At 36.7% G+C, this 124,139-nt stretch overlaps 5 protein-coding genes across 5 annotated transcripts; 2 read left to right on the forward strand and 3 right to left on the reverse strand.

Annotated features, from left to right (window-relative positions):
- The first annotated feature begins 1,670 nt into the window (after nt 1-1,670).
- LOC131842755 (LSM12 homolog A) lies at nt 1,671-6,635 on the forward strand. Its single transcript, XM_059191320.1, has 4 exons — nt 1,671-2,091; nt 2,957-3,094; nt 4,038-4,147; nt 5,799-6,635. The coding sequence occupies exons 1-4, from the start codon at nt 1,789-1,791 to the stop codon at nt 5,830-5,832; spliced, it is 585 nt and encodes a 194-aa protein (XP_059047303.1). The 5' UTR covers nt 1,671-1,788; the 3' UTR covers nt 5,833-6,635.
- A 3,410-nt stretch (nt 6,636-10,045) lies between these two features.
- Nucleotides 10,046-54,220, reverse strand: LOC131842741 (intersectin-2-like). The gene is made up of 26 exons (XM_059191305.1): nt 54,089-54,220; nt 47,970-48,093; nt 46,117-46,215; nt 45,155-45,233; nt 43,249-43,902; nt 42,397-42,490; nt 40,062-40,213; nt 38,337-38,439; nt 37,256-37,385; nt 36,322-36,432; nt 35,754-35,818; nt 34,988-35,170; nt 32,324-32,435; nt 31,177-31,245; nt 30,287-30,479; nt 22,372-22,455; nt 20,746-20,858; nt 20,000-20,063; nt 19,179-19,346; nt 16,672-16,804; nt 15,886-16,042; nt 14,198-14,361; nt 13,123-13,258; nt 12,214-12,303; nt 11,405-11,513; nt 10,046-10,424 (listed from the first exon to the last, which is right to left on the reverse strand). Exons 2-26 carry the CDS (start codon nt 48,087-48,089, stop codon nt 10,363-10,365), a joined length of 3,444 nt encoding a protein of 1,147 aa, XP_059047288.1. The 5' UTR covers nt 48,090-48,093; nt 54,089-54,220; the 3' UTR covers nt 10,046-10,362.
- Nucleotides 54,221-54,459: 239 nt separating this feature from the next.
- LOC131842759 (MIP18 family protein galla-2) lies at nt 54,460-56,276 on the forward strand. The gene is made up of 2 exons (XM_059191325.1): nt 54,460-54,872; nt 55,788-56,276. Exons 1-2 carry the CDS (start codon nt 54,596-54,598, stop codon nt 55,979-55,981), a joined length of 471 nt encoding a protein of 156 aa, XP_059047308.1. The 5' UTR covers nt 54,460-54,595; the 3' UTR covers nt 55,982-56,276.
- A 956-nt stretch (nt 56,277-57,232) lies between these two features.
- On the reverse strand, nt 57,233-97,684 carry LOC131842744 (gelsolin, cytoplasmic-like). Its single transcript, XM_059191307.1, has 19 exons — nt 97,550-97,684; nt 90,325-90,399; nt 87,872-88,064; nt 85,543-85,658; nt 84,644-84,821; nt 83,439-83,530; nt 81,667-81,780; nt 78,849-78,980; nt 73,831-73,942; nt 72,905-73,025; nt 71,571-71,709; nt 70,379-70,517; nt 68,884-68,978; nt 67,627-67,752; nt 67,010-67,130; nt 63,103-63,257; nt 61,459-61,569; nt 58,994-59,119; nt 57,233-57,573 (listed from the first exon to the last, which is right to left on the reverse strand). Exons 1-19 carry the CDS (start codon nt 97,610-97,612, stop codon nt 57,517-57,519), a joined length of 2,265 nt encoding a protein of 754 aa, XP_059047290.1. The 5' UTR covers nt 97,613-97,684; the 3' UTR covers nt 57,233-57,516.
- A 5,843-nt stretch (nt 97,685-103,527) lies between these two features.
- Nucleotides 103,528-114,505, reverse strand: LOC131842761 (uncharacterized). The gene is made up of 6 exons (XM_059191328.1): nt 114,300-114,505; nt 113,078-113,184; nt 111,880-111,994; nt 110,838-110,928; nt 108,771-108,870; nt 103,528-103,649 (listed from the first exon to the last, which is right to left on the reverse strand). The coding sequence occupies exons 1-6, from the start codon at nt 114,433-114,435 to the stop codon at nt 103,560-103,562; spliced, it is 639 nt and encodes a 212-aa protein (XP_059047311.1). The 5' UTR covers nt 114,436-114,505; the 3' UTR covers nt 103,528-103,559.
- Nucleotides 114,506-124,139: the final 9,634 nt, after the last annotated feature.

Genomic DNA, 124,139 nt, shown 5'->3' on the forward strand with positions numbered 1-124,139 from the left:
AAAATTTAAAAATAATAAAAATCCATAGACTCGATTATTTTATTAACAATTTTATTTGCTTTATCTAAGCACATATTAAGAGGTAGAAATATTTTTTGTTTATTCTTATGTTTGTGTTTGTTTTTTGTGTTTCTGTTATAGTTTAAAATTATTAAATGTATCAGTGATGGCTTATAGAACAAAATGCTATTTTCATTCACTTCTCGTGCTGTGATTAATAAAATAATATCAAACATGTCTTAGACTTAATATATCATATTTAAGTAGTACGGGACGATTAGAAATATAAAGGACGATTGGTTTTTAAAACAATTATAACTTTATTTATTTTATTGATACGCCATTTTGGAAAATTTGGCGCCATTTTTTTTTTAAGAAGCATAATATATTTTTTAATTCTAATTCTGGTCGTCTCATTAGAATCATTGGAAATGGTTTTGAACTTGTGACTTATGTCGGCGAAATTCAGTTTGATAATTGTAACTTTACTACTAAGGAAATAATCATTATGTTTACTTCCAATATCGATAATAAAAACCGTGGTGATAGATGACCGTTGTCATTTTGTTTTTTTTTTATTTTATATATAAATATATGCTATTTATGTTGAGAGATTAGTGTTTGATCGCTAGATTTGTTTAATTTCTATAATATCTTTTAAGTAATTTAACAGTAAATTAAATTTAAACTGAATTATTGAAAATATCATTACGCATATCTCATTGTACGGTTATTTTTAATTTACATGTTTCTTCATTATTTAGAAAGTTTCGTAATTTCCCGCTAATTTTCAGATTAAGGGCTTTTTGATCATAGAGCACATTATTTTTACGGCAACGGAACTTGTATTCGATCTCATTTCCTGTCATGAGTATAAATATGTAGTTTTCTATGTAAGTATAAATAAATATTACATTGTGTCATTTAATCACTAAGCTAAGTGCTTAAAATATAAGGATATCTACGCATTTTTAAGACAATTTGTTTTATTATTTATAATCTCAACCTATCCCAAATCCCAACATAGTTACTTTTTTTAGGTTTTACTATAAAGAAGAAGAATAAGATTATTCTTAGACAAAAGTAATTGTCAGAAATAAAATCTGTAATGGACTTGTACAATCTGTAGAAAAAATGGAACATTTATGGCACATGATCACGTTAAAAAAAAATTTCAGTATTAACAGTATTATCTATATTAGAAAATTATATATAATACAAATGAAAGTCTTCAATGTTTTTTTATTAATCATTTATATTTTTTTTTAAAGTTATACATTACTTATGCAATTTACGGATAAAGGACAAGGCTTTGATAAAATAGGAAAGAGGACTGTTTTCTTCCCTCTCTTAAACAGTTGACCATTTTGTTTTAATTTTTATACCTAAAATTTTATATATTTTATTATTTTGGTATAAAAAAAATATTATTGGTCTATTATGTAATAGAACATTATTATTCGTGAATTCATGATGGACACGATGTATCGTATGTAGTGAATGGTATGGCGTTTTGGATTTTAGAGTAAAAACTAAAAAGCTGTCATTAAACCAACAAAATCAGCCTCGTAATTTATATTGTCGACTTGTGAATTTACGAACTTTTGGCGATTTGATTTTCGGCGAAAACACTTTATGCCAAGCCATGAAAAAAAAACCGAACTGTCAAATTCAATGGCGGACGTAGGCTGCAGCAACAAAATATTCTAGCACATTTACTAATATTGCGTTACGTCGCTTATTACCCCATTGATCACATGCAAACTATATTGAACATCAACACCGAATATGTCCACTGTTGTATCCGATTGTTTCACAATTGGTAGCATAGTGTCTACAAAAACGTGTTATAATGAAGAGATTGAAGGAGAAGTGCTAGCTTTCGATCCCCAATCAAAGATGTTGATATTGAAATGTGCATCTTCTAGCGGCAACCCTAAACGCAACGATGTGAATATCGTGAACCTATCGCTTGTTAGCGATGTCCAAATTAAGAAAGAAGTCACCGGATTGCCGGATGCACCACAGTCGCTCAATTTGCACCGATTGAACACAAGAGTACGGAATTCCATAGAAAATAAGAAACGATTAGTGAGTATGAACGTTTTATTGTATATTGCATAATACTAACTTTATTTCACGACGTTGTCCGCGTGAAACAGACAATGTAGTCTCGTACAGTGATAGTTTTAAAGAGTATCAGTACGTGGGTGAAAATGGAGCTAGAATACTTAGGCGGAAGGGGGTCCTTGTGGATTATGGGGTCACCATTGCTAGCAATGTACCACGTCAGGTTGAGTTCCTGACCTATTACTTCCTAGGGATTTTTTTTTATGGATGATAATGGAATGGTGCGTCCGCCTGCGCTAACGGTTTACGCTGGCGGAGCACCAGTGGAGGATGATAAGATGAGCATGAGGTCAGGTCAGTTAGCCCATCGTGACAAATTCACCAGGAATCCATAACGATGGTTTCCAGGAGGAACCGCGTGGACGTCAACCTGACATGGTACATTGCTAGCAATTATCATAATGCTAACTGATCTGACCTCATGTTCTTATCATCCTCCACTGGTGCCCCGCCAGCGTATACAGTTCGCGCAGGAGGGTGCACCATTCTATTATCATCCATAAGAAAAAAACCCTACATGTTGAATCCTATGATATATAAGTTATGTAATATCCAAAATTATCCAAAATACTACTTGTATTTGGTCCTAGTGTGTGTGACGAGAGCTAAATAAATTATTAGTATTATTTCTGTTTTAAAAATTAAACAGAAATTTAACCACTTAACAAATGTCCAAATAATAATAGTAAAAAAATATACTTATATAATCATAATAAATTTATAGTATAATATAACAATTTGAATGAACATGAATGTACCAAAAAAAAAATAATATATAAACAGAAATAAAGGCTTTTTTATCTTTATCTTTTATGACTGTCTGCAGGTGACAGCTCTCTCCGCCTGCCTGGACCCCGAAGGCCAGCGGTTGTTCCTGGCCATCTCCCGGGTTATTGACGATGTTGTCTGGGTCGGACAAAACATCAGAGTATACAATGAAGTCACAATAGTTCCACCCTATAAGGTACAGTTCTTTGTGTATATCTTTTGATGACCTCGGTGGTCTAGCAGTCTAGCACACCACTTTACGTCCGATGGTCACGGGTTCAATTCCTCGCACAGCACAAACATTTGTATTCATGTGCGATTGTTTGTATCGTTCTGGGTGTTTTCTATGTATATTATGTATGTATTTACGAAACAAAAAATTATCTATGTACTTGTATCAGTTGTCTAGTACCGATAACACAAGCTTTAGCTAGCTGAACTTGGGTCTGTGAAACATACTGGTGTACAGTGCATAAGGTACTGTGAAACATAATGTTTTCGTTATTTATTACATAAATACAACTAAACAGGCCTTGTGTTATGGGTAGTAGACAACTGATACAAATACTTACATATCAATATATATTTTTGTAAATACATAGGGGCCGTCCATTAATCAAGTGATCTTTTTTAGCATTTTTTTTTATCCCCTTGGTGAGACGTAGCGAGCTTTAGCCCTCCCCCACTTTCATTTTTAGTGCCTACAAAGAATCTTAAAATTTTTAGAATATCATCTTTAAATACAGGTATAAAATATAATCTTATTTTATTCTGAAATTAAGGACCACGATAAAAATGTCTAGACAGAAAGGTTGCAGATTGTTTATGATTGGCATCAAATAAATACACGTGATGTCTTACTGGACCCGCCCTCTCCTCTTGTGATATTTATCAAAATGTTTTATATATTCGTGATTTTTGTCAAACCCCTCCTTTCAAGCCTCACATGATTAATGGACAATCCCATACATATCATACATATAAAATACCTAGATGATATAAACAATCACACTCATTAATACAAATGTTTACATAATGTAAAGAACCCCTCACCATCTCAGATAAGAAGTGTGATAAACTTACTACTGAGTCCACTAATTAAAACTAAACACATATATAATAAAATTTTCTGTTGCCAGGTGGAGAATGTAATAGGCGATTTGGATTCAAAACCTTATAACTACATTAAAAAATTCGTGGAGAAGCACTGGCGCGACCAGAGGGAGCATGCCACCACCTCTCAGCACCAGTATGTATAAACATTTAAAAATCGGGCAGATTTTTCTGCCATGTTGGATTCTAATAAACTTACTGAGCCAAATCTGGGCATGTTAAAGGTGCAAATTCATCACGAATTAACAACGGCCTTGTCCACCCTGTTTATTATTAAAAATTTCGCTACAGGTAAATCCTGTTTATTAAATAAGTTACATTTTGTAATTCTTCTTAACTATTCCCTTACTGCTAAGGATGAAATCTCGAGGTCGACCCATTCGATGGTCAGATCAGATATCCAGTCAGCTGTATATAAATGTCAGCATTGCACTACACTATAGCTGATCGTCAAGATAGTGTAGAGTAGATATGAAACGGATATTCGGTAACTATCTGGTATTTGGTTCAAATTTTAAACCCGGCCGAATACTGGATTAGAAAGGAGTATCCGGCCGGATACTGGATTTCAAATAAATATAACATAAATATTGAAGGCACTTCATTTAAACAAAGAAAATTACGATTTTTTAATAACAGACCAAGCCCAAATTAACTAATAGCAACCTTTTGAGAGTCATAATGTAAAGTATGTAAGTAGTCATATTGTAAAGTAGACTGTCCCATTCTAAGACACTGGGTGGGACAGGTGATATGTTAAAAGTTACATTTTTATTTTAATATATATTTTATTACTAACATGGGATAAGTTATGTCATTAAGCTGTTACTAACACAATGGATCATGTTGTCTGAAATAAAATTATTATTATTATTATTATAATAATAGAACCAAAACAAATTAATTAATTTTTACAATTAGCGTAAGTTCGCTAGTTGGAAAGATGCGCTTTTTATATCAATATATTTCCATAAACGCGATCTCCTATAATGTATACATATTTAAAATTGAATTGTATAAATAAACTTGCTACTCACCCCGGTTTTGCACGGGTGTACATGTATTATAATATACATATAAACCTTTCTCTTGAATCACTCTATTAAAAAAAACCCTTCAAAATCAAACAGCGACTTTGTTTTATACTATGTAATGATATAGTATAAGAAATTAGGGACATTTTACAAAAGTTATGTATGATATAAGCTATGGAAGGGTATGGAAGAGCATAATGATGTGCCAGGAGGCTCCCTCCTGGCACAGGCATCTTTATGCTTAAAAGGAGTTTTCAACAGCTGAACTGTGTTAACTAAGTAAAGAATTTTAAACTAAGTAAAGGATCTTTTTTTATCATAGACATATTATTTCGGTAAAAACTTTACATTTATAGAAAAATAAAACATTAATAAAAGACCACAAATTCAAACAACAACACGTTCTTTCATAACCTCTTATGATCGTATTTGCAATTAATTCAAAAAGACAATAAATCTATACATAGAATTCAATTTATAATATTGAAATAACCGGTTTTTACTACATGCATATGAATATAAATGCGGTACATACACCAAAATATCATTTTTTACAGTTTCTATCTGTCTGTCTGTTTGTTTCGGCTTATCTCTGAAATGGCTGGACCGATTTTGACGGGACTTTTATTGGCATGTAGCTGATGTAGTAAGGAGTACCTTAGGCTACTTTTATTTTAGAAATTTAAAGTCAAATTCCATGCGGACGAAGTCGCGGGTACAGCTAGTTAATAATATAATGTTGACACTTTTCAGCGTTGCACCGGTCGTCTCCGGTTCTACAGTCTGACCTGTGTGGTACAGGATGAAGCCAGCTATAGCCACCAACCAGATCTTTGTAGCCCATAGGGTGATTTTTTTTTTCTTAAATACCCATTTACCTATAAATTCATTTAGAAATTCCTGTAAACAAAATAGGGCATTTGACTGGCTATAACAACTGTTTAGGAACAATACAAGACAGCTGTAATGAGTAATAATTAGTAATTTAAAATATTTCAGGGAGGAGGGTAATGTAGTGGACAATTTAAAATTTATTTTCCAGGCGGGGAGTACTGTAGTAATTATGTATTTTATTGAACTTTTAATTTTTGTCTTTGCATGCGGTATATTTGCGAATTTTAATGTTTGTTTTTAAATCAAAACATTCCATTGGTTTGGTATAAAGTTATGGTTTCCCATTTTCAGATTTTTACACGCAATAGTTAATTCATCCACTTTCATAACTCGTCTCATTACACGCGGGTTTCGTGTACTCCTCCCTCAGTACACGAACAAGTACTCAGCACCTGTATTGTTCCATTTTCACCGTGTAAATAAGCAATAAATCACAATATTTATGAAAAATCAACCAGTTTGCAAGCAAATACCCTATTTTCAATTATATCTACAGATTATTCAGAACAGACAATTATGAACTTATAACTCTATATATTGTTTTTGTTTTTTTTTTGTAAACTCCCAATTTGTATGTTAGCAATTGTTATCTAGCTAGAGTAAAATATTTGAGCTCAAAAGAATTAGTATCCAGAGCCGTGAAATATAATTTATAAAAAATAAAAGTATAGTATATACTTGGTGCAGAAAATATTTTATCATTCATAATAATATAATAGAAATTTCTGTAATGTTTTTTTTTATTTCATTAACTTATTTTGTCATGGATTTAATTATATGACAATTTTTCAATCAAAAGCAAACTAATTATTATTTTTTTAATGATATCACTCGTTAATAAAGCGAATAAAAGATATTTAATATTTTGCTGTAAACTGTACGTCAGTTCAAAGTTACATCGCCCATCCGAACTTGACCTATCAGAAACGCAAACTCTGAGACTTTACTTGAATTTTTGTAATGAAACTTTTAACTAAACACTAGCGCCATCTATGCAGACGTTTAGAAAATCAACAAACTACTCTGTTCCCATCTCTCTTGAATATTCCACTCTGTGCCTGTGCTATTATAAAATACAATAGAAACTAGCATGTCGGTGTTATACTGCTGAAAGAATTAAAAAAAATCTAGTATTTTTTAAAAATATACAAATAATAATAATCCATTCTGATTCTTCCCTCTTCACAAAGTTAGTTAGTAGATTTTATTATATACCGTGTAATCTGACCTCTATGCTATGGCAATAAGAACAAACTTACAAAATTGGGAGAGTTTGTATGTGTAGCGAAAACGTATTTATATAATGTTGGAATATGAAAAATAAAAATGAATAAAAAAATTGCAAAATTTACATGTTTTTTATTAAAAAAAAAAACAGTTGTTTATTCATATATATAGGATACGACCCTTCCGATCGATCCCCCGTCCAATTCAAACGGGGACCGATATTACGACGGCCTGAGCCGAGGTTCGAACCCCTAGTGGTGCCCTCAGACTAAAGTCGTATCCGTCAGGCGGGAGTTGGCCTTCAGCCGCTCTATATGTCCTTCCTTTGGTTTGGAGTGCCGGGAATCGGAGTTTTAAATTAAACCCAAATTTACTTTAAATATTGACTTTTAATAATTATTTTTAACATATTTTGAGGAGATCGATAGATTTCTGCAGAAGAAAAATGAGTGAATACAAAATAAAGTAGGTACATAGAAAATAAATCTAACACGTCTATGAACATTTAAATAGCAACTTTTTGCAGTTAGTAGCAGGCTGTTCAATAGCGTTGAAGCTGTGCCGGAACACCAGCTAAATGCGTTTTTAACAAAAAAAATCTTAAAATGAGAAAGTAACTCTGTCTGTCTTTCTCGCTTTCGCGCCAAAACTACTGAACCGATTTAAATGAAATTTGGTACACAGATAGTCTAGATCCTGGGAAAGGACATAGGCTTTTTAATGTAAAGAAAAGGTTGTATGGGGTTGAAAGGGATGATGAAAGTTTATATGGAAATATTGTCATTTTTAAAGCTAGAAGGTTGAAATTTATTTTATAAGCTGTTAATTAAATATAATAGGGGGACCCTAAATAAAATAGGGGAACAAAGCTAGAACGATGAAACTTTTTTCTTTGGCTTTTTTGGGTTAGATTTGAATATTTTTTCTTCATTCGGTGCGGACGAACATGCGGACGAAGTTGAATGCACAGCTAGTATTGTATAAACGCTAAAGTTTGAGAGTATAGCTGAATGGATGGATGTTTGTTACTCTATCACGCAAAAACTATTAACGGATTTTGATTTACAGTAATATAGCTTATACGTCAGAATAACATATAGGCTATAATTTAATAAGATATTACGTACATTGGCCGAAATATAATGATGAATGTCATGTAAGTGTGATGCAGACGAAGTCATCATCATCATCATCATCATCGCAGCCCGGAAGACGTCCACTGCTGGACATAGGCCACCCCCAAAGATCTCCACGACGGTCGGTCCTGCGCTGCTCGCATTCAATGCCTTCTAGCGATCTTGACCAGATCGTCGGTCCACCTTGCTGGAGGCCTTCCCACGCTACTCTTCCGGTCCGGCAGACGAAGTAGCGCGGGTTAACTAGTATTACATATTTTAAATAAAACAAAAATGAAGCATCTATTAAACGTTTATTTGAAACAACACTACACAGAGTTAAATATTCAATAATAACAATGGCAACACTAATACACTAAACTGGCAACACTTTGCATTACTTAAAGTAATATATGTGATTATGGAATGAATATTAAAGCCAACAATTTTGTAACTAGAACGACAAGCTGACGGTAAGTGGTGACCGTCGCCATATACATGAACAGCGCTACGGACATCACGTTATCATGTAACTCTCAACAAACTGCCTATAAACTCATGTTCTCCTGGTACTTTTAATGTAGTTTCGCTACATTTTTTTGTCACTGTAATGCCAAACAAGCTGACGTGCCACCCGATGGTAAGTGGTGACCGTCGTCATACATGAACAGCACTACGGACATCACGTTATAATGTGATCTTAATACGGAGGAGATATGAAGAACTACGAGGTCCGGTCTCCATACACTGTAATTTAACAAATCATATCCCTCAACAAACTGCCTATAAACTCATGTTCTCCTGGTACTTTTAATGTAGTTTCGCTACATTTTTTTGTTACAAGCTGACGTGCCACCAGATGGTAAGTGGTGACCGTCGCCTATATACATGAACAGCACTACGGACATCACATTATCATGTAACACCCGTGAGATTCCTGCGTTGTCATTCCAGAGTACTAACATGTCACGCCTCTTATCCTGTAATTTCACTTCCTATTCTGCACTACAACCGAAACATCTTACAAAGCAAGCTGCTTGGCTGAAGTAGGTGAGACTGAGGTACACACGCAGGCGAGTTTTTAAAAAGCTTGGGTAGCTTCTTATTATTAACTATAATGGATATGTTATGAGCAAAACTTACAATCTAGAAAATACTACGCATTATTACATATAAATATATTCGTATATATTTATCTAAATATTTAAAAAGTAAGGTTATATGCGAATTAAAAAAAAATACTGATTGAAATTTAGTTTCTGGAATTAAAATAGTTACTTTCAACCAGAGATGTTATGGATATGAAATATCGGATACGGATAGGTTTCGGATATAGGAATGATTATTATACCGGATACGGATACGGATATGAAATTATTCCGGATTATCCGTTAGTTTCGGATAACTTCGGATATTAATTTTTTACGGAATTTCAAAAGTAAAATACAAATAGCTAATAAAATGGTTACATAACGTGTCTCTATTAGGCTCCGCCCCTATCCGATTTTATCCGAAACTTATTTCGGATTCGGTTACGGTTACGGAGCTCCCTCACATCCGTGCTTTCAACCAAATAATTTAAATTATACATCTATACATATAAATAAAATTGGAGTCTGTTTGTAATATTGAAATAACCGTGTTTTACTACATGCATATGAATATAAATACGGTACATACACCAAAGTAACATTTTTTACAATTTTTGTCTGTCTGTTTGTTCCGGCAAATCTCTGAGATTGGCAGGACCGATTTGACGGTACTTTTATTGGCAAGTAGCTGTTGTAATAGGGAGTAACTTAGGCTACTTTTATTTTAGAATAATTCTCTAATTAACTTTATTGTTAAATTCCACACGAACAAAGTCACGAGTACGGCTAGTTACAAATAAGATAACTGATCAGATTTGTTATTAATGCAACAATTAAATAATCCCGCCATATTTTTTACGTCAATATGGCGCCAATAACGCGCTACAGATTAAATATTTTTTTTTTAGTGGCAACATTGTGATATTTTCTACAGTGTTACATGTGTATAAGATATTTTTCTACTATATTTAAATATTAATACGATTGAGTTTAGTTGACTAATTTAGTGACGTAATTACTAGGGAAGAGGCCGGTCATGCCGCGTAGTTCGCCTGAAAAAAAAATATTTTTAATATATTTTATTAATATTATAAATGCGATAGTTTGTGAGTATGGATGGATGTTGGTTACTCTTTCACGCAAAATCTACTGAACGGATTTTGATGAAACTTTACAGTAATATAGCTTATACATCAGAATCACATATAGGCTATAAATATCAAGGGGGCAAACCGCGAGCACAACTAGTATTACAATAATAGCATAGGACAATTAACACAGCGCCATCTAGTCCCAAGCTGCAGAGCTTGTGTTTTGGGTACTAGACAACTGATAGAAATACCTACATAGATACTTTTTTCTTGTAAATATATAATAAACATCCCAGACGGATACAAACAATCATATATATTCTTGAATATAAATGTTTGTATCGTGTGAGACATCGAACTCGCGACCATTGAAAGTAAGATGGTGTGCTAAACTGCTAGACCAACCTATGTCGTCGATACACATAATGTTTTAAATTAATAATAATAATAATAATCTCAGGACAATTCACACAGCGCCATCTAGACCCAAGTTTAGCTAGCTAAAGCTTGTGTTTTGGGTACTAGACAACTGATACAAATACATAGTTTTTTTTGTAAATACATACATAGAAAACACCCAGACTGATACAAACAATCATACTCATTAATAATAAATGTTTGCACCGTGCGAGGAATCGAACCCGCGACCATCGAAAGTAAGTCGGTATGCTAAACCGCTACACCATCGAGGTCTTCAAAATAACAATTATATTAGTCTATATACCGTCCAGCAATGGTATTTCCAAACCGATACGATATTGAAACCTTCAAGAAAAGAGCTTATTCCTTTTTAAAGGCCGACAACGTACTTGCAATTCCTCTGGTGTTAGGTGCTCATGGGTGGCTGTAATCACTTACCATCAGGTGATGCTGTTCACCTGATGGTAAGTGATTACCGCCGCCGATTTGTCGCTCGCTTGTGTTATAAAATATATACATACCTTGCCACCAGGCGGGGTCCTGATTTCTGTCTGTGACAGCTATAATATCGTCCTTCTCGAAGCTCAATTCATCTGAATTCTGCGCAGTGTATGCATACAACGCTATCACCTGAATATAATAAATATATATATATATACTAGCTGTCCCGGCAAACGTTGTTTTGCTTAAAATAAAAAAAAATTTAGGTGTGGACTACCCCTAACATTTAGGGGGATGAAAAATAGATGTTGGCCGATTCTCAGACCTACTCAATATGCTGACAAAATTCCATGAGAATCGGTCAAGCCGTTTCGGAGGAGTATGGGAACGAAAACTGTGACACGAGAATTTTATATATATGTAAGATAGCTAGCTTTTGCCCGCGACTTCGCTCGCGTTAATTTATCCCTTTAGTGGTGGAATTTATCAAATTCCGTTCTTAGGGAATGCCTACGTTATAGTAGATTTATGCATGCAAAGTCTCAGCCCGATCGGTTTCAAAATTGATAAAGTTTAATACAAACTTTCATCCCCTATTTTATCACCTTGGGGGTAGAATTAATCAAAATCCTTTCTTAGGGGATGCCTACGTCATAACATCTACCTGCATGCCAAATTTCAGCCCGATCCGTCCAGTGGTTTGGGCTGTGCGTTGATAGATCACTATGTCAGATATATTTAGATACCGATGCCCTGTCTCCAAATCTTTAAATTTCTCGGCTTTACTATATTAATAACGGATGGGTAGCTAACCCATCCCGGCATCGCACTTCCCATTATCATCCATTAAAAAAAATCTCTGGTCAAGTAGGTAAAAAAAATACTGTACCTTGTCTATGACAGTCTCTGCGGGCAACGTGTCCATCTTGGACAGCACTGGCGTAGTGCGGCCCGACGTGCGACCCGACGATTGTAATACCTGACAACACCAACATAACAATATGATTCAAATTCAAAAATCATTTATTCATGTTTTACATTTTAGCCGCTTATGAACGTCAAATTTTTACATTATAATTTTATTTTTTCCCTACCGTCCAGTTCAGTATATAGATCCAATTGAGAAGAACTGGCAAAAAATTCAATTGAATATTTTTTTTTTAAAAGCCAGTTTATTTACAACTGTCTCTCTGTCCCTGTGTATGTTTAAATCTTTAAAACTACACAACGGATTTTGATATATATAAAGGAATACTTACTTAGCATCCCTTTAAGGTTTGCTTTTAGGCGCGTTATTGAGCGTCAATTGCTCTCATCGACTTCCAGTAGATGGCGCTAATTGTTAAAGAGGAGTAGAAGTATGGTGGATTGTAAAACAGGGATTGTGAGTGACAGTAATTGAAAATAACAGTGTTTTGGTGAAAAGGATCGACATATAAACATTAAATGTCGTTTCTTTGTTCTACAGAGCAACGCATGGTTTAATTTGTCGAGAGAACTAATATACAATAGATAATTGACTATATATATATATATATATATATATATATATATATATATATATATAGTATATTATTTCATATATATAATACATTACCACATATCCCACTGTTTTAGGTTGACTGGAAGAGATCTCTTCTAGGGATAAGTCCACCTTTGCTCACATTGTCTCTAAATTATAATATCTTTTTATTATCTGTGCAATAAAGAATATATATAATACATGTACACCCGGGCGACGCTTGGGCGAGTAACTAGTAATAATAATAAAAAAATAGTTAAAAAGTAAACTACTTACTTTGACATAGCTGGCTGGGAACCATCCGACCTGCCGGTTCCTGCCCTTGGCCTGCAACTCGCCTTCCCACCATCCACTGTCCGCCTTTTTACGGACCACAAGCAATTGCCCTTTTTGTAGAGACAACTGTTCTGAACTGGAATACAATAACAATGTTACTAGAAAGAAGATTGTCAGTATGTGGACTGATGACCCCATTGCTGGCAATGTACCATGTCAGGTTGACTTCCACGCGGTTCCCCCTGGAAACCATCGTGATAAATTCCTGGTGAATTTGTCACGATGTGCTAACTGACCTGACCTCATGCTCATCTTGTCATCCTCCACTGGTGCCCCGCCAGCGTGTACCGTTAGCGCAGGCGGGTGCACCATTACATTATCATCCATAAAAAAAATGTTAGTAGCAGTAAATAATATTTAAATTAGTATTTATATATTAAATTGTTTGAAGCAATGTGATGAGACAGTTTCCGAATGAGCGGTAGAGTAAAAAAATGTTATGACTATTATAAGTAATTAAGATAATTTAAGTTTATTTAAATAAAACATTCTATTCAAAATAAATAAAATAAAATGAAAATTATAACAGATAATGATGGAATCTGATGATGACAGTCACTGGTGACGACTATAACTGATGCTGTTAGTAACTGGTGACGGCAATAACTGATGCTGTTAGTAACTGGTGACGACAATAACTGATGCTGTTAGTAACTGGTGACGACAATAACTGATGCTGTTAGTAACTGGTGACGACAATAACTGATGCTGTTAGTAACTGGTGACGACAATAACTGATGCTGTTAGTAACTGGTGACGACAATAACTGATGATGTTAGTAACTGGTGACGACAATAACTGATACTGTTAGTAACTGGTGACGACTATAACTGATACTGTTAGTAACTGGTGACGACAATAACTGATGCTGTTAGTAACTGGTGACGACAATAACTGATGCTGTTAGTAACTGGTGACGACAATAACTGATGATGATCGTAACTGGTGACGACATGAACGGGTGACGATAATAACTGGTGATGATGGTAACTGATGATGAGGGTGACGTACTAACCTGGAGGCCGTGTAGCTGGCGATGGCCTGCGCGATCTCGTTCTTCCTGCGGCCGGTGACGGAGTCCCGCCCGGAGTCCCTGCGAGCCGCCGACGGAGGCCTGGCCGCGCTCTCCGTGATGGAGGCCACTTCCGACGAGATGGGGGTCGTTGACTTCTGTTCTTGCTGTGAAAATAAGTATGCTATTAGTATCTAACTTAATTACCATCTCCTCTTACTGTGAAAATAGCTATCACGTTAGTTTTAACCTTAAGTTTGACGGCCTTGGTGATCTAGCGGTTTTGCACACCGCCTTACTTCCGATGGTCGCGGGTTCGATTCCTCGCACGGCACAAACATTTGTATTCATGAGTATGATTGTTTGTATCGGTCTGGGTATTTTCTATGTATAATATGTATGTATTTACGAAAACACGAAAAGGGAAAAACGAAAAAAAACATATCTATGTAATTGTATCAGTTGTCTAGTACCCATAACACAAGCTTTAGGTAGCTTAATTTGGGTCTAGATGGCACTGTGTGAATTGTCCTGAGATTATTTATTTATTTATCCTGATAGAAGGAAAGAGGGGGAAGGGAAGACCAAGGAATAGCTAAATCAAACAAATTGAGGACAAAATGGGAGTCGTGTCGTATCAAGAATTAAAGAGCATGATGGAAGATCGCGGAAAGTGGCAAGAGCTCCACCGACAAGAGCGTAGCTCTTAAATTATTAATGAATGAATGATTTACTTCTGATAGTCGCTAGGGTTTTTTAATATATAATAATGTAGTGATGCACCCGCCTGCGCTAACGGTATACGCTGGCGGGGCACCAGCGGAGGATTTCACAGTCGTGGAACATTGCTGGCAATAGGGTCATCAGTCCACATTACTAAAGGTTGTCTGGAAGAGATCGCTTTTTAGCGATAAGGCCGCCCATTGTTACCTCTTTGTCTTGTTTATTGTATTATATATATATATATTTTTTATCATTTTATACATAATTGTACATGCAATTGTATTTTCTGTGAGAGGAACAAGAAAGAGTTTCATTCATTCATTCATTACTAACAATCCACTTTCCCCCACATTTTTAAGGGTTGATAATGTAATGGTGCACCCGCCTGCGCTAACGGTATACGCTGGCGGGGCACCAGAGGAGGATGATAAGAACATGAGGTCAGATCAGTTGTGTGAATTCTCTAGGGACAGTACTTGCGGTAACTCGGCGGAGCGAAAAACTACGACATTGAAACGTTCAAGAAAACAGCTTATTTCTTCTTAAAAAGCCAATACGCTTGCAATTCCGTTGGTGTTGCGGGTAATTATTTAAACTTTAATGCACAATACATAAATAAACGTGCACATGGCGTACTTAACACCTTGAGGTAATCACTTAACATAAGGTGAGCCGCAAGCTCGTTTGTTACGTATTAAATTTTTTACATTTTAGGCGTTAAGCCTAAGTGTATAGGTTACTTTTGGTCTAGATATAGTTGAGAATGTTCTGTTCCTTGGTAGTGTAGTGTAGGCGGGACAAGTACATTGCTTGTTGATGATAGCAACTGGTGTTGATGATAACTGATGACGGTGATAACTGATGACGGTGATGACTGATGACGGTGATAACGGATGATGATAGTGATGTACTGACCTATATAAAATTTTTCGTATTTTACGCAAAAATGATAAATTGTCTACGCTTACTTGCGGGGGCTCCGCGGGGGCGGCGGGGGAGGCGGGGGCGGCGGTGGGGGCGGCGGGGGGCTGCGGGGCTGGCTCGGCCGCCTCGGGGATGGGTGCGATGGCCACGGCGCCCGTGGTCGCGTCCTTTGTCACGTAATTCGACGGGAAAATGCCCGTCCTGGGAAACATCAAAGCGCCTTATGAATTACAATGAAATTTTTACAGAATCGAATTCGAATTCAAAAATCATTTATTCATGTAGGACATTTTAGCCGCTAATCAACGTCAACGTCGATCTATATCTATACATATAAATAAAATTGGAGTGTCTGTTTGTAATATTGAAATAACCGTTTTTTACTACATGCATATGAATATAAATACGGTACATACATCAAAAACCACTTTTTAAATTTTTTGTCTGTCTGTTTGTCGGTCTGTTTATTCCGGCTAATCTCTGAAATGGCTGGACCGATTTTGACGGGACTTTCTGCTGTTGTAATAAGGAGTAACTTAGGCTACTTTTATTTTAGAAAAATAAAGTTAAATTCCACGCGGACGAAGTCACGAGTGCAGCTAGTCTTTAATAATTATAATAATCTCAGGACAATTCACACAGCGCTATCTACACCCAAGTTAAGCTAGCTAAGGCTTGCAGTAAACATACATAGAAAACACGCAGACCGATACAAACAATCATACTCATGAATACAAATGTTTGCACCGTGCGAGGAATCGAACCCGCGACCATCGGAAATGAGGCAGTGTGCTAAACGGCTATATTCAATTAATAAATAACTGAGTGACCTGTTCCCGATGCGTCCGGTCCACCAGTCTCCGTCTCTCCTCATCACTTCGATCCTCTCTCCGCCCTCGAAGGTCAGGTCCCCGGGTTCCGCCGACACGTAAGGATACGCCGCTATGTAGAAGTCTCCACCTTCTGTACAGAAATAGAATAGAATAGAAAATCATTTATTCAAATAAACTTACATTGAAGCACTTTTGAATGGTCATAACATTTTTTTAATCTACCGCTCATTCGAAAAGCTGTCTCATCACAAGAAGAATGAGCAAGAAACTTGCGTGTTGCTCTTTTAAATAATTTTATTATTACTTTACATTTTTAAGTTTAAGTGTGTGAATACAAACCACCAATTAGTACTAATTCAATTAAATACTCAAATAGAAATAATATTAAATATACAACCAACTAGTTGAGAACTAAATAAGAGTAAATTATTGAGGAGTTACATATATCAAACGAAGTTTTTGTATTAAATTAATAAAATTCATAGCGCTGACAATATTATATGAGTGCGTAGCGGTTTCTGTGTTGATTATCATACGCCTCTCACATGTTATTGTGTATTATTTATTCAATATAACTTCTATTCTAAAGAGCAACACACAAGTTTCTCACTCACTCTTCTCATGATGAGTCTGCGTTCCGAATGAGTGGTAGAATCAAAAATATGACAATTCAAAAGTGCTTGTAATGAGTTTAATCCAATAAAAAATTTTACTGATTCAAATAAAAAAAAACTAACAATAATATTACATACATAGTTACAATAAGGCGACCTCGGTGGTCTAGCGGTCTAGCATACCGCTTTACAACCGATGGTCGCGGGTTCGATTCCTCGCACGGCACAAACATTTGTATTCATGAGTATGATTGTTTGTATCGGTCTGGGTATTTTCTGTGTATAATATGTATGTATTTACGAAAAAAAAAAATTTTCTATGTATTGGTATCAGTTGTCTAGGACCCATAACACAAGCTTTAGCTAGCTTAACTTGGGTCTAGATGGCGCTGTGTGAATTGTCCTGAGATTATAATTATATTATTATTATTATTATATTACAATAAGGCGGCCTTATTGCTGATAGCATGAGCAAACAAGTTTCTTGGCCGTTCTACTTGTAATGAGACAAATAAAATAAAAAATCGTTTATTCATGTAGGACATTTTAGCCGCTTATGAACGTCAAATTTTTTGTATTATAATTTTTCCAGTTTAGTACACAGATTCAATTGAGAAGAACTGGCAAGAAACTCAACTGAATTTCTCTTTTTTTAAAGCCAGTTTATTTACAATGTATATTTATATAGGTGTCTATGTCTAACATTAAATGAAAATCCCGTGCATGAACAACTATTGCCATGCACGCTCGTCATTCAAGTAATCGTTTAATTCGTGTGGGTCTATTGCAGACTCTTATGATATGTCAAATCTACTGTACTCGCTGATCTGTAATAGTTATTACTCATTTGCCAATTCTATTGTGGACTCCCGCGATACAGGTTCGCATTGTGTAGGGTCTAATGTATAACCTTATCACTACGACTGATTTAATCTTATTGTATATTTATATTTGACCCAAATAAATTAGTGCTGGTTGGTAGTTTGTATTCACACGTTTCGACTTGTAAATGTAAACTTACAAGGATTATTTAAAAGAGCAACACACAAGTTTCTTGCTCGTTCTTCTTGTGATGAGACAGCTTTCTGAATGAGCGGTAGATAAAAAAAAATGTTATGACTATTTAAAAGTGTTTAAATTAAGTTTATTTGAATAAATTTTCTATTCTATTCAAATCCAAGCTTACTATAAAATTGAAGAATTTGTTAACGATAATAATGTTTTTATAGAAAAACTTTAAATCTATAGCACTGACAATATTATCTGATTACATTAATAATGAGTGCGTAGCGATTTCTATGTTGATTGTCGCATGCCTCTTACTTGTTATACTGTAGTTATTTATATAAAAACATCTATTAAAAAGAGCAACACACAAGTTTCTTGCTCGTTCTTCTTGTGATGAATCTGCATTCCGAATGAGTGGTAGAATCAAAATATGACTATTCAAAAGTGCTTGTAATGAGTTTATTTGAATAAAGATTATTTCTATTTCTATTTCTAATCAACTTTATAATATTTGTATGATTCTAAATGAATATTTTTTTTCGGACTACTCTAATGCTGTTGGCCGTAGCTGGCCTTTACAGCTTCACCGGACGATAGCGGGCGAGTGCAGATGGCACTCCAAACCAAAGGAAGGACTTATGGAGCGGCTGAAGGACAACTCCCGCCTGACAGATACGAGTTTAGTCTAAGGGCACCGCTAGGGATTCGAACCTGGACTCAGGCCGGCGTAATATCGAACCCCTTTTGAATTGGACCGGAAACCGATCGGAGGTAGGTTGAATAAATAAATAAATAAAATAAATGTGAGCCGCGGACTCGTTTGTCCTCTGTGCTATAGATAAATTTATTCTATTTAAAAAAAAAACTCTTCTAATTGCTTACCAACAGTGGGCATAGCACCACCCAAGTCATTAGATATCTCAGCTTCCGGCACTTCCGCTATACCTTCCAGCTGTGTTTTGGTCTCCAGCGGTTCCACCACCTCGGGAGTGTAGGCTGATGCAGCATTGATATCCTCAACGTATGATTCAGGGAACCAGCCCGATTGACCTGTGGATCAAAAGTTTCAAAATTCAAAATATCTTTATTCATGTAGGTCTATTACAGACTCTGATGATATGACACTGACACTGACTAAGTTTAGAATTAACATACCACTAGCAGTGCTCCATTCTGATCACTTCCAATTCTACCAGGCCCCATATAAATCTACCAGGCTCCATCTAAACCTACGAACCCACTGACTAATGTTAGAATTACCAGACTTGTAGCAATGCCCCATTCCGATTCTTCTAACTCTATCAGGCCCCATATATATCTACCAGGCTCCGTCTAAACCTACGAACCCACTGACTAATTTTAGAATTACCAGACCTGTAGCAATGCCCCATTCTGATCACTTCCAACTCTACCAGGCCCCATATAAATCTACCAGGCTCCGTCTAAACCTACGAACACACTGGCTAATTTTAGAATTAAAATACCTCTCGCAGTGCTCCATTCTGATCACTTCCCAATCTACCAGGCTCCACATAAATCTACCAGGCTCCGTCTAAACCTACGAACCTACTGACTAATTTTAGAATTAACATACCTCTCGCAGTGCTCCATTCTGATCACTTCCAACTCTACCAAGCCCCATATATATCTACCAGGCTCCATCTAAACCTTCAAAACCCGTGTTAAATTTAGAATTGCAGTACCTCTAGCAGTGCCCCATCTCCAGCCTGGCTCGGCATCACCACGAGGTGCAGTCGCATCGCTGACCTGGCAAGAAAAAACAGTAGGTTCAGATTAGGAAGTGAAATTACAGGATAAGAGGTGTGATATCTTAGTACTTTGGAATGACAACGCGTGAATGGTATCATGGGTGTCACATGAAGTGTGTGAATGCAAACTAACACAATCAACTGGTTGAGTAACTAAATAAGAGTAAATCAGTCGTAGTGATTACAGCTGACCAGTCCCCACAAGTAGCACTCGTTCACGAGTATGACAGTCATATTAGTCATTTCTTGCTCATTCTTCTTGTGATGAATCTGCATTCCGAATGAGTGGTAGAATCAAAATATGACTATTCAAAAGTGCTTGTAATGAGTTTATTTGAATAAAGATTATTTCTATTTCTATATGGGCTAGAACCCCTCTTCGACCGATCCCCCCGTCCAATTCCGACGGGGATCGAAATTACGGCGGCCGAACGAGTCGAGGTTCGAACTCCTAGCGGTGCTCTCAGACTAGTTGTATCGAGGCGGGAGTTGGTCTATAGCCGCTCCATAAGTCCTTCATTTGTTTGGAGTGCCATCTGCACTCGCCCTCTATCGTCCGGTGAAGCTGTAAAGACCAGCTGCGGCCTACATTAGAGTAGTCCGGAAAAAGGGCTAGAAGTGTCAGTGAAATGTAGTAGAAATTCGAGTTTGATAAATAAAAAATAATGAAAATGCGTTACCAGATCCCCAGGCTGGAGACTGAGTTCATCCGCAGTCCGCGCTGAGAATTCATACACACAGCGCCACCTGGCTGCACCTACTGCTGTCGACACCACCGGCTGAGGTTCCGTAGCTGGAAACATGCGAACATACAAACATAATATAACACTGGCCAAAATAATTTTTTTGTTTCCTTCGATTTATTTCTGTTTCTACCTCGAATTAACGCGCATCTATACTAATACTTCAAAGCTGAAGATTTTTGTTTCTTTGAAAGCGGTAATCTCAGCAACTACTGGTTCGAATTGAAAAATTCTTTCTGTGTTGGATAGTCCATTTGTCGAGGAAGGCTTTAAGCTATATGTTCAAAATCTACCCTGTACCATCGTAAGCACAGATTATTATATTAGAGTCCGTTAGTTTCTGTTCCCGCGCTTTTCCTTCCCCCTCCTTACCTATGACAAAACTGACCGTACGGCGGCCATGACGCGCGCGCATTTTTTTGTATATCAAAATAAATTAAAACTGAGTTAAACCTACTGTGAAACTGAAAAACTCGAGACCCTGAAGCCCAAGAAATCCGCAGAACCATATAGGTACGAGACAGACGCTTCCACATAAAGTATTTTCCCTAACACTATATAACATTACGCTATGACTAATAGAAGCGATGCATCTATGGAAAATGTTGCAAAGACGGAGAAAATTATTAATATATGAGGGCATCTGTTGAGTGCGCTGCGTAAACGGTTCAAGTTACCCAAAACATATGTATGAAAGAATTATTATTTATACCACGCGAAGTCGCGGGCACAGCTAGTTGTTTGAATATAGCAACAATTTTTCTTTTTCACAGCATTTGTTTTTGAGTTACAGCTAACTTTTCCCTCGTCTACTATGTTTTTTATTGGACCTTGAAATATATTTTGCTGTTGTTTTCAATATGACTTCGTCAATGAGGTTTTGTGTAATTAACTACGTTCTGACGTTCAGTGATGGGTTTTTTAAAAGCAAAGAAAGTTCATTCTATTTAATTCTAACTTACAATTTAGGAATCGCGATTGATTCGTCTTATACTAAACTAGCTTTTGCCCGTGGCTTCGCTCGCGTTAATTTATCCCCTTAGGGGTGGAATTTATCAAAATCCTTTCTTAGGGGATGCCTACGTCATAGTAGCTTTATGCATGCAAAGTCTCAGGCCGATCGGTTTAAAATTGACAAAGTTTCATACAAACTTTCATCCCCTATTTTATCCCCTTGGGGGTAGAATTAATCAAAATCCTTTCTTAGCGGATGCCTACGTCATAGTAGCTTTATGCATGCAAAGTCTCAGCCCGATCGGTTTAAAATTGACAAAGTTTCATACTAACTTATCTCTATTTTATCCCCTTGGGGGTAGAATTAATCAAAATCCTTTCTTAGTGGATGCCTACGTCATAACATCTACCTGCATGCCAAATTTCAGCCCAATCCGTTGTGGTTTAGGCTGTGCGTTGATAGATCACCTTTGAGTTAAATATATATAGATATCACTGTAAAATTTCAACAAAATCCGTTGAGTATGAGTCTTTGCGCGTATGAGTAACATCCATCCATACTCACAAACTTTTATTATATTATAAACGCAAATATTATTATATACATACCATTGGTAGCGGGTGCGTCTCCCCAGGCGTCTTCTGGGGCTCCGGTGTCACCCCAGGCCTCCTCTGATGCACCCCACTCCGTCTCTATAGCGTACAAACATGATATCATCTTATTATTGAAATAATTTGCTTTTTTATTGCAATAATTTTCTACAAAGGATATATAATGAATAGCAAAGTCTCACTGCACCCTGTGTTACAGAGCATTATGTTTAAAATTCAATCTTTATAAGTGACTGCGATCAAATGTCGTGTATCTAGGGTCAGGATCCGAGTGTCTACGCCAAGTGTCGAGTGCCTACTTTCAAGTAGCGAGTGTCTATGGTCAAGTGTCGAATGTCTACGGTCAAGTGTCGAGTGTCGATGGTCCCTTGTCGAGTGTTGACGATCAAGTGTCGAGTGTCTATGGTAGAATGAGAATGAAGAATGAAGAATGAGAATGAAGAATGAGAATAAAGAATGATAATGATGAATGAGAATGAAGAATGAAATGAAGAATGAGAAAGAAGAATGAGAATGAAAAATGAGAATGAAGAATGAGAAAGAAGTATGAGAATGAAGAATGAGATTGAAGAAGAATGAAGAATGGGAATGAAGAATCATTCTCAATTCTTCATTCTCATTCTGAAGAATGAGAAGGATTGAGAGATAGAGAATGAAGAAGTGTATGAGGAATGATGATTGAGAACGAAGAATGAGACTGAAGAATGGGAATGAAAAATAAAGAAGAATGAAGATTGAGAAGGAAGAATGAGAAAGATGTATGAGAATGAAGAAAGTATGAGAATTAAGAAAGAGAATGAAGAATGAGAATGAGATTGAGTATGAGAAAGAAGAATGAGAATGAAGACTGAGACCGAAGAATGAGAATGAAGAATGAGAATGAATAATGAGAATGAAGAATGAGAATGAAGAATGAGAATGAAGAATGAAGAGTGAAGATTGAGAATGAAGAATAAAGTATGAGAATGAAGAATAAGATTGAAGAATGAGAATGAAGATGGGAATGAGATTTAAGAAGACTGAGAAAGAAGATTGAAGAATGAGAACGATAAAAAGACTGATATTGAGGATGAAGAATGAGAATGACCAAAAAGATAGACATTGAGAATGAGAATAAAGAAGAATGAAAAATGGGTATGAAGAATGAAGATTGAGAATGAAGAATGAGAATGAGATTGAAGAAGACTGGGAAAGAAGATTGAAGAATGAGAATGATAAAAAGAATGATATTGAGGATGAAGAATGAGAATAAAAAGAATGACATTGAGAATCTGAATGAAGAAGAATGAAGATTGAGAATAAAGAATGAGATTGAAGAAGAAAGAAGAATGGGATAGAAGAATCAGAATGAAGAATGAGTTTGATGTATAATAATAAAGAATGAGATTGAGAATGAAGAATGTGACTGAGATTGAACAAGAAGAATGAGATTGAGAATGAAGAATAAAGATTGAGAACGAAGAATATGACTGAGATTGAAGAATAGGAACGACGAATGAGAATGAAGAATGAGAATGAGATTGAAGAAGAACGAGAATGAAGTTAGAGAATTAAGAATGAAGTATTTGAATGAAGAATGAGAATGAAAAAGAGAATGAGGATTGAGATTGAAGAATAAAGTATGAGAATGAAGAATAAGATTGAGATTGAAGAATGGGTATGAAGATGATGATTGAGAATGATGATAGAGAATTAAGAATGAAGTATGAGAATGAAGTAAGAGTATGAAGATTGAGAATGAAGAATGAGAAAGTATGAGAATGAAGAAAGAGAATGAAGAATGAGAATGAGATTTAAGAAGACTGAGAAAGAAGATTGAAGAATGAGATCGATGAAAAGAATGATATAGAGGATGAAGAACGAGAATGATAAAAATATGACATTGAGAATGAGAATGAAGCAGAATAGGTATGAAGAATGAAGATTGAGAATGAAGAATGAGATTGAAGAATAATGAAGAATGGGAATGAAGAATGATTGATGAATGAGATCGAAGTATGTGACAGATAGAAGAAGAATGATGAATGAGATTTAGAAAGCGGAATAAAGATTGAGCACGAAGAATGTGACTGTGATTGAAGAAGAATGAGAACGAAGAATGTGACTGCGATTGAAGAATAGGAACGAAGAATGAGAATGAAGAATGAGAATGAAGTTAGAGAATTAAGAATGAAGTATGAGAATGAAGATTGGTATTAATGAATGAATGAAGAATGAGAATGAAGAAAGAAGATTGAGTATGTGAATGAAGAATGAGAATGATGACTGTGACTGAAGCATTCTTCAGTCTCATTAGAATGAAGAAAGAGAATGAGGATTGAAGAATGAGTATGAGAATGAAGAATGAGATTGAAGAATAATGAAGAATGGGAATGAAGAATGATTGATGAATGAGAACGAAGTATGTGACTGAGATTGAAGAAGAATGAAGAATGAAATAGAGAATGAGGATTGAGATTGAAGAATAAAGTATGAGAATGAAGAATGAGATTGAAGAATGAGTTTGAGAATGAAGAATGAGATTGAAGAAGGGTTATGAAGAATGAGAATGAGATTGAGAATGAAGAATAAAGATTGAGCACGAATAATGTGACTGTGATTGAAGAAAAATGAGAATGAAGAATGAGAATGAAGTTAGAGAATTAAGAATGAAGTATGAGAATGAAGATTGGTATTAATGAATGAATGAAGAATGAGAATGAAGAAAGAAGATTGAGTTGTGAATGAAGAATCAGAATGATGACTGTGACTGAAGCATTCTTCAGTCTCATTAGAATGAAGAAAGAGAATGAGGATGGAGAATGAAGAAATAAGTATGAGAATGAAGACTGAGATTGAGGAGAACGAAGAATGAGAATGAGATTGAGGAATGAGAACGAAGAATGAAGATTGAGAATGAAGAATGTGACTGTGATTAAAGAAGAATGAGAACGAAGAATGTGACTGCGATTGAAGAATAGGAACGAAGAATGAGAATGAAGAACGAGAATGAAGTTAGAGAATTAAGATTGAAGGATAAGAATGAAGATTGGTATTAATGAATGAATGAAGAATGAGAATGAAGAAAGAAAATTGAGTATGTGAATGAAGAATGAGAATGATGACTGTGACTGAAGCATTCTTCAGTCTCATTAGAAGGAAGAAAGAGAATGAGGATTGAAGAATGAGTATGAGAATGAAGAATGAGATTGAAGAATGGTTATGAAGAATGAAGATTGAGAATGAAGAATGAGATTGAAGAATAATGAAGAACGGGAATGAAGAATGATTGATGAATGAGAACGAAGTAAGTGACTGAGATTGAAGAAGAATGAGAATGAAAAAGAGAATGAGGATTGAGATTGATGAATAAAGTATGAGAATGAAGAATGAGATTGAAGAATGAGAATGCGATTGAGAATGAAGAATATAGATTGAGCACGAATAATGTGACTGTGATTGAAGAAGAATGAAGATTGAGAATGAAGAATGATATTGAAGAATAATGAAGAATGGTATTGATGAATGAGAACGAAGTATGAGACTGAGATTGAAGAAGAATGAAGAATGAGAATGAGATTGAGAATGAAGAATAAAGATTGAGCACGAATAATGTGACTGTGAAGAAGAATGAGAACGAAGAACGTGACTGAGATTGAAGAATAGGAACGAAGAATGATCATGAAGAATGAGATTGAAGTTAGAGAATTAAGAATGAAGTATGAGAATGAAGATTGAGAATGAATGAAGAATGAGAATGAAGAAAGAAGATTGAGTTGTGAATGACGAATGAGAATGATGACTGTGACTGAAGCATTCTTCAGTCTCATTAGAATGAAGAAAGAGAATGAGGATGGAGAATGAAGAATTAAGTATGAGAATGAAGACTGAGATTGAGGAGAACGAAGAATGAGAATGAGATTGAAGAATGAGATTGAGGAATGAGAACGAAGAATGAGAATGAGATTGAAGAATGAGTATGAGAATGAAGATTGAGAATGAAGAATGGGTATGAAGAATGATGATTTAGAACGAAGAATGAGAATGAATGAATGAATGAAGAAAGAGAATGACAAAGAAGATTGAAGAACGAGAACGATAAAAAGAATGATATAGAGGATGAAGATATCTTCCTAAAAAACAAAAAAAGACTATTGCTAGTTTACTAGCGTATAACATTTATGATCCCATTATAAGTAGTATAACGGATTTAATTAGTAATATTAGTAATAATACTAATAATGTGACATGTGTTAATTTAAACTAACATCTACGACATTGGTTAAGCCACAGGATATGGTCATTATTCATCAAAATATTCGTGGCTTCTCCAGCAAAGAATTAGAATTAAGTCTATTCTTAGAATCTAACAATGTACGGGTGTTATGTCTGACAGAACATTGGCTTAAACAATATGAAATAATTTGTCCTTTTGAACATTATAATATAGCTAGTTTTTTTGCTAGGAACAATGCCATTCATGGCGGGTCAATTATTATTTTAAAAAATGATGTAGAATATAAAAACCGTCAAGACATTGTAAATATTTCTATTGAGCAAACAATTGAACTATCTTGCGTAGAATTAGTTACTTGTATAATAATTTGCGTTTATCGTCCGCCATCGGCTTGTTTTGATTCTTTTGAACTGGCTATGGAGGAAGCATTGAGACGAGTCGCACGGAGGAATAAAACATTATTTGTATGTGGCGATTTTAATGTTGATTTATTATCGGAATGCTCAATAAGCTTAAGATTGATTAACTTATTTAAATCATTTAATTTGCACAATCTTTTTTTAGAACCCACTAGGGTCGCAGGAAATTCTGCCACTTGTATAGATAATGTTTTTTGTAATTGTGAAGTAAAGGTGAAAATGAATTTCGACTGTCTTGGATCTGATCATTATGGACAAAAAGTTATAATTGAAACTAAGGGATCCAAAGGGACTCAAACAATTACATGCAGACAAATAACACAAAAGAATTTGGCACGTTTTAAAAATAAAATTGAACATAAAATATCTAGTGTCATAGTACCTCAATATGACCCGGACATTGTATGTGAACATATTTTTAATTTAATTGAACATGAAGCTAGCAGTGAATTTAAAACAAAAACCTTTTCAACTAGTGTAAAATCAAAGTTTTGTGACTGGGCCACGTTTGGTATTTATAAGTCTAGGGCTAATCTTTACGAACTTTACGAAAAACGAAGCTATATATCCGATCCCTTATTTCATGAACATGTAAAATCTTATTCGAAAATATTTAAAAAGGTTTGTCATACAGCTAAGTCTCTCTATTTAGGTAAAATAATAACTAAATCTAAAGATAAAATAAAAGCCACTTGGAAAGTAATAAATAGCGAAACTGGAAAAGTTAATTTTCAAAATAGTAAAATAGCTTTAAATATTAATAACAAATTGGTAAATTCCGACACAGAGGTCGCGGATACATTCGAATCTTATTTCACTAATATTCCATTAATTACGACACAGGCTCTAAAATCTTCCCCGTCTGCTGCTGAAACTTTACTAACAGACAATGTTAGCAAGTCATCAGCTGTATTTAACTTTAGACATACATCATCAGTAGAAATAATGAAAATATTCAAACAGCTTAATAATAAAAAAACAGAGGATCTATGGGGTATATCTGTTAAAATACTAGATAGTATAATGGAAATTATTGCGCCCTCTCTTGCTTTTATTTTCAATAAATGTATAGACGAAGGTAAATTTCCTAACATAATGAAAATTAGTAAAATCATACCGCTTTTTAAATCTGGAGATAGGAGTGACCCAATAAATTATAGACCTATATCTATACTCCCAGCACTCAGTAAAATTTTTGAAAAAATAATCCTTATGCAGCTTGTCAGTTATTTCAATTTAAATAATTTAATCCACAATAGTCAATTCGGTTTTTCCAAAGGTCGTTCAACTACAGACGCAGGTGCAGAGTTGCTTAGACACGTATTTGCTGCATGGGAAACTAAAATGGATGCGATAGGTGTTTTTTGTGACCTTTCTAAGGCTTTTGATTGCGTTGATCATAATACATTGCTAAAAAAACTTGCTTTTTATGGCGTCAAAGACCATGCTTTAAATTTAATAAAATCTTATCTATCTGATAGAATACAGAAAGTGAAGGTTAGCAACGCTACGTCTGACGGGTCACTTGTGCAAATGGGTGTACCTCAAGGATCTATTCTCGGTCCTTTTTTATTCCTAGTTTACATTAATGATCTCCCATATGCCATGCAGGATAGATGCGGCATAGTATTATTTGCAGACGATACTTCATTGATTTTTAAAGTTAATAGAATGACTAATAATTATGACGATGTAAATAGTGCTTTGCGGCGTCTCCTGCACTGGTTTACAACTAACAATCTTATGTTAAACGCTAAAAAAACAAAATGTGTTAATTTCTCTCTGTCTAAAAGTTTTAATACTAATTGCAATATTAAATTAAATGACGAATCTCTCGAATTTATAGAATCTACTGTCTTTCTAGGAATCACACTAGATAATAAAACACAATGGGGTGCACAAATTCAAAGCCTTGCAGCGAAACTAAGTTCAGCAGCTTTTGCCGTGCGTAAGGTTAGACAGTACACTGATACTGATACTGCTAGATTAGTCTATTTTAGTTATTTTCATAGTTTACTCTCTTATGGAATATTACTATGGGGAAAAGCGGCAGATATTAAAAATATATTCATATTACAAAAACGTGCCGTTCGAGCGATCTACTGTATGAAGAGTCGTGACTCATTAAGAGAGAAATTCAAAGAGGCAAATATTCTCACCGTTGCTTCTCAATTTATATATTCAAATATCCTATATGTTCATAAAAATCTTGACTTATTTCCAAAAAACAGCAATATTCATAATATTAATACAAGATTTAAAGACAAACTTGCTGTCCCCAAGTATCGTTTAGAAAAAGTTAATAGGTCTTTTATGGGAATAGGTATAAAAATTTACAATAAGATACCAAAGGATATGTTGGAATTACCCTTAAATAAATTCAAAACATCTGTTAAATCATATTTACTGAGCAAAGCCTATTACTCACTAAACGATTACTTGAATGACGAGCGTGCATGGCAATAGTTGTTCATGCACTGAATTTTCATTTAATGTTAGACATAGACACCTATATAAATATACATTGTAAATAAACTGGCTTTAAAAAAAAAAAGTAATTCAATTGAGTTTCTTGCCAGTTCTTCTCAATTGGATCTATATACCGAACTGGACGGTAGGGAAAAAAATAAAATTATAATGTAAAAATTTGACGTTCATAAGCGGCTAAAATGTCCTACATGAATAAATGATTTTTGAATTTGAATTTGAAGAATGAGAATGGAAAGAGAATGAGAATGAAGAACGACAATGAAGAATGAGAATGAAGAATGAGATTGAAGAAGAATGAAGACTGAGAAAGTAGATTGAAGAATGAGACCGATAAAAAGAATGATATTGAGAATGAGAATGAAGAATGAGAATGAAGAACGAGAATGAAGAATGAATGAAAAGTCAAGTGTTGAGTGTTGACGGTCCCTTGTCGAGTGTTGACGATCAAGACTGTCATGTGTCGAGTGTCTATGGTCAAGTGTGGAGTGCTGAAGATCGAGTGTCGGAGGTCCACTGTCAAGTGCCGAGTGTCTACGGTCAAGTGTCGAGTATCTCCGATCAAGTGTCGAGTGTCGACGGTCCCTTGTCGAGTGCTGACGATCAAGTGTCGACTGTCTCCGGTCAAGTGTCGAGTGTCGACGGTCCCTTGTCCAGTGCTGACGATCAAGTGTCGAATGTCTACGGTCAAGTGTCGAGTGTCCTCGGTCGTGTCAAGTGTCTAGGATCAAGTGTCGAGCGTGTACGGTCAAGTGTCGACGGGCAAGTGTGGGGTGTGTGTGGAGAGTACCTGCGGGCCAGGCGGACTCTGCGGGCGCGGCGGTGCGGGCGCGGTACTGGTCGCGGCGCTCCTCGTACAGTCTCCACACGCGCTCGCACTTGTCGCCCAGTGACGTCACCGTCTCCGTCAGCTCCGACAGCTGCTTGTTGTTCGTCTCCAGGTCCATCTGCTTGCTCTCCACTATTGCCTTAGCGGCTTCCACCTGCAACATCACATTTCCGAGGTAGTCTCGAGGAACCTCGCGGTTACGTGATCTGTTTCGAATGAAGGAAGACATAACATAGATTTTTTTTGGGAGTTTGGGCTATTGTCAGGTGTTTGGACCTGCACTGCGATTTGGATAGATCTATTATGCTCGCCCTTTTTCAAAGTTTGCTACCTAGACCCTTCAGGGACAAGAATTGAAGGATATTCTTAGGAGCGATGGTTTTTATCTCCTCAGAATATAGTGCACTTTCCAAGGGAGATAATTCATTTAAGCATGAGTGGGCTATAACCACATAGGATGTGTAACGTTTTCTCTTCAGTTTGGCAAAATCTACAGATTTTTGTTGTGCCCTGAGTTTGCCAGTTTGTTCAATTTGCAGTGTCCAGTGAGGGCCCTAGTCATGCATATGTCGTTTTTACTTATATCAAAGTTGCACGAGGCACGTTCTTATTGATTCCAATGACCCCATAACGGCACCTAACCTCTTTACTGCTCAATCCGTTCCATCCCAACTACCACTACTATGACACACGCACACGACACCGTCCTCGCTGACAAAGACGAAGACACCACAGATATACAATTTTACTTTTTATTGACACCAATGTTTGAATCGTGCTACCATCGGAATAAAAGCGGTGCTCAACCGCTATATCACCTAAGTCAGGACAATAGATATGTTATTGCTTACCTTTTCTCGTAGCTGTTTCAATGTTACTTCCATCATACTCAGTTTGCCGTCTTCATTTCCTTCTGAACCCTGAAATGGTATTTAGCATTTAAGTCTACCAGTCTGTCCGTTTTTCCTGGATCGTTCATATCGATAAGAAAAAGACAATAGGTCTTTTATGGGAATATCATATATTCGCAAAGATTTTTCTTTTTTGTTTCGGACTACTCTAATGCTGTTGGCCGCAGCTTGGCTTTACAGCTTCACCGGACGATAGGGGGCGAGTGCAGATGGCACTACAAACCAAAGGATTTATGGAGCGGCTGAAGGACAACTCCCGCCTGACGGATACGACGCGTCTGAGGGCACCGATAGGGGTTCGAGTCTCGGTTCAGGGCGTCCTAATTTCGATCCCCGTTTGAATTAGATGGGGGATCGATTGAGGGGTTCACACTAAGCGGTTCGTGTCGTCATTTTTAAAACGCACGCATAATAACTGGCTCAAATGTCATGAATAAATGATTTTTGACGCACGCATAATAACTTGTTTAAATGTCATGAATAAATGATTTTTGACGTACGCATAATAACTGGCTCAAATGTCATGAATAAATGATTTTTGACGCACGCATAATAACTGCCTCAAGTGTCATGAATAAATGATTTTTGACGCACGCATAATAACTGCCTCAAGTGTCATGAATAAATGATTTTTGACGCACGCATAATAACTGGCTCAAATGTCATGAATAAATGATTTTTGACGCACGCATAATACTGGCTCAAATGTCATGAATAAATGATTTTTGACGCACGCATAATAACTGGCTCAAATGTCATGAATAAATGATTTTTGACGCACGCATAATACTGGCTCAAATGTCATGAATAAATGTTTTTTGACGCACGCATAATAACTGGCTCAAATGTCATGAATAAATGTTTTTTGACGCACGCATAATAACTGGCTCAAATGTCATGAATAAATGATTTTTGACGCACGCATAATAACTGGCTCAAATGTCATGAATAAATGATTTTTGACGCACGCATAATAACTGGCTCAAATGTCATGAATAAATGATTTTTTATTTTTTCATGAATAAATGATTTTTGATTTAATTTCATTTTGAATAACTAGTATACTAAACGACTTCACTATACATACTTTAGCATCCAACTCCGCCTTTTCTTTATTCAAAGCTATTTGCTTAGCATTCAGCTCTTTCACTTTTGCTTTCAGCTGCTGCATTTCTGCCATGCTCGCGTCACGGTCGGATCTGTAAAGAAATTTTATGAAATTAAAATATTCTTTATTGTTTTTTTTTATAACACAAGGGACAAACGAGCATGCGGCTCACTTAATGGTAAGTGATTACCGCCGCCCATGAGCACCCGCAACACCAGGGGAATTGCAAGTACGTTGTCGGCCTTTTTAAAAGGAGTAAGCTCTTTTCTTGAAGGTTTCAATATCGTATCGGTTCGGAAATACCATTGATGGAAGGTGATTCCACAAGGTGGTTGTGCGTGGCAAAAAGTTTCTAGAAAACCGCACTGTGGAGGACCGCCTTGCATCCAGATGATCAGGATGGTATTTCTGTTTCTGGCGGGTGGTACGGTGGTGAAACTCAGCAGCTGGTATTAATCCGAACAATTCCTAAAAAGGAATAAGCTCTTTTCTTGAAGGTTCAATATCGTATCGGTTCGGAAATACCATCGCTGGAAGGTGATTCCACAATGTGGTTGTGCGTGGCAAAAAAGAATATGAACCAAAATTCTTCTTTTTTTTTATCCTGCAATCGTCTTACCAAGCTTTTAACAGATTGGTTGACTGTTGACGGGAGAGAACTATACTTCCAGTGAGGAAACTGTCTCATCGGTGAATAAGATCCCATGCATGGAGTCTCTTAAGCCATCTGCATTGCAATGGGTCTCGTATTGCTGTTGCAAAGATATTGGCATGCGCATATAGTTAACATGTACGATCTCTGTATACTAATCAACATTTCTATACACTTTTTGCTGTCCCGATAAACATTGTTTTGCCATATATCACAGTGGACCCCCGGTAGTCCGGCAATCATTTTGCAGGGCAGTGTCGGACTATCGAATTTGTCGGATTATAGAGTACTGCCTAAGACCCCTTATAGTCCGAATTTTTTTACAAAAGAGTAGCTTGTAATCCGACAAATTATAGATCCAATGATGATTCTTTATATTATATATGTACATATACAGTGGACCCCGGGTTATCCGACAAACGTTTTGCAGGGCAGTGTCGGACCATCGTATTTGTCGGATTATAGAGTGCTGCTTAAGGGTCCTCTGCTTATAGTCCGGAATTTTTTACAAAAGAGTATCTTGTAATCCGACAAATTACAGATCCAGTGATAAGATTCTATGTTATATATGTATGTATGTATATGCACTCTGAAGTATATTGTCAAAGTAATATTCAATAACAAATAATAGACAATGTCGGATTACAAGGGGGGCCGGATTAGACAGGGGCCGGATTACAGCGGGTCCACTGTATTATTAATATCGCTATTAAAATAGGGATATAGAAGTGATTATAAAGGTTCATAATAAACATCATGGTAGGGAGCTCCGTAACAGTAACCGAAACTATCGGGTATCCGAATAGAATAGAATAGAAAATCATTTATTCAAATAACCTTACATTGAAGCACTTTTGAATAGTCAACACATTTTTTTTAATCTACCGCTCATTCGGAAATCTGTCTCATCACAAGAAGAACGAGCAGGAAACTTGTGTGTTGCTCTTTTAAATAATTTTATTCTTACTTACAGTTTAAGTTTAAGTGTGTGAATACAAACTGATTAGCACTAATTCATCATTTTATTAGCTACTTGTAATTTACTTTTGAAATCCTTAAAAAATATCCTTAACCGAAATTAACCAAAACTAACGGATGATCCGAAATAATTTCATATCCGCATCCGGTATAATAATCATTCCTATATCCGAAACCTATCCGTCAGTAATTCGTTTTATGGAAATTGCGTAAGGTTTTACAACAAACTCCCAGAGTCTGTAGTCAATTTGCCAGAAAAAAAATCAAATGTGTCATAAAATATTTTCTTTGTAAAAATTTTATTATAAAATTGAAGAATTTATAAATGATAATAATGTTTTTGTAGAAAATATCTAACTTAAAATTCATAGCGCTGACAATGTTATCTGATTGAACAGAGATTAAGTGCGTAGCGGTTTCTATGTTGATTGTCGCATGCCTAATCCTTGTTGTTAATTAAATATAAGTAAATCAATATTTATTTAAAAGAGCAACACACAAGTTTCTTGCTTATTCTTCTTGTGATGAATCTGTATTCCGAATTAGCGATAGAATAAAAAAAACTTGACTATTCAAAAGTGCTTATATTAAGTTTATTTGAATAAAGATTATTTCTATTTCTATTTCATTAGGACATTTTTACATATTCATTTTACAACCTGTAAAGGCCAGCTGCGGCCAACAGCCTTAGAGTAATCCAAAAATAGATAAAAAAAGCAAAGTTGGGTTATCTTATTTTATCTTTCTTACATTAGGACAAATCTTTCTAATCGTGGCCCTGGTCCCCACCAACATGCTGCCCACCTTCATGAAGGAGGACTACTGGCCGAAGGGGGTGGTCTATCGGCGCTACCGTGGCAGATTGCCGTCGTCAGTGCCGTGACCATAGATTCAATTTTATTTTTCAAATTTTATTATTATTTCTTATGTATGTTAGTCTATAAGGTATTTATAATATGGGCCATGTAGCCTGAATTAAATAAATAAACAAATATCTTTGTAATCCTTCTCACCTCATCCCGTCTATGGTACACTTGGCAGCTGCCACAGCCGTCCTGGTCTCCCGTATATCCTTGGCCAGATTACTGGCTCGGAGATTCACAGAGTTCAGCTCTGCAGTGACAGCTTGGTTCTTGGACTTCAGACTTAGAACTTTGGTTTGTTCCTCTGTTCGCATCGCTTCCAGCTCACGAATTCTGTAAAAAAAACTTTTTTAAACTTTCGTGTTTACTATACATTACTTATATTACTAGCTGTGCCCGCGGTTTCATCCGCGTTTAATTTCAATATAATATAGTCTATGTGTTATTCTGATGTATAAGCTATTGTTCAAAATCTACCCTGTACCATCGTAAGCACAGATTATTATATTAGAGTCCGTTAGTTTTGTGTTCCCGCGCCTTTCGTTCCCCTCCCTTACCCAGTACTGAACCGACTGTACGGCGGCCATGACGCGCGCGCATTGTGTTGTGAATTAAAATAAATTAGAACTGTGAAACCTACTGTGAAACTGGAAAGCTAGCGAAGATATCTTCGAGACCCTGAAGCCCAAGAAATCCGCAGAACCATAGAGGTACGTGACTGACGCTTCCATTCATTTTTCACTATATATATGCAGAGAGTAAATTCCCTAACATTTTGGTAGCAGAGTAGTTTCCCAAACAGCTATATTACTGTGTAGTTTCGTCAAAATCCGTTTAGTAGTTTTTGAGTGAAAGAATAACAAACATCCATACTTACTAACTTTCGAGTTTATGATATTATTAAGATTGACATTACCTCTTTTTCTCCCACTCCAGTTGGCATTGTCTCTCCATCTCCTTTCTAGCTGCTTCTCGCTTCTCCTACAAAAAAGTTTTTGTTTGTATTTCTAATATATAAATTCTCGTGTCGCGGTGTTTGTTACCAAACTCCTTCGAAACTGCTCTATTGATTTTTATTAATTTATGTACATATCGGGTACGTCTGAGAATCAGCCAATATTTATTTTTCATATCCCTCAATGATAAGAGTAACCTACACCTAAATATATTTTTTTGTTAATTTTGTTATTTTTATTTTATTACGATTTAGCATTGAAAAATACATACAACCTTAAAAGTTCACCCTTTTAACATCAACCCCTATTTTTTATAACGATATAAATAAATAGGGCAACATGACGTTTGCTGGGACAGCTAGTATATACATAGAAAACAACCAGACCTATACATACAACCATACTCATGAATACAAACTTTTATACCGTGCCAGGAATCAAACCAACGACCATCTGAAATAAAGTGGTGTGTTAAACCCCTAGACCACTGAGGCTGTCAGTTTACCTTAGAAACAGTTATATTATTACCTGTTCTTCCTTCTGTTTCCTTTGCAATTCTTCCTGCTCTCTCTTCTGTGCTTCCAATCTAGCCTTCTCTCTCTTCTCCGCTTCTTCTCTCTCTTTCCGTTCTCTTTCAGCCTGCAAACAATAAGTGTGTGAGTATACTGTCTAAAGGAGTTTCCTCTTTGGTTTGGCAAAATCTGCAGATTGTTGTTAAGCTCATGAAAGTTAAGTCAAGTAAAGTTACATCAAGAAATTAATATATAAAATTTTAGTCTGTCTGTCATTTTATTGTTACTATTCTTTGAAACGGCTCGACCCATTTGGACTTTCACTCGCAGATAGCTAATATTGTAAGGAGTACTTACTTAGACTACTTTTATTTGAAAAAAGTATGGTAACGGCTAAGTTAATAATAATTATTAATTACCTCTGCCTCCTGGTATCCATGGAAAAAAATATTTAAAATTAAATAATATATATATATATAAAATTATACACAGACAAATCAATTTGTTGATTTATCAGTATAACAGTCATTAAATCCGGAACAAATCATTTTGCACTCGACAACACGTGTATCGTTTACTTATACATATATATATAAAAAAACCATTGCTTTCATGTGCGCGTCTGCCAGCTGTGACCTGCGTCTGACAGCTGTGACCTGCGTCTGACAGCTGTGACCTGCGTCTGACAGCTGTGACCTGCGTCTGACAGCTGTGACCTGTGTCTGACAGCTATGACCTGCGTCTGCCAGCTGTGACCCGCGTCTGATAACTGTGACCTGCGTCTGCCATCGGTGACCCGCGTTTAACAGCTGTGACCTACGACTGACAGCTGTGATCTGCGCCTGCCAGCTGTGACCGGCGTTTGCCAGCTGTTACCCGCGTCTGACAACTGTGACCTGCATCTACCAGCTGTAACCTGCGTCTCCCATATATCACACTCTATCACTGACCTTCTCTTTCATGTGGGCGTCTGCTAGCTGTGACCTGCGCCTCTCCAGCTCGGCCTGGCCGCGCGCCATGTTCTCTCTCCGACGTTCCTCGTATGACTTCGCACTACTAGTCGATGTCACCGACTCCCGTCTGCAAATAAGAATTTCTATATATTACAGTAGAGCTTTTTACAAAAGGATTACACTATAGCTCTTTTGACCCCCCTTCTGATCGATCCCCAGTCCAATTCAAACGGGGATCGAAATTACGACGGCCTAAGCCGAGGTTCGAACCTCTAGCGGTGTCCTCACACTGGCGTCGTATCCGTCAGGCGGGAGTTGGACTTCAGCTGCTCCATAAGTCCTTCGTTCGGTTTGGAGTGTCGCCCTCGCCCCCTATCGTCCGGTGAAGCTGTAAAGGCCAGCTGCGGCCAACAGCATTAGAGTAGTCCGAAAAAAAACCTGTTCCTTTGGACTTTATTTAACAAGCCGAAAACCTGCCCAGGGTTCATGTGGAAATAATAATAATAACCCTGGACAATTAACACAGCGCCATCTAGTCCCACGGTAAGCAGAACTTGTGTTATGGGTACTAGACAACTTATATAAATAAATAAATAACCCTGGACAATTAACACAGCGCCATCTAGTCCCACGGTAAGTAGAGCTTGTGTTATGGGTACTAGACAACTGATATAAATAAATAAATAACCCTGGACAATTAACACAGCGCCATCTAGTCCCACGGTAAGCAGAGCTTGTGTTATGGGTACTAGACTACTCATATAAATACTTAGATATTTGTTTTTGTAATATTTAATTTGAAATCTATGTTTACAATAATACAGATTCATTTTTAAATTCAAATTTGGGGGAATAGAGCAACCACCAGCATATGCTATGCAAAAGTAAATAGTCTAATCAGTGTTCATAACCCGAACAGACCAGTCCCCACGAGCACATAACTCAACTCAAGCTCTGCTTACCGTGGGACTAGATGGCGCTGTGTGCAATTCACACAGCGCCATCTAGTCTATTATTTTTTTTTTAATGACGTATAGATACCAAAGTATTGTGTTTTATGTCCACGGTTGTTTCTTACCTGAATGTGGGTGGTATGAGCTCGGGAGGCAATTTAGCCGGCACGGAGTCACCCTGGGTTGCCTTTTCACAGAGGTACATAGCCAGTACAAACTCTTCACACCCTGGAAATTAAATATACTTATTAAAATATATATAAATACAGTATTTATTTTGCAAAAGACGGCCATCCGCTCTGGTATGGGTTCCAGGGAGTCTTTGCGGGAATGTTTTATAGAATCAAATATCCTCACCGTTGCTTCTCAATACATCTACGAAAATAATAATACTACGAAAAACATTAACAGTTTTAAAAAGTAGGTGATTACACTAATAAAAGCTTACGTAATGTCAACAAACTAGTTTTACATAAGTGCCGTTTGACGAAAGTCAGTAATTCGTTTTATGGAAATTGCGTAAGGTTTTACAACAAACTCCCAAGTCTGTAGTCAATTTGCTAGAAAAAAAATTCAAATATGTCATAAATATATTTTCTTTGTAAAAAAGCTTATTATAAAATTGAAGAATTTATAAATGATAATAAAGTTTTTGTAGAAAATATCTAACTTAAAATGCATAGCGCTGACAATGTTATCTGATTGAACAGAGATTAAGTGCGTAGCGGTTTCTATATTGATTGTCGCATGCCTAATCCTTGTTGTTAATTAAATATAAGTAATTCAATATTTATTTAAAAGAGCAACACACAAGTTTCTTGCTTATTCTTCTTGTGATGAGTCTGCATCCCGAATAAGCGGTAGAATAAAAAAACTTGACTATTCAAAAGCGCTTATATTAAGTTTATTTGAATAAAGATTATTTCTATTTCAATTTCAAAACTTTACATTTTAATGTTTAAACTTAACACCGCTTTACTTTCGATGGTGGCGGGGTCGATTCCTCGCACGCAAACTATTGTATTCCAAAAAAAATTAAAATGATAATAGTGACTGACTAATGATAATAGTGTTTTTATACATAAATCTAACTTAAAATTCATAGCGTTCATAATGTTATCTGATTTTTTTTTATTAATAATGGGATTGCGCTTGGTCTTACCTCATCTGATGGTAAATGATGGTAAGACCTAGGATGTAGCGCGCTTACCCAGAAGATATCTATTCACCATAGACTTGAAGAATCCGGGGTTGTATTTCTCCGGGAACATAGAACATAGATAGCGTAGCGGTTTCTATGTTAATTATCGCATGCCTAATCCTTGTTAATGTGTATATACTTTAAACAACATTTATTTAAAACAGCAACAAGTAAGTTCTTGTGATGAGTCTGCGTTCCGAATGTGTGGTAGACACACGACACCGTCCTCGCCGGCCAAGACGACGACCTCAAACACTCAATATCGCGCATTCAACCGGGCGCATGCGCGCGCGCGGGCGCTCCACACCGGCGTCCCCGGGCGCCCCTTCGATCAATTCCCCGTCCAATTCAAACGGGGATCGAAATTACGACGGCCTGAGCCGAGGTTCGAACCCCTAGTGGTGCCCTCAGACTAAATTCGTATCCGTCAGGCAGGAGTTGGCCTTCAGCCGCTTCATAAGTCTTTCCGCGGGTTTGGAGTGCCATCTGCACTCGCCCCATAACGTCCGGTGAAGCTGTAAAGGCCAGCTACGGCCAACAGCATTAGAATAGACCGAAAAAAAAAATGTGTGGTAGAAAAAAAATATGACTACTCAAAAGTACTTATATTAAGTTTATTTCTATTCTAATGAAATCACTAACAGCTTACCCAGCTTGCCATCAGAGTCTAAGTCAGCTAATGCCCATATCTGTGCCAGAGCCTGCTGTGGTAGTCTGGACTGCAGCATGATCGCGCGAGCCTGCGCACCTGACACCGACCCTGTCTTCGCTCGGTCTGTAGCGTTGAAGAGTTGGGTATACCTGGTGTGGATACAAATATAAAACATTCAAAAATTCAAAAATAATTTATTCATGTACGACATTTTAGCCGCTTATGAACAATTATATTTTTTTCCCTACCGTCCAGTTTAGTATATAGATCCAATTGAGAAGAACTGGCATGAAATTGAATTATTTTTTCTTTTCTTCCCATTTGCAATCAGTCCCAGATCTATGAGCAGATTTTTTGGGTGTGGGAACTAAGAATGGAGTGTCCCCAGCGGGAGAATGCTCCTTAACTATTGTCTATTGTCTGTCGCAGCGACCGAAAGTGAAGAGGCGGTATGCGTGTGCCAGCTGTATTTTGTTCAAATGCGTCCGATCTTATTACGTTTTAAATAAGGACTAAATTGGTTAAAAAGAGTTCACGGTTTTGCGGGCACAGATCTTTGAGAACACGGTTATACGGTTTAAGGGTGCACAGATCTGTGTCAAAACGTTCGGAGGGTTAAGCATATTACATAATGTCGCATCTTCGCTTGGGGTTAAGTTTTTGTAGTAATCGAGCAGCCAGTTGATTTTGGTGGTTATATAGTCGCTTTTTACATTTCGTTAGTTAAATAGAAAAATGTCAGTATCCAAAACGTACAGTTTTTACAAGACAAGCATTTACAAGAATTAGTGCTAATTGGTGGTTTGTATTCACACACTTAAACTTAAAAATGTAAAGTAATAATAAAATTATTTTCAACACGCAAGTTTCTTTCTCGTTCTTTTTGTGATGAGACAGCTTTCCGAACGAGCGGTAGGTTAAAAAAATGTAATGACTATTCAAAAGTGCTTCAATGTAAGTTTATTTGAATGAATGATTTTCTATTTCTAGATTTATTTAAAGTTTTTAAATTTATTTAAATTATTTTTTCCTTTAGAGTTTTACACAGAAGTGTTATAAATAATTTTAAAAGTATTTATATAATGATTAAGACGGCTGGTTAATTTAATTGACTTATATATTAGGAGGCAATTCTAGCTTCTAATTTAGACAAATGTCATTTTCCTATTTAATCAACGATTTTTCTTTGTAGTTGATGATCTCCTCTTTTACTGTGCAAGTTCCTTGCGAATTTCGTTGTTGGTGATGTAGCAAGGGACACCCGATATTGTTCTCAGTATAATGTTTTGGGCACCGCCGTCTTAAACTAGGCTGGGGCCCTTGGGGACCCAAAATACGGCGCCCTTTTGGCAATTTCAAAACCTCATTAGGTATAAGGAACATTAAGGGATTTGTGAAAAAAGTGTAGTTCACAAAAAACTCTTTTGAGAATAAATATGTGAGAAAAATTATCAGTCCTTCAGGGGCCCTCTGAGAATGGGGGCCCTGGGCACGAGCCCCGTGTGCCCTTATGGTAAAGACGGTATTGATTTTGGGCCCTTTGGATGGCGTTAATGTTTTGCTTGTGGGAACTGGTCTGTTCAGGTTGCGAACACTGATTAGATTTTTGTTTTTTGCAATATCATATGCTGATGGTCACTCTATTCTCCCAAATTTGAATTTAAAATGAATTTGTATTATTGTAAATATGTACAACATTTATTTAAAGAAAAATACGAGCCGAATTTCTTGTCAGTTGTTCTCATCTCGAAATCATTCCGAGCTGACGGTAGATTTGACATATCATGAGAGTCTGTAATAGACCTACATGAATAAAGATATTTTGAATTAGACTTTGACACACTTCCCAAAGTTGTAACCTAAAACAAACTAAAATTACCTATATAAAAATCTTTCGTTGTATAAGTAACATAAGTAACTGGCTTTTACCCGCGGGTTCGCTCGCGTTAATTTATCCCCTTAGGGGTGGAATCTATCAAAATCCTTTCTTAGGGGATGGTTACGTAATAGTAGCTTTATGCATGCAAAGTCTCAGCCCGATCGGTTTAAAATTGACAAAGTTTCATACAAACTTTCATCCCCTATTTTATCCCCTTGGGGGTAGAATTAATCAAAATCTTTCTTAGCGGATGCCTACGTTATAACATCTACCTGCATGCCAAATTTTAGCCAGATCCGTCCAGTGGTTTGGGATGTGCGTTGATAGATTACTGTCAGTCACCTTTGAGTTATATATATATATATTGTGTCGTTTGTTCATGTACATATGTGACAGTTACCACTTACCATCAGGTGGACAGTCAGTTTGTAAATAATAAAGGAATTAACTCACTTGAGTTTCTGTTGCTGGGGTATACCCCACTCGGCCGGTGGAGGCGGACTCATGACGCCCAGGGGCACTTCCGTGGGGCTCGTTACCACAGATCCTGCAAGTAATAATACAGATGTTAGGTTGCCTACGCGGTTCCTCTTGAAAAACATCGTGGTAAATTGCCGTTTATCACGATGTGCTAACTGACCTGACCTCATGTTCATCTTATCATCCTCCACTGGTGCCCGTTACTGATTTAGTGGTAACCGTTAGTGCAAGCGGGTGCACCACTATATTATCGCCAATAAAAAAAAAGATTTAGCATATTATGACGCTCTCGGTGGTCTAGCGGTTTAGCACATCGCCTCACTTCCGATGGTCACAGTTTCGATTCCTCGCACGGTTCAAACATTTGTATTCATGAGTATTATTGTTTGTGATCTGGCTGTTTTCTATGTATATTATAAATGTATGTAAGTATTTATATCAGTCGTCTAGTACCCATAACACAAGCTCTGCTTACCGTGGGACTAGGTGGCGCTGTGTTAATTGTCCAGGGTTATTTATTTATTTACATCAGTTGTCTAGTACCCATAACACAAGCTCTGCTTACCGTGGGACTAGATGGCGCTGTGTTAATTGTCCAGGGTTATTTATTTATTTATATCAGTTGTCTAGTACCCATAACACAAGCTCTGCTTACCGTGGGGCTAGATGGCGCTGTGTTAATTGTCCAGGGTTATTTATTTATTTCTATCAGTTGTCTAGTACCCATAACACAAGCTCTGCTTAGCTTGGGACTATATGGCGCTGTGTTAATTGTCCTGAGTTATTATTATTATTATTATAAATCAATCTAGCAAAAAGAATTACCTGGTTTCGATAATCCGTCACTTTTAACAGCGGTTATAGGGGTTGAAGTGACTGGTTGCCCAGACATCGAACCCACTACCGTGGTAGGTTGAGGCGGCGAGCTGATTAGAGATGCCACTGTGGTCCCCGTCACCAATGGCTGCGAGGAGGGAACTAGTGGAGTAGGACCAACCAAGGGTTGAACGGGTACGAGGGGTGGACTGGCCGCAATTAGGGGTTGTCCGTTTATTAAGGGTTGTGCAGCCATTAGGGGTTGAGTTAATGGTTGTGTTGGAGGTATTAGGGGTGGGTTTGTAATAGGTTGCACTGCCGATAGCGGTTGAGAAGGGATTAAGGGTTGTGCATCGATCAGGGGTTGAGTTGGAATTAGGGGTTGAGACTGACCGATCAAATTTTGGGTCGCAACTGGTTGCGTTATTGGTTTCACGCCGGAAATCAAATCTGGGACCACGGATGGCTTGACTGGTTGGACTAACGGCACGGTTGGTATAGATTGCGGTGGTCCGGTGCTAATAAGGGATTGGTTGCCGAAATCCCCAAGTAGTGATTGGTTGGTTGGTTGCTGTGGCAACCCGGATATAAGTGGTTGCTGTGGGATGGTTGGCATGGGCGGGATAGGGGGTTTGGATGGTGGGGTGAATTGTTTTTGTTGAACTGAAAAGATTTATAATTGTATTCATTATATATTATTTTACTAGCTAATCCCGCAATCGTTGTTTTGCCACATAAATTAAAATTGATATAAAAAAATAAGGATTAAGTAGAAGGGTGAAAAAATATTATTGTATTTTTTTTATTGCCACATAAATATAAATAAAAACAAAAAGAAATGTTAGGGGTGGACAACCCTTATCACTTAGGGGTATGAAAAATAGTTAGTAGCCGGTTTTCAGACCAGAATATGCATATAAATTTTACAACAACACAACAACCCGTTTGGGAGGAGTATGGTAACTAACATTGTGACACAAGAATTTTATATATAAGAATAAGATTATTCTATTCTAAATTTCTAATATACAACAAAATCCCGGAAAGCATAAAACAAGAAGGTACTTGCTTACATTGTATATATATAAATAAAAGTAGCATAAGTCACTCCTTATTACAACAGCTACCTGCCAAACAAGTCCCGTCAAAATCGGCCCAGCCATTTCAGAGATTAGCCGGAACAAACAGACAGACAGATACAAAAATATAAAAAAGAATATTTCGGTGTGTATTTATATTTATATGCGTGTAGTAAGAAACGGTTATTTCAATATTACAAACAGACACTCCAATTTTATTTATATGTATAGATATATACTAGCTGAGCCGCGTAACTTCGTCTGCATCACACTTAATTTACATTCATCATCTGCTTCTTCCTTATCCCATTTATTTGGGGTCGGCGTAATATGTTTTTCTCTTCCATTCATCTCTGTTCGCAGTCATTCCGTTATTTACTCCCTTTCTCACTATATCATCTTTCACACAGTCCATCCATCTCTTTTTCGGTCTTCCTCTACCCTTATAACCATCCACATTCATATGTAACACCGTCCTTAGGATATGATCTTCATTCCTACGCATTACATGCCCATACCACGATAGACGATTTTACATTATATATTTTAAAATTATAGTCTATGTGTTCTTCTGATGTTTGTTACTCTTTCACGTAACAACTACTGAACGGATTTTGACGAAACTTTACACTAATATAGCTCATACATCAGAATAACATATAGGCAAATTTTTTTATCGAAATTTAACGCGAGTGAAACGAGCTAGCAAACACAGCTATTATAAAAATATTTTGATTTGATTTCAAATCTAAGTAAAGTATTTTGTTTTGATTGATATTGGGATTATGCAAGAGGCATACGTCCAGCAGTGGACTAATAGATGCTGAAGAACTTACCTTGTGGACTGAGAGAGGCGAGTAGAGACGGCGGTAAGATCTTCGGCACTTCAATTCCATGTAGTTTCAAGTTGATTATCTGAAAAGTGGTATAATGAATTTATAATAATTGATACAGAAAGAAATTAAAGATAAAAGATATAATGAATTTAGAATAATTGATACAGAAAGAAATTAAAGATAAAAGATATAATGAATTTATAATAATTGATACAGAAAGAAATTAAAGATAAAAGATATAATGAATTTATAATAATTGATACAGAAAGGGAAATTAAAGATAAAGGAGAAATTAAAGATAAAAGATATAATGAATTTATAATAATTGATACAGAAAGAGAAATGAATGATAAAAGATATAAAGAATTTACAATAATTGATACAGAAAGGGAAATTAAAGATAAAGGATAAATTAAAGATAAAAGATATATTAAAGATAAAAGAGAAATTAATCTTATTATAACTATAAACGCGAAAGTTTGTGTGTATGGATAGATGTTTGTTACTCTTTCACGCAAAAACTACCGAACGGATTTTGATGAAACTTTATGGTAAAACTTTCGGGCACATCTAGTTAAAGATAAAAGAGAAATTAAAGATGATAACATTTGTGACAATTTATCAACTTATTTTTTTTTCAAATTAAACTAATTAGAAAAAAATAAGTTCAATAGTTTAAATAAACTGAATTATAGTATTAAGGTGTTATGTTTTTGAAGGGCTGCGATGGTGATGATGATGTTTTTGAAGGATTACAATAATAATAACCCTGGACAATTCACACAGCGCAATCTATATCTATCCCAAGCTAAACAAAGCTTGTGTTAAGGTTACTAGTACTCAGTTCTTTTACATACGAACTGACGGTAGTTTTTGACATATCATAAGTCTGTAATAGAGATATTTTGGTTAGGTTTGAAAATAATATGAGTGATATTATTTATATATATATATATGTATACCTTGCAAGCGATGGAGAACTCTCGCAGATCTAGTTTACCATCTGCATTGGTGTCTGCTAAAGTCCAAATGGCGCCGAGTATGGGCGGTGGTAGTTGACTCTGTATAGAATAGAAACTATCATCATTGCATTGCTTTTATCCCATTATTTATTTACTCACATACACACACACACAGATACTGAATATAATATAACTAGCTGTCCCAGAAAACGTTGTTTTGCCTTAAAATAAAAAAAATGAGGGTTGGACTATCCCTAACATTTAGGGGGATGAAAAATAGATGTTGGCCGATTCTCAGACCTACTCAATACGCTCACAAAATTTCATGAGAATCGGTCATGCCGTTTCGGAGGAGTATGGGAACGAAAACTGTGACATGAGAATTTTATATATAAGATATAATTAATAATATAATATACTGAATAGTATAAAATATTAATTATGTTTATGTCTACATGTACATTAATTAAAACTGTTATCCTTGTTTTGTGAAGGAACTTGACTGTGAACTGATATACAGCTCACGCTAGCTTGGGAGTCGGGACTGCATCAAACTGTACACTGATGTACAGTTTAAATAAATAATTATATGGTATGTATAGTATATCTCCCTAAAATATGGTTCGAGTGATGGCTGGCTCATCCGTCATACTCGTGAACGGGTGCTGTTTGTAGGGACTGGTCTGCTCTAATCACTGACTGATTTCCTCTTATTAATTGTTTAACCAGTTGGTTATATATTCAATATTTTTCTATTTGAGTATTTAATTGAATTAGTGCTAATTGGTGGTTTGTATTCACACACTTAAACTTAAAAATGTAAAGTAATAATAAAATTATTTAAATGAGCAACACGCAAGTTTCTTGCTCGTTCTTCTTGTGATGAGACAGCTTTCTGAATGAGCGGTAGATTAAAAAAAATGTAATGACTATTCAAAAGTGCTTCAATGTAAGTTTATTTGAATAAATGATTTCCTATTCTATTCCATTCTATTCTATTATCTTCTACTACTATGATCGAGTACTACTTTCATCCTTCTTCACAAAACTGTAATATTAAACACTTGTAGAATAGTCCGCAATTTTTTGTCTTCGACTTAAAAATTATCCATCCTCATCATTCATCATTTATACTGTCATTGTTTGGTGATTTTTACCTGCAATGATCAGCCTATTACCCCATCAAAGGGAGATATATAATATAAAATAAAGAAATATTAATAATAATAGAAGAATCTATTTCCGGGTTGATGTGCGATGGACTCAAATATGGTTGAGTGCAATGATGGCTGGCTCATACGTCATACTCGTGAACGGGTGCTGCTTGTGGGGACTGGTCTGTTCAGGTTGCGAACACTGATTAAATTTTTTGTTCTTTACGATAGCATATGCTGGTGGATACTCTATTCTCCCAATTTTGAATTTTAATGACTGTGTATTATTATAAACATGTTTCAATATTATTTGAAAAAATACGAGCTGAGTTTCTTGTCACTTCATCTCATCTCGATATCATTCCGAACTGACGGTAGATTTGACATATCATAAGAGTCTGTAATAGACCTACATGAATAAAGATATTTTGAATTTGAATTGAATTTGATTTACAGTGAACATTACAAATTTACAGCAGTAACTGTAGTCCTGTAGTCTATAATTTAGTAATTTAAAAATAAAAAAATTTAGATAGATAGAATATACTTTTTTTGTAACACAGTAAAGAAAAAAGCATAAACAATGTATTAATCATATATAGCTTATGGATCAGAATAACATAGGCTATATTTTGTATTGAAATTTATATATTTAAATTTTACACTTGTGAAACCAGCACAGTAAGAGAGACGACTGACCTGCAACATGAACCTCTTGGCCTGTTCTCCGGTGAGGGCGCCATTAACGGGGCCCAAGTTGTTGAAGTGCTCAGCAAATTTCGCATGCTCGTGTGGCTGAACGATCCATGGATCCGCCATGATGCTGGAAGAGGAATCACTTTAATTATATGAAACTTATTTTTTAAGCTGTTGATAAAATATTTTTCTTATTAGAAATGTTGCAGTATTGGTATTTAAAGTTTTTACTAACAATATTTATTTATTTATTTATTATTAAATTATTTATTGTATTATTTTATTGAAGGGAAATAGCGCACTTTCAACACTGTATTTCTTCTATTGAATAATATTCATTGTTGTCTTGTTTCGTAGATATTTAACATAATAATTAAAAATGATGTCCCGCAGAGCATGTGATCTTGATGCTAAGCTCAAGGTGACACTCTTAGAGTTAAAAAAATCCAATGAATTAAATAAGGCCTTATTACAGGAACGAGATGAAAGTGAGATTGAAATTAAGTTGATGTCTGATAAATATGTGGCTCTGAAGAATGACCTAGTGAAGATCAGTACAGACTTTGAAGTTCTACATATCGAAAATGAAAAACTTCAAGAAATTGTAAATAAATATGATCTGTGCAGAGACACATATGAGTCAGCATTGCAGAAAATCACTCATCTAGAGCGGCACCTTGAGGAAGTTCAATCACAAAATAAATCTTTGTTGGATCACAGGCGGTTGAGTAGTTATAACGAGACCATGGATCTGTATACAGAAATGTTAAATACTACTAGTGATCAAACATCTGCTCTGCCCCTTGTGACCATAGATTTGACAAATACACCAAGCTCCTATAGTCCTAATAAAGTACCTATTAATAGTAGTAATAAGTTAAAAAAATATGTAAAATTAAATAAATTTATTCGAAAATCAGAAAATTTAGTGAAAAGTCATAAAAAGTGTTTAAAATCAATTATTACTAGGAAGCAAAAAATTGACTTATCAATAGAATTAAATAATTGTAAAGAAAAAATATATAACAAAGATTTAGAAATAGATGAATTATCACAAAAAATTAAACTATTAGAGAATTCGTTGTCCAATTTATCTTTGAAATACGAATCAGCTAAGAATGAAATACATGAATATTCTGATCAGTTGGATAATTTAATAAAATTAGGTAACTACAACATGGAGCGGTTTGTTTCTCTTACGGATAGATGTCACTGTAATTCACCAGAGTCTGATAACTATATCCAACCGTCCCACCATAATCAGTTGAACATTGATATCTCATCCGTCACGGAACCAGACGTTTCATGTTTACCCACACGAAACAGTACAAAAGTAAATAAATGCAGCACTGTACATGAAACCATCAGGAGAACAATTATTTATTCAGATGAATTTGGCAAGGATTTAGGTAGTTTATTATCGAACTGTCTCTCGCAACAAGTAATGAATAATTGTTTTCCGGGATCAGGTATATATAAGATTATAAGAAATATAGTAAATGAAAAATATGATATTCACACGACCCTAGTAATAGCGTTAGGGAATTGTTTGCATATGCGTAAATCTGATATAGTTAATTTAATAAAATCATTATATAATATAGTGGAGCTTGGTATAGGTAAAATATTATTATGCGCATTTCCCTACTCTCAATCCCTGACTAATGAACAGAATAAGTTCATTTATAGTATAAATAATTTAATTTATTCGATGACATATCATTGTAATGATATATTTTATTTTGAAAGTAACAAATTTGTTACAAATTATTATATGACGGGAGGTAATTTTTATCTTCCTAAAAAACAAAAAAAGACTATTGCTAGTTTACTAGCGTATAACATTTATGATCCCATTATAAGTAGTATAACGGATTTAATTAGTAATATTAGTAATAATACTAATAATGTGACATGTGTTAATTTAAACTAACATCTACGACATTGGTTAAGCCACAGGATATGGTCATTATTCATCAAAATATTCGTGGCTTCTCCAGCAAAGAATTAGAATTAAGTCTATTCTTAGAATCTAACAATGTACGGGTGTTATGTCTGACAGAACATTGGCTTAAATAATATGAAATAATTTGTCCTTTTGAACATTATAATATAGCTAGTTTTTTTGCTAGGAACAATGCCATTCATGGCGGGTCAATTATTATTTTAAAAAATGATGTAGAATATAAAAACCGTCAAGACATTGTAAATATTTCTATTGAGCAAACAATTGAACTATCTTGCGTAGAATTAGTTACTTGTATAATAATTTGCGTTTATCGTCCGCCATCGGCTTGTTTTGATTCTTTTGAACTGGCTATGGAGGAAGCATTGAGACGAGTCGCACGGAGGAATAAAACATTATTTGTATGTGGCGATTTTAATGTTGATTTATTATCGGAATGCTCAATAAGCTTAAGATTGATTAACTTATTTAAATCATTTAATTTGCACAATCTTTTTTTAGAACCCACTAGGGTCGCAGGAAATTCTGCCACTTGTATAGATAATGTTTTTTGTAATTGTGAAGTAAAGGTGAAAATGAATTTCGACTGTCTTGGATCTGATCATTATGGACAAAAAGTTATAATTGAAACTAAGGGATCCAAAGGGACTCAAACAATTACATGCAGACAAATAACACAAAAGAATTTGGCACGTTTTAAAAATAAAATTGAACATAAAATATCTAGTGTCATAGTACCTCAATATGACCCGGACATTGTATGTGAACATATTTTTAATTTAATTGAACATGAAGCTAGCAGTGAATTTAAAACAAAAACCTTTTCAACTAGTGTAAAATCAAAGTTTTGTGACTGGGCCACGTTTGGTATTTATAAGTCTAGGGCTAATCTTTACGAACTTTACGAAAAACGAAGCTATATATCCGATCCCTTATTTCATGAACATGTAAAATCTTATTCGAAAATATTTAAAAAGGTTTGTCATACAGCTAAGTCTCTCTATTTAGGTAAAATAATAACTAAATCTAAAGATAAAATAAAAGCCACTTGGAAAGTAATAAATAGCGAAACTGGAAAAGTTAATTTTCAAAATAGTAAAATAGCTTTAAATATTAATAACAAATTGGTAAATTCCGACACAGAGGTCGCGGATACATTCGAATCTTATTTCACTAATATTCCATTAATTACGACACAGGCTCTAAAATCTTCCCCGTCTGCTGCTGAAACTTTACTAACAGACAATGTTAGCAAGTCATCAGCTGTATTTAACTTTAGACATACATCATCAGTAGAAATAATGAAAATATTCAAACAGCTTAATAATAAAAAAACAGAGGATCTATGGGGTATATCTGTTAAAATACTAGATAGTATAATGGAAATTATTGCGCCCTCTCTTGCTTTTATTTTCAATAAATGTATAGATGAAGGTAAATTTCCTAACATAATGAAAATTAGTAAAATCATACCGCTTTTTAAATCTGGAGATAGGAGTGACCCAATAAATTATAGACCTATATCTATACTCCCAGCACTCAGTAAAATTTTTGAAAAAATAATCCTTATGCAGCTTGTCAGTTATTTCAATTTAAATAATTTAATCCACAATAGTCAATTCGGTTTTTTCAAAGGTCGTTCACCTACAGACGCAGGTGCAGAGTTGCTTAGACACGTATTTGCTGCATGGGAAACTAAAATGGATGCGATAGGTGTTTTTTGTGACCTTTCTAAGGCTTTTGATTGCGTTGATCATAATACATTGCTAAAAAAACTTGCTTTTTATGGCGTCAAAGACAATGCTTTAAATTTAATAAAATCTTATCTATCTGATAGAATACAGAAAGTGAAGGTTAGCAACGCTACGTCTGACGGGTCACTTGTGCAAATGGGTGTACCTCAAGGATCTATTCTCGGTCCATTTTTATTCCTAGTTTACATTAATGATCTCCCATATGCCATGCAGGATAGATGCGGCATAGTATTATTTGCAGACGATACTTCATTGATTTTTAAAGTTAATAGAATGACTAATAATTATGACGATGTAAATAGTGCTTTGCGGCGTCTCCTGCACTGGTTTACAACTAACAATCTTATGTTAAACGCTAAAAAAACAAAATGTGTTAATTTCTCTATGTCTAAAAGTTTTAATACTAATTGCAATATTAAATTAAATGACGAATCTCTCGAATTTATAGAATCTACTGTCTTTCTAGGAATCACACTAGATAATAAAACACAATGGGGTGCACAAATTCAAAGCCTTGCAGCGAAACTAAGTTCGGCAGCTTTTGCCGTGCGTAAGGTTAGACAGTACACTGGTACTGATACTGCTAGATTAGTCTATTTTAGTTATTTACATAGTTTACTCTCTTATGGAATATTACTATGGGGAAAAGCGGCAGATATTAAAAATATATTCATATTACAAAAACGTGCCGTTCGAGCGATCTACTGTATGAAGAGTCGTGACTCATTAAGAGAGAAATTCAAAGAGGCAAATATTCTCACCGTTGCTTCTCAATTTATATATTCAAATATCCTATATGTTCATAAAAATCTTGACTTATTTCCAAAAAACAGCAATATTCATAATATTAATACAAGATTTAAAGACAAACTTGCTGTCCCCAAGTATCGTTTAGAAAAAGTTAATAGGTCTTTTATGGGAATAGGTATAAAAATTTACAATAAGATACCAAAGGATATGTTGGAATTACCCTTAAATAAATTCAAAACATCTGTTAAATCATATTTACTGAGCAAAGCCTATTACTCACTAAACGATTACTTGAATGACGAGTGTGCATGGCAATAGTTGTTCATGCACTGAATTTTCATTTAATGTTAGACATAGACACCTATATAAATATACATTGTAAATAAACTGGCTTTAAAAAAAAAAAGTAATTCAATTGAGTTTCTTGCCAGTTCTTCTCAATTGGATCTATATACCGAACTGGACGGTAGGGAAAAAAATAAAATTATAATGTAAAAATTTGACGTTCATAAGCGGCTAAAATGTCCTACATGAATAAATGATTTTTGAATTTGAATTTGAATTTGAATTTGAATTTGCAATCAGTCATGTGGACTATAAGCAGATGTGGTGTTCCCTATGTAGCAGGTAGAGTGTCACTCTCAATAGAGCAGGTCCTCGTTCTTAAAAAGTCAGTTCTGTCTGACTATGTTGGTCAAATATATCACACCTTTTCCATAATTAACAGACATTTTTGGGTATAGTAAGTTGCTAAGCTAATTTATTTGGGTGCCTGTGTAGTCGTAATTTATATTTGTTGCTGTAGTCATTCATTGCATCCTTAACTATGGAAATATCAAGTATTTTGTGGATTTCAGTTGTTCTTATAAACCATGGTGCCTCCGAAAGTTGTATTAATATATAGTTTTGAACTCGCCGTATTGTCATTATCTTGGAGTCACCGGCAGATCCCCATATAGACGCGCGCGCACATTGTGTTGTGAATTAAAATAAATTAGAACTGAGTTAAACCTACTGTGAAACTTACTGTGAAACTGGAATGCTAGCGAAGATATCTTCGAGACCCTGAAGCCCAAGAAATCCGCAGAACCATACAGGTACGTGACAGACGCTTCCACACATTTTTCCTTATATATATATACAGAGTATTTTCCCTAACATTTTGGTAGCAGAGAGTAAATTCCCTAACAAATATAATAAATAAGACATTCAAAGGTTGTAAAAATTTTTGTAATGTAAGAGTAAACTCTTAAGGGGTTAAAATAAAATAGGGGATGGAATTTTGTAAGGAGAATTGTCATATTTGAAGCTACAATGAAACTTTTTTCTTTTTTTTGGGCGAGATAATTAAATATTCTTTCTTTATTTGGTCAATGTCACTGTAACACGCATGAAACCGCAGGCTGAGCTAGTATTAAATATATTACCTGGACATAGAACGGTGGGCGTTAGTGGTATTCTAAATTGGATTATACATAACTCCCAGTTGCCAAATGAGTTTGGATTCTATTTCCATACATGCAACATCTATCTTTATATTACCGACAGACAGACCTTTTTAAAAACAATATAATTAACATACTGCTTAATGCAGTGATAATTTCTCTGCAAAATCAATATAATTAAATTAAAAATATATGTAAATAACTTACATAGAAGCGTATTGCTGTGTCGAATATGCTATAAATAAACACTCTTTCTTGTTCTTTTTTTTTCAAAAAAGAAAGCACTAGGCAATGAAATTTATTGATTTTGTTTGATCTCAAAATATCTATATATGTCTGATAAGAATGACAACGCTTTGACAATGACAACTGAATTTAATTTTTTTTGTTTTTTGGACCTGGAAGCAAAGGTTATTCTGTGACATTTTAATTAATAATTCTTGTTTAAGGTTGAATCTGACATATATTTTTGACTAACATATTTTTATGAAGATATGAAAATTTACGGAAATTTTTGTCAATATAGGTATCAAGTAAGCCGATAATTTTCATCATATATAGCACAGAGTAATATAGTAACTACCAAGTAAATGGATAAGAACTTAGCGTTACATGCTCTGTTAATGATTCATAGATTAACTGACAGTTATTTACAATATTATTATTGCTTATTTTATTTGTGCTGTAAAACTACATCATTAAAAATTAAATATAATGACTAAAATAGCGGATAACGTGAACCCTCACGTGTACGAGAAGGGTTCAGAGCGGGAAGTAAGCACAGAGGATCATAACGAGGAGGTTGAAGACGAGTTTGACGAGCGTGAAATATTCGATTTAATTCGTAATATCAACGACCCTGAACATCCACTGACTCTTGAGGAGCTGAGGGTCATTGAAGAGAAGAATATAATTGTTAATAATAAGGATAATACTGTTGTTGTTAACTTCACACCCACAATTCCACATTGTAGTATGGCCACTTTGATAGGTTAGTATTTTTATGGATTTTGTCTTTTTATTTTCATTGAGTGTTTTGGGTGTTAAGACCTGTAGTACTGCGACCGTGCATGGCAGTAGTTGTTCATGCTAGATTTTCATTCAATGTTAGACATAACACCTATATAAATATACATTATAAATAGACAGGTTTTTAATGTAAAAAACTTGACATTAATAAACAGCTAAAATATCCTGCAGTAATAAATGATTGTTGAATTTGAATTTGATCTATATAGATCTATTCTTGCCGCCATTTTTCAGAGTTTGCTACGTAGGCTTGTCAGGGACAAGAATTGAAGTAAACTTTTAGAAGCAATGGTTTTTATCTCTAGGACAGAGTGTATACTTTCCAAAGGAGATATTTCGTTTATGCATGAGTGGGCTACAACCACATAGGATGTGTAGTGGCGTTTCATCTTCTGCTTGACAAAAACTGCAAATTGTTGCTTTTCATCTGACAGATAAAGAATAGAATAGAAGATTCTTTATTCAAATTTAAATTCAAGAACTTTAAATAATAATTTTTTTTTTAAATCTACCACTTATTCATAGCATTGTCTCATCACAAGAAACTTTAGATTCACTGTCTTCTGCAATTACGCATACAAATTTCTTGTCTATGTCAACCTGTTATACAAATTTTATTATACATGTATTTTACTTAACTACTATTTTAATTGTAAGCTAACAAACATATGTTGTGTTGTCCTTATTCTAGCATTCTCAGCCAACTGCAACAGTCTTTTCCACAAATACAGTTAACAAAACCGTAAACCACACCACTGTCTTCCAAACCACAACGTTGGCAAAATCACTGACCTCATGGAAGCCTTTTAAATTAAAAGAAAAAGAAGCATACAATTATATTATTTATTGGTCTCGGTTATAATAATTTGTTTTTCAGGTCTATCAATCCGTGTTTTGTTACTTCGTGCACTGCCCAGTAGGTTCAAAGTGACGGTTGAGGTTTCAGAAGGTACCCATGTGTCTGAACATGCAGTGAACAAACAATTAGCTGATAAGGAGAGAGTGGCTGCAGCATTGGAGAATAACAATCTGGTGCAGATAATAAATCAGTGTGTGGCAAGTGTTCAATGATTTAGTTTTTGTGGTAAAATTTTTGTATGGAGAGTGGTAATTACATATTATCATGTCAACTTATTTTTATGACTATACTAGCTGTCCCGGCAAATGTTATTGTGCCTTAAAATAAAAAAAAAAATTAGGGGTGGACTACCCCTAACATTTAGGATGAAAAATAGATGTTGGCCGATTCTCAGACCTACTCAATACGCTCACAAAATTTCATGAGAATCGCGCAAGCCGTTTCGGAGGAGTATGGGAACGAAAACTGTGACACGAGAATTTTATATTTTTACTAGCTCTCCTGGCAAACGTTTTGCCATGAAATAAAAAAAAAAAATTGTCACGATGGGCTAGCTGACCTGACCTTACGTTCTTATCATCCTCCACTGGTGCCCCGCCAGCGTAAACCGTTAGCGCAGGCGGGTGCAACATTCCCATTATCATCCAAAAAAAACCAGGATTATGTTCTAGTTGGTTGGTCTACTTGACATGCCTTGCTGGCAATATTAAAATTTATATTTAGTTACCACTTATAATAATTACCACTAGCAATAATTACCACTCTTTATATATTAATTAAAGGGTATGAAGATCAAGATAAAAGAAAAATTATGTGGTTAATGTATAACGCTGATTTAAGTTGAAGTGGTAAAAATATCTCATGTAAATGTATGTAATGTATGTATTTAGTTAATGTGAATATTTAGTTGATTACCTATATATATATATATATATGTATCATATATATATATGTTTTATTTACGAACCGTTTTGGAGAATTAAGGCAAGATTATTTATAACTAAAATAACAACTCAAGATACAAGTTGAACTTGTATCTTGAGTTATATAAATAAACTAGCTTTTGTCCGCGGCTTCACTCGTGTTAATTTATCCCCTTAGGGGTGGAACTTATCAAAATCCTTTCTTAGGGGATGCCTACGTCGTAGTAGTAGAGCATAAAGTCAGGTCAGTTAGCACATCGTGGCACATTCACTATTCTCTAAATATATATGCATGAAGGGAAAAGATGTTTATTAACCTTTGAATTAGTAACCTCATTGCTAGATGGTACATCCATATCTGGTTGACCTCCATGCGGTTCCGTTTGGAAATCATGTTAAATTCCTGGTGATTTTGCCATGATATGCTAACTGACCTGACCTCATGTTCTTATCATCCTCCACTGGTGCCCCGCCAGCGTATACCGTTAGCGCAAGAGGGTGCATTACATTATCATTTCTTAAATTAAAAATATATACATCTTATTTATTAAAGGATTCGAATCAATAAAAAGATCTTAATTTCTGTAAATATTAGGCATATGTATTTAACAATATTCTATTATATAAATACATAAGTTATTGTAAATTGTGCAAAAAAGAATAAAAATATTTTTTAAGTTCACACATTGTTTTTATCACAAAATAAAAAAATAACAATCCCTTATCATCACTTTGGTTTCTGCTTATTCCTATCAATCATGGCAAAATAACGCACGCAAAGCCACACGTAGAACATATAGTTTGTTCCTTCTAGAAGGCAGTTTTTATTTACTGTTGGCTGCTTTAGTCTCATTCTTGATATCGTCGTATGAGGTTTGATTCTGAAATCATTATGAAATTAATTATTTATACCTAAATTGTGGAATGAGCTGTTTTCTCTTTAGAGTCTACAGCATGGTGTGTTTCAAGAAGGGTATATTAACACGTTAACCCCAATTTACACTCAGCCCGATTGGGCAGGGAAGTGAGCAGCGCGAGTGTAAACACGAGACTTCCCATTCCACTGGCGCTGCCACTCGCCCGGCGCTCCCTCGATTGTCGGTTTTTCGTGCGCGAGTCAAAGGACAGCGTGGTGGCAGCGTGTTTTTACATTCAGCCCTCTCGCTCAGTTGTCGCCCGGCAATATTTCGGGCAGCGCGAGTGGTAGGGGAAGCAGCTGAATGTAAACGTAGCATTACGCTATGTTTACATTCAGCTTGTTAATGACCTGTTAAAGGTCTGTAAAAGACCGCATGCCTGCCTGCCAGCGCCGGTGGGTCACTCCGCAACGAAAGTAAATTTACACATCGGAACCCAGTGACCACCCGTGGGACTTTAATTGAAATAAATCTAGGGGGTTAAATAATGTCTACCTCAAATTCTTGTACGCTAAAACAATATTTAAAAAATAATCTACGTAATTAACAATAAAAAATGCAGGTCCCTATGTGAGGAATAAGAATTTTCGATGTGGTTTTCAACGTGTTAAGATTTTATTATATCAGCGAACAAACAAGCTTGCGGCTCACCTGATGGTAAGTGATTACCGCCGCCCGTGAGCACCTAACACCAGGGGAATTGCAAGTACGTTGTCTGCCTTTTAATAATAAGCTTTTATCTTGACGGTTTATTTTATACCACTTAGGTGGCAAACAAGCATACGGCCCATCTGATGGTAAACGGTTACCGTAGCCTATGGACGCCTGAAACACCAGGGGTGACACATACGCGTTGCCCACACTTAAGAAACCTTGAAAGTTTCAATATAGTATCGGTTTTGAAATATATTGCTGGAAGGTGAATCCTCAAACTTCCATTCATCTAGATGATCAGGAATTTGGGACTGAAAAAAGGTTTCTTCGAGTTTCAGGTGTCCATAGGCTACTACATAATATACATAGAACACACCCAGTCCGATTTAAACAATCATACTCATGAATACAAATTGTTGTACCGTACGAGGAATCGAACCCGCGACCATCGGAAGTGAAACCGTGTACTAGACCTCTAGACCGAGGCTGTCAATCTACTTTACTACGTTACTTCCTAATATTTTTTTTATAAACTTTTGACTCACTTCCCACATATCAGCGTGCCAGCTATTTTAATAATCATACTCATGAATACAAATTATTGTACCGTACGAGGAATCGAACCCGCGACCATCGGAAGTGAAACCGTGTACTAGACCTCTAGACCGAGGCTGTCAATCTACTTTACTACGTTACTTCCTAATAATTTTTTTATAAAATTTCTACTCACTTCCCACATATCAGCGTCCCAGCTGGGGAACAGCTTCTTGAAGACTGCTGGCTCCTTGCCCTGCTTGACTGTCACCACGAGGGCGTTGTCCACAGTCCGCTCCAAACCATCATCTTCTATATATTCCTGTCACATTAAACAACTATGCCAGAAGGAATATAGTACATATAATATATTTTAGCTATTTCCATAGCATTATGTCGTATGGTATTTTGTTATGGGGCAAAGCAGCTGATATAAATACAATATTTACTTTACAAAAGAGGGCCATTCGCTACATTTATGGTATGGGTTCCAGGGAGTCATTGCGAGAGTGTTTTAAGGAATCAAATATCCTCACCGTTGCTTCTCAATACATTTATGAAAATATCATCTATGCCAGAAGGAATATAGACAGTTTCAAAAGAGTTAGTGATTGCACTAATAAAAGCTTACGTAACAATAACAAATGTCGTTTGGCTAAAGTTAGTAATTCGTTTTATGGCAATTGCGTAAGGTTTTACAATAAAATACTAGTCAGTTATAAACCTGCCAGAAAAAAGATTTAAATGTCAAATAAAACAGTTCCTTTGAAAAAAAGCTTACTATACAATTGAAGAATTCGTTAACGATAATAATGTTTTTATAGAAAAACTTAAAATCCATAGCACTGACAATATTATCTGATTACACTAATAATGAGTGCGTAGCGGTTTCTATGTTGATTATCGCATGCCTCTTACTTGTTATACTGTAATTATTTATATAAAAAAACATCTATTAAAAAGAGCAACACACAAGTTTCTTGCTCGTTCTTCTTGTGATGAATCTGCGTTCCGAATGAGTGGTAGAATCAAAATATGACTATTCTAAAGTGCTTGTAATGAGTTTATTTGAATAAAGATTATTTCTATTTCTATTATGTTCTATTATGTTTGTATCTATTATGGGGGACACATTAAATTATAAGATACTAGCTGTCCCAACAAACGTTGTTTTGCCTTAAAATAAAACAAATAATTTAGGTGTGGACTACCCCTAACATTTAGGGGGATGAAAAATAGATGTTGGCCGATTCTCAGACCTACTCAATACGCTCACAAAATTTCATGAGAATCGATCGAGCCGTTTCGGAGGAGTATGGGAACGAAAACTGTGACACGAGAATTTTATATATAAGATTAGCAAAGATAAGATAACTGTATAAAGCAGACGTGACCTATTAGTCCACATGGCGGGCCGCACATAAACTGTGTACAGATCTATACATCTATACATTGGAGTGTCTGTTTGTGATATTGAAATAAACGTTTTTTACTACATGCATATGAATATAAATACGGTACATACCCCAAAATAACATTTTTTACAATTTTTGTCTGTCTGTCTGTCGGTCTGTACAGATCTATACATCTATACATATAAATAAAATTGCAGCGTCTGTTTGTAATATTGAAATAAACGTTTTTTTACTACATGCATATGAATATAAATACGGTACATACCCCAAAATAACATTTTTTACAATTTTTGTCTGTCTGTCTGTCGGTCTGTTTGTTCCGGCTAATCTCTGAAATAGCTGGACCGATTGTGACGGGACTTTTTTTTAGCAGGTAGCTGATGTAATAAGGATTAACTTTAGCTACTTTTATTTTAGAAAAATAAATTAAATTCCACGCAGTCGAAGTTCAGCTAGTAGTAAATAAATATGCTATAAAAGTTCACTATTGAACAGTATGAAGGACCGGGACCAGCTGTAGTGACTTATGTAAAAAATTAACATCTTACTAATGTTACAAACGCGAAAGTTTGTAAGTAGTTTGTAAGTCTCTTTCACACAAAAACTACTGAACGGATTTTAATTAAACTTTACAGTAATATAGCTTATGCATTAGAATAACATATAAACCTGTATTTTTATTGAAAGTTAACGCGGATGAAACCGCGGGCACAGCTAGTATTATAAACGCGTGAGTATGAATGGAAGTTTGTTACTCTTTCAAAATCACTCGACGGATTTTGATGAAACCTTACAGTAATATAGCTTATACATCAGAATAACATATCCTTACTAATATTACAAATGCGAAAGTAACTCTGACTGTCTGTCTGTATGTCTCGCTTTCACGCCGAAACCACTGAACCGATTTAAATGAAATTTGGTACACAGATAGTCTAGACCCTGACAAAGGACATAGGCTACATTTTAATGCGAAAAAAGGGTTGCAAGGGGTTGAAATATGATATAAAAGGTTATATGGAATAATGTCATTTTACGCGGACGAGGTCGCGGGCACAGCTAGTAGGCTATAATTTAAAAGTACCTATATGTAAATTGGTCGAAATATAATTATTAATGTCTAGTAAGTGTAATACAGACGAAGACGGATCAGATAGTATATAAATAAATAACAATATTGTGTCGATATTAAATTACAAAATTATTAACTAAATCTAAAATTGTTTAGCAATTATTTCGAAGTTACCTTAATAATTTCACTCCTGGCCGACTTCACCCTCTCGGGGATGTTGGCGCCCTGCCACAGATACATCTCTTCACCATTGTCAAGTACATACACACCGTCATCAGACAGATCCTGAAAAATAAGTTATTTAAAAACAGCTGAAAACATTTTATCATACGCTATACTCAATGCTATATTATATCAAATGCTATACTCCACAAGTCACAGGTTCGATTCCTCACACCATTTTCGTGTTGTATTCAGGAGTATTATTGTTTGTATCGGTCTGGGTGTTTTTTTATATATAATATGTATGTATTTACGAAAAAATCTATGTATTTGTATCAGTTATCTAGTACCCATAACATAAGCTCTTGATAGCCTAACTTGGATCTAGATGACGCTCTGTGTATTGTACTGAGATTATGTATTTAGAAAAAAAAATCTAAATACATACATAATATACATAGAAAACACCCAGACCGATACAAACAATCATACTCATGAATACAAATTTTTTTGAGAAATCGAACCCGGGACCATCGAAAATAAAGCGGCGTGATAAACCACTAAATCACCGAGGTCGGCACCATGCACTGAAAACAATTAAGTATAGGGTTTTTGTGTGTGTTTGTAATTATTATTATTACTGTATCGCTGTGATCATCACCTCACCACTGTATCGTTATATATGATGTGATGAGGTGTCGCCACATAATATATTGTTCATTGTAGTATGTAGGTAGTGAGTATACAGCTGTAATAATTGTACTATTTATTGTACATTAGTAAGTTTGTTTAATAGTGTGCTACATGACTTATTAGTGACGCGTACATTCCACGCGGAGTCGTAACGTGGACTGACTTTACACTCAACTTAAATCCATGTTATCTGGAGAGGTACTAATGGAAGGGTGCAGAGTATTGACAGAAATATTACACTGAACTTAAACCTATGTTACGTAAAGTAATGGAAGGGTGCCAAGTGTTGACAAATATTTGTTACGGGGCGGCAGCAGCAACGAAAGACTATTCATTTCTTCTTTAACTTATATGTATTTTTCACTTCGAGCATCTGAACCGAGCTGGTCTGTGCACACAATACAGTGAAAAGTCAGTAGGTAGGTGGGACTGTTATGATCAGATTAGAACTTATATCTTGTACTCAATAATAAACATGATTATATCAAACTTCTAGAACATACGTTTCATGTCATAATTATAATTAGATTTAATATTTACTATTTATATATTTAAGTTTATAAGCATAAATAATATTCCTCTTATTAATTGTTTAATCAGTTGGTTATATATTCAATATTTTTTCTATTTGAGTATTTAATTGAATTAGTGCTAATTGGTGGTTTGTATTCACACACTTAAACTTAAAAATGTAAAGTAATAATAAAATTATTTAAAAGAGCAACACGCAAGTTTCTTTCTCGTCTTCTTGTGATGAGACAGCTTTCCGAACGAGCGGTAGATTAAAAAAAATGTAATGACTATTCAAAAGTGCTTCAATGTAAGTTTATTTGAATAAATGATTTTCTATTCTATTCTATTCTCGAAATCATTCCGAACTGACGGTAGATTTGACATATCATAAGAGTCTGTAATAGACCTACATGAATAAAGATATTTTGAATTTGAATTTGAATTATTCACCTGCTGTGTGAAGTCAGGAGAGAGCTCCTCAAACTTGATCTTGCCAATTATGGTAACGGTGACGGCGGTGAGACTGATGGGCGTGGTCACTCTCCTGCTCACCGTCTTCCGCCACCCTGACGCGTCTTCCTCATCCTTCTCATCAGGTGCTCCACCTGTCGAATTTGTAGACGAATTATTATTACGTCTGGGAAAATAATAATAACCCTGGACTATTAACACAGCGCCATCTAGTCCCACGGTAAGCAGAGCTTGTGTTATGGGTACTAGACAACTGATATAAATAAATAAATAACCCTGGACAATTAACACAGCGCCATCTAGTCCCACGGTAAGCAGAGCTTGTGTTATGGGTACTAGACAACTGATATAAATAAATAAATAACCCTGGACAATTAACACAGAGCCATCTAGTCCCACGGTAAGCAGAGCTTGTGTTATGGGTACTAGACAACTGATATAAATAAATAAATAAATAACCCTGGACAATTAACACAGCGCCATCTAGTCCCACGGTAAGCAGAGCTTGTGTTATGGGTACTAGACAACTGATATAAATAAATAAATAACCCTGGACAATTAACACAGAGCCATCTAGTCCCACGGTAAGCAGAGCTTGTGTTATGGGTACTAGACAACTGATATAAATAAATAAATAACCCTGGACAATTAACACAGCGCCATCTAGTCCCACGGTAAGCAGAGCTTGTGTTATGGGTACTAGACAACTGATATAAATAAATAAATAACCCTGGACAATTAACACAGAGCCATCTAGTCCCACGGTAAGCAGAGCTTGTGTTATGGGTACTAGACAACTGATATAAATAAATAAATAACCCTGGACAATTAACACAGAGCCATCTAGTCCCACGGTAAGCAGAGCTTGTGTTATGGGTACTAGACAACTGATATAAATAAATAAATAACCCTGGACAATTAACACAGCGCCATCTAGTCCCACGGTAAGCAGAGCTTGTGTTATGGGTACTAGACAACTGATATAAATAAATAAATAACCCTGGACAATTAACACAGAGCCATCTAGTCCCACGGTAAGCAGAGCTTGTGTTATGGGTACTAGACAACTGATATAAATAAATAAATAACCCTGGACAATTAACACAGAGCCATCTAGTCCCACGGTAAGCAGAGCTTGTGTTATGGGTACTAGACAACTGATATAAATAAATAAATAACCCTGGACAATTAACACAGCGCCATCTAGTCCCACGGTAAGCAGAGCTTGTGTTATGGGTACTAGACAACTGATATAAATAAATAAATAACCCTGGACAATTAACACAGCGCCATCTAGTCCCACGGTAAGCAGAGCTTGTGTTATGGGTACTAGACAACTGATATAAATAAATAAATAACCCTGGACAATTAACACAGCGCCATCTAGTCCCACGGTAAGCAGAGCTTGTGTTATGGGTACTAGACAACTGATATAAATAAATAAATAACCCTGGACAATTAACACAGCGCCATCTAGTCCCACGGTAAGCAGAGCTTGTGTTATGGGTACTAGACAACTGATATAAATAAATAAATAACCCTGGACAATTAACACAGCGCCATCTAGTCCCACGGTAAGCAGAGCTTGTGTTATGGGTACTAGACAACTGATATAAATAAATAAATAACCCTGGACAATTAACACAGAGCCATCTAGTCCCACGGTAAGCAGAGCTTGTGTTATGGGTACTAGACAACTGATATAAATAAATAAATAACCCTGGACAATTAACACAGAGCCATCTAGTCCCACGGTAAGCAGAGCTTGTGTTATGGGTACTAGACAACTGATATAAATAAATAAATAACCCTGGACAATTAACACAGAGCCATCTAGTCCCACGGTAAGCAGAGCTTGTGTTATGGGTACTAGACAACTGATATAAATAAATAAATAACCCTGGACAATTAACACAGCGCCATCTAGTCCCACGGTAAGCAGAGCTTGTGTTATGGGTACTAGACAACTGATATAAATAAATAAATAACCCTGGACAATTAACACAGCGCCATCTAGTCCCACGGTAAGCAGAGCTTGTGTTATGGGTACTAGACAACTGATATAAATAAATAAATAACCCTGGACAATTAACACAGCGCCATCTAGTCCCACGGTAAGCAGAGCTTGTGTTATGGGTACTAGACAACTGATATAAATAAATAAATAACCCTGGACAATTAACACAGCGCCATCTAGTCCCACGGTAAGCAGAGCTTGTGTTATGGGTACTAGACAACTGATATAAATAAATAAATAACCCTGTACAATTAACACAGCGCCATCTAGTCCCACGGTAAGCAGAGCTGGTGTTATGGGTACTAGACAACTGATATAAATAAATAAATATGTTAGATATATATATGACCAAATAAAGAGATAATATTAAAAAATCTAATCCAACAGACCAAAAGCAAAAACTTTCATCCCCTATTTCATTTTACCCTTAGGGGTAACGTTTTTACAACTTTTTAAATAACCTTTTACCTCCACTTTCAACGTCTTACAACCCTTTTGTTTTATTTAGGTATATCTAAATATATATAACTCAAAGGTGACTGACGTAGTGATCTATCAACGCACAGCCCAAACCACTGGACGGATCGGGTTGAAATTTGACATGCAGGTAGATGTTATGACGTAGATCCGCTAAGAAAGAATTTCCCCAAGGGGATAAAATAGGGTATGAAACTTTAAACCGGTCGGACTGAGACTTTGCATGCATAAAGCTACTATGACGTAGGCATCCCCTAAGAAAGGATTTTGATAAATAAATAAATAAAGGGGATTAAATAGGGGATGAAAGTTTGTATAAATCTTCATAGATTTTCGACTGATTGAATTGAAATTAAAGATTGAAGCTACTATGATGAGGACGTTCGCTTGAATAAGATTTTGATAAATTCAATCTCCATGGGGATAAAATAAGGGATGATGCAGGATGTAAATGTATTAGTTTGAACCTATCAGTACCTAACAGAACGAATAAATTAAGACGAACAAAATAGTTTTTAGTTCTTTAGACTACTTTTATTTTAGAAAAAAAAAGTTAAATTCCACGCGGACGAAGTCGCGGGAACAGCTAGTGAGGAATAATACCATACCACTCGATATGTTTATAAATGGCGCGAACAGTCTTTGTGATATTTGGCATTATACTTGAATTAAAAAGGAATGTGAGATAAGGACACAATTTTAAGAAAACAAAACAAAATTATAAGGAAAATACTTTATGTGGAAGCGTCTGTCTCGTACCTGTATGGTTCTGCGGATTTCTTGGGCTTCAGGGTCTCGAAGATATATTTGCTAGCTTTCTAGTTTCACAGTAGGTTTAACTCAGTTTTAATTTATTTTAATATACAAATAATGCGCGCGCGTCATGGCCGCCCTACTATCTGTTCTGTCATAGGTAAGGGGGGGGAAGGAAAGCGCGGGAACAGAAACTAACGGACTCTAATATAATAATCTGTGCTTACGATGGTACAAGGTAGATTTTAAACACAGAGGATAAAGAAGAATACGTCACAGAGGATAAAGAAGAACACATTACAGAGGATAAAGAAGAATATATTACAGAGTGTTAGGGAAAATACTTTATGTGGAAGCGTCTGTCTCGTACCTGTATGGTTCTGCGGATTTCTTGGTCTTCAGGGTCTCGAAGATATTTTCGCTAGCTTTCCAGTTTCACAGTAGGTTTAACTCAGTTTTAATTAATTTTAATATACAAATAATGCGCGCGCGTCATAGCCGCCGTACGGTCAGTTCTGTCATAGGTAAGGGGGGGGAAGGAAAAGCGCGGGAACAGAAACTAACGGACTCTAATATAATAATCTGTGCTTACGATGGTACAGGGTAGATTTTGAACAAAGGAGAAAGCTGGAATCATACCTAAAGCATCCCAGAATTCATCAGGCTCATCGCCCTGTTCCACTTCGGTCACCTCCCTCTCATCGCCGACTACCACTGTGACGAAATTGACAGCCGCCTTTGTTTCTTCAGGGCTGGATTCCTGAAAAAAAGAAGTGCTCTGAAGAATCGCACGACGTTATGCCCACGGCTTCCTTTTACCATCGCACCGCTCGTCATCGACAGGGAATTCATCGCACGCTGGAACCTAAGTGCGAGTCTCGGACAGTGCGATTTCCGAGGAGCTCGCTCCTCCCGCGTACACTTACATTGTGGAATGAACTACCTGCCGATGTTTTCTCTAGAAACTTCAGCATGGGATTTTTCAAGAAGTATATATGAAGGTTTCTTAAGACTCGGCAACGCGCACGTGACGTCTCTCGTGTTCCAGGCGTCCATAGCTACGGTAACCGTTTACCATCAAATGAGCAGTATGCTTGTTTGCCAACATCGTAGTATAAAAATGCATTCTCGTGGATACAAATGTTTGTACCGCATGTAAGGAATCGAACCCGCGATCATCGTCAGTAAGGCAGTGTGCTAAACCACCAAACCATCGAAGCTGTCCATATGTTAGATGATGAAAAGATCAATATTACCTTTCCAATACGAATGTAAACCACATCAGGAGTCTCCAGCACGAAAACGTCGTCATCTTCCAGGATATCAGCAGACTCCTCCACCTGCACCGCCCTCATGTCCACACCCAACTTGGTGCCTTCCACCTATAACATGAAGGAATGAGAATAGAATAGAAATTCATTTATTCAAATAAAATTACATTGAAGCATTTCTGAATCTACCTCTCATTCGGAAATCTGTCTTATCACAAGAAGAACGAACAAGAAATTTACGTGTTGCTCTTGTAAATAATCGTTGTAACTTTACATTTTTAAGTTTTTTTGCAACTGCAAGATAAGATATCTTTGACATCATATACGCGTACATAGTTCTCGTTACACGATTGATTAACTTTTGCACCAGAAAAAAAAACTCAAAGAATAGTCCGATAAAACATAGATTTACATGGTATAAGAAATGTGACAGACTCAACCAATTGGCTCTGCAGCGAGAAATTGCATCTCTGTGCATTTTCTACCGCATATATCACGTAGAGTGGTCTGAGGAATTGTTCGAATTAATACCAGCTGCTGAGTTTCACCACCGTACCACCCGCCAGAAACAAAACTACCATCCTGATCATCTGGATGAATGGAAGCGAAAAACATATTACGACGACCACAAATAAATGGGATAAGGAAGAAGCAGATGATGATAGGTGATTGTTTTTAAACTTTCGTATCTAATTGTAATATCCCTGGACAATTCACACAACGCCATCTAGTTCCAAGTTAACCAGAGCTTGTGTTATTGGTACTAGATAGAAACGAACTTCTTAACATTTCATAGTTAAAAGGGCAACTGTAACCACTAACCATGGAGTTAAACTTAAACTCGATGGATATACCTAAGAAAGGAGGAATAAGTAATTGTTCGGATTCGGATTATACCAGCTGCTGAGTTTCACCATCATACCGCCCGCCAGAAACTAAAATACTATCCTCATCACCTGGATGAATGGCGGTCCTCCACAGTGCGGTTTTCTAGAAACTTTTTGCCTCGCACAACCACATTGTGGAATCACCTTCCAGCAATGGTATTTCCGAACCGAAACGATATTGAAACCTTCAAGAAAAGAGCTTATTCCTTTTTAAAAAACTGACAACGTACTTGCAATTCTCCTGGTGTTAGGTGCTCATGGGCGGCGGTAATCACTTACCATCAGGTGAGCCGCAGACTCGTTTGTGCTATTAAAAAACGACATTCAGGATGTAATACGGAAAAAACAAACTCACTCTGAATAGCCTAATTTTGTCATCGTCATATGTACTTTTTGCGTTGGTCGGTTTATACTCATCGTCCTTGTTGCCGAATATTATTGCTAGATTGCCTGTAAAAAAAAAACAACATTAACATCGTATCACATCTAACATTTCCTTAACATTATCATTGATAGCCCCGGTCATCTAGCGGTTTAGCACACCGCTTTACTACCGATGGTCGCGGGTTCGAATCCTCGCACGGCACAAACATTTGTGTTCATGAGTATGATTGTATCAGTCTGGGTGTTTTCTATGTATATTATGCATATATTTAAGTGTTTCTGTCCGTTGCTTTGTCTTACTTGGGACTGGATGGCGCTGTGTGAAATGTCCTGATTTTATTACTAAACCTCATAAAGTACATAATATAATAGATAGAGAAGAAGGAGTTTGCCTATATATCTATTTTCGTTTTGTAAGATCCACTATCTATGATGATGACTTAGGCTTTGAAGCCAGCTACCGAAAGGGAAACCCCAAGTAGCGCCCGTGACTTGTGACACGGGTGTAGGTTTAAAAGGGCCTTTTAGAATGCATTAACACTCACCCTCACTACTTGCAGCTTCCCCCCAGACCCAACTAAATCCAGGATAAACCCATTTCTAATAATAATAATTCACTTTAGTATCCAAAACACAACCGGCACGGCCTGCGCTCGTCGACTGAATGCCGCGGCTCACCCAACGAAAGAGGATTATTCAACTACCGACCTCCGTATTTATAGACCAAAGTCAGTGTAGTAGTTTGGTCTATAAATACTAGATGGCGCTATTTACAATATTCGTAATAATCCTTACATTGGGTACTTCATTAGTAATCCTTACATTGGGTACTTCATTAGTACTAAAAACAAACTACCTTCTTTTAAAATATTTTTAAAATATCGGATTTTTTCTACAATAATGATGTGTGTAGGTGACTTAAAGTTCATATTTACAGATTTACACATTTTATATTTTATCAAAATATATTCACGTATATAACTATAATAATATAAATATATATACATTTATACTCTTATTATATACATATACTATACTTATATACACATACAATCATTATTGTACAACATTAATTTAATTCATGAGCATACTCGAGCGAAACCCGTAGTATGCGGTTGGCCGGACTTTCGGTGATGTACTTACCTGAGCGTCGTCTAACAGTTTTGTAACGCATCGCTTTGCTGCACCGTGCAGCGTCCGCTGCCGCTCGGTCATAGCCAGTCGCGATTATTCTGTATTAGGTTACACCCGTGTCGATTGTAGGCTCATTTCAATTAAATAATTACGAGTTTATTGGGAGTATTTCTATCAATTACCCCAAAATGTGAATTCTAACACTTGCCACGATGTGCTAACTGACCTGACCTCATACTCATACTCCGCTGATGCCCCGCCAGCGTATACCATTAGCGAAGACAACTTCACCATTAAAAAAACGCCTTGTTACTCAACAAATTTCAATATACCTTTGAAGATGTTCAGGAAATGCTTCGCTTCCTTCCCTTGGGGGACTTTCACCACGTTGACATCGCCGTCCACTTCATCCTCCAGCTCGGATGCCAAAGTGGTCGCGGCTGCTTTATCATCCGATGATGCGTCGGAGCCCTATGTATTTTTCAAGAAGGGTATATTAAGATTTCTTAAGGGTCGGCAACGCGCACGTAACAGCCCTGGTGTTTCAGGCATCCATAGGCTACGGCAACGGTTACCATCAGATCGGCCGTATGCTTCTTTGCAACCATTATTACATAGTATAAAACAAAGTCGCTGTTGCTGTCTGTCCGTCCGTATGTATGCTTAAATCTTTAAAACTACGCAACGGATTTTGAAGCGTTTTTTAAAATAGATAGTGATTCTAGAGGAAGGTTTATATATAAGGTTTGGTGATCTGTATTACAGGTTATGCCTATCTCAGACACCAGCTCCTCACAGCAAATCGATTAAAATAATAAATTTAAGTATTTTACTATAAAAAATACTACATGTATTGTTGCCATCATGTTTGTGAGGAGAAATAAATAAATCATATTATTATTATTATATATTACATGTACACCCGGGCGAAGCCGGGTCGAGTAGCCAGTAGTAGTATAAAAAACTGTTGACACAAATTTTTTTTTTTTTTCTGTAACTTTCAACCAAAATCTCCGAAGAAGGTAAATTGGTACAACCTTTATACGTAACAAAACATTACAAAGAAAACGCTGTAGGATTTGAAACTTGGCGGTATGAACGAATGGGAACGAATGAGTATGAATGAATGGAAACGGAGGAGCGAATGGATAGAAACGAAAGAGTGAATGGATGGAGAAATGAATGAATGAGAAAAGAGAATGGGCATCGTTCTCTTCCTCATAGACTTGTATAGTAAATGTTTCTTTGTAATTTAAATAAAAGGAGTTCTGTAAAAATAATCACCTGTTATTTGCGAATCCTCATTCCCACATAAATAAGTATAATATATGTGTGTAAGAATACCATACATCTTACTAATATCATAAATGCGAAAGTTTGTATGGAGTATGGATGGATATTTGCTACTTTTTCACGCAAAAACTGCTGAACGAATTTCGATGAAACTTTTCAGTAATATAGCCTATACATTAGAATAACATATAACATAACCGCGGGCACAGTTAATATTTGTTGGCCACTTACGATCCAAGTGTATATAACATAGGCGTCGTCCCCGTCTGCGTTCGTATACTGATATTTCACTACATAAACTTCGCTCTGGTAGAACACCGACAGTCCCGACTCGAAGCGCTCCGTTACATCTTCTTGGTCTCCTGCGATCCTGGTGATCAAAAATCATTATGATTCCCTTTTTTATACTACTATGGTGGCATACAAGCATACGGCCCACCTGATGGTAAACGGTTACCGTAGTCTTTGGACGCCTGAAACACGAGGGGTGTTACCTGCGCATTGCCAACCCTTAAGAAACCTTAATATACCCTTCTTGAAAAAACCGCAAAACTTACACCTAATTGCCAACACGTTTATATCTTAAAACTATTATATATATATATATATATATATATATATAGCTTCTTTTACGGATGATAATATAATGTTGCACCCGCCTGCGCAAACAGTATACGCTGACAGGGCACCAGTGGAGGATGATACAGATGAACATGAGGTAAGGTCAGTTAGCACATCCGAATTCACCAAGAAATTATCAGGATGCTATTCAGGGGGAACCGCGTCGAGGTTCACCAAGTAAGGTGAATTTCTAGCAACGAGGTCATCAGTCCATATTACTAACCCTTTCTCCCTAATGTTTGTCTATTCTACTACTCATTTGCAAGGGCGGACCATGAATTTGTGGGGACCTGGGCTAAATCTACTTAGGGACCTACCTAATTATATTATTTAACTAAAAAAACACACCGACCAGAAACAAGCGACCAGAAATTCCCCGTTCCTTTCGATAGACGCGCACTTGCACGGGTTGCCAACCTTATGATAGGTTTTTTAACATTCTCGGGGTGACGACCGCGGGGGCGGACCCACCCCACCGCACTAGACCCGAAGAAGTCGCGCGCATTTCCCCGCGCGCCTTTCCCAGGGAAGAGGAGGGGAAGTAGTGGGTTCCGCTAGGGAACCCGCAGAGATGGGGCCCGCTGCTAGAGTGGGCCACCGCCGCCGGAGTTGCGGTTGACTGTCATCGATCCCGCGACTCCGGCTTAGGCGTTGGGTGAGGGACATCTTGGAGTTTTTAGTGAGTAGGAGTCTCACAGTACCGGGGGCTTCCCCCGGGGCCGGCGGGTCTCCATGAGGGATTTTCTCCATGTTAAAAAAAAAAAATGTTTTTTAACATTCTAGATATTTTTATCATTTCAGTGGCGACTGGGGCCCTTTGTATCCTCGGGGCACTGGGCTGGAGCCCAAAAAGCCCTTACGTAGAGCCGCTCCTGCTCATTTAGAATGTGGACTCAGCACAAGAAGAATGACCAAGAAACTTATGCTCAGAATTAGAAGATTACCTGGTGACAGTAAGAGAACCCTCTCCATTGTCTGGCATGTAGCCCCTGGCAGATGCACTCTTGCCGATCTGTTTAGCTGCAGCTGCTGACTCATCGGCATCTCCTGAATAATATCCGCCATCTAAAACAAAACGGCCAATTAATATTTTTATTAGCAGTCAAAAGGGTGGAAGATCACGGCATTTTCTTTTTTCTCATAACACAGAAACAAATGAGCATGCGGCTTACCTGATGGTAAGTGATTACCGCCGCCCATGAGCACCCGCAACACCAGGGGAATTGCAAGTACGTTGTCGGCCTTTTAAAAAGGAATAAGCTCTTTTCTTGAAGGTTTCAATATCGTAACGGTTCGGAAATACCATTGCTGGAAGATGATTCCACAATGTGGTTGTGCGTGGCAAAAAGTTTCTAGAAAACCGCACTGTGGAGGATCGCCATTCATCCAGGTGATAAGGATAGTATTTTAGTTTCTGGCGGGCGGTATGATGGTGAAACTCAGCAGCTGGTATAATCCGAATCCGAACAATTACTTATTCCTCCTTTCTTAGGTATATCCATCGAGTTTAAGTTTAACTCCATGGTTAGTGGTTACAGTTGCCCTTTTAACTATGAAATGTTAAGAAGTTCGTTTCTATTTAGTACCAATAACACAAGCTTTGGTTAACTTGGAACTAGATGGCGTTGTGTGAATTGTCCAGAGATATTACAATTAGATACGAAAGTTTAAAAACAATCACCTATCATCATCTGCTTCTTCCTTATCCCATTTATTTGTGGTCGTCGTAATATGTTTTTCGCTTCCATTCATCCCTGTCCACAGTCATCTCGTTATTTACTTCCTTTCTTACCATATCATCTTTCACACAGTCCATCCATCTCTTTTTCGGCCTTCCTCTGCCCTTATAACCATCCATAAAAACAATCACCTATATCAGTAGCATATTCTTTGGTGGACTTGCCTCCCACGGTGTCCCAGTTGTGGAAGTATTGTTGGAAGTTGGAGTTCTCGAGCCCTTGAGTCACTCTTGTGGCATGAACCTGCAATGTGACACGGAATTTTAATCCTGTCCAAGACCCGTAGGGAGAGTTTGCTGCCGTTGGTGTTGTAGAGTCGTGAGGTCAATAAGAACGTTAATTGGACCGCGTTGTCGCTGTTGTTATATCTTCTCGTTGCATACTTACTGTACAGGCTATAAGCTTCCTTTTGTCTTCGAGCGGAGTGGGTAGATAATAAAAAAAAATTCATGCTTAACACGTTAAAGACCGCATGCCCACCGGTGGGTTAACAACAAAAGTAAATTTACACGATGTGTTAAGGTAAATAGATAATAAGTGTGAAACAATAGTGTTTGCATTCAACGCCAATAGATGGCGCTGTAACAAAATTGAAACGCGCTAATGTTTCGTTTTATTGATTTCTCATATGTTATTTGTAATAAATTTGTACCTGTACCTGTATTTGAAACCGACCAATAAACCTTATATATACGAGTGTAGTGTTTTGGTTTATAGTACCCTTAGGACCTTGTGGTTTTAACACGATGCGACCGGGATATTCACCCGTGGGCACTTCAATTGAAATAAATCTAAAATAATGTTATGTACACCAAAAACATATTTAAAAAAGAATATATGTAATTAACAACAAAAAATTCCGGTGCCTATGTGAGAATGTTGTCTCCAACGTGTTAAGAGAAAAAAAACTTTTAGCGCGATGTACATTTAACCTAGCGCCATCTGATATCGTATTTGAGAAACATTATTATGCTCAGGTCGAAGAAACTATTCATCCAAAAGGTATCCTAGCGCCATCTGTTATCGTATTTGAGAAACATTATTATACTCGGGTCGAAGAAACTATTCACCCAAAAAGTGAAACATTATTATACTCAGGTCGAAGAAACTATTCACCCAAAAAGCGTCCTAGCGCCATCTGTTATCCTATTTGAGAAACATTATTATACTCAGGTCGAAGAAACTATTCACCCCAAAAGTAACCTAGCGCCATCTGTTATCGTATTTGAGAAACATTATTATACTCAGGTCGAAGAAACTATTCACCCAAAAAGCGTCCTAGCGCCATCTGTTATCCTATTTGAGAAACATTATTATACTCAGGTCGAAGAAACTATTCACCCCAAAAGTAACCTAGCGCCATCTGTTATCGTATTTGAGAAACATTATTATACTCAGGTCGAAGAAACTATTCACCCAAAAAGCGTCCTAGCGCCATCTGTTATCCTATTTGAGAAACATTATTATACTCAGGTCGAAGAAACTATTCACCCCAAAAGTAACCTAGCGCCATCTGTTATCGTATTTGAGAAACATTATTATACTCAGGTCGAAGAAACTATTCACCCCAAAAGTAACCTAGCGCCATCTGTTATCGTATTTGAGAAACATTATTATACTCAGGTCGAAGAAACTATTCACCCAAAAAGCGTCCTAGCGCCATCTGTTATCGTATTTGAGAAACATTATTATACTCAGGTCGAAGAAACTATTCACCCCAAAAGTAACCTAGCGCCATCTGTTATCCTATTTGAGAAACATTATTATACTCAGGTCGAAGAAACTATTCACCCAAAAAGTAACCTAGCGCCATCTGTTATCGTATTTGAGAAACATTATTATACTCAGGTCGAAGAAACTATTCACCCAAAAAGCGTCCTAGCGCCATCTGTTATCCTATTTGAGAAACATTATTATACTCAGGTCGAAGAAACTATTCACCCCAAAAGTAACCTAGCGCCATCTGTTATCGTATTTGAGAAACATTATTATACTCAGGTCGAAGAAACTATTCACCCCAAAAGTAACCTAGCGCCATCTGTTATCGTATTTGAGAAACATTATTATACTCAGGTCGAAGAAACTATTCACCCAAAAAGCGTCCTAGCGCCATCTGTTATCGTATTTGAGAAACATTATTATACTCAGGTCGAAGAAACTATTCACCCCAAAAGTAACCTAGCGCCATCTGTTATCGTATTTGAGAAACATTATTATACTCAGGTCGAAGAAACTATTCACCCCAAAAGTAACCTAGCGCCATCTGTTATCGTATTTGAGAAACATTATTATACTCAGGTCGAAGAAACTATTCACCCAAAAAGCGTCCTAGCGCCATCTGTTATCGTATTTGAGAAACATTATTATACTCAGGTCGAAGAAACTATTCACCCCAAAAGTAACCTAGCGCCATCTGTTATCGTATTTGAGAAACATTATTATACTCAGGTCGAAGAAACTATTCACCCCAAAAGTAACCTAGCGCCATCTGTTATCGTATTTGAGAAACATTATTATACTCAGGTCGAAGAAACTATTCACCCAAAAAGCGTCCTAGCGCCATCTGTTATCCTATTTGAGAAACATTATTATACTCAGGTCGAAGAAACTATTCACCCCAAAAGTAACCTAGCGCCATCTGTTATCGTATTTGAGAAACATTATTATACTCAGGTCGAAGAAACTATTCACCCAAAAAAACCTAGCGCCATCTGTTATCCTATTTGAGAAACATTATTATACTCAGGTCGAAGAAACTATTCACCCAAAAAGCGTCCTAGCGCCATCTGTTATCGTATTTGAGAAACATTATTATACTCAGGTCGAAGAAACTATTCACCCCAAAAGTAACCTAGCGCCATCTGTTATCGTATTTGAGAAACATTATTATACTCAGGTCGAAGAAACTATTCACCCAAAAAGCGTCCTAGCGCCATCTGTTATCCTATTTGAGAAACATTATTATACTCAGGTCGAAGAAACTATTCACCCCAAAAGTAACCTAGCGCCATCTGTTATCGTATTTGAGAAACATTATTATACTCAGGTCGAAGAAACTATTCACCCAAAAAGCGTCCTAGCGCCATCTGTTATCCTATTTGAGAAACATTATTATACTCAGGTCGAAGAAACTATTCACCCCAAAAGTAACCTAGCGCCATCTGTTATCGTATTTGAGAAACATTATTATACTCAGGTCGAAGAAACTATTCACCCAAAAAGCGTCCTAGCGCCATCTGTTATCCTATTTGAGAAACATTATTATACTCAGGTCGAAGAAACTATTCACCCAAAAAGTAACCAAGCGCCATCTGTTATCCTATTTGAGAAACATTATTATACTCAGGTCGAAGAAACTATTCACCCAAAAAGCGTCCTAGCGCCATCTGTTATCCTATTTGAGAAACATTATTATACTCAGGTCGAAGAAACTATTCACCCAAAAAGCGTCCTAGCGCCATCTGTTATCGTATTTGAGAAACATTATTATACTCAGGTCGAAGAAACTATTCACCCAAAAAGTAACCTAGCGCCATCTGTTATCGTATTTGAGAAACATTATTATACTCAGGTCGAAGAAACTATTCACCCAAAAAGCAGTCCTAGCGCCATCTGTTATCCTATTTGAGAAACATTATTATACTCAGGTCGAAGAAACTATTCACCCAAAAAGTAACCTAGCGCCATCTGTTATCGTATTTGAGAAACATTATTATACTCAGGTCGAAGAAACTATTCACCCAAAAAGCGTCCTAGCGCCATCTGTTATCCTATTTGAGAAACATTATTATACTCAGGTCGAAGAAACTATTCACCCAAAAAGTAACCTAGCGCCATCTGTTATCGTATTTGAGAAACATTATTATACTCAGGTCGAAGAAACTATTCACCCAAAAAGCGTCCTAGCGCCATCTGTTATCGTATTTGAGAAACATTATTATACTCAGGTCGAAGAAACTATTCACCCCAAAAGTAACCTAGCGCCATCTGTTATCGTATTTGAGAAACATTATTATACTCAGGTCGAAGAAACTATTCACCCAAAAAGCGTCCTAGCGCCATCTGTTATCCTATTTGAGAAACATTATTATACTCAGGTCGAAGAAACTATTCACCCAAAAAGCGTCCTAGCGCCATCTGTTATCCTATTTGAGAAACATTATTATACTCAGGTCGAAGAAACTATTCACCCAAAAAGTAACCTAGCGCCATCTGTTATCGTATTTGAGAAACATTATTATACTCAGGTCGAAGAAACTATTCACCCAAAAAGCGTCCTAGCGCCATCTGTTATCCTATTTGAGAAACATTATTATACTCAGGTCGAAGAAACTATTCACCCCAAAAGTAACCTAGCGCCATCTGTTATCGTATTTGAGAAACATTATTATACTCAGGTCGAAGAAACTATTCACCCAAAAAGTAACCTAGCGCCATCTGTTATCGTATTTGAGAAACATTATTATACTCAGGTCGAAGAAACTATTCACCCAAAAAGCGTCCTAGCGCCATCTGTTATCCTATTTGAGAAACATTATTATACTCAGGTCGAAGAAACTATTCACCCCAAAAGTAACCTAGCGCCATCTGTTATCGTATTTGAGAAACATTATTATACTCAGGTCGAAGAAACTATTCACCCAAAAAGTAACCTAGCGCCATCTGTTATCGTATTTGAGAAACATTAACAGGTCGAAGAAACTATTCACCCAAATACGTCCTAGCGCCATCTGTTATCCTAGAAACATTATTATTCAGGTCGAAGAAACTATTCATCCAAAAAGTAACCAAGCGCCATCTGTTATCGTATTTGAGAAACATTATTATACTCAGGTCGAAGAAACTATTCACCCAAAAAGTAACCTAGCGCCATCTGTTATCGTATTTGAGAAACATTATTATACTCAGGTCGAAGAAACTATTCACCCAAAAAGCGTCCTAGCGCCATCTGTTATCCTATTTGAGAAACATTATTATACTCAGGTCGAAGAAACTATTCACCCAAAAAGTAACCAAGCGCCATCTGTTATCGTATTTGAGAAACATTATTACACTCAGGTCGAAGAGACTATTCACCCAAAAAGTAACCAAGCGCCATTTGTTATCCTATTTGAGAAACAAATATATGTAGATATATATAACTACTCACCCAAGAAGGATAGCCCTTGGCGTCTAGATACTTCTGCACGATGTCATAGTAGTTCTTCTTCGTGTCTGCGTCCACATCATTACCCAGCCAGATGTAGATACCAGAGCATGGAGTATCCAGGACATAGATTTCCTGCAAATAAGAAATCATTATATTGAGACTTTGTATCAAATGGTAAATTTCATTTATAGTTTACTAGCTACGTCCGCGGTTTCACCCGCGTCAAATTTATAGACTATATGTTATTCTGATGTATAATAAAAAGTATGTATGATAGCGCAAACTCAATACAATGACTATTTTCATTGTTAATTGATTAATTTAATTATATTCGGCCTATATTGATCAAATCACTGTTATTTAATATTTAACATAATGAAGTATTAAAGTTAAGGATTATTATAAATATTGTAAATAACGCCATCTAGTACTTATAGACCGAACTAAGTTGTTTGTCATAAGATAATCGTTACGCCTGCTTCTCTTCCTACTACACTGACTTCGGTCTATAAATACGGAGGTCGGTAATTGAATAACTCTCTTTCTGTGTGTAACCGTTGCACCGAATACATCTCTGGAATTTGATAAAAGTGTTTATTATTTAATTATCGTAACGATGAGTTGTCTGGTATCAATACTCTTACATGTATATATAATAACAAATCGATCTAACATTGTATTGTACTGATAAAGGCTGTAACAGAATAGCAGAGAGGGTGGACTCACCGCCCTCACTGAGTTATAGACCGTTTTGTCTCATTCATTAGTTATTAAATTATATTATTCTATGGGCAATAGTTGTATTGTGTAAAAAGTTTCTGTTTGAGACAAATAAAGATTATTATTATTATTATTATTGCTATTGTTTATTTTTTCTCAGCTATTGCTGGTTTTCTCCACACTTACGGGCCGAAACCAAGTAAGTGCAGAGTGTGTGTATGTGTGTGTGCGCGTGTATGTATGTGTGAGTGTGTGTGTACTTATTGTGTGCCTGGTGTGACTGGGTTATATAATTTTTATCGATTTCGAGAAATTTTCGGACTGTACGACAATTATTATTATTATTATTAAACTTTTGTATTCATACTTGACCAGCGAGTGTACCACGCGATGTTTAACGAACGAATAACTCCTTATTCCTGCTAAATTTAGATTTAATCTTATTGTGTTTTTATATTTGAGCCTAAATGAATTAGTGCTGGTTGGTAGTTTGTATTCACACGTTTCGACTTGTAAAATGTGAACTTACAAGGATTGTTTAAAAGAGCAACACACAAGTTTCTTGCTTATTCTTCTTGTGATTAGACAGCTTTCCGAATAAGCGGTAGATTTAAAAAAAAATGTTGACTATTCAAAAGTGCTTACATGAATAAATGATTTTCTATTCTAATCTGTTTTATGGATAACATTAGAAGTATGAGGTAATAATAGATTGTGAGTATGTTCAGAAATTGATAGATTTATATCAAACACCATTCCAACCAGGGGCGGATCTACCTACGGGCTTTATGGGCTCCAGCCTAGGCCCCCGTGGATACAAAGGGCCCACAGCCCCTACTCAAAATAAATTAAAAATAACTAAAATATTAAAAAACCGATCATAAGATTGACAACCCTGAGATCAGTTAACCCATATGTAGAAAGGAACGGGAAATTTCTGGTCGCTTGTTTTTGGTCGGTGTATTTGTCTAGTTGAGTAATATAATTAGGTAGGCCCCTAAGTAGTTTTAGCCCAGGGTCCCACAAATTCACGATCCACCCCAGACTTTTTATTTTGTCTAAATTTGTTCCCCAAAAACGTGTCGGTCACAGTTTTTGGGGGTCAAATTCAATTTGTATAAAATCTCAATTCTAGTTGAGTAATATAATTAGGTAGACCCTAAGTAGTTTTAGCCCAGGGTCCGACAAATTCACGATCCACCCCAGACTTTTTATTTTGTCTAAATTTGTCCCCCAAAAACGTGTCGGTAACACGTTTTTGGGGGTCAAATTCAATTTGTATAAAATCTCAATTCTAGTTGAGTAATATAATTAGGTAGACCCTAAGTAGTTTTAGCCCAGGGTCCGACAAATTCACGATCCACCCCAGACTTTTTATTTTGTCTAAATTTGTCCCCCAAAAACGTGTCGGTAACACGTTTTTGGGGGTCAAATTCAATTTGTATAAAATCTCAATTCTAGTTGAGTAATATAATTAGGTAGACCCTAAGTAGTTTTAGCCCAGGGTCCGACAAATTCACGATCCACCCCAGACTTTTTATTTTGTCTAAATTTGTCCCCCAAAAACGTGTCGGTCACAGTTTTTGGGGGTCAAATTCAATTTGTATAAAATCTCAATTCTAGTTGAGTAATATAATTAGGTAGGCCCCTAAGTAGTTTTAGCCCAGGGTCCCACAAATTCAAGATCCACCCCAGACTTTGTATTTTGTCTAAATTTGTCCCCCAAAAACGTGTCGGTCACAGTTTTTGGGGGTCAAATTCAATTTGTACAAAATCTCAATTCTAGTTGAGTAATATAATTAGGTAGGCCCCTAAGTAGTTTTAGCCCAGGGTCCGACAAATTCACGATCCACCCCAGACTTTTTATTTTGTCTAAATTTGTCCCCCAAAAACGTGTCGGTCACAGTTTTTGGGGGTCAAATTCAATTTGTATAAAATCTCAAAGTGCCTATAATATTACTCACGCTAGATCCCAAGGAGTTCTTCTAAGTTTCCTCAATAAAACTCTTGTTATACAATGTCACACAAAAAATTACTATAACCTCCCGTGTGACCGTATTTTACATAAGGTCCCAAGTGCCTATATGATAGTACTTACGCTGGATTCCAATTGTTTCTGCTTGTACGGTTTGCTCAATGCTTCCAGATCCAATTCATCACCAAGCTGAACTTTGTACAGGTAGACAGCAGAGACCGAATCACGAGTATAACCCTGGAAGCGGAAGTAGCAAATAAAATTCTCGTATCACAATGTTAGTTACCATACCCCTCCGAAACGACTTGACCGATTTTTATTAAATTTTATATACATGTTCAGTAGGTCTAAGAATCGGCTATTATCTATTTTTTATATGCCTAAGTGATAAGGATTATCCACCCCCTCTTACAACCAACCCTAATTTTTTATTAGCGATTTTAATTACGCTAGATGGCTACGCTATATATAATAATAAAAGTAATAATAATCTCAGGACAATTCACACAGAGCCATCTAGTCCCAAGTTAAGCTAGCTAGAGCTTGTGTTATGGGTACTAGATAACTGATACAAATACATAGATATTTTTTTTCTTTGTAAATAGATACATATTATACATAGAAAACACCCAGACCGATACAAACAATCATACTCATGAATACAAATGTTTGTGCCGTGCGAGGAATCGAACCCGCGACCATCGGTCGCAAAGCGGTGTGCTTGACCGCTAGACCACCGAGGTCGTCAAAATGTGCAGATTTTTAAAAATAAATTAATAAAAATACTCCTCATTCAGAAAACAGTGCCGTGATGTGTCTGCACTCTAAATGCAGGGTAATGCAAGATGTGAGTCTACTAGTGTCACCAGAACTTATGTTTATTTTATGTTTCAGTGTATAGTTATGTTTGATGTTTATTTATATATGGTAGTATGTCGTAAATGTTTACTCTGTGTTATCCGCCTAGATCTATGTATGTGTATTATTATTATTATTTTAATATATTTATTATATATGTAGGTATCCGCTGAAAACCAGCGTCGTGGCACCCCGTCACGACATATGCTGAGCGGACACCTATTTGGTACTGTAATTATTAATATAAACCGATAAAATGTAAATAAAAATTTAAAATTTAAAAATTATTTTCAGTGTACCAAATAAACAATTTTCTTTCTTCCTTTCTATATGGCAGAACAACGTTCTGCGGGGTCAGCTAGTATAATAATAATACCCTTGGACAATTCACATATTGGACATTCACATTGTAAACTGTTTCAGTTTTGTTTATCATGCCTGAGTGATATCACGGGGACATGATAACGTGATGTCAAATTCAAAAATCATTTATTCAAACGTCAAATTTTTCACAATATATTTTTAATTTTTTCCCTACCGCTCAGTTCAGTATATAGATCCAATTGAGAAGAACTGGCAAGAAACTCAATTGAATTACATTTTGTTTTTAAAAGCCAGTTTGTTTACAATGTATATTTATATAGGTGTCTATGTTTAACATTAAATGAAAATCCCGTGCATGAACAACTATTGCCGACTATTACGGACTGAACAATTCAAACTTATATGGTTTGAATTGTTCAGTCCGTAGTGCTGTTCATGTATAGGCGACGGTTACCAGTTACCATCAGGTAGACCCTCAGCTTGTTCGCCATTTCAAGTCAATAAAAATACTATCTACATATAAAAAAAAATAGACATATCAAGGAAAATTACCTTATCGTACTGGGCCATAACACAGCATTTCTGCGCTGATTTGCTAGAGATTCTAAAATTCTTTAAGCCAGTTACGATCCACATATCCAAAATACACTTGCCTAGTTGTATTTTTTTTTTGCTTTTCCACATGTTTTTTTAGATAATCTAAATATACTTACGTCGGTGGAGTCATCATCAAGCAAGTCATCCTTGGACCCTGACCCTAGTGCCTCGAAGAACACACCGAAATCATCATCTGACGAGAACTCGTCTAGAAATAAAAAAAATTAAAAATTATGTATCAGAAACCCATGTATTAAAACAAGTTTTAGTGTAAATTTTGCTTTGACTAATATAAGTTACTGATTCTCGCTTAAAATGAAAATAAAACTCTTATTTCATGCAATACTCAACTAAATTATACGATTTTTTACAACGGGAAATTTGTAGGTAGATCCGCCTGCCCAGGGGGAGGAGACGGTCGCATACTGTTGGACATCTGCTGTTTAAATTATGTTATTAAGTTGTTACTAACGAAATTGACTGTTGTGTGGTAATAAATCATTATTATAATATATATAAAAGCCCTTGGTGTCCTCCTATTAGAGCCAGGGTCACAGGTTCGAAGTCGTAGTTCACCGTGACCCAAAGTAAACTTTACAGTAGTTTTAAACTATGGTAACTACTATAAAATAATATAAAAAAAATGTAACAAACGTGCCAACAGAATATTTAGTAGCTTTATGCTGAGTTGGTAGCCTCTTCACATTTCTTTTATATTTATTTTTTAATTATGTCATGGTCTGTGTATATAATTTGTCTATATCTAAACATATAAATAAAATTCGTGTCTGTTTGTAATATTGAAATAACCGTTTTTTACTACATGCATATGAATATAAATACGGTACATACACCAAAATAACACTTTTTACAATTTTTGTCTGTCTGTCTGTTTGTTCCGGCTAATCTCTGAAATAGCTGGACCCATTTTGACGGACATTTTTGGCAGGTACCTGATGTAATAAGGAGTAACCTATGCTACTTTTTTTAGAACAATTCTGTTAATCTAGGAAAATAAAGTTAAATTCCACGCGGCCGAAGTCGCGGGAACAGCTAGATCTAATAAAAATGGACATTAAGATTTGGTTATCTCAAAAAATGTTTCAGAGAAAGGGCGGTCAGCGTCGCCGGAATTGCGGTAGAATACTAACGCGACCTCGGTACTCCGACTCTTATTTACTTCTAGGTACGTAGGGTCCAATACACCCCCTCGTAACCTCATCGGGAGATAGTCTTTCGAAGATTTTTCCATACGATAAAAAAGAAGCTGCAATACGGATGAAAGTTTCCGGAGACGAAGTTTTGGATAAAAGGAATTTACCGATTATTTCAATGGTGGCCCTTCCGTTGTGGTAGTCATCACGGAGGGTGTTGGCGACGCTGATGATCTTCCTTCTCTGTGTGGCTTTAGCACCTTCGGGCATGAGGACGAAGATGTCGTGTTCCACCTCCAGGATGAAGCAATGGTCCTTTGTCAGAGACGACGCCTCTGCTGGTATCTGGCGGTAAATAACCACATTCAGCAATTAAATTAATACCTAATATATATACCTAATAGTGTTCGGGGGGAGGGGGGGGGGAAGGGGATTGTTAGTAATGTGGACTGATGATCTTGCTAGCAATGAACCATGTCAGGTTGACCTCCACGCGGTTCCTCCTGGAATCCATCGTGTTAAATCTAAATCTGCTTCTTCCTTATCCCATTTATTTGGGGTCGGCGTAATATGTGTTTCTCTTCCATTCATCTCTGTCATTCACTTCCTTTCTAACCATATCATCTTTCACACAGTCCATCCATCTCTTTTTCGGCCTTCCTCTGCCCTTACAACCATCCACATTCATATGTAACACCTTCCTTAAGATGTTCTTCATTCCTACGCATTACATGTCCATACCACGACAGACGATTACTCTTCAACCTCTCCGACACCGGCGCCACTTTCATACTTCCTCTAATGTATTCATTCTTTATCTTATCCATTCTTGTCACACCACACATCCACCTCAACATTCTCATTTCAGTTGCATGCAGTCGTCTTTCATCCATCGCCTTTAAGTTATGTAACTATTATGTATTATATATTAATCATAATGCACCGCCCACATGAATCTCTGTTTGCCGTATGGTTGACTGGGAGAAAATGCCTCTAGATGTTAAGTTCTTCATGTGCAGCTTTATTAGTGTATCTGTGCATTAAGTTTTAATAAATATATAAATACCTCTTCGATCCTCATGTTGTCACATCCCGTCAATTTCAGGAGTCGCTTCTCAGCACCAGCATTTGTTTCCACCTCGGTGAAGCCTGACTCGTTGCCTCCTTCCAGATATCTGATGGCTGCAAATATCACTCCATTTATCTTATACCAAGATGACCCTACTTCGTCTGCGTTTCATTTCCCCACTTTTTTTCAATATTTTTCATTGTAGTTCCACTGCTATTGGTCGTAGCGTAATGTTATATAGCTTAAAGCCTTCCTCAACAAATGGACTATCCAACACAAAAATAATTTTTCTATTCGAATCAGTAGTTTCTGAGATTAGTGCATTCAAACAAACAAACTCTTCTGCCTATATTAGTATAGATATAAAATTCTCATACCACAATGTTAGTTACCATACTCCTACGAAACACGTTATAACAACGTTATAATATAATTTTCTCATTGCTTTCTTGATTTAATTGATTGATTTTAGAAATATGAAAGCGTAGCGGGTTTTGTATTGATTGCCGCATGCATTCCTATGTAAAATGTGAATACTATAACTATCAGATGGCAATTGTAAGTAGCTTTGACGTGGTCTAGTGTTTTGAGTAGTCATGCTCACTAAAATGTCCAGACTTGTGGCGGCGTGGTGGGCCGGGTCATTGGGCTCCCTAAAATATGGTCGAGCGCAGTGATGGCTGGCTCATCCGTCAGACTCGTGAACGGGTGCTGCTTGTAGGGACTGGTCTGCTCTAATCACTATCGACTGATTTCCTCTTATTAATTGTTTAACCAGTTGGTTATATATTCAATATTTTTTCTATTTGAGTATTTAATAGAATTAGTGCTAATTGGTGGTTTGTATTCACACACTTAAACTTAAAAATGTAAAGTAATAATAAAATTATTTAAAAGAGCAACACGCAAGTTTCTTGCTCGTTCTTCTTGTGATGAGACAGCTTTCCGAACGAGCGGTAGATTAAAAAATGTAATGACTACTCAAAGTGCTTCAATGTAAGTTTATTTGAATAAATGATTTTCTATTCTATTCTATTCTATAAACGGCTTGGCCGATTTTTATGAAATTTTATATGCATATTCAGTAGGTCTGAGAATCGGCTACTATCTATTTTTCATACCCCTAAGTGATAAGGTTTGTCCACCTAACCTTTATTTTTTACTAGTTTATTTTATATTTCTTCGATTTTTTTATAATGTTGCATTATCCAAGGCAGTGTCGAATGTATGCGGACCAGAAGTAACCTGACATTGAGGGTGACGCAGCTGGAATCGAGTCACAACGCGAGTTTCAAAGCGTTCGTGGCCCGGGTACCCATCAACATGCTGCGCACCTTCCTTAGTACCCATAACACCAGCTCTGCTTAGCTTGGGACTAGATGGCGCTGTGTGAATTGTCGTCTGCTTTAACACATTTTTGTATATCACGATTTTAGAAGTCAAGTATATGGTCCAACCACAGTCCAATGTTGTAAACGGTTATTATACTTGCTTGCCAATTTTTTTTATATAATAATAATAATCTCAGGACAATTGACACAGCGCCATCTAGACCCAAGTTAAGCTAGCTGAAGCTTGTGTAATGGTTACTAGATAACTGATACAAATACATAGATATATTTCGTAAATACATATTATACATAGAAAACACCCACATCGATAGAAACAACCATACTCACGAATACAAATGTTTGCACCGTGCGAGTTATCAAACCCGCGACCCTCGGAAGTAAGGCGGTGTGCTAAACCACTAGACCATCGAGGCCACTATCGGCGTTTGCATTGACAAACGCCGATAGTGGCAAATAAGTGCATAGTACGGTTAAATATTTGAGAGCTCTGGAGCAGTATAGTAATAATGAACACAAAATAGTATTAAATAATATCTATAATACGAGAAATAACACGCTGAGCAAATTTGTTCAACCGAGAGCTATCAATTATTACGGGGAAAGAACAACGGGGCGGGTGGTACGGTGGTGAAACTCAGCAGCTGGTATTAATCCGAACAATTCCTCAGAACACTCCCCGTGATATATGCGGTAGAAAATGCACTTTTAGATAAACTTTATAATCTGTAAAAACGTGTATTTATGTGGATAGATGTTTATGGGTAGATAAGTATTTAAAAAAACAGCGATATCTTGCCAACAAACTGTTCTACAGTTTGTCAATATTTAAAAACAACTGTAATCTTTATTAAATATATAAAAAAAAAGTATACAATCTACCTGATGGTAAACGGTTACTGTAGCCTATGTACGCCTGAGACACCACAATGTTTATTATTTATTACTGATTTCTAAGTATGATTTCAAGGACTGACCTGGTTGAAAGTACCCCAAGAACTTGCTAGACTCGTGCCCCTGTACCTCCCTGTGGTGCACCGCCTTCCCGCCTAGCATGTCATCTAGAGTGACCGTCAGAATGGCCGCTGAACCCTTTTTATCTTGTGTTGTTTTGCTGCCGAGCCAGAAGTGAGCATCGTAGGCGAGAGTCGAGTTATTACTTCCAGATGTCTGCAATTGAATAGAATAGAAATATTCTTAGGTCTTTTTAAACTTCCAAGTTTATTACACACTAGCTAAAAAATCTATTAAAGTGAAACGCAGTGGAATCTTAATAAAATGTGTTTACTAATCAAATTATAGTTTTACAATCATCATCACCATCATCTCAGCCACGAAGACGTCCACTGCTGGCCATTGGCCTCCCCCAAAGATCTCCACGACGATCGGTCCTGCGCTGCTCGCATCCAACGCCTTCCAGCGATCTTGACCAGATCGTCGGTCAACCTTGCTGGAGGCCTTCCCACACTGTCTTCCGGTCCGTGGTCGCCACTCGAGGACTTTATTGCCCCGACGGCCATCTGTCCTACGAGCTACGTGCTCTGCCCATTGCACTTCAGTGTCGCAATTTTTACAATGACATAATATTATAGAAAGTGAACTTAGCAACCGCGATTAGCAATGTCAGTTCTAACTACAGATAACATAATATATTCTAACAAAATCAAGATTCAAGATGGCGACCTTCTATGAAAAAAGATGAATCGATGAGAATTCTAGGACGGACAGTTACAAGGACTAAAAGTGGCATGTGTAGAAGGTACTCGTCCGCTGCTACACATATAAACCTTCCTCTTGATACACTGCTAAAAACTGCATTAACATCAGTCGCGTAATTTAAAAGATCTAGCTACCCCCGCCCCGGCTTTACTCGGATGTGCATATATTATATATATAAACCATCCTCTTAGATCACTATGTACAGCGAAAAACTGCATTAAAATCAGTCGTGTAGTTTACAAGATCTAAGCGAACAGACAGCGGAAACGATTTCATTTTATACTATATAAAGATTATTCATAGCAGAAGAGATTCAACTATCTACTGTTAATAACTGCATTAAAAAAGGTGCGTACGAAGAAACGATTTCATTTTATACTATGTAAATATTATTTATGGCAGGAGAGCGAGAGAGAGAGAGAGAGAGAGAGAGAGAGCTAAATACTTTTATAATGAGTTTTTATTATCAGTTAACAAATGCATATAAAGCCACAGTATCTCAAAAATACTTTATTATCTATCAAGGATTTATTGATTAAAATCCTTTTACGGTATTTTGTATACTGGAAATGGTAAACAAGCTGACCGACAATGATGCCAACCTTATAAAAATTCTCGAAATTAGGACGGCTTGAGCCGAGTTTGGAACCCCTAGTGCCCTCAGACAAAAGTAGTATCCGTCAGATACGAGTTGGTCTTTAACCGCTCTATAAGCCCTATTTGGTTCAGAATCCATTCAAACGTGGAACGAAACTACGACGTCCTAAGCCGAGTTTGGAACCCCTAGTGCCCTCAGACTAAAGTAGCATCCGTCAGGCAGGAGTTGGTCTTAAGCCGCTCCATAAGTCCTTCCTTTGGTTGAAAATGCATTCAAACGTGGAACGAAACTACGATGGCTTGAGCCGAGTTTGGAACCCCTAGTGCCCTCAGACTAAAGTAGCATCCGTCAAGCAGGAGTTGGTCTTAAGCCGCTCCATAAGTCCTTCCTTTGGTTGAAAATGCATTCAAACGTAGAACGAAACTACGACGGCTTGAGCCGAGTTTGGAACCCCTAGTGCCATCAGACTAAAGTAGGATCCGTCAGGCAGGAGTTGGTCTTAAGCCGCTCTATAAGTCCTTCCTTTAGTTCAGAATGCATTCAAACGTGAAACGAAACTACAATGGCCTGAGCCGAGATTCGAACCCCTAGTGCCATCAGACTATAGTAGCATCCGTCAGGCAGGAGTTGGTCTTTAGCCGCTCCAAAAGCCCTTCCTTTTTTTTTCAGAATGCATTCAAACGTGGAAAGAAACGACGGCTTCAGACTAGCGTCACATCCGTCAGGCGGGAGTTGTGCTTCAGCCACTTCAGTCATTTCTTTGGTTCAGAATACATTCAAATGTGGAACGAAACTACAACAGCCTGAGCCGAGATTGAAACCCCTAGTGTCCCCAGACTGGCGTCGTATCCATCAGGCGGGAGTTCTCTTTCAGCCGCTCCATAAGTCCTTCCTTTGTTTGGAGTGTTATCTGCACTCGCCCCCTATCGTCCGGTGAAGCTGTAAAGGCCAGCTGCGGCCAACAGTATTAGAATATTTCGAAAAAAGAATGGGTAGTAAGTATACAACTGGTGGCTGGTATTATAATGAACGAGTGAATGAAAAACGATTGAATGAATGAATGAAACTTTTTGTTCCACTCACAGATTTAGAATTATAATATTTGACGTTTACCTTTAAAACGATGTAAGAGTCTCCATTATAGAATTTCCCGTATTTCTTAGTGTCGATTGCGACAGGTTCAAATTTCTGAAAAAATAATAATAATCTCAGGACAATTCACACAGCGCCATCTAGACCCAAGTTAAGCTACAGCTTGTATTACGGGTACTAGATAACTGATACAAATATATAGATATATTTTTTGGGTAAATGTATACATAGAAATAACCCAGACCGACACAAACGATCCCACTCATGAATACAAATGTTTGTGCCGTGCGTGGAATCGAACCCGCGACCATGGGACGTAAAGCGGTGTGTTAAACCGCTAGACCACTGAGATCGTCAATAAAGTGACTGATAACTTGCTTTGTTGCTTTTTGTCTCATCTCCTGAGTCAGTTTTTATGCATAACTATAGCTGTCCAGGCAAACGTTGTTTTGGCATATAAATTACATAATATCGCAATTAAAAATAGGGGTTGGTGATAGAAGGTTGAAAATTTAGGGTTGTACGTATTTTTATGGTATTAAAATAATAAAAAATAAATTTAGAGGTGGACAACCCTTATCACTTAGCGGTATGAAAAATAGATAGTAGTCGATTCTCAGAAATATGCATATAAATTTTATAAAAATCAGTCAAGCCATTTCGGAGGAGTATGGTAACTAACATTGTGACACGAGAATTTAATATATAAAATACTAGTAATCATAGTATAAAATAAAATACTGTAATACACTACGTAAGTAGATATATATATATAGCGGCGCACCCGCCGGTAGCCTCGCGCTGTTGGCTCGTTGCTAGGCAACAGATACCCCGGTAGCGGTTGGGCAACGGGAGGCCGGCGGCAGTTGGTCGTTGAATACCGCACGCAGCGCAATAGTTTTACAACTTATTTTAATTATTTTTATGACGATCCAACAATTGGCTTCCCAACTCGGGCAATAACAGTGATTATTCGTAACGAACTCACGTCGACAAAATACTTATCGTACATGTTCGTGTCTATAAGGTCTTTGTCTTACATCAGTTTTGAAAAGTGAACTGTTACCAAGTGCGTAGTGCGTATTGTTTTATAGTGAAACTGTTTATAAATCATATTGTTGACAATGCCGCGTAATAATGCCCGTCGTAAAAGTCAGATTAGTGACAGTGAAGAAGTGGCAGACGTTTCCTTCTCCAGTGAGAACCAGTTCGCGTCACTATTGACCGCTTTCGCAAAGGTTCAAGCGGAGTCCAATAGTCAACTCGTAGCAGCTATCCTAGCAGCACAGTCTGGCAGCGCTGCTGGTTTCGTTTCGCCACCACCTTCACCACACACATCACCTGCGACATTGGGTAACTTCGCCAAATGCACGGCCCGGTTCCGCGGCGACACTGACGCCGACCCTGCGGTCTTGGAGGCATTCATCGATAATATCGAAATTTATAAAGAGTGTATGAGTATACCTGACACTATAGCACTAAAGGGCTTGCCGATGCTCCTAGAGGGAGATGCTGCCGTGTGGTTTAGAGGTATTCGAACCTCAGTAACTTCGTGGGAAGAAGCCATGAGTCGCTTGCGTGCTATGTATGGTACGCCGCGGCCACCACACAAAGTGTTCCGTGACATATTTAAGTCCGAGCAAGATGCTGATCGCACAGAAGTGTTCGTGGCCCGCCTGCGCGCCCTTCTCACTACGTTACCTTATGTATTAGATGAACGAGTACAGCTAGACATTATATATGGGTTACTAAACAGATCTATAAGGAAAAGAGTTACGAGAGAGAGTGTAACTACGATAGAAGAACTTATATATAAAGCCCGTAATGTCGAAGAAGCGTTAAGTGAAGCAAATAAACTGTCGTCGAAGTCGTCGTCAACTGTTACGCAGTCAGCGCGCGATTCCATAAGTCGTGCGCATTGCGCGCCAACAGCGCGCGCCATAACGCCTGTGCGCGAGCAGCGCGCACCGCCGCACGCAGCGCGCGCCGCCCGGTGCGCGTCCACCCGCCGAAGCGCAGCGTTCCGCCCCTACGGCGCCGGCCCCGCAGCCGGATAGTGCCGACTTCGCGCCTTCTACGTCCAGTGCTCCGGTAGTAAGTTCTACCAAACGAGGTAAATTTTGTGTCTACTGTCGTAAATCAGGACATGATAGAAGTGCTTGTGATAAGAAAAAAAGTGATTTAAAGTGTTACGGTTGCGGTACCAAAGGTACCATTAGATCCAATTGTGACAACTGTAAGTCTAAAACATTTTACTCTCTTTCTGAATATAATAGTCTAAGTAGTAATTGTAATTTAGGTAACTTTAAATCGTGTGACTGTCGTCAGGCGTCAAAGAATGAAAATTTGTGTTTAGATAGATGTCACACTCAGAGGTCAAAGAATATAAAACTGTCTCTGAGAGACACTTTTCATAATAGTACCCAATGTTGTAGTAATAAGTTGTGTTATTGTTACTATATGTCAGAGAATACAAATGTGTCTCCGAGAGACAATGTTAATGTAAGTAGCAATGTTAAAACTGATAATTTATGTAACCAATGTTTAAATATATCGCGAGCGGATTTTTGCGTTTCACCGTTGTGTTTTATGCGGAATGACGACTCAACGCGCCGACCTCTATTAAATATTGAGGTATATGGGTTTCGTGGTACGGGTTTAATAGATACCGGTGCTAAATGTTGTGTTGCTGGTAGCACTCTTTATTTTTTACTTCAACAGCAACAGCATCCCTTTCGAGAGGATTTATTGACAGTTAAACTAGCTGATGGTTTAATTCGCGATGTAAATGTAAAGCTCGTGGATGTAAATGTTCAACTTGCAGGTATGCTAATACCTACCACTTTTGTTATTTTCCCCGACGCGAGTAATAATGAAACATTGTTAGGCATTGATTTTTTGCGTAAAGCCCGTATAGTCCTTAACTTACCCGAGAATTACTGGTTCACAGCTGATCGCCCCGAGGTCATTCACCCCTTGTGTTTTGAGTCATGTGGTGACGTAGTTGGATGTGCAGCCACAAATGTTTTGCGGCCAGATGAGGGTTCCATGCTATCTCCATCAGAGAAGATTAGACTCAGTGAGCTACTCCAAGAATATGAAGACATCTTTGGAGAAGGGGGAGGGCCTACGCCTTTTGCGGAGCATTGTATAGAGACTGGGGAGCATGCGCCTATTGCTGTACCTCCGTACCGACTTACGCCCGCCAAGAAAGCTGTTATGCAAGAACAATTGGAGCATATGATCCAACAAGGTATTATTGAGGAATGCGAGTCTGCATAGGCGGCGCCAGCTCTTTTAGTACCTAAGAAGGATGGGTCATATAGATTTTGCGTAGATTATAGGAAACTGAATGCTATTACAAAGAGTGACGCTTATCCGTTGCCTGTTATCGACGATTTGCTGCAGTACACAGGTAAGAGTTGTTACATGAGTACTGTGGACCTGCGGTCCGGTTACTGGCAGGTTTCCGTTCGTATGGAGGATCAGGATAAAACTGCGTTCGTGACTCCCTTCGGAATGCATAGATTTAGGCGCATGCCTTTTGGTTTACGCAACGCACCAGCCACCTTCCAGCGGCTCATCGATAGATTCCGGTCGGGAGCAACTCTCAAGGACGTTACCATTCTAGGATACATAGATGACCTCATTATAATCTCAGCCAGCTACGAACAACATCTTCGGGATCTTCGTGCCGTATTTGAACGTCTCCGTACTTTCTGCCTGCACGGTAATCGCGATAAGTGCATGTTTGCGCGTGACAGTGTCAAGTACCTTGGGCACGTTATTACACCCGAGGGAGTATCACCAGATCCAGACAAGGTCGCTGCCATCTTGGAGATGAAGGAGCCACGTAACTTGAAGCACCTGAAAAGTTTCCTACAAACTGCTTCTTGGTTTAGGAAATTTGTTCCGAACTTTTCTAAAGTCGCGCAGCCGTTGACATTGCTGACAAAGAAGACCCAGTCATGGATATGGGAGGAAAACCAAGCCGCTGCGTTCACGGAACTTAAGAAATTACTTACGTCCGCTCCGATACTTACGCAGCCAGACTACAGTCTTCCTTTTGTTCTCAGGACCGACGCTAGCAATTATGCCTTGGGGGCTGTTCTACTCCAGGGGGAGTCTCACGAAGAGCGTCCTATTGAGTACGCCAGTCGTCTTCTAACTCACGCCGAACGAAACTACTCGACAACCGAGCGAGAGGCACTCGCTGTTGTTTGGGCCGTTGAGAAGTTCCGCGGTTATATTGATGGACATCCGGTGCACGTCGCTAGCGATCATCAGCCACTCAAATGGCTGCTCACTCTCAAGTCGCCCACGGGTAGACTGGTCCGCTGGGCTATGAAGCTACAAGCCTTTGACCTCAAAGTAGATTACACTCCGGGTAAGGCTAACCTTATTGCAGATACCCTCAGCCGACCGCCATGTGACGAAGTTGCTCGTGACATCTGTGAAGTGTGTACCGTTGTAGTGGAAATTCCGCGCTGGGATGCTGCTACGCTCCGTGACGATCAACTTGCTGATCCGGAAGTGGCGAAGATAGTCTTGGACCTGGAAGGAAAAGAAGAAGTATCGATTAAAAGATGGACAGAAAGAGGGTATCATATGTCAAAAGGAATACTTTACCGTTATGCTGATCCGGAGACAGAAGAACCACAGCTTGTTATACCTGAAAAGTTAAGAGAACAGGTTATGAAAGAGTATCACGATGCTGCTACTGCAGGTCACGGTGGAGTAGAGAAGACACTGCAACGCATTTCGCAAAGATTTTATTTCCCTGGAATGAGACGGTTTGTGGAAGATTATTTAAAAACTTGCATTAAATGCCAAAGGTATAAGCCCTCCAACTGTAAACCAGCCGGACTTATTCAAACGCCCGTACCTGCACAAAGATTTGAAATCATAGCCGTCGATCTTTTCGGACCACTAACAAAAGGACCTAATGGTGAGAGGTGGATCCTTATCATTGAAGATACAGCCAGTAAGTGGGTGGAAATATTCCCACTCGTAGAAGCGACATCCGAAGCTTGTGCCAAAATATTTGTTGAGGAAATCTTCTTACGTTATGGTGTGCCTCGTCGGGTTGTTTCAGATAATGGTGTCCAGTTCGTTGCAGACGTTATGCAACAGACCATGTTTGTTCTAGGAGTGAAGCAGAATCTCATCCCGTTTTATCATCCAGAGGCGAATCCCGTCGAGAGGAAGAATCGCGAGTTAAAAATACAACTCGCCATTCTAGTCGAGAAAGAACATGGACAGTGGCCATCCGCGCTACCTGCAATACGTTTTGCATTAAATACTGCGTCGTCTAAAAGTACCGGATACACGCCGTCATTTTTAACGTTTGGCAGAGAGTTACGCTCACCTTTTTCCGCTCGGAGTGATCTTCGAGCCATCGTCGAAGCTGAAAATTATGTGCCGCAGATAACACCGTACCTTTTGAAGCTGAATGATGTTTTAAGGACAGCTAAAGAGACCTGCGAAAAAGAACAAGATGTTGGTAAGATATCAAAAGATAAAACACGACGAGAGGCTGAGGTATTTGAGCCTGGTGATCTCGTACTTCTCAAGACTCACACGTTGAGTAACGCTAGCAAGGGTATCAGCTCCAAGTTTAACCCAAGGCGTGATGGACCTTATCAAATCTCAAAGAAAGTAAGTCCCACTACCTACTTACTTGAACATTGTAAGGAACCTTTTGATTTTGTAGGAAAGTATCACGTCTCTGATTTTCGGCGTTATCATTCGCGATCCGAGGGTGATCCTGTGGAGCCAGTGGTACCAAAAAGAGGGCGTGGCCGTCCGCGTAAGACCAATGCTTTATTTTTTTAATATCTTGGGTATCCTTAAACTAAACTGTTGTAGTGTTGATTTTTCTTGATTTTGTTTGACCTATTGTGAGGACACTGATTAGGTCAAAAGGGGGAGTATGTAATACACTACGTAAGTAGATATATATATATAGCGGCGCACCCGCCGGTAGCCTCGCGCTGTTGGCTCGTTGCTAGGCAACAGATACCCCGGTAGCGGTTGGGCAACGGGAGGCCGGCGGCAGTTGGTCGTTGAATACCGCACGCAGCGCAATAGTTTTACAACTTATTTTAATTATTTTTATGACGATCCAACAATACATGATAAAAAAAAAGAATATCACTTGAGTTTCTTCCCAGTTCTCAATTTAATCTATGTACTGACTTGGCGGTAATACAATAAAATATTAACACAAAAAACTTGACGTTCATAAGCTATAAATGTCCTATATGAATAAATGATTTTTTGAAAACTAACACAAAAAAACTTGACGTTTATATGTAGCTATAAATATCCTACATGAATAAATTATTTAGGAAGACTAATACAAAAAACTTGATGTTATTAAGTAGCTACATATAAATGTCCTACATGAATAAATGGTTTTTGAAAACTAACACAAAAAAACTTGACGTTTATATGTAGCTATAAATATCCTACATGAATAAATTATTTAGGAAGACTAATACAAAAAACTTGACGTTTATAAGTAGCTATAAATATCCTACATGAATAAATTATTTAGGAAGACTAATACAAAAAACTTGATGTTATTAAGTAGCTACATATAAATGTCCTACATGAATAAATGATTTTTGAAAACTAACCCAAAAAACTTGACGTTTATATGTAGCTATAAATATCCTACATGAATAAATTATTTAGGAAGACTAATACAAAAGACTTGATGTTATTAAGTAGCTACATATAAATGTCCTACATGAATAAATGATTTTTGAAAACTAACAAAAAACTTGACGTTCATAAGCAGCTATAAATGTCCTACATGAATAAATGATTTTTGAAAACTAACAAAAAACTTGACCTTACTAAGCAGCTACATATAAATGTCCTACATGAATAAATGATTTTTGAAAACTAACAAAAAACTAACAAAGAGCTGGCAGCTACCTTGGACAAAGAATTAGTCTAGCTATTCAAAGAGGGAACGCTGCCAGTATCTTCGGAACGTTGCCTAAAGGGACCCCTTTTAATAATTATTTTAGTCATCATATTACATTTTTTTAATTTTAGGTTCTTAGTTGTACAATTAGGTTGTGTAAATACTAGTAATAAATCAGAATTTGACTTGTATTGTATATTGGTAATAGAGATATTTTTTAATACAAAAAACTTGACGTTAATAAGCAGCTATAAATGTCCTACATGAATAAAAGATTTTTAATTTGATTTATTGTAGGTCCGTACTTACGTCAATGGTCCATATTTCGATGCCGGGGTTGGCTCCCGCATCCTCAAAAGCTGGATGAGACATTCTTCTTCAAAATATAAAATACACAAGTATCACAACCACGCGACTGTCGTCGACTAAAATAAGTATCAATACAGCGTGTTATCGTCCTGTCAGTAATTATCTGATAATATCTAATCGTATACAGGATGTTTGTAAGTATCTATATTAATAATTTCGTCAAAGGGTACGGTGGACTCGAACGAAACCTTATGTGAATTACAAAACATAAAAAAATATTGATTTCGAGTCGACAACATATATCCCGCAAAATTCGGATTATGGAGTATTTCCTTAAATTCTAATGACACTGACAAACAAACCGCAGTCGCCATCTTTTCATTTCACTAGCATTTTCTTCGGTCGTTGACGTTTCGCGAAAATATTGTTTTTAACACTTTTTTATGATAAAAGAGTATGTGTTTTTTCTTTAAACCTGAAATTGGCCGATTGCGAGACATTTTTGGCAATTTTTTTTATTAAATTGTTTTACGGCTCTGGATACAAGTCCTTTTTAGCCCAACTTAGAATAACATTTAGAATAGAATAGAATAACACTTTATTTACTATATTTATTAAACACAATGAATGAAACTTTACAAATCTATGCCTTGCTTACGTTTAATATTCGTATGAGAACCGATGACTATAGAAATATCTACCCACATTTCACCCGAGCGAAGCCGGGTTTTCATCTAGTATATTTATAATTTACTAGTTGTATGTCAACTTCGTATGCATCACACTTACTTGACATTTATCGTTATACTAGCTAACCTCCCCGGCTTCGCACGGGTGTACATGTATTATACATATAAACCTTCCTCTTAAAAGAGCAACACACAAGTTTCTTGCTCGTTCTTCTTGTCATGAGACAGCTTTTCGAACGAGTGGTAAATAAAAAACAAATTGTTATGACTGTTCAAAAGTGCTTAAATTAAGTTTATTTTAATAAATGATTTTCTATTCTATTCTCTTGAATCACTATCTATTTAAAAAAACCGCTTCTAAATCCGTTGCGTAGTTTTAAGATTTAAGCATACATAGGGACGGGCAGACAGCGATTTTGTTTTATACTACGTAATGATATCGCCCAAGTTACATCATATCTTTTTAAATTATAGCCTCTGTGTTAATCTGATGTATAAGCTATATTACTGTAAAGTATCATTAAAATCCGTTCAGTAAGTTTTGTGTGTGAAAGTATATACAGTAGCTATAAAAAATACAGGATAAAGTAATCAGCCTGTATGTTGATTTGTTACAAAATCGATATTTCTGAATCATTTTAATGTATACAGAAATAATTCATTCTTGATATCTATTAGTCATGAAATGTACATCGTATCTCTGACTATAAATGTTTGTATGTATATATTGTGCATGTCATCATACTCCGAAACTGTTATCTATATAATAATACGTGAATAATGTTTGTAGCGGAATCGAACCCGCGACCATTGAAAGTAAGACGGTACTAAACAGCTAGATCGCTTGAGGTCGTCAGTAATCTCATATATATGAGATTATTGATGAGATTTATGATTAGAAGTTACTAAATAATATGATAATAAAAAAAATTAAATCATAACATACATTTTATTATTAAACACCTACCAAAACATAAGTCGACATTATTATTAAAAAAACGAATTTATCTCAAAGTTGTGTATCATTATTAAACAAACAAAGAAACAATACATAAAATATGCAAAATAAATGATAATGTCAAAATCAATCATCTAAACTTATGTTATTTACTTTTATCGTATACTGGCTGTGCCCGCGGTTTCACTCGCCTGATCTTTATAGCCTATACTACTAGCTGTCCCGGCAAACGTTGTTTTGCCTTAAAATAAAATAAAAATTAGGGCTGGACTACCCCTAACATTTAGGGGGGTGAGAAATAGATGTTGGCCAATTCTCAGACCTACTCAATACGCTTACAAAATTTCATGAGAATCGGCAAGCCGTTTCGGAGGAGTATGGGAACGAAAACTGTGACACGAGAATTTTATATATGAGATGTTATTCTGATGTATAAGCTGCATTACTATATAGTAAAGTTTCATCTAAATCCGTTCAGTAGTTTTTGCGTGAAAGAATAACAACTCACAAACTTTCGCGTTATTATTAAGATAACATTAGAATAGAATGGAATAGAAATAATCTTTATTCAAATAAACTTAATATAAGCACTTAATAATAGTCATATTTTCTTCATTCTACCACTCATTCGGACTGCAGACTCATCACAAGAAGAATGAGCAAAAAACTAGTGTATTGCTCTTAATGAATTTCAAGCTGTACCCGCTACTTTGTCCCCATGAATATAGTCCCCATGACCAAATAATGGAAAAATATTTAGTGATCTAACCCAATAAAATCCATAAAAAAAGTTTATCGTTCTAGTTTCCAAACTGATGAAATTCTATACAATATTTCATCTCATTTTCAACCCCTTATAAACCCCCCCCCCCCGGAATCCGGAAGGGGATTGTTAGTAATGTGGATTCGTGACCCCATCACTAGCAATTTACCAAGTCAGGTTGACCTCCACGCGGTTCCTCTTGGAAACCATCGTGATAAATTCCTTGTGAATTTGTCACAATGGGCTAACTGACCTGACCTCATCCTCGTCTTGTCATCCTCCACTGGTGCCCCGCCAGCGTGGGCCGTGGGCGCGGGCGGGTTCACCATTCCATTATCATCCTTAAAAAAAACCCCTTACAACCCTTTTTTCGCATTAAAAAGTATTTTAGTAGCCTATGTCCTTTTTCAGGATCTAGACCGTGTACTACATTTCATTTAAATGAGTTCTGTAGTTTTAGCGTGAAAGCGAGACAGATAGACACACGAGTTACGCATTAGGAAGGATTTATTATACATGGAAAGTACCTCTCTTTGTTCATTATATCAATCGTCTAATGAACAAAGAGAGAACAGAGAGAGAACCATCGCTCCCAAGAATATCTTATCTATCAATTCTTATCTCTGACGGGTCTAGGTAGCGAACTTTGAAAAAAGGGCGAGCACAATAGATCTATGTAGGTCATCAACATTTACCATCAGATAGGCCGTATGCCGAGGTGGGCCGACGATCTGGTCAAGATCGCGGGAAGGCATTGGATGCGAGCAGCGCAGGACCGATCGTCGTGGAGATCTTTGGGGGAGGCCTATGTCCAGCAGTGGACGTCTTCCGGGCTGCGATGATGATGATGATGAGGCCGTATGCTTGTTTGCCACCATAGTGGTATAAAAAAAGCTCACTGACCTGTAATCGAATTCAGAGCACTGTTACAGGACAATCACACCGGGTCCAGAGAACACGTCCGGATGGCAGGAAAACGAAGACAGTCTCTCGTGGAATATAACGAACGACGCTCGCGAAATAGTTTCTATTAACAGTAAACACAAGCGGTATCTTCGTCTAGGAATATTCTTCTAGACTGTTCTATAACGCGTGTAGATATTAATAATTATTTAATGTAGAATAAATGGAGCACAATGACTAATTCTTATGATATTTTTGTCAACAAAAAACAAAAGATGGCGGACGTTCATTTTCTTTTTTAGTTTTTATTTAAATGTTCGTTTTATTAACGGCCAGTAATTAAGTTTATTTAAATAAATGACTAAAATTTTATTACTAGTATTTACATAACCTAATTGTACAACTAAGAACTTAAAATTAAAAAGCTTAAAAAAATATATGATGACTAAAATATATTATTAAAAGGGGTCCCTTTAGGCTAAGTTTTAATTTTGAATAGCTAGACTAATTCTTTGTCCAAGGTAGCTGCCAGCTCTTCTGTCATGTCTGTCTGTGATGTCGACTAACCTTTTCGTTATTTCTTTGAAGTCTTATAGCGCTAGGACCCCACGGACCAAGGGTCTCCACACCGAATGGGACAAATTCATATTCGGAGCCCTGTATTTACATGTTTTGGCTTTTTCACCGCTTCACATGTTGCACCAGCATCCATGTAGATGGGATGGGGCAGCGTGTCTGCACAGGTTGCATCCCATACCAGCACCCGCCCATCTTCCATGGAATCAAACTCATATAATAATATTCTCAGGACAATTCACACAGCGCCATCTAGACCCAAGTTAAGCTAGCTAAAGCTTGTGTTATGGGTCATAGACAACTGATACAAATACATAGATTTTTTTTTTCGTAAATACATACATATTATACATAGAAAACACCCAGACCGATAAAAACAATCATACTCATGAATACAAATGTTTGTGCCGTGCGAGGAATCGAACCCGCGACCATCGGTCGTAAAGCGGTGTACTAGACCGCTGGACCACCGAGGTCGTCAAAATGTAATATCAATATATTATTATTATTTTAATTCGGATTACATCCATATTTTGTTAGTAAAAACTTATGAACGTATAAAATTATGGAGGCTATGAATTTCATGTGGGTACAAAAACAGTGGATACAGAATAAAGACATAATCAATAAAATATTATATTATATTTTTTAAGGTTTTTAATTTTAGGTTCTTTGTTGTAGAATTAAGATCATCATCATCATCATCATCGCAGCCCGGAAGACGTCCACTGCTGGACATAGGCCTCCCCCAAAGATCTCCACGACGATCGGTCCTGCGCTGCTCGCATCCAATGCCTTCCCGCGATCTTGACCAGATCGTCGGTCCACCTTGCTGGAGGCCTTCCCACGCTGCGTCTTCCGGTCCGTGGTCGCCACTCGAGGACTTTACTGCCCCAACGGCCATCTGTCCTACGAGCTATGTGCCCTGCTCATTGCCACTTCAAAGTCGCAATTCTTCGGGCTATGTCGGTCTTAAGAATTAAGATATGTATATATAATTTATAATTATAAATGTAATATCTCTGTATAAATTTAATAAATTGCCAATACTTTAGTATATATATGACCTACGGTAGTCGCTTACTTTTAAATATATTAAACATGAATTGTGCAAATGTCATATCATCAAGATAAAATATATAATATATACGTACATATAATATAATCTAATCTAAACATATAAATAAAATTCGAGTGTCTGTTTGTAATATTGAAATAACTGTTTTTTATTACATGCATATGAATATATATACGGTAGATACACCAAAATAACATTTTTATCTGTCTGTCTGTCTGTCGGTCTGTTTGTTCCGGCTAATCTTTGAAATGGCTGGACCGATTTTGACGGGACTTTTTTTGACAGGTAGCTGCTGTAATAAGGAGTAACCTAGGCTACTTTTTTTTATTTTTTTATTTTTGAAATAAAAGTATAAAAATAAATTCCGCGCGGATGAAGGCGCGGGAGCACCTAGTTAATATTGACAGCCTCGGTGGTCTAGTGGTTTAGCACGCCGCTTTACTATCCGATGGTCGCGGGTTCGATTCCTCGCACGGTACAAACATTTGTATTCAAGAGTATGATTGTTTGTATCGGTCTGGGTATTTTCTATGTATAATATGTATTTATTTACAACAAAAAAAAGGTATCCATGTATTTATATCAGTTGTCTAGTACCCATAACACAAGCTCTGCTTAGCTTGGGACTAGATGGCGCTGTGTTAATTGTCCTGAGATATAATATATAAAATTTTCGTGTCCCAATGTTAGTTACCATACTACTCTGAAACGGCTTGACAGATTTTTATGAAATTTTATATGCATATTCAGTAGGTCTGAGAATCGGCTACTATCTATTTTTCATACCCCTAAGTGATAAGGGTTGTCCACCCCTAACATTATTTTTTTATTTTTTTGGCAAAATTTTTTATTTATATTTTTTTATCATGTCTCATTAAAAATTACATACAACCTCAAATTTTAACCCTTCTAGCATCAACCCCTATTTTTTAATAGCGATTTTAATTTATATGGCAATACAACGTTTGTCAGTTTACAAGTGATTAATAAAATTCTTTTATAGATTGTGAAAAATAATTTAATAGTAAAGTAAGATACAATATTTAAAAACATATTAAATTAGCTATGCCTAACACTGCGATAGCTGTTGTAAGTGAAGTTTCTTGAGGATTTCCAGAATTTGGTGAGGGTGTCTGAAATTTAAGTACTGTATTAATATTTTCAATCGTCTAAAAACTCGTCTGCGTGTACCTCAGTTTCACCTACTTCAGCCAAGCAGCTTGCTTTGTAAGATGTTTCGGTTGTAGTGCAGATTAGGAAGTGAAATTACAGGATAAGAGGCGTGACATTTTAGTACTTTGGAATGACAACGCAGGAATCTCACGGGTGTTACATGATAATGTGATGACCGTAGACAGTTACCACTTACCATCGGGTGGCACGTCAGCTTGTTTGGCATTACAATGACAAAAAAATGTACCGAAACTACATTAAAAGTACCAGGAGAACATGAGTTTATAGGCAGTTTGTTCAGAGATGACCTGTGAAATGACAGTGTATGGAGATCGGACCTCGCAGTTCTTCAGATCACCACCGTATTAAGGTGACATGATAACGTGATGTCCGTAGTGCTGTTCATGTATGTAGGCGACAGTTACCACTTACCATCGGGTGGCACGTCAGCTTGTTTGGCATTAAAATGACAAAAAAATGTAGCGTAAATACATTAAAAGTACCAGGAGAACATGAGTTTATAGGCGGTATGGAGATCGGACCTCGTAGTGGCACGTCAGCTTGTTTGGCATTAAAATGACAAAAAAATGTAGCGTAACTACATTAAAAGTACCAGGAGAACATGAGTTTATATATCACCTCGTAGTTCTTATATAAGTTACATGATAACGTGATGTCCGTAGTGCTGTTCATGTATATAAGCGACGGTTGCCACTTACCGTCAGGTAAGCGGGTTTTTTTTAATATTACAAATCGTCCCGGATATCAATTTTTAGGCTTATTACTGACTGATAATATAACTTAATATAAACTATGTAATATTTTGTTAGTTAGTTTGAGGCGAGACTTCGCTTCGCTTTGTGTGTTCTACCGATTATACAACGGACTGTGTTCTGAGGAATTGTTCGACATGATGCCTACGGCTACCTTTCACCATCGCACCGCTCGCCATCGACAGGGAATTCATTCCCACACGCTGGAACCTAAGTGGTCTCGGACAGTGCGGTTTCAGAGGAGCTTCCCGCGTACACTTAGATTGTGGAATGAACTACCTGCCGAGGTTTTCTCACGAGACTACAGCATGGGGTTTTTCAAGAAGGGTATATTAAGGTTTCTTAAGGGTCGGCAACGCGCACGTGACACCCCTGGTGTTTCAGGCGTCCATAGGCTACGGTAACCATTTACCATTAGATGGGCCGGGCCGTATGCTTGTTTGCCACCATAGTAGTATAAAAACAAAAAAATATTATGTTATTTGTGATATAAGCTTATTAACTATTTTCCAGGTGTGCTGCTTGTTTGTATCCGAAATACAATGTGTTTTATCGAATTAGATGTAATTTTGCAAAAGTTCATTTCATTACTTAACGTATTTGTATTATTTTGTTTAATTCCGCCCGGGTTCGCACGTGTACATGTATTATACATATAAACCTTCCTCTTGAATCACTCTATCTATTGCTAAAACTGCATTAAAATCCGTTACGTAGGTTAAAAGATGTAAACGACCAAACAGCAGACAAATCACACAGCGCCATCTAGACCCAAGTTAAGCTAGCTAAAGCTTGTGTTATGCGTTCTAGATATAAATATTTTATTTCACCTAAAAAATTAGTGCTGGTTGGAAATAGAAATATAAATAATATTTATTCAAATAAACTCATTACAAGAACTTTTGAATAGTCATATTTTGATTCTACCACTTATTCGGAATGCAGATTCATCACAAGAAGAATGAGCAAGAAACTTGTGTGTTGCTCTTTTTAATAGACGTTTTTTTTTGTTTGTTAAGAGAATGTATAATTTATTTAAAACACAATTTCATATCTTGCAGGCAAGATTTATGAAAGATTATTTAAATTTGTTACTATTAAAGAAAATAATTATTACAATAATTGCAAATATACATAATTCCTCAATATCAATTTTCTATATAAACAATTACAAAAAACAATCATTAGACGTTTTTATATAAATAATTACAGTATAACAAGTAAGAGGCATGCGACAATCAACATAGAAACCGCTACGCACTCATTATTAGTGTAATCAGATAATATTGTCAGCGCTATGGATCTAAAGTTTTTCTATAAAAACATTATGATCGTTGGTAGTTTGTATTCACACGTTTCAACTTGTAAATGTAAACTTATATTTTTATGCAACACGCAAGTTTCTTGCTTAATTTTTTGATGAGACAGCTTTTCATAGAAAAAAAAAATATAATTCAAAAGTGCTTAAATTAAGTTTATTTGAATAAATGATTTTCTATTCTATTCTATTGTAATACAGAGAAACCTTTTTTTAAATACATACATAATATACATACTATGTAAAAATTACTAAATGCACACGAATTCGTATTATCATATCCTAAAATAAAACAAAATTAATCTAATCTGTACCTGCCCACAATAAAATTGACGTATATATCTATGTATGCTATCTGTGTATAGCTACTTTATAATTAGTTTTAATCATATTATTATCATAAACTGTGTGAATTTAATCAGTATATGTATAATAATAATAACCCTGAACAATTTACACAGCGCCATCTACTCACAAACTAAGCAGAGCTTCAGCACTAGGGATGTTAAGGAGCTCCCAAACCGTATCCGAAAGGAGAAGAAGGGGATGGTCAGTAATGTGGACTTATGACCCCATTACTAGCAATGTACTGTGTCAGGTTGACCTCCACGCGGTTCCCCCTGGAAACCATCGTGATAAATTCATGGCGACCTCATGCTCATCTTATCATCCTCCACTGGTGCCCCGCCAGCGTATACCGTTAGCGCAGGCGGGTGCACCATTCATTTATCATACACAAAAAAAAACCGAAAGGAAGGGGGGATGGGAATTGTTAGTAATGTGAATTAATATCCACATTGCTAGCAATGTACCACGTCAGGTTGACCTCCACGCGGTTCCCCCTGGAAACCAACGTGATAAATTCATAGCGAATTTACCACGATGTGCTAACTGACCTGACCTCATGCTCATCTTATCATCCTCCACTGGTGCCCCGCCAGCGTAAACCGTTAGCGCAGGCGGGTGCACCATTCCACTATCATTCACAAAAAAAAACCGAAACGGTCTGTCCTTTTTTGCATGAAAGAGTAATAAACCCTTTCGTCCATAAATAGTCACAAACTTCCGCGTTTATAATATTAGAATATAGCAGGGATGTAAGGGAGCTTCGTAACCGTAACTTTAACTATCGGATATCCGATAAAAAAAAGTTCGTAACCGTAATCGAATCCGAAATAAAAGTGTCGGATAATATCGGATAGGGGCGGAGCCTAATTGAGACACGTTATGTAACCATTTTATTAGCTACTAGCTTTTGCCCGCGGCTTCGCTCGCGTAGTAGTATTATTATTAATTAGGTGTAGTTTTTGCGGCTTTACTTTTGTTTAGCGTGTGTAAAAAATTAGGGCCTACAAAATCTAAAAAGATTTATACATAATTTCATCTCTTATTTTATCCCCTTAGGGGTGGAATTTATCAAAATCCTTTCTTAGGGGATGCCTACGTCATAGTAGCTTTATGCATGCAAAGTCTCAACCCGATCGGTTTAAAATTGACAAAGTTTCATACAAACTTCCATCTCCTATTTTATCCCCTTAGGGGTAGAATTTATCAAAATCCTTTCTTAGAGGATACCTACGTCATAGTAGCTTTATGCATGCAAAATCTCAGCCCGATCCGTCCAGTGGTTTGGGCTGTGCGTTGATAGATCACTATGTCAGTCAGTCATCTTTGAGTTATACATATTTAGATTTGTAATTTACTTTTGCAATTTCTTAAGAAAATAATATCTGTAACCGAAACTAACGGATGATCCGAAATAATTTCATATCCGTAACCTATCCGTATCCGATATAACCATATCCATAACATCCCTGTTCTAACAGAAACAAACCTCGATTCGTTGATTTGACATTTAACAATATTAACATTATTTGACATTGACGTTTTGTTATCAGTCGTGTAATATAATGATTTTTGTATAATATGAAAGTGGCGCCGGTGTCAGAGAGGTTGAAGATTAATCGTCTATCATGGTATGGACATGTAATGCGTAGGAATGAGGACAATACTTTAAGGAAGGTGTTACATATAAATGTGGATGGTTATAAGGGCAGAGGAAGGCCGAAAAAGAGATGGATGGACTGTGTGAAAGATGATATGGTAAGAAAGGGAGTAAATAACGAGATGACTGCGAACAGGGATGAATGGAAGAGAAAAACATATTACGACGACCACAAATAAATGGGATAAGGAAGAAGGAAATGATGATGTATAATAAGAAAATTTATTAATTTAATGTATTTTTTAAAAGATTAAATTAAAAGAAATATAGCATTCTGCACTTCTTCTCTATATAAACTATAAGTGTGCGAAATTTCATACACAGTTTATGCTTCGTTTTTATATACTACTATAGTGGCAAACAAGCATACGGCCCATCTGATGGTAAACGGTTACCGTAGCCTATGGTCGCCTGAAACACCAGGGGTGTTACGTGCGTTGTCGACCCTCAAGAAACTTTAATGTAGTCTTCTTGAAAAACCCCAAACTGTGGTCTCTCAAGAAAACCTCGGCAGGTAGTTCAATTCATTATTATTATAGATTAGCTATACCCGCGATTTCGTCCGCGTGGATTTAACTGTATTATTTTAAAATAAAAGTGGCCTAAGTTGCTCCTTAGTACGTCAGTTACTTGCCAAAAAAAGTCTCGTCAAAATCGGTCCAGCCATTTCAGAGATTAAGCGGAACAAACAAACAGACGGGCAGACAAAAATTGTGAAAAATGTTGTACTGGTGTATGGTATATATATTCATATGCATGTAGTAAGGAACGGTTATTTCAATATTACAAACAGACACTCCAATTTTATTTATATGTATAGATTTAACTGAAGATCTAAAAAATGCGACAGAATGCGCAAAATTTGTCGCAACATTCTGGACAAAGTACATTTAGTTGCCATTGAAGTTAGTAAGAATCGGTTATTTCTATATTACAAACAAACAGACACTCCAATTTTATGTATATGTATAGATTATTTTCTCACCGCTGTCAGTTTGTTAACCTTCCCGCAACTGATCTCGTCAATGGACGTCCGGAACTTCTCAACTGCAGCTTTATCGTTGACATCCGGTTGGAACTTAAAGCTGTAAGAAAGCTTATTATTAATTATCACATCGATATAAAATATTATAAAGAATTTCATGTCATAAGCGGCTAAAATGTCTTACATGAATAAATGATTTTTTAAATTTGAATTTACCATTCCAGATTAAAAAGAAACACTTTTATCGTAGTTCTTGTATATATAGACATATAGTCTCGGTGGTCTAGTGGTTTAGCATACCGCTTTAGTATCCGATGGTCGCAGGTTCGATTCCTCACACGGCACAAACATTTGTATTCATGAGTATGATTGTTTGTATCAGTCTGGGTGTTTTCTATGTATAATATGTATATATTTACTAAAAAAATCTATGTATTTGTATCAGTTATCTAGTACCCATAACACAAGCTCTGCTTATATCTTGTATCCGTACCGTGGTGGTTATCACCTCACCACTGTATCGTTATATATGATGTGATGAGGTGTCGCTACATAATATATTGTTTATTGTAGTATGTAGGTAGTGAGTATACAGCTGTAATAATTGTACTATTTATTGTACATTAGTAAGTTTATTTGATAGTGTGCTACATGGCTTATTAGTGACGGGTACATTCCACGCGGAGTCGTAACGTGGACTGACTTTACACAAATTTTTTTTTTCGGACTACTCTAATGCTGTTGGCCGTAGCTGGCCTTTACAGCTTCACCGGACGTTATGGGGCGAGTGCAGATGGCACTCCAAACCCGCGGAAGGACTTATGGAGCGGCTGAAGGCCAACTCCTGCCCGACGGATACGACTTTAGTCTGAGGGCACCACTAGGGGTTCGAACCTCGGCTCAGGCCGTCGTAATTTCGATCCCCGTTTGAATTGGACGGGGGATCGATCGGAGGGGCGCCCGGGGGCTCCGGTGTGACGTTACACTCAACTTTTTTTCTCTTTATATATTTAGGAGCTTAGCACAATAGTGAGCATGTTAGCTCCATGTTGACGTCTTAATCAATTACATTACATCAAAACTTTAAATTACTATAAAGACAAATTTTACCTACTTTTATCTACAAATTTATAAATTAGTACCGATTGTTTTGATACAAGTTCTAATAAAGTACTCTGAAAGATTCCTAAATTAATTTTGTTTAAATTTATTTTTTTCAGTAAGATTTGCCTTTCAGTGTTTATCTTGACGCATTCCATCAACAAATGTTGAACATCATCAATACCACCACAAGTTTGACAATTAGGGGAGTCTACTCTTTTCATCAGAAATCCAAATTTGTTTGATGGAATGTGTCCTGAACGCAATCTACTTTACACTCAACTTAAATCTAGTTATCTTGAGAGGTAAACTAATTGGAGGGTGCCGGATGTTGACAGAAATATTACAAGTGTAGGCACATATGTATTTATAAAAAAAGAAATCTAAGTATTTATATCAGTTGTCTAATAACCATAACACAAGCTTAGTTTGAGACTAGATGGCGCTGTGTGAATTGTCCTGAGGTATTATTATCATTATATAGTATAAAATAAAGTCGCTGTCGCTGTCTGTCCGTTCCTATGTATGCTTAAATCTTTAAAACTACGCAACGGATTTTGAAACTGTTTTTTTAATAGATAGAGTGATTGAAAAGAAAGTTTATATATATAATTGCGAAGCATTAAAATTCTCGTGTCACAGTTTTCGCTCCCATACTCCTCCGAAACGGCTTGACCGATTGTCTTGTCCGAAGGTTTATGTATATGTATAATTCATATACACCCGTGCGCAGATGCGGTGGGTAGCTAGTATATACATATAAACTTTCCTCTTGAATCACTCTATCTATTAAAAATAACCGCTTCAAAATCCGTTGCGTAGTTTTAAAGATACTCATGTCTACATAGAGACAGACAGCGACAGCGACTTTGTTTTATACTATGTAGTGATGAAATAAAATAAATAAATATTATTCCAAATAAATAAATAAATAATATATATACTCTATTCAAGATGGCTATTTACTTGTTCTTTGGCCGCAGTCTCAAAGCTGATGATGTTAAATCTTTGGAAAGCGTTGTGATCTCTTTGTTTGATTCTGAACTGTCCTTGTAATCTATAAACAATATAAAAATCAGTATAATCATTATAAATTACGACGGCCTGAGCCGAGGTTCGAGTCATATGAAAGAATACATATGTTATTTTGTCTATGGGAGTTACACACACATACACGACACCGTCCTCGCCGGCGAAGACGACGACCTAACTATACCATACCGCGCAATCAATCGGTCGCCTGCGTGCGCCTGGGCGCTCCACACCGGTGCTCCCGGTCGCCCTTTCGATCGATCTGCCGTCCAATTTAAACGGGGATTGAAATTACGACGGCATGAGCCGAAGTTCGAACCTTGCGGTACCATCAGACTGGCGTCGTATCATCGTCGAGTGCAGATGTTACTGCAAACAATGGAAGATCTCCCTCCTCGTCAGGAGGATCTTCAGTCGCTCCATAAGTCCTTCCTTTGTTTGCAGTGCCATCTGTACTCGCCCTCTATCGTCCGATGAAGCAGTAAAGGCCAGCTGCGGCCAACAGCATTAGAGTAGTCCAAAAAAAAGTGAAATTATTCATTTTATTTACTTTCCAACAAGTCAGTAATTTCATTGTTTAATTTCTAGTAAAATCGTCTTGTTTCTTTTCAATGGCAACTAAATGTACTTTGCCCAGATTGTTGCGACATTTTTGCGCATTTTTTAGATCTTCAGTTAAATCTATAAATATAAATAAAATTGGAGCGTCTGCTTGTAATATCGAAATAACAGTTTTTTACTAGATACAAATAGCATATGAATATAAATACGGTACAAAAATAACATTTTTTACAATTTTTATCTGTCTATCTGGTTCCGGCTAATATCTGAAATGGCTGGCCAGATTGACGGGGCTTTTATTGGCAGGTAGTTGATGTAATAAGGAGTAACTTAGGCTACTTTTATTTTAGAAAAATAAAGTTAAATTCCACGTGGACGAAGTCTCGGGTACAGCTAGTAATAATTATGCTTTCACCGCTATTATCCTTATAGATCTCGGCTAGTTCCTTCTCGATCCTTGCTTCTTCATCTTCAGGCTTCAAACCATCGATTATATCAATGTCTTTGCTTTTTCTTCGGGTTTCTAAAGCCTTAAACAAAATAAAAATATTAAAGTTTTTGTGCAACAAATAAGAAACAAGCTGAGAGTCTAAAGTGGTAATGGGAGAGCTCGTCAGATGGCTGTTGGGGCAGTAAAGTCGACCGCAATGGCGACCACGGACCGGAAGACGCAGCGTGGGAAGGCCTCTGGAAATCTGGTCAAGATCGCTGGAAGGCATGATGCGAGCAGCGATACCGATTGTTGTGGAGATCTTTGGGGAGGTATATGTGGACGTATGCGTATATAGTCTAACTGTGTATATCGTATATAATTTGTCACAAGACAAGATCATTGTTTGCATTGTATGTACATATATATGTTATTTATTTATCATTATTATTGCAGCGGTTGATTGAGGAAGACAAACTTATAATTTTACCTAACATTGCCATCCATTAATCAAGTGAGGCTTGAAAAAATCGGGTAGGGGTTTGATAAAAATCACGAAATATCACAAGAGAGGAGGGGGGTCCAGTAATACATCACGTGTATTTATTTTATGCCAATCAAAAACAATCTCCAACCTTTCTGTCTAGACATTTTTATCATGGTCCGGGGGGGGGGGGGGGGGGGGGGGGGGTGTTAGTTTTAAACTTCACCACGTATCACCAAGGGGGAGGGGGGTTAAAATGCTTAAAAAAGATCACGTGATCAATGAACGGCCTCTTACCTATATTAGGTATAATTCTAGGTTTGTAGGTCTAATCTTGTATAAAACTTAAATGAATATAAACTGCATTACCACAAATAAATGGGATAAGGATAAATGATGTATACTATATTATTACATTATATTATTATGTATTTATGTATGTATATATATGTAAATTTGTGTATGTACTATATTTTGTTTACATAAGTGTATACTTAAATTTTTTTTTGTAAATACCTCTCTTTAAAGGTTGTCTGTAAGAGATTGCATTAGCGATAAGACCTTTTGTACATTTTTTTTTTGTTTTTAATTTTGTTCATGTCATTTATAAAATGATGGTGCAATAAAGTGTTATAATTAATTAAAATAAGGAAGAAGCAGATGAAGAAGATGATTTTTTTTAATTAAAAGAATATTTACTGTTGTGGTCTTAATAATATTCTTCTTGGTGGTCGCTTGTGTGGTAACGGTGGTCTTCTCATCGTCATCAACCTCTGCTGACGGTTCTTCTTCCACATCCGGTAGATCTAAAAAAATAATGCCTAAATTTCATCATCATCATCATCACAGGCTTGGAGACGTCCACTGCTGGACAAAGGCCTCCCCGAAAGATTTCCACGACGATCGGTCCTGCGCTTCTCGTATCCAGCGCCTTTCAGCGATCTTGACCAGATCGTCGGTCCATCTTGCTAGAGGCGTTCCCACGCTGCGTCTTCCGGTCCGTGGACGCCTAAATCTATACTATACTAAAAAAGTCTTATTTGTACTAACATTTTTTTAAGAAAAAGCTAAAATCATACTACCTTTCTACTGCTATGTGATTAGTGTCATCATTGTATATATATATCTTTGTAGTATTTATTATTTGATTTAGTATGTATTTATTATAAATCATATTTTTATTATAAATGTACATATATATATATATATATATATATATTATATATTATTTTTTTATCTTTATGTATATTGCATTAGTATCTGTATTTTGGACATTATATTTTTATGTTTAGTTTTAATTATTTATGATATTTTTATAAAAAATATTATTTTCACATTTTGACCCACTCAACACTTCCTATGCCACGCTCTATTGGGTTGACTGGAAGAGATCTCTTTTAGAGATAAGTCCTCCTTTGTTAATATTAGTGGAATTAATATACTTACAAATGTATTTAAGTGCAATAAAGAATATTTAATATTTAAACAACCGACTGAGCTGACTGAGTGAGACTATGCTTACAGAGCAAGAGAAACGCGCGGACTAGCGGAGACCGAATATGAGGACGCTCTTGATGGCGTCCTCATATTAAAGTCTAACATCGTTTTGACTAGGTAGCACTAGCCGTGGCCACACGTGGCCTGAGTTGAGGTTCGAATCTCAGCTCAGGCCGTTGTAAGTTTGAATTGGTCGGGAGATCGATCGGATCGGGGGCCTTGGCGGTTGAAATAAGAGAAACTGAGGACTCTACGCCGACGATTTTAGATGCAATTTCTAATCAATTTACCTTGGATTGATGAATTGAGCGAGAGATTGATCAGAGGGGGTTGGGCGGTATCGATCGAAAGGGGGCTTAGCAGCTGAAATAGGGAATAAGGACCCTATACAGACGACTGTAGATCCAATTTCTAATGTACTTACCTTTGACGGGAGCATTTATTTCTATCACCTCCTGCCCCATAGATTCTGTCAACGATTTGACATTATTCTTACACGATACACAGCTGAACAGTATCAAAAACGGTACAATTATAATGTAACGCATTATTTTAAACATAAGTTTTTAAGCAGCACAGAGAAATTTTAAATAGTTGTTTCGAGCCAACTCGATTTTAAACAATTAGTACATGTAGGCTATGGTTGGGTGGGTTGTAATAAGTTTATGTTTACTCGCGGTTTTACCCGCGTGAAAATTATAACCTATAAATCCCATCCGACGCCTGATAAAATATTACTAAAGGGGTTGTCTCTACCCCTTTGTTTCCATCAATATATAATGCATAGATATAATGTTTGCGAACGTTTCTGGGGCTGTTAAAATATCGTGATCAATTATGAAAATGTGATTAGAAATATACGAAAAATGGCTGTGCCAAGTTTTACCTGCGTGAAATTTATAACCTATATGTTATTCTTATGTGTAAGCTATATTACTGTAAAGTTTCATCGAAATCCATTAAGTAGTTTTTGCGTGAAAGAGTAATAAACATCCAACCATACTCACATAAATTCGCGTTTATAATATATATTATAATAGCTACTCGCCCCGGATTCGCCCGGGTGTACATGTATTATATGTACACCCATGTAGATATATAAACCTTCCTCTTGAATCACTCTATCTATTAAAAGAAACCGCTTCAAAATCCGTTGCGTAGTTATAAAGATTTAAGCATAGATAAGAACGGACTGAAAGTGACAGCGACAGCGACTTTATTTTATACTATGTATTGATTAAGATAATCATGGCTGCAAACCTAGATGGGGTAGTGATATATATGAATTAAACATCCGACTTATTATGTAGCTCATTTATTACTCGCTTTTAGAATATCAAAAACAAATTAATATCTTTTCTTTAGAAGAAAACACAAGTACATTTTCTTAAAAGAGGTTTACATACGCATTGTCAATTAGAGATTGCGTGGTGAACCTAACATTTTTGAAATTAAAAATCTATTTATTCATGTAGGTCTATTACAGACTTAAATGTCAAATGTACCGTCAGTTCGGAGTGCTTTTGAGCTGAGAAGAACTGATAGAAACTCAGCTCTTATTCTAAAGTATTTTAGTATTATATTTTCTTTATTTTTTAAGGAAAACATAAAAATGATGTAACTAATCTATTTATATTGTTAACCAGGTACTATTACGAATAATTTTATGGTAAACAAAGGTACTTCAGTGAGCTAGTGACCATGATTAGTGCAACCTAGTCGAAACGACGTGAGAGGTACAGAAATTACCCTGGATAATAAATTAAATAACCCTGGACAATTAACACAGCGCCATCTAGTCCCATGGTAAGCAGAGCTTGTGTTATGGGTACTAGACAACTGATTTAAATAAATAAATAACCCTGGACAATTAACACAGCGCCATCTAGTCCCACGGTAAGCAGAGCTTGTGTTATGGGTACTAGACAACTGATATAAATAAATAAATAACCCTGGACAATTAACACAGCGCCATCTAGTCCCACGGTAAGCAGAGCTTGTGTTATGGGTACTAGACAACTGATACATTTAGGTATAGTTTTTTTTCTAAATACATATTTCATTACATATGTACAATAGTGTAAAACAAAGTCGCTGTCGCTGTCTGTCCGTCCCTATGTATGCTTAAATCTTTAAAACTGCGCAACGGATTTTGAAGCGATTTCTTTTAATAGATAGAGTGAGTGATTGAAGAGGAAGGTTTATGTATATATAAAACATTTACACCCGTGCGAAGCCGGGGCGAATAGCTAATAATATACACAGAAAACACCCAGACCGATACAAACAATCATACTCATGAATACAAATTTTTGTGCCGTGCGAGGACTCGAACCTGCGACCATCGGACGTAAAGCGGTATGCTAAACCACAAGACCGCCGAGGAACAACGAACTCTATTCGAATAGTAACTGAAAAAGAAATGCGGACAGCTATCACTGCCAAGTTTAACCATTCAGTTATCGATTAACTGCGCCACAAGTAGTCAGTTAACTAGTAATGGTGAATGTGGTTTGCAGTTTATAAAACAAGGTATTTATTTCTTTACTAGTAGTCCTACCTGTCCCGAATTTCCACGAGTCTTTCTTTGCACTATTCCATTTTATATGGCGTTGGATCTTGTGGTTGGTTTGACGGTTAATTTTGCGGCGCCAGGGCAATATTCTTATTTATTTATTTATTATTTTTCACACAGAATTGTACACATGGCAGAATTAATGCCTGATGCTAGGACCAAGTATCAAAGTCTGATGGCATTCTCTACCAGTCAACAGTCGCTGTGATCAGAGATAGTATCGCGGTGTAATTTTAGAAGTATTAAATAGATTAATACAGAATATATATATAGGTATATATATCATCAAATAAACTTACATTGAAGCACTTTTGAATAGTCATCACATTTTTTTAATCTACCGCTCATTCGGAAAGCTGTCTCTTCACAAGAAGAACGAAAAATAAACTTGCGTGTTTTACATTATACATATTACTTTACATTTTTAAGTTCAAGTGTGTGAATACAAACCACCAATTAGCACTAATTCAGAATATATAACCAACTGGTTAAACAATTAATAAGAGTAAATCAGTCGTAATGATTAGAGCAGACCAGTCCCTACAAGCAGTACTCGTTCACGAGTATGACGAATGAGCCATCACTGCTCTCGACCATATTCTAGGTAGCCCAATGACCCGGCCCACCACGCCTCCACATGTCATGAAATACTGGACGTTTAAAATGCTTATATTAAGTTTATTTGAATAAAGATTATTTCTATTTCTATTTCTTTATCATCAGATGGACTCGGAGGTGAACATAACAAGATCTGGTGATGAGCTGTGGGGGTTCCGACTCATTGGTGGCGTGGATTTCAAGATGCCACTGACAGTTGTCAAGGTTAGTTCTATGAAGTGAAATGAAATGAAATGTTTATTTACAAAATACTGTCAATTGCACAGAGCAGATCTTACATAATCTATACATATTATGGAATGTCTGTTTGTAATATTGAAATAACCGTTTTTTACTACATGCATATGAATATAAATACGGTACATACACCGAAATAATATTCTTTACAATTTTTGTCTGTCTGTCTGTTTGTTCCGGCTAATCTCTGAAATGGCCGGACCGATTTTGACGGGACTTTTTTTGGCAGGTAGCTGATGTAATAAGGAGTAATTTAGGCTACTTCGATTTTAGTAAAATAAAGTTATACTCAACGCGTACGAAGTCGCGAGTACAGCTAGTAGTAAATAAGGATACTGTAATGCTGAATAAATATCTTTATTATTATTATTAAAAGAGCAGACGATGTCGCAGATAACGGCTAGTGTTATAATGTGTTGCACAACTTGATACTCGTCCAATTGTCACCGCCAATGGCATGTCACACGCCAATCAACTATTTACAGAGTACTGTGTCAATGTCACACTTTGATGTGAATGAAATGAATCGATAGATCCCACTAATGTTATAAACCACAAGCTGCGCCCGCGACTTCGTTCGCGTGTTACAGTGACCTCGACCTGAGATAATATTAAAAATCTAATCCAACAGATGTTATAATGGGTAAATTGAAATAGGGGATGAAAGTTTTTACTTTGGGTAAAATCTTTCATCCCCTATTTCATTTTAACCATAGGGGTAACGTTTTTACAACTTTTTAAATAAGCTTTTACCTCCCCTTTCAACGTTTTACAACCCTTTTGTTTTATTTATATCTAAATATATATATCTCAAAGGTGACTGACGTAGTGATCTATCAACGCACAGCCCAAACCACTGGACGGATCGGGCTGAAATTTGGCATAAGAAAGGATTTTGATAATTTCCACCCCTAAGGGGATAAATTAACGCGAGCGAAGCCGCAGGCAAAGCTTAATTATAAGCCTAGAAAATAAATTTCCAGCTTACAACCCTTTTTTCTCATCCTTTTTTAGGGTGTAGACTACCTGTGTACCAAATTTAATTCAAATCGGCTCAGTAGTTTTGGCGTGAAAGCCTGTCTGGCAAGCAGAATTTTTTTTATTGGGTTGATTGGGCTATAGTCAGATGTTTGTAGCACCTATAGCACTGCGACCTACATAGATCTATTGTGCTCGCCCTTTTTCAAAGTTCGCTACCTAGACCCGTCAGAGACAAGAATTGAAAGATATTCTTAGGAGCGATGGTTTTTATCTCCTCAGGATAGAGTGTACTTTCCAAAGGAGATATTTCGTTTATGCATGAGTGGGCTACAACCACATAGGATGTGAAGTGGCGTTTCCTCTTCAGTTTGGCAGAAGATTGGCTGCAGATTTTTGTCGTTCATAGGCCTAGTTTTGCCATATGCCAGGCAGAGTTACTTTCACATTTATAATATTATTTATTTATATATTTATTGCACCAGAAGTATATTATAAAGAACATAAACGGAAGTAATAAGGTCCAAAAGGAGGTATTATCGCGTAAGCAATCTCTTCCAGGCAACCTTTGGGTAGAGGAGAGAAGATAGAAAGTGGTGGATGGCGCAGGAATGGTCTAGAGAAATAAAAAAAGGCATAGCTATAAATATTAGTCAGGATTTTTTTTTAATCTAGATTTATTTGGTAGTTTTTGTTTTTAGTCATGTCAACCCCATTATTGCAAACTAATCGGAACAATTCTTAAAAATAATAAACAATCAAATAATTGCCAACTGCGAGGGATCTATTCATTAAGTTGCTTTTATCATCGCACACAACCGCAGAGCAATATCCGTAGTAGGGGCATGTAGTATGCTCTGAATAGTACCCACATCAAGTTTGTTGATTTTAAAATCTTTAATAAATTGTTCCCTCTCTACTCTAGTCCTATCACATTCCATCAAGAGGTACTGGACATCTTCGACTTGACACATAACACAGTCGGGTGAATTCTCCTTTTTCATTAAATATCCGTACTATATAATATAGTAAAGATTATAATCGTTTTTCTTGCAGCATATGAAATTTTAATCATTCAATTCAAATTCAAAATATTCGTGTAGGTCTATTACAGACTCTTATGATATGTCAAATCTACCGTCAGTTCGGAATGATATCGAGATGAGAAGAACTGACAAGAAACTCAGCTCGTATTCTTTTCAAGTAAATGTTGTACATATTTACAATAATACAGATTCATTTTTAAATTCAAATTTAGGAGAATAGAGTGACCACCAACATATGCTATTGCAAAAGCAAAAAGTCTAATCAGTGTTCCCAACCTGAACAGACCAGTTCCCACAAGCAAAACATTAACATCATCCAAAGGGCCCAAAACCAGTACCGTCTTTACCATAAGGGCACACGGGGCCCGTGCACAGGGCCACCAGCATATGCTATTGCAAAAGCAAAAGGTCTAATCAGTGTTCGTAATCTGAACAGACCAGTCCCCACAAGCTGCCCCCGTTCAGTATGACGGACGTTGAATCTATAACTTGTTGCAGGTAGTACCGGCTTCACCAGCGGAGATGGCAGGTCTTCAGAATGGTGATACGGTATCGCGTATTAATGGAAGAGATGCGAGCGATTTGTCGCACGACAACGCGCGACAAATAGTCGACGAGGCTACAGATAGTCTTAGACTTGGCATCACACGGTAATGTATTTGGAAATAATTATTTTTTATCTGTAACATAAGGGTTCCCAAACTTATTTTATCCACTGCGCACTTTGAGAATAAATTATTTAGCGCCCCCATTTTTTTCTGGGTCTCTTACCGCCCCACTTCCACTCTTACCGGCCTGCAGCGTGCTATCGTCGTCGTCGATCTCATATTGTATTTTACTGATAAAGGCTATAACAGAATAGCAGAGAGGGTGGACTCACTGCCCTCACTGAGTTATAGACCGTTTTGTCTCATTCATTAGTTTTGAATTATATTATTGCATTAGTGTTGTTTGAGACAAATAAAGATTATTATTATTTTTTATTTTTTTTTTCTCGACTTTCGCCGGTAATCTTGGTATGTACGGGCCTAAGCCAAGTACATAACAATGTTCTATTTCAGGTGGATATACCATAATACAAATGTAGGCCTAATCTGTCTGTAGAAACTTTCTAACAATGCGGCATGTGTTTAGAACTACAGCCTTCTGTAGTTGGCAGTATATATTAAGGGGCAAGTTCAGGGTATTTAGTGACTGATGCATGTGTTTCGGTATGACACCTGTAGTTGAGAGGACGATTGGGACTATTGTTACTTTTTGTAAGTGCCAGAGTCGGGTTATTTCTGTTTGTAATTCTTTATATTTTGTTATTTTTTCTTATTATTATTATTATTATAAAAGAGAACTTTGGGAAAGACTGGTCTATAGTATATTTTAAACCATCCATCATCATCATCACCAACCATCCATATTGCAAATTCATGTGGAACAAACATCTCATTGTAAGGAAAATATAGAAGGTACCTTCTATATTTTACTTTATTTGACAACCTCGGTGGTCTAGCGGTCTAGCACACCGCTTTACGTCCGATGGTCGCGGGTTCGATTCCTCGTACGGCACAAGCATTTGTATCATGAGTATGATTGTTTGTATCGGTCTGGGTGTTTTCTATGCATATTATGTATGTATTTACGAAATAAATATCTATGTACTTGTATCAGTTATCTAGTACCCGTAACACAAGCTTTAGCTAGCTTAACTTGGGTCTAGATGGCGCTGTGTGAATTGTCCTGAGATTATTATTACTTACTTATACATTTGGATGACGTTCATGTATCTGTTTTTTTAAAACATCAGCGTAGCGCTATTTGGATATTGTAACAAAAATGTAGTTGCAATTTTTATCGTACTACTCTAATGCTGTTGGCCGCAGCTGGGCTTTACAGCGGACGATAGGGGGCGAGTGCAGATGGCACTCCAAACCAAAGGAAGGACTTATGGAGCGGCTGAAGGACAACTTCCATCCGCTTGACGGATACATCGCCAGTCTGAGCGCACCGCTAGGGTTCGAAACTGGGCTCTGGCCGTCGTAATTTCGATCCCCGTTTGAAGAGACGGGAGATCGATCAGAGGGGGTTGAGTTGGTTAAATACATACAGTATATAATATATATGTATGAATGGGTGTTGCTTGTGGGTTTCATCAAGTTACAACTGATAATAATAATAACCCTGGACAATTAACACAGCTCCATCTAGTCCCACGGTAAGCAGAGCTTGTGTTATGGGTACTAGACAACTGATATAAATAAATAAATAACCCTGGACAATTAACACAGCGCCATCTAGTCTCACGGTAAGCAGAGCTTGTGTTATGGGTACTAGACAACTGATATAAATAAATAAATAACCCTGGACAATTAACACAGCGCCATCTAGTCCCACGGTAAGCAGAGCTTGTGTTATGGGTACTAGACAACTGATATAAATAAATAAATAACCCTGGACAATTAACACAGCGCCATCTAGTCCCACGGTAAGCAGAGCTTGTGTTATGGGTACTAGACTACTGATATAAATAAATAAATAACCCTGGACAATTAACACAGCGCCATCTAGTCCCACGGTAAGCAGAGCTTGTGTTATGGGTACTAGACAACTGATATAAATAAATAAATAACCCTGGACAATTAACACAGCGCCATCTAGTCCCACGGTAAGCAGAGCTTGTGTTATGGGTACTAGACAACTGATAGAAATAAATAAATAACCCTGGACAATTAACACAGCGCCATCTAGTCCCACGGTAAGCAGAGCTTGTGTTATGGGTACTAGACAACTGATATAAATAAATAACCCTGGACAATTAACACAGCGCCATCTAGTCCCAAGCTAAGCAGAGCTTGTGTTATGGGTACTAGACAACTGATATAAATACATACATTTTTTTGTAAATAATATAGAAAACACTCAGGCCGATACAAACCATCATAATCCTGAATATAAATGTTTGCACTGTGGGAGGAATCGAACCCGCGACCATCGGAAGTAAAGCGGCGTGTTAAACCCGCTAGACAATCGAGGCCTTCAATAAATGAAATGAGTGTTTATTTTCACACCAACAAAATTCTGAGTTAGCGTCAACGAAAATTTGGAATGAATAATTAAATTAATTTCATTCTTGTTAGTTTCCATTAATTGCAATATTTATGGTCAAAAAAAAGTATAATCACAGATAACATAATATTACATACAGATACCCCATCCCATACTAGAAAATGGTTCCTTCCTAACTCGGGCTATTCTTCGGGCTATTTTATTTCGCCACCGTAGCCGCTAGATGTCGCTAGATCTGAAGCAGTTCGGATTACTAGTGGGTGCTTAGTAACAAAGCATGAAAATAGATGGCAGTCAATTCAGTCTACATGACATCTGTTTTGCAAAGATATGTATATAATAGATATGTAGGTAACTGTATCGTGTACCTCATTAGGGACGATTCAAGATTCAATGTAAATGTGTAGGTATAATATCGTTAGCCGACACTCTGCAGATATGGCTTATGTGCCAATGTATACACCTATTATGTTATGGTTTATTTTACATTCCATGCCTATTTTTTTGATATGTTGTAACGCGTCTGCGCTATACGTATAGCCCGATTTTGATACTTTTATACTCGTACGTATCAAAATCGGGCTATATGATTTTTTATTTCAATCGTTATGTGTAAGAGACTGGTTTTAGCTACAATTAATTTACTGGTATATACTTCATGTATTCTACGATGTACCCCTCTTTTCCCTAATGAGAATTCCGCTATATCTTATATATAAATTTTGTATCACAGTGTTAGTTGCCATATTTCTCCCACATTTTGATGAAATTTGATATGTATACTTGCCAGGTCTGAGGTAGGGTTGTTATCTATTTTTTATACCCCTAAGTCATAGGGGTGGCCTACCCCGAAAAATATTTTTTTGTATTATGGACAATTTTTTATTTATTTATAATATTACATTGAAAATACATACACGCCTAAATTTTCACCCGTCTTTCACCAACCCCTATTTTTAATAGCGATATTCTTACAAATATTATAAATGCTAAAGTAACTCAGTCTGTCTGTTTGTCTAGCTTTCACGCCAAAACTACTGAACTGATTTAATTGAAATTTGGTAGACAGATAATGTAGACCCTGAGAAAGGCTACTTTTTAATGCGAAAAAGTATTGAAAGGGGAAATGAAAGGCTATATGAGGATATCGTAATTTTTAAAGTCAGATCTTGTAAGATTAAGTGAACAGGGTTGGTCTAGGTTTTTCATTATTAGAAATGTGTAACGGGGTAACACGTTATTTAGTGCGAAATTGTGTATATTACAATAAAATTTAACGAGAAAATATTATAATGATGTCACTGGGACACTCATTGCCTTACTACTATATCGTCCGTTAAACACGAGAGGCGCGCTCCTATTGGTTAATAGATGAGGTAGACGAGTCTCACGGCGCCGCAGCGTAAGTACTTACTATACATACGTAGTATACATATGGGTGTTACAAATGTTTTTATTACGAGTAATATTACTCTGTTATCTAAGCAAGTAATGTGTGCTTATTTTGAACTTGATAACATTCTGAATTACTCGTATATCTTTCAATATCTTTAGCGGTATAAACCAGGTTATGTACTACTACTAGTATTGTTAGTGAGGGATAAAGTTGATGAACAAAAATAAAACAATATTCGTATTAAAAATATATTCATCTAATATTTTTGGCATTATTTTTAAGTTTCTTCCAAATACAAGGGGTCTGACATGGGGTGTTATGTACCTACATTAAAAGATAATTTTTGAAATGTATGAA

The sequence above is a fragment of the Achroia grisella genome, unplaced genomic scaffold (genome assembly GCF_030625045.1).
Source record: "Achroia grisella isolate CSIRO2021 unplaced genomic scaffold, CSIRO_AGI_Agris_v1 utg2471, whole genome shotgun sequence".
NCBI classification, from domain to species: domain Eukaryota; kingdom Metazoa; phylum Arthropoda; class Insecta; order Lepidoptera; family Pyralidae; genus Achroia; species Achroia grisella.

Bases quoted from the DNA above. Each gene is read 5' to 3' on its own strand.
- LOC131842755 (XM_059191320.1), top strand. From the start codon at position 1,789: ATGTCCACTGTTGTATCCGATTGTTTCACAATTGGTAGCATAGTGTCT. The intron at 2,092-2,956 runs GTGAGTATGAAC...GACTGTCTGCAG, and splicing joins TAGAAAATAAGAAACGATTA to GTGACAGCTCTCTCCGCCTG. The intron at 4,148-5,798 runs GTATGTATAAAC...GACACTTTTCAG, and splicing joins GCCACCACCTCTCAGCACCA to CGTTGCACCGGTCGTCTCCG.
- LOC131842759 (XM_059191325.1), top strand. From the start codon at position 54,596: ATGACTAAAATAGCGGATAACGTGAACCCTCACGTGTACGAGAAGGGT. The intron at 54,873-55,787 runs GTTAGTATTTTT...TTTGTTTTTCAG, and splicing joins TAGTATGGCCACTTTGATAG to GTCTATCAATCCGTGTTTTG.
- LOC131842761 (XM_059191328.1), bottom strand. From the start codon at position 114,435: ATGTTTAAAATAATGCGTTACATTATAATTGTACCGTTTTTGATACTG. The intron at 113,185-114,299 runs GTAAGTACATTA...TTATTTTTTTAG, and splicing joins AATAAATGCTCCCGTCAAAG to ATCTACCGGATGTGGAAGAA. The intron at 111,995-113,077 runs GTAAATATTCTT...ATTTTGTTTAAG, and splicing joins ATATTATTAAGACCACAACA to GCTTTAGAAACCCGAAGAAA.
- LOC131842741 (XM_059191305.1), bottom strand. From the start codon at position 48,089: ATGGCGGATCCATGGATCGTTCAGCCACACGAGCATGCGAAATTTGCT. The intron at 32,436-34,987 runs GTGAGAAGGATT...ATTTCTTTACAG, and splicing joins TGTACCATAGACGGGATGAG to ATCCGACCGTGACGCGAGCA. The intron at 30,480-31,176 runs GTAAGCAATAAC...GTGATGTTGCAG, and splicing joins TGAAACAGCTACGAGAAAAG to GTGGAAGCCGCTAAGGCAAT.
- LOC131842744 (XM_059191307.1), bottom strand. From the start codon at position 97,612: ATGTCTCATCCAGCTTTTGAGGATGCGGGAGCCAACCCCGGCATCGAA. The intron at 84,822-85,542 runs GTATTTATATAT...ATTTACCGCCAG, and splicing joins ACAACATGAGGATCGAAGAG to ATACCAGCAGAGGCGTCGTC. The intron at 83,531-84,643 runs GTAAATTCCTTT...TTTTATTTCTAG, and splicing joins GGCCACCATTGAAATAATCG to ACGAGTTCTCGTCAGATGAT.